Raw genomic sequence first — 144,179 nt, forward strand, 5'->3', positions numbered from 1 at the left:
AATTTTTAAGGGGGTAACCAGGTACAGTATAGTGTGCATGCAGAACATTTCAGGTTTCAGACTTCTCTTATTTATTAATGGGGCGAGAAAGTGATTTTTTTTTTTTATTTCCCTCATTTTCGGGTTGAATGTCTCTTGTAGGGGACCAGATACAAACCTGAAATTTTTACAGAAATAATGCTGCCAATGAACACTATCATAAACAGAGCTATGGTGTTGTTTCTCTTGTGATAAAAGCAGTAAGTGACTACAGCTCAAACATTACTTATTGCTTTTATCACAGGAGAAACAACACCACAGCTCTGTTTATGACACTTTTCATTTGTAAAACACCCAACTGAACACTATACTTCCATGTTTGGATAAAATCTATTCACGCATAGCAACTGTTCACCTTTTCATCTACCAACATGAAAAATCTGTCTGGTTTTTCAAATCTGGCCCACAATACCTAATTCCCAGCATATAGGCTAGAACTTTGGATTTAGTGACTGTAACAAACTTCAAAGATTGGCAAGGAGGAGGCGGGAACTGGCTGAACATAAACAGAGTTTAATCATAAACAAAACTCAAACATGACAGAGAAAACACACACATATACCACAAAGCTCTCTCGTGCTCGCTCTCTCGCACTCACTTCCAGACACTCCTTTATTCTCCATCCATCCATCTTCTACCGCTTACTCCTTTTCAGGGTCACAGGGAACCTGGAGCCTATCCCAGGGAGCATCGGGCACAAGGCAGGGTACACCGGAGGAAACCAGAGTACCCGGAGGAAACCCCTGCAGCACGGGGAGAGCATGCAAACTCTGCACACACATGGCCCCGGCGGGACTCGAACCCCGAATGTGTGAGGCGAACGTGCTTACCACTAAGCCACCGTGCGCCCTCCTTTATTCTCCTTTAGAGAAAATCACTCTCATTTGACTTTAATTACATTTAATTCCTTTATTCATTTTCCGTAGTATTTCTCACTTGAATACTACTGATAGACCTACCTGAGAAAATGTATCGCTATTGTGAAGTAAGATTTTAGTCATATCGCCACCCCTAAACATTACCGTAAACCCTGCTGATAGGGGTGTTTTATTTTTATTTTAGGAATTAACATTAAAGAGCTGTGTTCATAAATGAGTTTGTTGTCATTCATAGACAGATTAAAAGCAGTAATAATGCATGAAGCTTGTTGTTTTGACCTCCTGCTAAATGTACCTCTACTCTGTACTCTCTCAGCCTATATAATTTTGGGGGAAAGGCATCAAATTATTGAAATGTGAACTCAAACTGGAGGACATTTTCATACACTTGTAATATAATAACAGTTCTACATATACCTCAATATCTCTTTTTTTTTCTTTTAAACCATTTTTTGATAGGAAACTAGTTGAGGTGTTAATGACATGAAATAAAAATTAAATGGCAGTGGCAAGATGTAATAGTGGTATTTTTTGTTACATTTATGTTGCCACTGGTTTGTGAAGGTTAAAATATGAATTTAACAGCTCAGTGGTGAGTTTACAATTGCAATTTAAAATCTTTTTTTCAGTTTAATTACTTTCTGGACTTGGCTATTAAGGACTCGGACTTGAGTCCAACTCGACTCCTTTTGGACTCGGTCTCGATTAGTTAAGGACTTGGTCTCGACTCAAACTCCACAAAGGTGGACTCATTAGATGACAGTATGTTTACACAAGATCAACACTGCCAAAAATTCTTTAAGTGGCTGTGGAAGCGGGCATGGTCCAGCGTTAGCTGTGGATGGAGATGAGGCAGGTCGAACCAGCAGGTAACTGGTTATGGTTCTCACCTGCGTATAATTAGTGAGAGTTGACTTGTTTGTGTCTCTTTGTCGTCTCAGTTCTTGTCTGTAGAGGCCAGAGAGAGCCAGCTGGAAGGACCGAGGTGTGTGTGTGTGTGTGTGTGTGTGTGTGTGTGTGTGTGTGTGAGAGAGTGAGAGAGAGAGAATTTCAGCTTGTTTCTTCCTGTGCACTAAATAGCTGGTGCTCATCTTTGCTCTCACTTGTACATTTACAGTACCTTCAGAATAATTTCAGTCTCCTGTCATTTTTGCTCATGTTGGTACACTAGACTTACTCTACTTTTAAATGCATTAGTTTTTCTAATATTTTTTTCTGATTTATGCCTCTATCTGTAATTCTCTTTCGGGAGTACTATGGGCAATTCCTTTGACCTCATATCTTGTTTTTTTTTTTTTTAGTTGGTTTAGCCCAGGTGAACTTTAATCAAATTGTACAAATACAATAATAATCTATATTCCATTATCTCAAGGAAAATCAATGGAAATTGAATGTGCTCAAGCTCCATTTCAAGTGTCATTGCAAAAAATATCAAAGGTCTGAAAGTATTTTCAAAGTATTTTCATTTAAAAGTATTTCCATCAAAGTATTTTAATTTAAAATACTTTTAAATGAAATTTTTATCTAATTTTATTTTTAACACATTTACAGACTGATTGTAAAAACTGGTTATGCTTATTTTATTGCTGATTTTGCAAATGGAGTTTTACATTGATGAGCAAATAACAAGACTTTTTCCTGAACTACTTGCTTAATACTTAAGGAGCACTGGGGACAAGAACAAGCTCTGATTTGGCTCTGATCAGGAAGTTTTGTTATAGAACTACCCACCTACCTATTGTTCTTATAATTATTTCTAAAAAAAAAACCAAAAAAAAAAAACCTTTAACCAATCCACACGTAAGTAAAGAAAAATACACAGCTGAATTTTTTTTTTTGCCTTTTGGATGCTCTTTATTTCATTTAATTAATTTACATATTTGAAATCATGTACTTGAACATTCCCTGATATCATTTAGACATTTCTTAACAATGGCCCAAATGTCCAAATTCTGGAGAGCTGGAATGGTTCCATCCTGTTCAATAGGCATGGCAATAGGAAGAGGCACATCTAGCTTTGACACTGTCATCTGGAAGGGCAAACCACAATAAAATGTTAAATATTTATTTACAAGTATTAAACCATGCAAAGACTTAATGATCATTCTCACCGTTGGAATCCGCAAAACAATGTTGACAGACTTTTGAGTTGGTAGGGCAACAATAAGGTTGACTTCTCTCTCATCATTATCAGCACTATCAGCATTACATCCAACCAGGTAAGCTACCCTAGGGATGTACTCCCTTGCCCTGTTGGCAGAAGAACACAGAGAGAAAATTTATTTGTAAAATTACTTGTGACAGACTGCAATAGATTTGCTGCTGTGATCTTTGTGACCTAGTACCTCTTCACATAGGGGATAGCATAATTTAGGATTCTTGGTAGTCTGTTCCAGCCCAACCCAAAACGTGCAGCAGGATGTTCCTCATGCAGACCAGTTTCAGCCTTGACAGTTACAGAATAGTCCTGGCACTGCTCACCAATAGCAAACCTGGCCTAATAGGAGAGTCCTTGCTCAGTGCAAACAATAAAACCTTAGATTATATAAAGAGAAAGTGTTGAAAACACTTCTGTTAAGAATCTTTTGTAGCAACTTACAGCGACTTTATGCTTGCTTGGAAGTATAGCATCAGCACATATCTTCCATTTGTCATTCTCCTTAATAGAGTCCAACACAATCTGTACTCTTGAAGTGGGCTTGTCCATGTAAGCAGCAATCTGGAATCCCAGCTTGCGGTCAGCTCTAACAGCACGAGCAATGATGGCAAAAGCAGGTGGAATAGCATCTCCAAGTAGGTTAGCCTGAAATTGAAAACAGGGACCATAGTCATTTTTATATAAACATCAATTTCCCGGCATCTAATTAAGATGTCTATTAATTAATACCATACATGTTATTTTACCTGTCTCTGTATGGCCTCAATGCTAGATGCACTGCTGCCTTTCGACATACCCTGTGGGGCCAAGTACAAAAACAAATAAAGAAGTATTAATATATATATATATATTTTTTAAGTATCTAAAAACAAGTTGAAAGGGAGTGGTTGAAAGACTACAAGTTGAAGGGATTCTTTGGGAATTACCTGTTCTTTATTGAACTTCCTGAACTGAGCATATGAATTAGTATTCTAGGAAGAAACAATAAATGCAATTTCACCGATGAGCAACATATGACATATGAAATGCAAGACAATATACTTTTGCATTGAAAAGAGAATTAGAAGCATAGGACAAAAATGATTATTATTATTATTGTTGTTGTTGTTGTTGTTATTTTTGTTATTGGGCATTGCATGTGAAGGCTGTAGACATTACAGCAGGATATGATGCATTTTTCTGTTCACTGAATATAATGCATTAAATAGTGCATTAAATATCAGACCCCCTATGTAATGATGGTGACATGATGAAGTCTTACCTTGGTCCTGCTAGCTCTGGAAGATCTGCTGCTGCTGCTGGAGCTCCTGCTGCTGCTGGAACTCCTGCTACTGCTCACACTCTTGCTGTTGCTAACACTCCTGCTGCTGCTAGCACTCTTGCTGCTGCTAACACTCCTGCTGCTGTTAGAACTCTTGCTGTTGCTGGCAGAGGATGAAGAACTGATTGAGCTGGAGTTAATAGTCCTCAGTCCAGCCGCCAGAATTTCCCTCAGTTTCAACAGGATGGTACTTTCTTCAGTACTTTGAACATCACCATTGCTGCTTTCCTTCCTAAGCTTTTCAGCTGCTTTAGGACCAACTTGTACCTCAAGCTCCAGTCTTTCTAGTGCAGGACCATCACCTGAAGCACAAACAACAGTATTTCTTCCGTGTTACTGTTAAATCTTATCTGAATTTGGTTGTAAACAAATTTGACTTTGCTAATTACCTCTTGCCAAAGAAATTCGAGCTGCGTGTTGTCCAACAATATAATACAGAGGATTTAAACCCATAAAGCCAGCATTCTGGGAGGAAACCTCAATACATCCTTTGATTTTAATATAAGTAATAACACCACACAAGTTCTTCTGAACTGAAGCAGGTATCCACCTCTGTGCAGCATCAGAGGGCATTGGAGGGGCCAGTGATACAGTTCTCTCAGTGGGGAGGTCCTCAATGTTTCTGGTCACAGCAACGGTCTCAAAGCTGAAGAAACACAGTCAATCAACATGCTTGATCTTTTTTGTTTTTTAGCCAGTTGTATATTTGTCAGCTTTCAGAGGAACTCTAATTTTTGTTTTCATGGAGAGGTAAAGATTTTCACTTGTCTTTCTCTTACCTGACATCTGCAATATGATCAGGAACAGCAGCAGGCAGAACCTCCAGCTTTACATTGCCGTTTGGAAGGTCAGCTCTTATAGACACTTTCCCTGGTACAACAGTGTGTAACTTTCCTCTGGCCATAACAACAGCCTGAATCAAGGCAGTGTTCACTCCAATTACAGCAAATGTCTGGAGGGCAACACTGAAAGCAAAACAAGATGAACCGGTTCATGTCATTTCCAAAGCTTCATAGAAACTTCAAGATTTTTGTCTTTAATGTGTGTTTTTTGAAATTTTTACCTTGGTCTGGCCTCAGCTTGCAACTGGATATCGGTCTTCATCAACTGATCAAGAGTGAGAGTCTCTGGATGCTCAGGTAAAGGAGGGGTAATAGTTGCCTTAACTAAAAGAATGAATGAAAGAAGTTTGTCAGAAAGATAAATATACATGCTTTACACTAGTATGTTACTTTTATGAAGAAAGCCATACCATTCAGATCTGCAGCAGCAACGGCAGCAGTGTAATAAGAAAGCTCCATTGGCACACCAAGAGAACTGGGTAGAATACGGCGCACTTCAGCTGCCAGCAGGGGCTTGGCATACTGGAAGGCAAAGCCTTTCTGCAATGCTTCAACAGCCTCCTTCAACAGTTCACGGGAACGTGGTCCAGTAGCAATCTATAGATGCATCACATGTATATTGCATGAGATTATAATTTTTTGCAGTTATTTTCAAGGGTGTTCAAACTAAAATCTTTTGTTCAAGGCTAAACTGATACATATTACTAATAAAATATTTAATTGAATAACATATTTGTGCCCTTATTTATGTTGCTTAAATTAAATGACTAATTGAAAATATGAAAATACTTGTGCTGCTTGTTCGATGATGGCTTGAATGAAGGTTTTGTCAATGTTGGCAAAAGCAATTTCCTGACCAAGAACTTTGACAAAGATGGAAGCCAGTGGTTGATTGGTTGGTAAAGACTTCCAGTCCATCAGCTTGGAGTACAAACAGAGGAAGGGCATGCATTATAAATCATGTATAGTTCAAGCCTAACGGTAAAAGAACACAACAAATACGTTGTTAAAGGTAGCTCACAGCCTTTATGGTACGCTTTATTTTAGTGATGCGATCAGCATTTTCATCATGTGGAACAGTCTTTTGTAGAGCTTCCTGAAGTCCTTCAGTTCTCACCCCAACCTGGTTGAAATAAAATAATAAATTGCAGTGAATGTGGTCAAAAAAAACTATAATGATAATGAATTTAATGCTATCATAAAATGGCATATTTTTACCTCAAGAACATCAGCAGCAGCTCCAGCCAGGTAGGCTCGTGCTTTAGTTATGACAGCTCTGGGGAAGATGGTGGCAGCATCATTGATCATGTAAGCACTACCAGCAGCACCAACCATGAGAGGAGCTTTTAACAGAAATAATTATACAAAAATTGTAGTGGCAAATTTGATATTTGTTCCTGAAATATGCAAATATTATACAATGAAACAAACATATTGAAACATACAGATATAGAGATCGAAATGGATGGCTCTGCTAAAATGATAGCTCAGTCTGTCCAGTTTGGGGCTCAGCATCCTGATGGCAACATTTGCTGCAGCAGCCCTGCAATATCAGTAAAAATGATTAGTTTTGGCCTAGGTTTACAGCTCTGAAGTAATGGTGCTAATAAAACTTACACATGCATATAATCAGGGGCCATGCTTCTGGTCAGAGACTTGATATGAGAATAAGCAAAACTGACAACATGCATGTTGGGCTCCCTCTCCAAAGCTCCAGCAAGAGTGGCCATAAGGGCTACTGATGGCTTGGCCTCAAAGAGCACAATACAGGCAACCATGCGAAGTTCAGGATGTAATGCCTTGTCCATGAAAAGCTGCAGTGCCACTGGCTGAACCTAAAACAACGAAATAAGACGATTAAGTTCCTGGAACAGGATCAGTCACAACAGCTTTTGTGTTTAGACATCATCCCATACTAACCAACTTTGGTTCTTTCTTGGCAATGTTCCTAAGAGCCAAGATGGCATCAACTTGAACACTCATGGGAGTAGCAGCAGCAGCACTTCCAAATCCAGGCAGGAGTTTCATGATTGTTTTAAGGCTGGCAGGGTGGCCAGCATTGCCCAGCACCTTAAGAGCCAGTGTGATTTCAGGAATCTCAGCCTTGGAAATTGCTGCAGCAGCAATGTCATGGATAGGCTAATAATAAAAGTTTATATGCAAAAAGTTAGTGTTCATTCATTATTTTCACTGATCATATAAACAATTCTCCCATATCTGTAGTCTTATTTTATGCTATCTTTTGTCTGAAACTGAGGAAAATATTTTTACGATAAGTGAGAGAGGGAGAAAACATACAACTTAGAAAACTGTTTTATATATAAGTTCTTTTAGATGAGTACTGTAATATAATATCACTGAAATTGTTTACACAAATGCGAATGAATGAACAGAAGCTTTACCCTCAAGAGATCAGCATCACATGTAGGAACTTCAGCACAGTATTTGGCAATCATGGAACCACAGCCAAGCATGGTCACCTCACGCAGCGCTGGAATATTCTTGACTTTGGGGTCCATAGCCAGATTCTGTTTGATGGAGGAAAAGGTTGCAGTATTTTATGATATTTATACAAGGTTCTGCCAGACTTGAAATACATTACATGAGGGATTTCCACTCACAGCAGTGAGTTGGATGACATCTGGATTAGCGGTGACCATGTGCAAAGCAACCAGAAGGGCCTGAGTGAATTCAGGGACAGCAAGCTCATCAGCTTGAAACTTCTCCTTGATGAATCGCAGAGCTACTGGTGTACCCACAACAGGAAGTGCATCCAAAATCCACCGTCTGCCACATTAAGGATTTTAGAAAAGCACATAAACTGGGCTTTAATTCCACGATAATATTCAATTAAACTTCACCTGTTAAGAGGTTTGTTCTTGTACTGAGCCCAGATGGCTTCAATACTCTCCAAGGTAGCTACACGCATGAGCTGGACAAGCTGGACGAACTTCAGAGGAGCGTCCTCATGAACCATAGCCTGATTATTTTCAACCAGATGCTGCAAGACTTCTCCAATCTGTTAGAGAATCAAAAAGTGTTTGATAGTAACAACAATGTCAATTCTGTTAAGGTATGATAAGCTTTTCTCCAAATGAATGAAGGAAAATGAAAGAATGAATTAAGATAAACTAATAAGTATACTTGGGCCTGTGCATTGTTGATCTTCAGAAGTTGAATTGGGGTTTGAAGAATCTCAGTAGCAAATTCATACTGCAGGGATCCACGGGCCAAGTATTCGCCTGCAAGGGGTGCAGTCGGGGCATTCTGCTCTTCCTCTAAAGTCAGAATTTGCCTGAAATAATTTTTTTTTACTATTATAGAAATTTCTAAATAAAAACAGATATTCAGAAATATATCCTATAAACATTGCAACGAGACATAAATATAAGAATATAGATCATACTTGGCTTTCATTTGAGCTGCTCCAGTTTCTGTATTTAAGGGTGAGAACTGATGGACCTCTTCAACTATAGCCTCAGAAACCAGAGCACCTGTATTAGTGGGCTTCATGGTGTAGCTGAATGTCGCAGTCCCAGTCAGACTCTTAACCCTCTGTGGTGAGGAAATAATTAAATAATTAAGTGTGATTCTTGCTTTAGATAATTCACTTGCAAAGACAGAACTCACTGACAGCTTCTGAAATTACCTTCTGGCACTCCACACAGGTTTCAGTGTAAGCTAAACCAATATCTTTTATGACTCTCTCATGGCAGTTGGTCAGGTCTTTGGACTTTCTCACAGCAATTTGATGGGTCTTTTCATCCTCACTGATCATGTAGTGGGTCTTGCAGACTCCCTGAGGTCCAGCCTTTAAGAATGAAATAGCTTTAGCTAAGATGTCAGGTCAGAACAGAATTTTAATAGCACTGGTAATAAATATCACTCATGTATTCTTTACCTCATGCAGCTCATACACATTCTGTGTGTTCTTGAGGTTGAGCTGAAGGATGTTGAGGATACCTCTGTGCAGATTCAGAACAGTAGCAGAGACTCCAGCAGGGGCAAATACCTTCCCTACCATGCCATTAGTATACTCAAATTTAATGGGAACTTCAAGCTGAGCCTTTAGTGCTGAGGTAAGCTTTGCAGCAGGAACAAAAGCATCCTCAGGCCAGATGCCAGTGTACTGAAAGAGTTGAGGATTCACGAGCTATGGGTAAAAAAAAAAATTGCAACATTTAGTTAAAGACTGTGTATGCCTATCTTGGTAGCACTATCCATGGAAATAAGAATAAGTTTACCTTCAGGAGGAAGGTGTTCTGGGCTACAGCACTGATGAGGACCTTGCTGCTGACTTTGACTCCAGCCTTAGCCAAACCCTCTTGAGGCAGACCGCCCAAGAGCAAACCCTCATACTTGTATACAAAGGTCTTACCCGCAGCAAATTCTGGAACTGATGAAATATTTTACAGTAAATTTCACTGAAATAACATAACAATGTGTCCCCATTATTTTAATGCATTCTTAGAAACATTACTTACCAAGGTTAATCTGTTGACTTGCTAAATGAAAATAAGAAAAATAGAAATAAACATGTTATACTCTATAGTCATATTCTGAAATAGTGAAATTCTGCAATATCTTTATAGGTTTTTGAATGGATACATTTTTTGGAAATGAAACAATTCAAATAACGACTTACCCACAAGGGCCAGAGTCAAGGCAAGCACTACAGCTCTCATGGCTGGTGGTGTGTGATGAATCCACCAAGAACCTATGCTTTTATTGTATGAAATTTGCTGATTAAGTATAACCTTAAGTAGAATATTAACTAGTTTTGATGTACTGTAGACTAGATCTGACTCAACAGCTGATACAAAGTAACCATTCTGGGTCAGGTTAACTTACCCTTCTGTCATGTTAAGGCAGAGCCAATATCCACAAGTTCCAGTACTTTTTTTTTTTTTTTTTAATTTGTTCCTTTTACTTATTTCTGTTAATTTTTTTTTATATATATATAAAAATTATGAAATATAACTAACAGATAGAACATTATGCCAATCAATTCACTTGAAAGTTTGTTTGACTTTAACTTAAAACATCTTTAGAGTAATTTGTGCAATTCTCAGCTTCAATCAGCTTATTTAGTTATCCTGATGGGTCAATAACAAACTAGGCAACACTTAGTTAAACTTTGATTTTGATATACACTAACTACAGAATTTGCCTTAAACACATAATTAATCAATCCATCCAACAATCAGTCTTTACCATTACCCATATGGTGCGATAGTAAAACTTTATTTCAGCATTTTTACTATAATTATTAACCACTATAAATGAAGCTATATACATTTTAAAATATTACAGCAGTTTTATATGTTCTGAGTATACAGTTAAATGTCATGATGGTAATCTGGAATATTTAGAATACATTACAAAATGAATAGTGGAGTAGAGTGACCTGAACCTCACAACTGGAGTAGTGTGACCTGAACCTCACCACTGCCCTGTTCAGTTAAACGTTTATATAGTTGCCTCATCAAGTTCTTTGCCAGAAGTCAACATTTTCTGTCCACAGGAAGTACAGAACAACTGATTTAATCATTTTCATTCATTACAATAAATTATTCTACCAATATAAAGGCCGCATCTGAGTAATCCATGCAATTCCACCGTGTAAATTAATGTGTTCTGAAGCCAAACACTAGATCTATGTAAGAAATTGACTATTTTAAAACTATTATTATTTGGAGCTTCCGGTCAGTGGTTGTACACGTTTATATTGGAGCCTATCGAGCTTGCACTTTCATATTTGTAATGGAATTTTGCTTGCGAAATCACATTTATATTCTTTTCAAAATGGCGCTTACTTGTTCTTATCCTGGGTGTCAAAATAACAATGACAGTCCTCGAAAGTGAACATGCGTTACCCGAAAGGAAGTGCAACCTCGGTAGGCTCCAATACAAATGCGTACAATTATAACTAAAAGTTTTAAATATTTTTCTTATTTTTTCTTTTTAACATAGATCTAACCTTTGGCTTCGGAACACATTAATTTACACGGTGGAATTGCATGGAATACTTTGATGCGGCCTTTATCTGCTGTTTGGACTGAAAGTTCTGGCACCCATTCATTTGCGTTTTATATACCTATGTTTGTGTTTCAATGAAGATAAAGGCATACAAATTATGGATGACCTGGGGTAAATTCAGTAAATTTTCATTTTTGGGTGAACTAACATTTTAAATGGCTTCTGTTCATAATTACACATTGGTTTGTGTGCTTCAGCAGTATTTTATTGGTAAACTTGTGTACAAGGCTTATACTGTGTGTTTGTAGACAATAAATGTACTGAGCCTTTGAAGTGTGAATGCTGTGTTTTTTGTTAATTTCATACTTTTATTCTCATTTTGGATACAATTTTATTTATTTAATGTACTAATATTTAGTACATCTAACTTAAATGCTAGTTGAGCCAACTTAGATTGCAGTTGAATAAAGAAGTTGAGATGACTTAAGTTTTCCTAACTACATTTTATAAGTTAATTATTTTATTTGTTAAGTGAACTTTTCTACTGAAGTTCACAAAACTCAAAAAAATCCAATGGAAAAAGGCCACTTAATATACAAGTTAAAAAGGCCGCTTAAGTTGAGTCAGCAAAAAATTTATGTAATACTTCTTTTTTTCCTGCTGAACAAAGGATGTATAAAAGTTTGTGATCCAAGAACAGTGGTTTTTCCTATTTACTTAAACAATTAATTAATTAATTCTTGTGATATGATTCGAGGTTTATTTGTCACATTCAAATTCACAGCAGGTACAAAGTGCAGTGAAATTAAATACAGTTTATGTATGTACAAAGATTGTGCAAATCAAGAACAATAAATACAGAATACAGACAATCTAACAATGGGTATAGGGGCAAGGGAGTTAGGGAGAGTGCATACAAAACAAGAACATTCACAAAAAAAATTCACATGAGTATGAGTATGTACATAAATATGTAAAAAAAAAAAAAAAGTGGACTGTGCATAGGCCAGATTTGCCTTATGTGACATGTATGAACAGATGTTTTTTGTGTGTGTAATGTGCAGAGGAGCTGAAGGGAGTTGGTGGTCATGAGGTCAGGGTTCTGTTGGCTTGGGGAGAGAAGCTCCTCCTTAGTCCTCATCTCCGAAAACACATTAACAAAACCGAAAATACATTACCAAATCCAAAAACAAATTGATCTGATTAATGTGTTTTGCAGTTCACGGCCACCGTATAATTTCCTCCTGCCCCACTCCTACTTAATTATCCAGTTTATATGCTCTACCAAGCCATCTTATGTCAGAGTGCAAGAAGAAGTTTGTGTGCTTCACAACTGCCTCCTCCAGATGTGAACAAACTAGCCTGTGCTATAAGCATCATGCCTGAACTGAGCACACAATATTCATGACTATATCCTCTAAATCTTTCACAATCACACTCTCCAGTCTCACAGTGGTTTTAAAACCCCACTTTATCACACTGACACAAAACGTCTGGGTTACGCATGTAACCCTGTTCCCTGAGAAGGGAACGAGACATTGCGTTTAGCATAACACTATGGGAAGCGCCTCTCGCGCGTGACCGGTATCTGAAGCTTGTGTAAAATCATGCCTATTTATAGGCCTGCCATGATCAGGTGACGTGGCAATTAAGCACGTCGCATGATATAAATATGGAACCTGTGAACCGTGCCATCAGCCTCTGTTATCTGAAGCGAAGATGCAATTCACAGGCCTGCCCTGGTATGACAAAGCTACGCAACATCTCGTTACCTTCTCAGGGAACAGGGTTACATGCGTAACCCAGACGTTCCCTTTCAAAGGGAACTTCGACGTTGCGTTTAGCATAACACTATGGGAATGAGAATACCCACTCCATCATACTGAGGGTACAGGCTGTTCAAAAAGACCCAAGCCTGATGATCACTGCAAGACACTTGAGCCCGGGGTGGAATGAACCTCCAGGCTGTAATAATGAATGAATGTGTGTGGTGTAGACCACCCTGCAGCAGCACACACATCCTGTAAGCATACCCCTTTTGGACAAAGCCTTCGCGGAGGCGACCGCCCTTGTGGAATGAGCCCTTGTGCCCAGAGGCGTAGCGAGACCGCGTGCCTCATAAGCAATCGAGATTGCTTCCACTATCCAATTAGAGATGTGCTGCTTTGACACAGCATCACCTCTACTGTCACCGCCAAAGCAGACCAGCGGCTGCTCCAACTTACGCCACTGGCCGGAGCAGTGGACGTAAGTACAGAAAGTCCTTACTGGACACAGCAGGTGCATTCTCTCTTTTTCCGGTGTGGGGAATGGAGGAGGGCAGAAAGCCTGCAACACCACAGGGTGGGCAGCCGATGTAGGCACCTTACGAATATAATCCGGCATAGGATACAGGAAGGCCTTGGCTAATCCAGGGGCAAAGTCAAGGCAGGAAGGGGCAACAGACAGAGCTTGTAGGTCTCCTACTCGCTTGAGAGATTTCAGGGCCAGCAGAAAAACTACCTTTAGAGTCAGAAGCTTCTCAGAGGCTGACCCTAAGGGCTCAAATGGGGTCCCTGACAGACCTTCCAGGACCACAGAAAGGTCCCAGGAAGGTATGCATGGCCTGCAGATGGGCCTCAGCTGCCTGACACCACGAATGAACCTCAAAGTTAGAGGATGTTGCCCCACAGAGGCTCCATCAACAGGGGCATGGCTGGCCGAAATGGCGGCCACGTAAACCCTGATTGTAGAAGGAGCCCATCCCGCTGAGAAATGTTCCTGTAAGAACTCCAGGACTGTAGCTATTGCGCAGTTCATTGGGTCTAGCTGACGTTCCTCACACCACAAGACAAAAAGCTGCCATTTGAGTGCATACAATTTCCTTGTGGATGGTGCTCTAGCATTAAACATGGTCTACAATCTCAGTTGTGAGACCAGAATCTATGAGCTGAGGATTGACCCTACGCATGTTGGGGATAGAAATGCCCTCATCGTAGTAGAATCCTTATAACCCCTAGAAAAGTTGTCCACTGCACTGGGGAAAGCATACTTTTCTGAGATTCAACCTGAGCCCCAAGCTCTTTATGTGGGCGAGAACAACATGTTGGATGTTGAACCGCCAGTTCCCTGGATCGTGCTAGAATTAACCAGTTGTCCAGGTAGTTTAGTACATGGATGCCCTGGAGTCACAATGGAGCCAGAGTGACATCCATGCACTTTGTGAAGGTGCGAGGGGATAAAGCTAGCGATATTTCTCTGTGGAAATATATACCTTTTAGATCTATCATCACAAACCAGTCCTCAAACTGAATCTGTGGAACGATAAGTTTGGGCGTCAGCATCTTGAACCTGTGTGTCCGAAGAGTACAGTTCAGATGATGCAGATCTAAAATTGGCCACATACTCCTATTTTTTGCAGACCGGGAAATAACGGCTGTAAAAACCTCTGTCCCTCAGGGAACGAGGTACATGTTCTATGGCCCCTTTGTCCAAGAGGGATCTTACTTCCTGCGCTAACGTTGGGCTCTGGTCTGTGCTGACTACTGTGGTGAGCACACCTCTGCACCGGGGTGGTCGAGCTATAAACTGGACCCGCTAACCCTTTTCTACGGTAGACAGAACCCATGGAGACACATTTGGCAGTAGTTTCCATGCTGCCCGTTGGTCTTTTAGTGACGTTACACTATTCCACATTCTAATGGAGGGAAAGCATCAGATTTATGTTGCCCTGTGACAGCTCGCTGACCAGAGAACACTGAAAACTTGGGGACCGCCTTGGGTAGGGGAGCCCTACAGTAGCACTGGGGCCACCTGCCCTAACAACCTCATGTCCCCTGATACGTCCCTCCACGGCCCCTCAGGACCGCTCTTCTTTGCCTGCTTGACCTTTATGACCATTCTCAGATCAGGCCCTAGTAGCAGGCTGCGACTGTGGCCGCCCGGTTCCCCTGGCTGTCTGCGGGGGTTGGCAGGCTGCCATACTCACTTCTGGGTCTCCCTCGCACTAGTGCTGGCCCGGGCTCCACTCTTGGATGCCCGGGTGAGCTCGAGACAACAGGGAAGGAACTGGCTGAATGCTGCCATATGTCAAGCTCACTCCGCAGGTCTGCTTGGTAGGCCTGCAACACTGTCATTGTCTGCAGTGACCCACAAGCAAGACTACTACTGCATAGGCCTTGCTCAGCAATGCCACGGTGGCCTTACACAGTGGTTTGGATGGCAAAGCCGGCCCCCCAATTACCTGCCGTCGATGGAGAGAGGTAGCTCGTAAGCGCCTCCTCCACCTTCAGCCTAGCTAAATAGCCATGCCGTTCATTCCCCACAATGGCCGAATAATCCAACATCGTGGGGTTATAAATACGGCTTATGCATGGTTTTCCCCCAGAAGCCTGATATTTTGTCATGCACTTCTGGAAGAAAGGGGAGTTTCTGCAGTGTGAGGGATTTACTTTCACTGGGGAGAAAAAGGCTCATTCAGCATTTTTTTCCCTTCTGGTTTTCCATAGCGGAAGGAGGAGTCGCGACGCGAGCTCCAAAATCCAGCGGAAAGCCGAACCCAAGAGACAGAGCAAGAGATAGAGCAGCACTCGTCTCCGGCTCCTCTTCCGGATCCATAAGAGATCCCCTTAACCTGAGACGGCTAGCTGCCTTGGCAGCGGCCGGCCAAATCCGCGAGGCTCCGAAACCCAACTCGCTTTGGCTTCCGAGAAGAGCGCGAGTCGCGAGCCGAGCTACTTAATGTAGGCATTACCATGCGCAGCCTCTCGAGGCTGCCATCGCATGCTACACTCCTAAACACTTCACCCAGAAAGTGTGTACTATTCCCCGTGATGAAACGGGAGCAAGCCGTAACACACTTCCTGAATTCTCTCACTCATATTTTTCTCTCTCGCTCATTCCCTTTTGTTCCTTCTCTTTTTTTTAAAGGCATAGAAAATTTCTGAGATTTTGAGAAAAGATAGCAAGGAAATGAGGCGTCTTTTTGTTTCTTTACACAACCAACTGACATGCAGTCTTTCACTGAAGATAATAAAGGCTGATGGTGCGGTTCACAGGTGCCATATTTATATCATGCGACGCGCTTAATTGCCACGTCACTTGATCATGGCAGGCCTATAAATAGGCATGATTTTACGCAAGCTTCAGATACCGGTCAGGCGCGAGAGGTGCTTCACATAGTGTTATGCTAAATGCAACATCGAAGTTCCTTTGAAAGGAACATTGCAGTCATTGCTGCTTTTCCTTTTGCATTAGGCCACATGAAAACTGACTGCTGTGCTGCCACATGAGAATGAAGCATTTCCACTATTCTTTTTCCCAATTCACAGGGATTTTTCTTGTGTGTAGTTTTGAAATGTTGTTCAACATTTCTTTTTCTTTTTATTTTAGACGATGCAGATACACTTAGAATGTGAAAATAGAGAAAATATATTGCGCTACTATTTCTTGTGTTGGGGATAAAAACATCCTCATAGTAGTAGAATTCCATATAACCCATAGAAAAATTGTCCTCTGCACTAGAGAGGTTCAACCTGAGCCCCAAGCGCCTCATGTGGGCAAGAACAAAATCTCGACGTTGAGTCACCAGTTCTCTGGATAATGCTAGAATTCACCAGTCATCCAGGTAGTTTAGTATACAGATGCCCTGGAGTCACAAGGGAGCCAGAGCGGCATCCATGCAATTTGTAAAGGTGTGAGAGGATAAAGCTAGCCTGAAGGGAAGATCCCAATATTGGTACACGTTGTGTCCAAATGTGAACATCATGAACTTCCTGTAACTGGGCAATATTTCTATGTGTGAATATGCGTCTTTTAGATCTATTGTCACAAGCCAGTCCTCAAACTGAATCTGTGGAATGATAAGTTTGAGGGTCAGCATCTATATGTCCAAAGAGTATGGTTCAGATGGCGCAGATCTAAAATTATCCACATACTCCCATCTTTTTTGCAGACCAGGAAATAACAGCTGTAAAAACCTCCCTCCCTCAGGGAATGGTGTACATGTTCTATGACGTCTTACTTCCTGCACTACCATCGGGGTCTGCTCTGTGCTAACTACTGTGGTGAGCACACCTCTGAACTGGGAGGGCCGAGCTCTGAACTGGACCTGGTAGTCCTTTTCGATGGTGGACAGTACCCATGGAGACACATTTGGCAGTAGTTTCCACGCTGCTAGATGACCTTTTAGTGATGTAAACACTTCCACATTCTGTTGGACAGAAAGCATCAGATTTTTTTTGCCCTATGACAGCTCACTGACCAGAGAATACTGAGGCCCTACAGTAATACTGGGGGCTAACTGCCCTAACAACCTCAGGTCCCCTGATACTTCCCTACTTGGCCCATCAGGACCACTCCTTTGTCTGCTTGGCCTTTATGATCATTCTCAGATCAGGCCTACTAGCAGGCTGTGACTGTGGCTGCCCGGTCCCCCTTGATCTCCGTAGGGGGAGGTGGGCCACCTTCTGTGCCTCCCTTACACTAGTGCTGGCTGAGGTCCACTCATGGATGCCCAGGCAAACTCGACACGACGGGAAGGAACAGGCTGAATGCCACTGTTTGCTGTTTTGCCTTGCAAAACCTGTCGACAGTGACGTTAACTGCTCTGCTGAACCGGCCAGAAGGTTCAACGGGGGGTCCAGCAGGGAGACCTTATCCTTATCCCCATCCCTGAGAGACTGAACCATAGGTACCTCTCTGCCACAACCAAGCTACCTATTAAACGGCTGATATGATGGGCCATTTGCTTGGTCACCTGGAGAGACAAATCATCTTCAGCTCCTCTTCCAGATCCATATGAGATCCCCAGGCCCAGATCCGTGAAACCCAACTCCCTTCGGCCGAGAAGAGAGCGAGCTGCGAATGGAGCTGCCTGATTATAAAGTGCTTGCCGTCAGCCCTCTTGCCAGATGCTTCTCACAGTGTGAAGCTCAAGCAATGTTGAGTTCCCTTTGAAAGGGAACTGTTACAAAGAAGTGTTTTTTTTTGCAATATATTAACACAGACACACAGTACATAATCAATAAATTGATTTCTTTTTTTCTCCATTCAGACAGAAAAAAAGCTGAAAGAATTGTAAAGAGATTTTTCTTTCTTTTTTTTTTAAATGATAGAGAGGAAATGAAGAGTCTTTTGCGAGTGTGCACACAAAAGTCCAACATGCAGTTTCGCGGAAAATAATAAGGCTGACGATGTGGTTCACAGGTGCCGTTTTCATAAAAAGGCATGATTTCACACAAGCTTCAGACTTACAAATGGGTTTTTTTTTATGCAAAATGTTAACACACACAGTACATTATCAATACATTGATTTATTTTTTCCATTCAGAGAGAAAAAAAGCTGGAAGAAAAAAAGATTAGTAAAGTACAAAGTTCCTTGTTACTGCACCATGCTCTTATGTACCAATATCAATGACAGCTTGACCAAAACCAAAAAGAGATCACACAAGCAGGCAATGTCACATATTTCGCCTAGGAGCATTATTAAAAAGTATGGATTATTAAACTATGTTCACTCTGCTTTGCATCTCTCCAGAAAGAGCGGAGGAGGAACCCTGCTGGAGGTAATATGAAGTACAAAAGCCTGTGCTTCCGATTGCAAGGCAGTGCCATTGCCTTTTTGCCTATAGGGATGAAAACAACCTGTTGACAACAGGTAAAGACAAAACAATCACCAGGGGGAAGATAAAGAAACAGAAGAGGTTTCTAAATGATACCCTGAAAACCCTCCACCAAAAAATTCTCACTGAACAACCTAATTCCAAACTCACTTTGTTCTACCACATGCATCCCTTCTGTGTAGTCAATCCAACAATTGCAGACAGAGAAACCTGTCTTTGCAATGTTAATGAGAACCTTTCCTTCCTGGTAGAAAATGTACCTGCTCTCAAGTTAATTAGGAGTGTGGACTTGGAAGACATGGCTGAGTCAGTAACCTGTGATCCAACCTCAAAGGATTGCATGTACTGTACAGTGTGGGTCCCAATTGAAGAATCCATAGGAAAAAAGAAGTAACCTGCAGGGATATGTCTAAATCACTCAGTAGTCAGCTGAAACAGTCATCAGGGAAAATAAACACAACGAAGAAACAAAGGTGTGCTGCCTGGAACAAATTAAAGCAAGGGTCCTGAAATCCAGTGGAGTTCAGATTTGATTAGCCAGTGGTGTGCTCTGAGATATGATGGGCAGATTTACCCTGGAGTCATAAAGGACGTCACAGAGATGCAAGCACAGGTAAAGTGCATGCACCATGTTGGTATCAACATATTCTTCTGGCCACTAAGGGATGATGTGCTGTGGTACCCCTTTGAGGACATTATAAGAATCATTCCTCCTCCAAAGCCAGTGACGTCACACCATACGGAAATCAACAAACACATCCGGCCTACAGTAGTCTCTTGATTACTGACAATTCAGATAATACTATGAAAATTGATTAAATAATATTGTTCAACAGAATATTCATTAAATAACATTGTTCAGTTTAATATTGATTAAATAATACTGTTCTCATAAATATTGATTAAATATAAAAGTGCTCTTAAATAAACAGCTATTTGTTAACAATGTGTCCATTCAATTATGTTACTTGCATCAACTATGCTACTTTCATTGTTAACTATGTTTTGACTGATTTTTTGTACATTTTTTGCATATCATCTCTTAAAACTATATAAAAAAATATATCTTTAAGACAGATTTATATTATAAAATATTTTCCTGTCCTTAGTGACTGTGCTGAGAATATCATATGGATATCTACAAAACATCCTTTCCATTGTAATATAAAAATGTTTAGCATAAATGCTAACCACCAATCATTTTAATGCTTAAATGATTAAGCTTTGCAAATAGACAACAGATATGTTACACTGATTAAATGTACAAACTGAAACCCATAGATGTGTTTTTGAGAAAGCATATTGTTTTTAAATACTGATTTGTTGATGTGATATGTAGCCACAATTATAAAATGTCTCTTAACCTTATTTTATTGCCAATTTTGCGTATGGAGTTTTAGGTTGATGGACACATACCACAAGACTTTTTCTGAACAACTTGCTTAATACTTAAAGAGCATTGGGGACAAGTACAAGCTCTGATTTGGCTCTGATCAGGAAGTTTTGTCATAGATCTGAAAATTTTCAGTCTACCCACCTACCTATCTTTCTTAAAATTATTTAATGAAAATGCCTTTAACCAGTCCACACGTAAGTAAAGAAAAATACACAGCTGAATTTTTTTTTTTTTTGCCTTTTGGATGCTCTTTATTTCATTTAATTAATTTACATATTTGAAATCATGTACTTGAACATTCCCTGATATCATTTAGACATTTCTTAACAATGGCCCAAATGTCCAAATTCTGGAGAGCTGGAATGGTTCCATCCTGTTCAATAGGCATGGCAATAGGAAGAGGCACATCTAGCTTTGACACTGTCATCTTGAAGGGCAAACCACAATAAAATGTTAAATATTTATTTACAAGTATTAAACCATGCAAAGACTTAATGATCATTCTCACCGTTGGAATCCGCAAAACAATGTTGACAGACTTTTGAGTTGGTAGGGCAACAATAAGGTTGACTTCTCTCTCATCATTATCAGCACTATCAGCATTACATCCAACCAGGTAAGCTACCCTAGGGATGTACTCCCTTGCCCTGTTGGCAGAAGAACACAGAGAGAAAATTTATTTGTAAAATTACTTGTGACAGACTGCAATAGATTTGCTGCTGTGATCTTTGTGACCTAGTACCTCTTCACATAGGGGATAGCATAATTTAGGATTCTTGGTAGTCTGTTCCAGCCCAACCCAAAACGTGCAGCAGGATGTTCCTCATGCAGACCAGTTTCAGCCTTGACAGTTACAGAATAGTCCTGGCACTGCTCACCAATAGCAAACCTGGCCTAATAGGAGAGTCCTTGCTCAGTGCAAACAATAAAACCTTAGATTATATAAAGAGAAAGTGTTGAAAACACTTCTGTTAAGAATCTTTTGTAGCAACTTACAGCGACTTTATGCTTGCTTGGAAGTATAGCATCAGCACATATCTTCCATTTGTCATTCTCCTTAATAGAGTCCAACACAATCTGTACTCTTGAAGTGGGCTTGTCCATGTAAGCAGCAATCTGGAATCCCAGCTTGCGGTCAGCTCTAACAGCACGAGCAATGATGGCAAAAGCAGGTGGAATAGCATCTCCAAGTAGGTTAGCCTGAAATTGAAAACAGGGACCATAGTCATTTTTATATAAACATCAATTTCCCGGCATCTAATTAAGATGTCTATTAATTAATACCATACATGTTATTTTACCTGTCTCTGTATGGCCTCAATGCTAGATGCACTGCTGCCTTTCGACATACCCTGTGGGGCCAAGTACAAAAACAAATAAAGAAGTATTAATATATATATATATATTTTTTAAGTATCTAAAAACAAGTTGAAAGGGAGTGGTTGAAAGACTACAAGTTGAAGGGATTCTTTGGGAATTACCTGTTCTTTATTGAACTTCCTGAACTGAGCATATGAATTAGTATTCTAGGAAGAAACAATAAATGCAATTTCACCGATGAGCAACATATGACATATGAAATGCAAGACAATATACTTTTGCATTGAAAAGAGAATTAGAAGCATAGGACAAAAATGATTATTATTATTATTGTTGTTGTTGTTGTTGTTATTTTTGTTATTGGGCATTGCATGTGAAGGCTGTAGACATTACAGCAGGATATGATGCATTTTTCTGTTCACTGAATATAATGCATTAAATAGTGCATTAAATATCAGACCCCCTATGTAATGATGGTGACATGATGAAGTCTTACCTTGGTCCTGCTAGCTCTGGAAGATCTGCTGCTGCTGCTGGAGCTCCTGCTGCTGCTGGAACTCCTGCTACTGCTCACACTCTTGCTGTTGCTAACACTCCTGCTGCTGCTAGCACTCTTGCTGCTGCTAACACTCCTGCTGCTGTTAGAACTCTTGCTGTTGCTGGCAGAGGATGAAGAACTGATTGAGCTGGAGTTAATAGTCCTCAGTCCAGCCGCCAGAATTTCCCTCAGTTTCAACAGGATGGTACTTTCTTCAGTACTTTGAACATCACCATTGCTGCTTTCCTTCCTAAGCTTTTCAGCTGCTTTAGGACCAACTTGTACCTCAAGCTCCAGTCTTTCTAGTGCAGGACCATCACCTGAAGCACAAACAACAGTATTTCTTCCGTGTTACTGTTAAATCTTATCTGAATTTGGTTGTAAACAAATTTGACTTTGCTAATTACCTCTTGCCAAAGAAATTCGAGCTGCGTGTTGTCCAACAATATAATACAGAGGATTTAAACCCATAAAGCCAGCATTCTGGGAGGAAACCTCAACACATCCTTTGATTTTAATATAAGGAATAACACCACACAAGTTCTTCTGAACTGAAGCAGGTATCCACCTCTGTGCAGCATCAGAGGGCATTGGAGGGGCCAGTGATACAGTTCTCTCAGTGGGGAGGTCCTCAATGTTTCTGGTCACAGCAACGGTCTCAAAGCTGAAGAAACACAGTCAATCAACATGCTTGATCTTTTTTGTTTTTTAGCCAGTTGTATACTTGTCAGCTTTCAGAGGAACTCTAATTTTTGTTTTCATGGAGAGGTAAAGATTTTCACTTGTCTTTCTCTTACCTGACATCTGCAATATGATCAGGAACAGCAGCAGGCAGAACCTCCAGCTTTACATTGCCGTTTGGAAGGTCAGCTCTTATAGACACTTTCCCTGGTACAACAGTGTGTAACTTTCCTCTGGCCATAACAACAGCCTGGATCAAGGCAGTGTTCACTCCAATTACAGCAAATGTCTGGAGGGCAACACTGAAAGCAAAACAAGATGAACCGGTTCATGTCATTTCCAAAGCTTCATAGAAACTTCAAGATTTTTGTCTTTAATGTGTGTTTTTTGAAATTTTTACCTTGGTCTGGCCTCAGCTTGCAACTGGATATCGGTCTTCATCAACTGATCAAGAGTGAGAGTCTCTGGATGCTCAGGTAAAGGAGGGGTAATAGTTGCCTTAACTAAAAGAATGAATGAAAGAAGTTTGTCAGAAAGATAAATATACATGCTTTACACTAGTATGTTACTTTTATGAAGAAAGCCATACCATTCAGATCTGCAGCAGCAACGGCAGCAGTGTAATAAGAAAGCTCCATTGGCACACCAAGAGAACTGGGTAGAATACGGCGCACTTCAGCTGCCAGCAGGGGCTTGGCATACTGGAAGGCAAAGCCTTTCTGCAATGCTTCAACAGCCTCCTTCAACAGTTCACGGGAACGTGGTCCAGTAGCAATCTATAGATGCATCACATGTATATTGCATGAGATTATAATTTTTTGCAGTTATTTTCAAGGGTGTTCAAACTAAAATCTTTTGTTCAAGGCTAAACTGATACATATTACTAATAAAATATTTAATTGAATAACATATTTGTGCCCTTATTTATGTTGCTTAAATTAAATGACTAATTGAAAATATGAAAATACTTGTGCTGCTTGTTCGATGATGGCTTGAATGAAGGTTTTGTCAATGTTGGCAAAAGCAATTTCCTGACCAAGAACTTTGACAAAGATGGAAGCCAGTGGTTGATTGGTTGGTAAAGACTTCCAGTCCATCAGCTTGGAGTACAAACAGAGGAAGGGCATGCATTATAAATCATGTATAGTTCAAGCCTAACGGTAAAAGAACACAACAAATACGTTGTTAAAGGTAGCTCACAGCCTTTATGGTACGCTTTATTTTAGTGATGCGATCAGCATTTTCATCATGTGGAACAGTCTTTTGTAGAGCTTCCTGAAGTCCTTCAGTTCTCACCCCAACCTGGTTGAAATAAAATAATAAATTGCAGTGAATGTGGTCAAAAAAAACTATAATGATAATGAATTTAATGCTATCATAAAATGGCATATTTTTACCTCAAGAACATCAGCAGCAGCTCCAGCCAGGTAGGCTCGTGCTTTAGTTATGACAGCTCTGGGGAAGATGGTGGCAGCATCATTGATCATGTAAGCACTACCAGCAGCACCAACCATGAGAGGAGCTTTTAACAGAAATAATTATACAAAAATTGTAGTGGCAAATTTGATATTTGTTCCTGAAATATGCAAATATTATACAATGAAACAAACATATTGAAACATACAGATATAGAGATCGAAATGGATGGCTCTGCTAAAATGATAGCTCAGTCTGTCCAGTTTGGGGCTCAGCATCCTGATGGCAACATTTGCTGCAGCAGCCCTGCAATATCAGTAAAAATGATTAGTTTTGGCCTAGGTTTACAGCTCTGAAGTAATGGTGCTAATAAAACTTACACATGCATATAATCAGGGGCCATGCTTCTGGTCAGAGACTTGATATGAGAATAAGCAAAACTGACAACATGCATGTTGGGCTCCCTCTCCAAAGCTCCAGCAAGAGTGGCCATAAGGGCTACTGATGGCTTGGCCTCAAAGAGCACAATACAGGCAACCATGCGAAGTTCAGGATGTAATGCCTTGTCCATGAAAAGCTGCAGTGCCACTGGCTGAACCTAAAACAACGAAATAAGACGATTAAGTTCCTGGAACAGGATCAGTCACAACAGCTTTTGTGTTTAGACATCGTCCCATACTAACCAACTTTGGTTCTTTCTTGGCAATGTTCCTAAGAGCCAAGATGGCATCAACTTGAACACTCATGGGAGTAGCAGCAGCAGCACTTCCAAATCCAGGCAGGAGTTTCATGATTGTTTTAAGGCTGGCAGGGTGGCCAGCATTGCCCAGCACCTTAAGAGCCAGTGTGATTTCAGGAATCTCAGCCTTGGAAATTGCTGCAGCAGCAATGTCATGGATAGGCTAATAATAAAAGTTTATATGCAAAAAGTTAGTGTTCATTCATTATTTTCACTGATCATATAAACAATTCTCCCATATCTGTAGTCTTATTTTATGCTATCTTTTGTCTGAAACTGAGGAAAATATTTTTACGATAAGTGAGAGAGGGAGAAAACATACAACTTAGAAAACTGTTTTATATATAAGTTCTTTTAGATGAGTACTGTAATATAATATCACTGAAATTGTTTACACAAATGCGAATGAATGAACAGAAGCTTTACCCTCAAGAGATCAGCATCACATGTAGGAACTTCAGCACAGTATTTGGCAATCATGGAACCACAGCCAAGCATGGTCACCTCACGCAGCGCTGGAATATTCTTGACTTTGGGGTCCATAGCCAGATTCTGTTTGATGGAGGAAAAGGTTGCAGTATTTTATGATATTTATACAAGGTTCTGCCAGACTTGAAATACATTACATGAGGGATTTCCACTCACAGCAGTGAGTTGGATGACATCTGGATTAGCGGTGACCATGTGCAAAGCAACCAGAAGGGCCTGAGTGAATTCAGGGACAGCAAGCTCATCAGCTTGAAACTTCTCCTTGATGAATCGCAGAGCTACTGGTGTACCCACAACAGGAAGTGCATCCAAAATCCACCGTCTGCCACATTAAGGATTTTAGAAAAGCACATAAACTGGGCTTTAATTCCACGATAATATTCAATTAAACTTCACCTGTTAAGAGGTTTGTTCTTGTACTGAGCCCAGATGGCTTCAATACTCTCCAAGGTAGCTACACGCATGAGCTGGACAAGCTGGACGAACTTCAGAGGAGCGTCCTCATGAACCATAGCCTGATTATTTTCAACCAGATGCTGCAAGACTTCTCCAATCTGTTAGAGAATCAAAAAGTGTTTGATAGTAACAACAATGTCAATTCTGTTAAGGTATGATAAGCTTTTCTCCAAATGAATGAAGGAAAATGAAAGAATGAATTAAGATAAACTAATAAGTATACTTGGGCCTGTGCATTGTTGATCTTCAGAAGTTGAATTGGGGTTTGAAGAATCTCAGTAGCAAATTCATACTGCAGGGATCCACGGGCCAAGTATTCGCCTGCAAGGGGTGCAGTCGGGGCATTCTGCTCTTCCTCTAAAGTCAGAATTTGCCTGAAATAATTTTTTTTTACTATTATAGACATTTCTAAATAAAAACAGATATTCAGAAATATATCCTATAAACATTGCAACGAGACATAAATATAAGAATATAGATCATACTTGGCTTTCATTTGAGCTGCTCCAGTTTCTGTATTTAAGGGTGAGAACTGATGGACCTCTTCAACTATAGCCTCAGAAACCAGAGCACCTGTATTAGTGGGCTTCATGGTGTAGCTGAATGTCGCAGTCCCAGTCAGACTCTTAACCCTCTGTGGTGAGGAAATAATTAAATAATTAAGTGTGATTCTTGCTTTAGATAATTCACTTGCAAAGACAGAACTCACTGACAGCTTCTGAAATTACCTTCTGGCACTCCACACAGGTTTCAGTGTAAGCTAAACCAATATCTTTTATGACTCTCTCATGGCAGTTGGTCAGGTCTTTGGACTTTCTCACAGCAATTTGATGGGTCTTTTCATCCTCACTGATCATGTAGTGGGTCTTGCAGACTCCCTGAGGTCCAGCCTTTAAGAATGAAATAGCTTTAGCTAAGATGTCAGGTCAGAACAGAATTTTAATAGCACTGGTAATAAATATCACTCATGTATTCTTTACCTCATGCAGCTCATACACATTCTGTGTGTTCTTGAGGTTGAGCTGAAGGATGTTGAGGATACCTCTGTGCAGATTCAGAACAGTAGCAGAGACTCCAGCAGGGGCAAATACCTTCCCTACCATGCCATTAGTATACTCAAATTTAATGGGAACTTCAAGCTGAGCCTTTAGTGCTGAGGTAAGCTTTGCAGCAGGAACAAAAGCATCCTCAGGCCAGATGCCAGTGTACTGAAAGAGTTGAGGATTCACGAGCTATGGGTAAAAAAAAAAATTGCAACATTTAGTTAAAGACTGTGTATGCCTATCTTGGTAGCACTATCCATGGAAATAAGAATAAGTTTACCTTCAGGAGGAAGGTGTTCTGGGCTACAGCACTGATGAGGACCTTGCTGCTGACTTTGACTCCAGCCTTAGCCAAACCCTCTTGAGGCAGACCGCCCAAGAGCAAACCCTCATACTTGTATACAAAGGTCTTACCCGCAGCAAATTCTGGAACTGATGAAATATTTTACAGTAAATTTCACTGAAATAACATAACAATGTGTCCCCATTATTTTAATGCATTCTTAGAAACATTACTTACCAAGGTTAATCTGTTGACTTGCTAAATGAAAATAAGAAAAATAGAAATAAACATGTTATACTCTATAGTCATATTCTGAAATAGTGAAATTCTGCAATATCTTTATAGGTTTTTGAATGGATACATTTTTTGGAAATGAAACAATTCAAATAACGACTTACCCACAAGGGCCAGAGTCAAGGCAAGCACTACAGCTCTCATGGCTGGTGGTGTGTGATGAATCCACCAAGAACCTATGCTTTTATTGTATGAAATTTGCTGATTAAGTATAACCTTAAGTAGAATATTAACTAGTTTTGATGTACTGTAGACTAGATCTGACTCAACAGCTGATACAAAGTAACCATTCCGGGTCAGGTTAACTTACCCTTCTGTCATGTTAAGGCAGAGCCAATATCCACAAGTTCCAGTACTTTTTTTTTTAAACTTGTTCCTTTTACTTATTTCTGTTAAATATATATATATATATATATATATATATATATATATATATATATATATATAAAAATTATGAAATATAACTAACAGATAGAACATTATGCCAATCAGTTCACTTGAAAGTTTGTTTGACTTTAACTTAAAACATCTTTAGAGTAATTTGTGCAATTCTCAGCTTCAATCAGCCTATTTAGTTATCCTGATGGGTCAATAACAAACTAGGCAACACTTAGTTAAACTTTGATTTTGATATACACTAACTACAGAATTTGCCTTAAACACATAATTAATCAATCCATCCAACAATCAGTCTTTACCATTACCCATATGGTGCGATAGTAAAACTTTATTTCAGCATTTTTACTATAATTATTAACCACTATAAATGAAGCTATATACATTTTAAAATATTACAGCAGTTTTATATGTTCTGAGTATACAGTTAAATGTCATGATGGTAATCTGGAATATTTAGAATACATTACAAAATGAATAGTGGAGTAGAGTGACCTGAACCTCACAACTGGAGTAGTGTGACCTGAACCTCACCACTGCCCTGTTCAATTAAACATTTATATAGTTGCCTCATCAAGTTCTTTGCCAGAAGGCAACATTTCCTGTTCATTGTACAGAAAGTACAGAACAACTGATGTAATCATTTTTATTTATTACAATAAATTACTCTACAAAATGTTCCCTTTTTATTAATTTAAATTTTAGCCATCATAAAAGGAAAGAGTTTCCTAATATCTCACTGTAAAAAATATTCTACCTGTTTCAAGTTTAAAACCTTTGTTAAACTGCTGCCTTAAATTTTCAAGTAAAATCATAATGGATTCAGGAATTATTTCAACTCATTATTTTAATTCTATTTTAGCTTTGAATTCCTCTCTGTAAGTTGACTTGACTATATAATACTTGTTACATGTGTAACCCAGATGTTTTCTGGTGATCTCGACTTAATTTTCTCGTGATCTTGACATAACAAAAGTTTTCTCATAACTTAACTTCGCTTTGTGAATGGGACTGATGTTACGTGCATGTTGGCATCTTCTCCATTATAAATGTAATAATTTCCTGCTGTAGAGATGGATTTTATATCCGCATTAAGAGAGAGGGGTGTGTCCCCTTCTGAAGTGTCGGAGACTAATGTGGAAGTCGTCAGTCCTACAGGGATGACGTATTTTTTTAGGCCACCCCAGACGTTATCATCACCCTGGTTCCCTCGACAAAAAGCCAATAGGATTTTTTCCATTGGCTTTTGGATTATTGCAGAAAATAATCTCTATGGGCAACAAAAGTTTATGTTTCTTACATGTTTCGTTCATTAAGATAAGATTCATAAGATTTTAAAGCCTAATTACACTCGCCAGAAGTAAAAAGCTAATGTTAGGCTATAAACGAACTACACCACGGTTGTAGGACTTCAATGTCACCACCGATACGCTTCCGACAACTCTTTCAATCTTTATTTAAAAAAAAAAACAATACAATTGGAAAATGCTAAAAATTTATGAATCTGAGTATAAATACAATGAGGCTGTAGTAGATGAGATTTCCTGTTCAGCGTGATGACTTTTACTGTCCCCGACAACCCCTGTAATCCCATTTAGCCACGTGTCACTTTTTCAAGACATGTAATCTTGAGTTGGGTATTACTGATGTATTTTATGTCGTAGTATAAAACGTGAACATATCTTGAGCTTGTGTTAACCACAGACCTTATTTCAAGCATTTAACCAAAAAACCCATTCAAAAACCCCCATTGACTTCGGCACGATGGATGTCCAGTACTCAGGAAAATTAAGTAGAGATCCCAAGAAAACAACTTTTGTTGTCAAAATCACAAGAAAACAACTTTTGTTATGTTGAGATCACGAGAAAACAACCTTTGCTATTTCGCAAAAATGAGAAAATTAAGTCGAGATCGTGAGAAAACATCTGGGTTACGCATGTAACTCTGTCCCTGAGAAGGGGACGAGATGTTGCGTTAGCTCAATGCTGTGGGAAGTGCCCTCACGCGTGACCGGCATCTGAAGCTTGTGTAACATCATGCCTATTTATAGGCCTGCCATGATCAGGTGACGTGGCAATTAAGCGCGCTGTGTGATATATATATGGCACCTGTGAACCGCACCATCAGCCTCTATTATCTGAAGCGAAGACGCAATTCACAGGCATGACAAAGCTACGCAATGTCTCATTCCCTTCTCAGGGAACAGGGTTACATAACCCAGACATTTCAAATGGACCTCCACATTGTGTTAGCTCACTGCGGATGGGAATCTCCCAAGGAGTGCCCGTGGGAAAAGCATATAAATGTGACCTTGGCCACATGTGCACCATGGTGTCCAGCCCTAATGGTGCGGGTGGAGTGAGGGCGAACCACAGCGGGCAGTGTGTTCTCTCCTTGGAGGCGAACACATCCACTTCTGCTTGGCTGAACCTCTACCATATGGACTCCACCACCTGAGGATGGAGCCTCCAACCCCCTGGCCTCAGCCCCTGCCTCGATAGGATGTCTGCCCCCACATTTTGGCTGCCCAGAATGTATATCGCACTCACTGACAAAAACCTTCCCTGTGCCCAGAGAAGAATTAGTTGCGCCTGCCTGAACAGGAGGCATGAATGTAACCCTGCCTAGTGGTTGATATATGAGACCACCACTGTGTTGTCTGTCAGAACTAACACATGGTGACCTCTTAATTGAGGAAGAAAGAACTTCAGTACTAGTAATACGGCCCACATGTTTAGGTGATTTATATGCCACTCCAGATGAGGGCTGCTCCAAAGACCGCGAGCTGGACAGCCATCTAAGACTGTGCCCCAGCCATGAGGGAGGCATCTGTCATTACCGTCTTGTGATAAGGAGAAACGGTCATCAAATGCAAGAGGATTTATTTTCTTTTCCTTTTTTGGTAGTATTTCTTTTTCCTTTCCTATCTCTCTCTCTCTCTCTCTCTCTCTCTCTCTCTCTCTCTCTCTCTCTCTATATATATATATATATATATATATATATATATATATTGCCTGACGGCCGAGAAGAGCCACTGGCCGAGAAGAACCCCCTTTTCTCCGGAAAGCCCTGGTGCGACTCCGGCAACCCCGCAATCCACTGACCCCTCACCACACGCTGTCACGCCCACACGTGAGAAAACTCATACACACTCACACTCACGCACACCCTCCAGACCGTCATAAATAAAAAAAATCTCACTTGGCAACGTTAAAACGGGCTCCCGTGTGTCGGTGCTCCACCCACTGCTGGCTAGTTTCCCTACAATATATATATATATATATATATATATATATATATATATATATATATATATACACAGTATCTCACAAAAGTGAGTACACCCCTCACATTTTTGTAAATATTTGATTATATCTTTTCACTGAAGAAATGATGCTTTGCTACAATGTAAAGTAGTGAGTGTACAGCTTGTATAACAGTGTAAATTTGCTGTCCCCGCAAAATAACTCAACACACAGACATTAATGTTTAAACCGCTGGCAACCTAAGTGAGTACACCCCTAAGTGAAAATGTCCAAATTGGGCCAAAAGTGTGAATATTTTGTGAAATCATTATTTTCCAGCATTGCCTTAACCCTCTTGGGCATGGAGTTCACCAGAGCTTCACAGGTTGCCACTGGTGTCCTCTTCCACTCCTCCATGACAACATCATGGAGCTGGTGGATGTTAGAGACCTTGTGCTCCTCCACCTTCCGTTTGAGGATGCCCCACAGATGCTAAATAGGGTTTAGGTCTGGAGACATGCTTGGCCAGTCCATCACCTTCACCCTCAGCTTCTTTAGCAAGGCAGTGGTCGTCTTGGAGGTGTGTTTGGGGTCGTTATCATGCTGGAATACTGCATACTTATCATGCTCTGCTTCAGTATGTCACAGTACATGTTGGCATTCATGGTTCCCTCAATGAACTGTAGCTCCCCAGTGCCGGCAGTACTCATGCAGCCCCAGACCATGACACTCCCACTACCATACTTGACTGTAGGCAAGACACACTTGTCTTTGAACACCTCACCTTTTTTGTTCATTATATCCCATCTCCCACAGACTGCTAAAAGTAATTTAGCTATATTCATCAACTGATCCCAACATCTTTTGAAAATGGAAAAAAATATATCACCTTATCATTTTAAGGTGCAGTGTCGTATGCAAATAGTATTAGATGTAATACTTTTTTCGTTGCTGAACAAAGAAAGTATAAAAGTTTGGAATCCAAAAACAGTGGTTTTCCTATTTACTTAAAACAATTAATTATTTAATTCTTGTGATATGATTCAAGATTCAAGGTTTATTTGTCAGATTCAATTCATAGCAGGTACAGTGTCACATATGGAGTTGAGGATGGAAGCAAGTGCAGGTATGGCAGTTTAATAAAATAACAAGTTCAAGGGATCAGGCAGAAATCAATAAACAAAGACAGGCCCTCTACCAAGTGATCAAGCAAACAGTCCAAACAAGGCAAGGCAAAAATAAGAGATTGAAAAAAAGAACAAAGTCAAAACCAGAATGAACAAACAAGGTATCAAGGTTTGGTAATGGCAGAGGCAAAATGTAACTAAGCATATTACTATGCAAAGACATGTGTATGAGATTCTCTTATTTGTGGTGTAGTTGTGAGTGTAATTGGGAACAGGTGTCTCTAATTAGTCCTCTGGAGAAGGTGAGGTGTCTGTGTGTAGTTTTGGGAGTTGTAGTAATTGGCCAAGTTTGTAGTTTGTGATGCATTCTGGGAAATGGAGTCATGAGTTTGCCATGACATGACAGAACCCCTCCCCAAAGACGCTACTCCCAGAGTGCCAGAAAACACTCCCTCTGGCAGCAGTCCTGGCCCTCTGGGCAAAATGTCTTCACAGCCCCTCAGGTCCTGAGGTAGGCTTTGTCCAACAGATAGCAGGCTCCTCAGGGAGCCGAGGGGCAGGCTTGAGTCTGGGGCAGGCTCTCTGGTGTCTCTACACAGCACCCAGGTGTGAGCGACATCCTCAATGGAACAGGAAGGCAGAACGACGTCCTCAACAAAACAGGAAGGCAGAGCCACGTCCTCAGTAGAACTGGAAGGTAGGGCGACGTCCTCGGCGGAACAGGAAGGCAGAGAAACATCCTCAGTGGAACAGAAAGGCAGAGTGACATCCTCAGCGGAACAGGAAGGCAGAGCGACATCCTCAGCAGAACAGGAAGACAGAGTGACATCCTCAGTGGAACTGGAAGGCACAACTTGGTAGGCAGGGTCAGCAGACTCAGGCATGAGCAGAACTTGGTTGGTTGTGACATCAACCTCAGACTGGAACATGGCTTGAGAGGCCGTCTTGTCGACCTTGGACACCTCAACCTTGTTGACATGAGACAGGAACTTGACTTGGGAGGTCACCTTGTCGACCTGAAACAGGAACATGGCTTTGGAGGCCGCCTCTTCGAACTCGGACAGGAACTTAGCTTGAGAGGCCGTCTCTTTGGCCTTGGACAGGAACTTGTCTGGCTCTCTGAGGTTCAGGTGTGGGGCAGTCACTTCCGCACCACAGAGAGATGACATGATATCCCTGGCCTGATTTAAATACGGAGCGATGGCTACTGCACAGCCAGCAGGAGGAGCGAAGCTCAAGGTGAAGCCTGAGGGGGACCGTCACTCTCCACAAGGTCCGAGGCGGGAGCTACGCCAACCGCAAGATTTGAGGGGGGAGCTACACCCTCCGCACGGTCCGAGGGGGAGCAAAGTGCTAGCAAGGCCAGAATGAGGAGCGAAGTTTTCCACAAGGCCAGAGGGAGGATCGAAGTTCTCCGCAAAGCCAGAGGGGGGAGCAATGTCCTCTGAGGAGCAGGAAAGGGGAGCGACATACGGTGTAAAGCAAAGAAAAGGAGCGACGTCCACAGCCGAGCAGGAAGGCGGAGCGACGTCGTCAGCCAAGCAGAAAGGCGGAGCGGCGTCCTCAGCCGAGCGTAAGGCAGAGTGACTTCCTCAGCTGAGCGGAAGGCGGAGCAACATCTGAGGCGGGGAAGAAAAGCAGAGGTCTTGACTCCACCGGAAGGTAGAGCAATGGCTTCAACTGAACAGGGAGACTCAGCTGAAAAGGGATTCTAAGCAGCGTCCTCAGACAAGCAGTGATGCTGAATGATGTTCTCTGTCAACTCGGCAGGCAAGACGAGATCCACAGTGGGAGAGGGAGGGTGGCTGATGGTTCTAGCCTGGTTGGAAGGCTCCTCCTTGACATACCTCATGATGGAGTACATCACATTGAGCCACTCCCGGTTAGCTCGAATTATTGAGGGAAAATTCTCCTTCTCCCATATAGGGCTTCTGTCCTCTGATAAATTCTACTGCATTCATAGTGCAGCAACGTAATCTGTTATGTAATGTAGGTTAGGAGGGATGCAAGTGCATGTGTGGCAGTTTAATAAAATAACAAGTCCAAATGATCAGGCAGAAATCAATAAACAAAGACAGGCAGTGGTCAGGTGATCAGGTAAACAGTCCAAACAAGGCAAGGCAAAAAGACAAGGTTGAAACCATAATAAACAAACAAGGTATCAAGGCTTGGTAATGGCAGAGACAAAATGTAACTTAGAGTATTACTTCACAACGACACTGTGTATGAGAGTCTCTTTTATGTGTGGTGTGATTGTGAGTGTAATTGGGAATAGGTGCCTCTGATTAGTTCTCAGGAGAAGGTGATGTGTCTGTGTGTAGTTTTGGGAGTTGTAATCGTTGTTTGTAGTTTGTGGTGCATTCTGGGAAATTGAGTCATGAGTTTGGCATGACATGACATGCCAAGTGAAATGGCAAGAGTGACAAGAGTGCAGTGAAATGGCTTGGGGAAAGATGCTCCTCCTAAGGCTCTCTGTCCTGGCCATATGGTTGTGTAGGCATGTTGTTGGGGTGTGTGAGATCCTTTAAAATCTTTCCTGCTCTGGTCCTGCAGCACCTGGTGTAAAAGATATGCAGGCTGGGAAGTACTGACCTGGTGATCCATTCAGCAAAAGTCATCACCCTCTCTAGGGATTTGTGGTCCTCAGAACTGCAGTTCACATACCAGGCGGTGATGTTCCCAGTGAGGATGCTCTCTGTAGTGGCAGTGTAGAAGGACTTCTGTATAGCTGAGAACTTCCTCAGCTGACTTAAATGTTAAAGATGCTGTGTGGCTTTCCATATCATACTATAAGTGTCCTTAGTCCATGACAGATCCATGCTAATGAGTACACCAAGGTACTTGAAGCAGCTCACTCTCTCCACCAAGGTCCTGTTGATCATAACAGCAGAGTATGTCCTCCGTTGTTCCCTTCTGAAATCCACAACCAGTTCCTGGTTGACAAACAGCAAGCATGAACACAAAACACCTGCAGTTTTAAATCTGGTCAATATGCAGCTGAAGGAGATGGTGGGTGCAGTGTTGGTGCAGTTAATTCTTTAGTATGTACGATCCATTGCAAGAGTGGCCAGTTCCTTCCTCTCCACTCTTGTTTCAAATGGCTAGAGTAAGGATACCCAACCTATTTTACTGTGTGAGCTACTTTTTCACTTGTGAAGTGACAGAGTGAGTCTTGCCCCTGAGCCACTAAAAAAGTGAGCCGTTGATATGGACCACTGCAAGACTCGTAACCTCATTATACATTAATTAAACTAATTATTAAAACTACATATATTCATTAACATTTACAGTAACAGAGGACGTCAGCAATGTAGCAAAGTAAAAGTACATTTCTGCATTTCTGTGATTAAAAATAAACTTGAGAAAGATTATAAGTATGGCCAGTTAAACCTACTCCTAAAAGTGCTTTTTTTTCTTCAAAAAGTTGCAAAATCTCTGTAGTAGATCTGCACTTGGACTTCATTTTTATTTAAAAGAATGTAGACCCACACATGTGTGCTCAATCGCTCACGGCCCAAGCAAATGCTCCGCTCACGTACCACACACGTTGACTGGTAAAACAAAATTTGCTCAAATCCTGCTCTGACATGAAATATCTCTGTAGTGTACTTGTTTCTGTTTGTAGTACATTGCTTGAATAAATGCCTCAATTACAGTAGTAGAGATACAAATTATGATGTTTATTTAAATGTATTAAATGAAAATAATTAATTTGATAGATGTCTAGCTAGCCCCTTGGTAAACTTATATAAAAGGCATATGAGCGAGCGGTGCTGAGCAGTTTGAGTTAGTAGAGTGGAATCTTAAGAAACACATGCTCTGTTTCTGGCACATCTAATTCTGTAGAAAGTGGAAAACATATGTGTAATGCATCAGGTTCCAGCAATGCAAAGTCAATAAAACAATAGCTGAACTTAGATCAGGGATTCAGAATTTGTTCAGTGTAAAGCTGTGAGGCTCCAGCTCAGAATGTCTATGGTTAAAGTAGCACAGGTCTCAGTATTGTAGCGTACTTGAGTGCAGTTGTTCAATGCATTAACACTGCTAACACATTAACATTTTTATATATTTCAAGTATCACATGTCAAGTTTCAAGTTTTATTTGTCATATGCAAAGAGCTGTATGCAGTACATTCATTGCAGTGAAATGCTTGGTAGCAAGTTCCAGAGCTGTACTAACAGACAGTGACAACAGTAACAACAACAACCAATTATGACTAAACAGGATCTATATACAGGGCAATATAAATAGACTATACGATTTCCAAAATGCAGAATACTATTCAAACGTAGTCATGTCCAGTGTGTGCAAATGAGAATTGGAGTCCAGGAGTGTGAGGGTTCATAGTTAGTTTTGGTAGTGGTGTACAGGTAGGCATGTACCAGGGGACATAAGATATAAGAGACATAGGGGGCAGACACTGCAATAATACTCACAAGAGACAGCAGTAGGCACAGTGTGGCAAGTCAGTGTTATGCAGATTGTCACATGATAGCAGATATTGTGTGGATTGTCCAGAGTAAAGAAGGTAGATTGTCAAGTGGAGTATGTGCATGTCTAGACCATACCTAAACTATGTCCTAATTGAGGGGTCGGATGCTGAGGGGAAAGTAGCTTCTCCTGAAGCAATCTGTGTTTGCTCTTATGTTGCGATAGTGTTTGCCAGACTAATACAAGGAGAACAGACTGTGGTGTGGATGACTGGAGTTTTTAATGGTTTCCCTTGAATTTTCTCTGCATTGCTTGATGTAAATGTCTTGCAGTGTTGGGAGAGACACTGCAGTGATATGTTCTACAGCCCTCACAAATCTTTGCAGGTCTTTGAGGTCCTGTATTGTGGTGTTTCTGTACTAGGTAGTGATGTTGCCTGTCATGGCTCAGAACACACCCTTGATGTGGCTCTGTGTTAGTGATAAGAGGTGTTGAGCTGTGCTTCACAACTCTCACCACCTGGGGACGACCCGCCAGGTAGCTGAAATGCCAACTGCAAAAAGAAGTGTTCAGCCCTAGGTCTATTACTTTGATAATGAGTCTGGACAGGTCTATGGTACTGAAGGCAGAACTAAAGTCAATGAACCAGCCTTTGTTGTTTCCCTGTCTCTTGCCTATTCTGTATTGTTAGCTTAGCTTGGGGGTTGATATTCAGTGTAAACAGTGGTTATGATGACCAAGGTGAACATTTTTCATTTGATCATCACATGCTCCAGGATGAGTGAGCAGGACTGAAATAGTATGACAGTGTTGTTACTATCACACCATTTCTCATTCACAATAAGACACACTCTACTCTTTATCGATGAACTGGCTTCTGCTGTTCTGTCCATGTAATGAATGGAAAAGGGCTCCGCAGGCTGGATTTCCATATCTGGTAATGAATGCAACATCCATGTTTCAGATAAGCACAGAACACTTCATTCCCTACTGTCCCGCTGCTACTTAATTCTCACCCTGGGGTTACCCAGTTTATATTCCAAGGACTGGACATGTTTGGAAGTGTTTGGTATGCTGGAGTTCTGAGCCTGTTCTGAATGCACACATTCTTCAGTGGTTTCACCTGTGATTTACATTTCCTTGTTATGGCACTTAACAATTGAATGTCTGTGATGTCTTCTCTATCATTGAATGAATTTTTTTGTCTACCCAAGACATGACTGACCCAGAACAATGCAATCATTGCCGCTTTTCCTTTTGCGTTAGGCCACATGAAAACTGACTGTTGTGCTGCCACTTGAACTATTAACATTTCCATTATTCTTTTCCACAGATTTTTTGTGTGTAGTTTTGAAATGCTGTTCAGCATTTCCTTTTATTAACATATTATCATTATATTAATGATTCTATCATTGCAGATGAGGCAGATACACTTGTGAAAATACAAAAAATAATTGCGCTACCATTTCTTTGTGATAATATAATATATTTGCTCTATTTCCTAGATTGATTTTCATTCAAACACAAAAACAACACTACCAAAACATCTTTAAGTAGCTAATTAACTATATTTTGAAAATACCATAGTCTTGGAACAGCAAGGCCAATACTTTTAATTTTGCTATCCAATGAAGACATTTGTGTTCGAGATCAAATGATTACTATGAGATGATAGATCAGAATTTCAGCTGGTTTCCTCCTGTGCACTAATTAGCTGGTGCTCATCTCTGTTCTCACTTGTACATTTACAGTACCTTCAGAATGTTTTCTGGTTCCTTTAAATTTTGCTCAGGTTGGTAAATTACACTTACTCTAAATTAAAATTAACTAGTTTTTCTAACGTTTTTTTTTCTCGATTTATGCCTCAATCTGTAATCCTATTTTGGGAGTACTGTGGACAATTACTTTGACTTCATATGTTGTTATTTTTTTTTTTTTTAGCACAGGTGAACTTTAAGCAAAATGTACAAATGCAAGAATAATATCTATTATATTATCTCATGGATAATCAATGAAATTATATGCGCTCGAGCTTAATTTCAAGTGTCATAGCAAAGAATATCAAAGCAAAACTTATCAAAGGCCTGAATTTTAAAAAATGTGATCTTTCTGGGTTTTATTTAATTTATTTTATCTTATGGAGTTTTAGATTGATACACATAGAACACAAGACTTTTTCCTGAACTTGCTTAATACTTAAGGAGCACTGGGGACAAGAACAAGCTCTAATTTGGCTCTGATCAGAGAGTTTTGTTAGAGAACTACCCACCTACCCATTTTTCTTATAATTATTTCTAGAAAACATCTTCACTCAAACCACACATAAGTAAAGAAAAATACACACAGCTGAAAATATTTTTTTGTCTTTTGGATGCTCTTTATTTCATTTAATTAATTTACATATTTGAAATCATGTACGTGAACATTCTCTGATATCATTTAGACATTTCTTAACAATGGCCCAAATGTCCAAATTCTGGAGAGCTGGAATGGTTCCATCCTGTTCAATAGGCATGGCAATAGGAAGAGGCACATCTAGCTTTGACACTGTCATCTGGAAGGGCAAACCACAATAAAATGTTAAATATTTATTTACAAGTATTAAACCATGCAAAGACTTAATAAACATTCTCACCGTTGGAATCTGCAAAACAATGTTGACAGACTTTTGAGTTGGTAGGGCAACAATAAGGTTGACTTCTCTCTCATCATTATCAGCACTATCAGCATTACATCCAACCAGGTAAGCTACCCTAGGGATGTACTCCCTTGCCCTGTTGGCAGAAGAACACAGAGAGAAAATTTATTTGTAAAATTACTTGTGACAGACTGCAATAGATTTGCTGCTGTGATCTTTGTGACCTAGTACCTCTTCACATAGGGGATAGCATAATTTAGGATTCTTGGTAGTCTGTTCCAGCCCAACCCAAAACGTGCAGCAGGATGTTCCTCATGCAGACCAGTTTCAGCCTTGACAGTTACAGAATAGTCCTGGCACTGCTCACCAATAGCAAACCTGGCCTAATAGGAGAGTCCTTGCTCAGTGCAAACAATAAAACCTTAGATTATATAAAGAGAAAGTGTTGAAAACACTTCTGTTAAGAATCTTTTGTAGCAACTTACAGCGACTTTATGCTTGCTTGGAAGTATAGCATCAGCACATATCTTCCATTTGTCATTCTCCTTAATAGAGTCCAACACAATCTGTACTCTTGAAGTGGGCTTGTCCATGTAAGCAGCAATCTGGAATCCCAGCTTGCGGTCAGCTCTAACAGCACGAGCAATGATGGCAAAAGCAGGTGGAATAGCATCTCCAAGTAGGTTAGCCTGAAATTGAAAACAGGGACCTTAGTCATTTTTATAGAAACACCAATTTCTGGGTGTCTAATTAAGACGTCTATTAATTAATACTATATGTTATTTTACCTGTCTCTGTATGGCCTCAATGCTAGATGCACTGCTGCCTTTCGACATACCCTGTGGGGCCAAGTACAAAAACAAATAAAGAAGTATTAATATATATATATATATTTTTTAAGTATCTAAAAACAAGTTGAAAGGGAGTGGTTGAAAGACTACAAGTTGAAGAGATTCTTTGGGAATTACCTGTTCTTTATTGAACTTCCTGAACTGAGCATATGAATTAGTATTCTAGGAAGAAACATTAAATGCCATTTCACCAATGAGCAACATATGACATATGAAATGCAAGACAATATACTTTTGCATCGAAATGAGAATTAGAAGCAGAGGACAAACAAGTGTTATTATTAATATTATTAGTTTTATATTGTTATTGTTGTTTTTGTTATTGGGCATTGCATGTGAAGGCTGTAGACATTACAGCGGGATATGATGCATTTTTCTGTTCACTGAATATAATGCATTAAATAGTGCATTAAATATCAGACCCCCTATGTAATGATGGTGACATGACGAAGTCTTACCTTGGTCCTGCGAGCTCTGGAAGATCTGCTGCTGCTGCTGCTGCTGGAACTCCTGCTGCTGCTGGAACTCTTGCTGTTGCTAACACTCTTGCTGCTGCTAACACTCCTGCTGCTGTTAGAACTCTTGCTGTTGCTGGCAGAGGATGAAGAACTGATTGAGCTGGAGTTAATAGTCCTCAGTCCAGCCGCCAGAATTTCCCTCAGTTTCAACAGGATGGTACTTTCTTCAGTACTTTGAACATCACCATTGCTGCTTTCCTTCCTAAGCTTTTCAGCTGCTTTAGGACCAACTTGTACCTCAAGCTCCAGTCTTTCTAGTGCAGGACCATCACCTGAAGCACAAACAACAGTATTTCTTCCGTGTTACTGTTAAATCTTATCTGAATTTGGTTGTAAACAAATTTGACTTTGCTAATTACCTCTTGCCAAAGAAATTCGAGCTGCGTGTTGTCCAACAATATAATACAGAGGATTTAAACCCATAAAGCCAGCATTCTGGGAGGAAACCTCAACACATCCTTTGATTTTAATATAAGGAATAACACCACACAAGTTCTTCTGAACTGAAGCAGGTATCCACCTCTGTGCAGCATCAGAGGGCATTGGAGGGGCCAGTGATACAGTTCTCTCAGTGGGGAGGTCCTCAATGTTTCTGGTCACAGCAACGGTCTCAAAGCTGAAGAAACACAGTCAATCAACATGCTTGATCTTTTTTGTTTTTTAGCCAGTTGTATACTTGTCAGCTTTCAGAGGAACTCTAATTTTTGTTTTCATGGAGAGGTAAAGATTTTCACTTGTCTTTCTCTTACCTGACATCTGCAATATGATCAGGAACAGCAGCAGGCAGAACCTCCAGCTTTACATTGCCGTTTGGAAGGTCAGCTCTTATAGACACTTTCCCTGGTACAACAGTGTGTAACTTTCCTCTGGCCATAACAACAGCCTGGATCAAGGCAGTGTTCACTCCAATTACAGCAAATGTCTGGAGGGCAACACTGAAAGCAAAACAAGATGAACCGGTTCATGTCATTTCCAAAGCTTCATAGAAACTTCAAGATTTTTGTCTTTAATGTGTGTTTTTTGAAATTTTTACCTTGGTCTGGCCTCAGCTTGCAACTGGATATCGGTCTTCATCAACTGATCAAGAGTGAGAGTCTCTGGATGCTCAGGTAAAGGAGGGGTAATAGTTGCCTTAACTAAAAGAATGAATGAAAGAAGTTTGTCAGAAAGATAAATATACATGCTTTACACTAGTATGTTACTTTTATGAAGAAAGCCATACCATTCAGATCTGCAGCAGCAACGGCAGCAGTGTAATAAGAAAGCTCCATTGGCACACCAAGAGAACTGGGTAGAATACGGCGCACTTCAGCTGCCAGCAGGGGCTTGGCATACTGGAAGGCAAAGCCTTTCTGCAATGCTTCAACAGCCTCCTTCAACAGTTCACGGGAACGTGGTCCAGTAGCAATCTATAGATGCATCACATGTATATTGCATGAGATTATAATTTTTTGCAGTTATTTTCAAGGGTGTTCAAACTAAAATCTTTTGTTCAAGGCTAAACTGATACATATTACTAATAAAATATTTAATTGAATAACATATTTGTGCCCTTATTTATGTTGCTTAAATTAAATGACTAATTGAAAATATGAAAATACTTGTGCTGCTTGTTCGATGATGGCTTGAATGAAGGTTTTGTCAATGTTGGCAAAAGCAATTTCCTGACCAAGAACTTTGACAAAGATGGAAGCCAGTGGTTGATTGGTTGGTAAAGACTTCCAGTCCATCAGCTTGGAGTACAAACAGAGGAAGGGCATGCATTATAAATCATGTATAGTTCAAGCCTAACGGTAAAAGAACACAACAAATACGTTGTTAAAGGTAGCTCACAGCCTTTATGGTACGCTTTATTTTAGTGATGCGATCAGCATTTTCATCATGTGGAACAGTCTTTTGTAGAGCTTCCTGAAGTCCTTCAGTTCTCACCCCAACCTGGTTGAAATAAAATAATAAATTGCAGTGAATGTGGTCAAAAAAAACTATAATGATAATGAATTTAATACTATCATAAAATGGCATATTTTTACCTCAAGAACATCAGCAGCAGCTCCAGCCAGGTAGGCTCGTGCTTTAGTTATGACAGCTCTGGGGAAGATGGTGGCAGCATCATTGATCATGTAAGCACTACCAGCAGCACCAACCATGAGAGGAGCTTTTAACAGAAATAATTATACAAAAATTGTAGTGGCAAATTTGATATTTGTTCCTGAAATATGCAAATATTATACAATGAAACAAACATATTGAAACATACAGATATAGAGATCGAAATGGATGGCTCTGCTAAAATGATAGCTCAGTCTGTCCAGTTTGGGGCTCAGCATCCTGATGGCAACATTTGCTGCAGCAGCCCTGCAATATCAGTAAAAATGATTAGTTTTGGCCTAGGTTTACAGCTCTGAAGTAATGGTGCTAATAAAACTTACACATGCATATAATCAGGGGCCATGCTTCTGGTCAGAGACTTGATATGAGAATAAGCAAAACTGACAACATGCATGTTGGGCTCCCTCTCCAAAGCTCCAGCAAGAGTGGCCATAAGGGCTACTGATGGCTTGGCCTCAAAGAGCACAATACAGGCAACCATGCGAAGTTCAGGATGTAATGCCTTGTCCATGAAAAGCTGCAGTGCCACTGGCTGAACCTAAAACAACGAAATAAGACGATTAAGTTCCTGGAACAGGATCAGTCACAACAGCTTTTGTGTTTAGACATCATCCCATACTAACCAACTTTGGTTCTTTCTTGGCAATGTTCCTAAGAGCCAAGATGGCATCAACTTGAACACTCATGGGAGTAGCAGCAGCAGCACTTCCAAATCCAGGCAGGAGTTTCATGATTGTTTTAAGGCTGGCAGGGTGGCCAGCATTGCCCAGCACCTTAAGAGCCAGTGTGATTTCAGGAATCTCAGCCTTGGAAATTGCTGCAGCAGCAATGTCATGGATAGGCTAATAATAAAAGTTTATATGCAAAAAGTTAGTGTTCATTCATTATTTTCACTGATCATATAAACAATTCTCCCATATCTGTAGTCTTATTTTATGCTATCTTTTGTCTGAAACTGAGGAAAATATTTTTACGATAAGTGAGAGAGGGAGAAAACATACAACTTAGAAAACTGTTTTATATATAAGTTCTTTTAGATGAGTACTGTAATATAATATCACTGAAATTGTTTACACAAATGCGAATGAATGAACAGAAGCTTTACCCTCAAGAGATCAGCATCACATGTAGGAACTTCAGCACAGTATTTGGCAATCATGGAACCACAGCCAAGCATGGTCACCTCACGCAGCGCTGGAATATTCTTGACTTTGGGGTCCATAGCCAGATTCTGTTTGATGGAGGAAAAGGTTGCAGTATTTTATGATATTTATACAAGGTTCTGCCAGACTTGAAATACATTACATGAGGGATTTCCACTCACAGCAGTGAGTTGGATAACATCTGGATTAGCGGTGACCATGTGCAAAGCAACCAGAAGGGCCTGAGTGAATTCAGGGACAGCAAGCTCATCAGCTTGAAACTTCTCCTTGATGAATCGCAGAGCTACTGGTGTACCCACAACAGGAAGTGCATCCAAAATCCACCGTCTGCCACATTAAGGATTTTAGAAAAGCACATAAACTGGGCTTTAATTCCATGATAATATTCAATTAAACTTCACCTGTTAAGAGGTTTGTTCTTGTACTGAGCCCAGATGGCTTCAATACTCTCCAAGGTAGCTACACGCATGAGCTGGACAAGCTGGACGAACTTCAGAGGAGCGTCCTCATGAACCATAGCCTGATTATTTTCAACCAGATGCTGCAAGACTTCTCCAATCTGTTAGAGAATCAAAAAGTGTTTGATAGTAACAACAATGTCAATTCTGTTAAGGTATGATAAGCTTTTCTCCAAATGAATGAAGGAAAATGAAAGAATGAATTAAGATAAACTAATAAGTATACTTGGGCCTGTGCATTATTGATCTTCAGAAGTTGAATTGGGGTTTGAAGAATCTCAGTAGCAAATTCATACTGCAGGGATCCACGGGCCAAGTATTCGCCTGCAAGGGGTGCAGTCGGGGCATTCTGCTCTTCCTCTAAAGTCAGAATTTGCCTGAAATAATTTTTTTTTACTATTATAGACATTTCTAAATAAAAACAGATATTCAGAAATATATTCTATAAACATTGCAACGAGACATAAATATAAGAATATAGATCATACTTGGCTTTCATTTGAGCTGCTCCAGTTTCTGTATTTAAGGGTGAGAACTGATGGACCTCTTCAACTATAGCCTCAGAAACCAGAGCACCTGTATTAGTGGGCTTCATAGTGTAGCTGAATGTCGCAGTCCCAGTCAGACTCTTAACCCTCTGTGGTGAGGAAATAATTAAATAATTAAGTGTGATTCTTGCTTTAGATAATTCACTTGCAAAGACAGAACTCACTGACAGCTTCTGAAATTACCTTCTGGCACTCCACACAGGTTTCAGTGTAAGCTAAACCAATATCTTTTATGACTCTCTCATGGCAGTTGGTCAGGTCTTTGGACTTTCTCACAGCAATTTGATGGGTCTTTTCATCCTCACTGATCATGTAGTGGGTCTTGCAGACTCCCTGAGGTCCAGCCTTTAAGAATGAAATAGCTTTAGCTAAGATGTCAGGTCAGAACAGAATTTTAATAGCACTGGTAATAAATATCACTCATGTATTCTTTACCTCATGCAGCTCATACACATTCTGTGTGTTCTTGAGGTTGAGCTGAAGGATGTTGAGGATACCTCTGTGCAGATTCAGAACAGTAGCAGAGACTCCAGCAGGGGCAAATACCTTCCCTACCATGCCATTAGTATACTCAAATTTAATGGGAACTTCAAGCTGAGCCTTTAGTGCTGAGGTAAGCTTTGCAGCAGGAACAAAAGCATCCTCAGGCCAGATGCCAGTGTACTGAAAGAGTTGAGGATTCACGAGCTATGGGTAAAAAAAAAAAATTGCAACATTTAGTTAAAGACTGTGTATGCCTATCTTGGTAGCACCATCCATGGAAATAAGAATAAGTTTACCTTCAGGAGGAAGGTGTTCTGGGCTACAGCACTGATGAGGACCTTGCTGCTGACTTTGACTCCAGCCTTAGCCAAACCCTCTTGAGGCAGACCGCCCAAGAGCAAACCCTCATACTTGTATACAAAGGTCTTACCCGCAGCAAATTCTGGAACTGATGAAATATTTTACAGTAAATTGCACTGAAATAACATAACAATGTGTCCCCATTATTTTAATGCATTCTTAGAAACATTACTTACCAAGGTTAATCTGTTGACTTGCTAAATGAAAATAAGAAAAATAGAAATAAACATGTTATACTCTATAGTCATATTCTGAAATAGTGAAATTCTGCAATATCTTTATAGGTTTTTGAATGGATACATTTTTTGGAAATGAAACAATTCAAATAACGACTTACCCACAAGGGCCAGAGTCAAGGCAAGCACTACAGCTCTCATGGCTGGTGGTATGTGATGAATCCACCAAGAACCTATGCTTTTATTGTATGAAATTTGCTGATTAAGTATAACCTTAAGTAGAATATTAACTAGTTTTGATGTACTGTAGACTAGATCTGACTCAACAGCTGATACAAAGTAATCATTCCGGGTCAGGGTAACTTACCCTTCTGTCATGTTAAGGCAGAGCCAATATCCACAAGTTCCAGTACTTTTTTTTTTTTTTTTTTTTAAACTTGTTCCTTTTACTTATTTCTGTTAAATATTTCTTTTATATATATAAAAAATTATGAAATATAATTAACAGATAGAACATTATGCCAATCAATTCACTTGAAAGTTTGTTTGACTTTAACTTAAAACATCTTTAGAGTAATTTGTGTAATTGTCCGCATCAGTCAGCGAATCAATCAATGAATAGTGGAGTAGAGTGACCTGAACCTCACAACTGGAGTAGTGTGACCTGAACCTCACCACTGCCCTGTTCAGTTAAACGTTTATATAGTTGCCTCATCAAGTTCTTTGCCAGAAGACAACATTTTCTGTCAATTGCACAGAAAGTACAGAGATGTGGTTTACTTATTTTCATTTATTTCAATAAATTGTTCTACCAAATGTCCGAGTTGAAAACATAATGAATGATTTAGTAGCATTTCATGAAGACATGCTGCATGTAGATATATATTATGCATCTTAGCCATAATGACATTTTTTTTTTAATTTAAAGTGTAACAGTCATAAATCAAAAGAGTTTCTTAACATCTATCTTTCTTATCTTTTTTTTTTTTAAACATGTGGCAAAAGGACTGGAGTTTTAGTGGATAACTAATAGTCTTTGGTATTAGATTAGTTGTCTGCTATCGATAAATCTTAACTAGGAAAGGAAAAGGAAAATAAAATTAATTAATTTAAGAAATACATTTCTTTCTAAAATTCTTCATAAACACATGACAGTTTTTATGGACCGTTCTCTTTAGTTTGATTTTCATTATATCCATTTCTTACAAACTGCTAAAACTATAATTTATCTATATTCAATTAATTTATCTATATTCATCAACTGATCCCAATATCTTTTGAAAATCTCCCACCTTTGATTAGGCCTCACCTCATCAGTTTAATGGGTAATGTCTTGTTCAAACAGTATTAGAAAATGTTGGAATCCAAAAACAGTATTCTTCCAATTTTCTAAAACAATTCATTATTTCGTTAATTCATTGATCGATTGATTGACTGTTGTGATATGATACAAGGTTCAAGTTTTACTTATCACATTCACAGCAGGTACAAAGTGCAGTGAAATGAAATACAGTTACTCCAAACATTGTGCATTTCAAGAACAATAAATACACTATACAGACAATATAATAATGGCTATAGGTGTAAGGGAGAGTGCAAACAAAATAAAAGCATAAAAAAATACACATAAGTATTTATGTACATACGTATGTACGCTAAAGTGTCCTGTGCATATGCCAGATGTGTCTTATTGTCACGAATAGAGGTTGAGCCAGAAGCAAGTGCAGATAATGACATTTATTGAAACAAACGTACTATGAAACAAAGACACGAACAAAACTTGGTATAACAATGTGGCATGAAACAAAAACACACCGAGACATAAACAACAAGAGTCTAAGACAACGAAAGACAAGCAAACAGTGCAGACAAGGACTATATATACACACACGAGTGCTCAGTAACAAAACGTGAGTCAGGTGCAGGTGGTCATGTGACAGCTAGTGCAGTGCAGTGGCTGATGGGAAGTGGAGTCCAGAGTTTCTTGATACGTGACACTTATCAGTCATTCCACCGCGAGTGGTCCAATGCATGTTGCTCGTCTCGTTTTAATTTTCCTAATTTGATATTTCGAATTTTTCATTTTATTTGGTCTAACTATGAGGGCCATCTTTGTGTCATGGCACACAACAAATTTTGTTTATACAGCTGTTAACAGAAGCCTCAATATATTGGTTCAAGAGGGCCCAAGCTTATTATACAAAAACTGATCTTTAGAGCACATTACAAGGTACATGTATATAAATATTTAGCACATTCTTGTTGTTAAGATTTTGCTGATACCAGCCTCTGAATTCAACTCTCGGACTCATGCTGCTGTTACCCTTTCAGTACTGAGCTCGGGAAGAATTCACACAGACACAGAGTGTAGTGAAAGCGTCTTAATTTAATGCTGAAATAGGCAGAATATATAGACAGAAAAAGAGAAAGGGTGGGGGTCTGACACTTAGATCATTGCTTAACTTAATTAGGAACAGAAAGCTTGTGTCAGAACAGGGACATAAACTTATGTGTACTCAGATAAGAAGATGTAGCACTTGGGAAGGTGGGCATGATAAAAGCACTCGTACACAAGGTGCCTGTAGGAAAGGAAAATGACCATATGTGTACATCCCTTCTCCTGTACAGAGAGAGAGAGAGAGAGAGAGAGAGAGAGAACATGCCTAAGTTATGTGGAACTTATCACTTGCTCCGTAGACTTAGAACTTAAGTCCAAATGTAATTCTCAAGATTGCTCACAGTTCCACTTTTAGGGTACATTTATAATGGGAAGGGTTTGAATCTCAGTCTTTTAGGGGGTACGTAGGCAAGTCTAATGTGCATGCAGAACATTTCAGGTTTCAGACTTCTCTCTTTTATTTTTTATGGGGGAGAGAAAATGCTATTTTTAAATTCCCCTCACTTTCATTTGAATATCTCTGGTGGGGGACTAGATATGAACCTGGAAAATTCACAAACATATGTCCTCTATAGGTGCACTCTTTTCTAAAAATTGTGTGTTTGAGATTGAAGGTAAACTCTGCAGTACAGTGAACCTCGAGTGCCAGATTTGAAGAACCAGTCTGATCTATCATGTTATTACAGGTGTACAGATGGTATGCATGAATAGATTTTATACAAATATGGAAGGTGTTTATCAGCTGTTATCGGCATTTACCATTATTCATCAGCCTTTAGCCTTTACCTGTGTTTGTCAGCTCTGACCAGCATTTATTGGCATTTGCCAAAATTTATCAGGCGTTATGAGCCATTATCAGTGTATACGAGCGTTTATAAGCCATTATCAGTGTTTACCATTGTTTATCAGCCTTTATCTGCATTTATCGGATAACTGATATAGATAAACTGATATTTATCGATATCAATTATCTGTGTTTATCAGCATTACTGGCCGTTATCATTTTTGTTTGTTTTTTTATTGGCCATTATCAGCATTTATCATCTATTATCAGCCATTATGAACATTTATCAGCAATTATGAGCCATTATCAACATTTAGTTAGCAGCATTTATTAGCATTTACCAGTGTTTATCATCATTTATCAGCTATTATTGGCGCTTATCAGCATTTAAAGGCCATGATCAGTGTTTATCAGCATTTATCGTCTATGATCAGTGTTTATCAGCCACTACCAGCATTTCTCAGCTATTATTGGCATTTACCAGCATTTATCAACTATTTTTGGTGTTTATCAGCATTTAGCAACTATTACCAGCATTTGTCAGCTATTATTGGAATTTACCAGCATTTAACAGCTATTCCCAGCATGTATCATTGTTTATCAACTATTATCGGTGTTTAACAGCATTTATCAGCTATTATCAGCGTTTATCAGCATTTATCAGCTATTATCAGCGTTTATCAGCATTTATCAGCTATTACCAGTGTTCATCATTGTTTATCAACTATTATCTGTGTTTATCAGCATTTATCAGCTATTACCAGTGTGTATCATTGTTTATCAGCTATTACTGGCCGGTTTCTGTTCCATGCCTCGTATGCAATTTCATGTTTGAACCCTGATCATCTGTTCCTGTCTAGGCCGCGTTTCTTGTTTATTGATTTCTGTTCGAAAATAAAGACGTTGATCTGCGCTTGCTTCTGCCTCACCTCCTGGTTCGTAACATTATCATTGTTTATCAGCTATTACCAGTGTGTATTGTGCTTTTTAATGGTAGTTGACAAGCCTTATGGTGTATTACCGCCACCAACTGGACTGGGGTGTGAATAAGAATGGAAACAAATAAAAAATAAATAAATAAACTTTAAATAATGTTTATTAAATCCTATTTTTCAATCCTGTTTTCCTGAGACAATTAAGTATTTCTCTTTCTATTTTTGACTGTCTTGAGGCACAATTCAATAGGTTTGGTAAGGTGAAATTGATTGAATCTATATTTCTTAATTTATTTAATAATGCCTCTATTTCCCTTGTAAACATTGCGCAATGTAATACATGTTCAACAGTCTCATCACATGTCCTTCACCACATGTCAAGCATAATTCTCCTCTTGATATATCTCTTTGCTTGTATTTCCTCAATCGTAAGTCGCTTTGGATAAAAGCATCTGCTAAATGAATAAATGTAAATGATAATTGCCATTTGTACGTTTCATTTCCTTGTACTCCCACATGAGCTGGTACCCAAAGAAATCTCTGGTCCACCCGCAGTTTCTGAATTCTAAGCAGATGTGTAAGTATCTCATATACTAAATCTTGTATTGATTCAGACTGCCCATTTAATAAGCTATTTAAAGCTGAATAAGCTATCTAAAGTCTGAACAAGTAACAGCCCTCATTGGCTGAACTTCCTCCACCCACTGCAAAGCTAATAAAATCATTCTTAACGCTGTTGTAAAAACTGATTCATAATTAGTTGTCCTTTTTTGAATCCTGACTTTGAACCTCATAATATATATTGCTGCAGATGTTTTTCCTGATGTAGGATCCTTTGGACCATCAGTGAATATATGGGGCATTGAAGATTATTCCTGATCTAAATACTGCTGTACAATAACCTCCTTGGGTGTATATGTTTCATTCTTAACTTTATATTGCAGATAGAAATAGACTTGAGCGATGGGGAACATCCAGGGAGGTATAGCCTAATTTGGTACTACAATTGTTGGACTAACTGAAATTTCTGTAATTCCCAAATTCATAGCCTATTTATTTGCTGTCCAATGAAACCATCTTATATTATTATTCCCAAACTCCCAGCACTCTTTTAGTATTTCCTTAACTGGATGTGTCTCAGAATGTCCTTTCATATTAATCCAATAATTAATTCTTAATTTTACTTGTGTATCCACATGGGTATTTCTCCCACCTCCACTTGCAGCACTGTTATTGCAGAGAATTTAAAAGCAGCACAACATATTCTTAACAATTGTGCATGTACTGTTTAAATTTTCCTCAAGTCTAATGACACAGCCCCATCATATTCCAAAATATATAAAATATATAAGGTGACCCCACAAAGAAGTGTGTAGTCCAATATAGTTTAATAATTGATAATGTGTGTAGTCCAATATTGTTTAATATCATGATAAATGATAAATGTCTTACAAAATGTCAAAACAGTTATAGGAAGATCTTTATAGCAGTTAATGAAGTAGAGAAATGGGCCAACAAATGGAGTTTCTGGCTATCACTGACTAAGAATCAAATGCCTTTTTTTTTTTTTTTTTACAAAGAAATAATGTATCACTGAAATTACGATATTAAGATAAAGCAGGATTAAGATATCTAGCAGGATTGGAATGGGGAACTAGTCGAAAATCTTTACAATGAGTATATAGTATAGTACTGATCACATCAGTACTGGATTATGGATATATAATATATGGGTCTGGGCGCACGGTTGATTAGTGGTTAGCACGTTCACCTCACAACTCCAGGGTTTGATTCCCGCCACTGCCCCATGTGTGCAGAGTTTGCATGTTCTCCCCATGCTGTGGGATTTCCTCTGGGAACTCTGATTTCCTCCCCCAGTCCAAAGACATGCATGGTAGGCTTATTGGCATGTCCAAAGTGTCCATAGTGTGTGAATGTGTGTGTGATCGTGCCCAGCAATGGTGTACCCCGCCTTCTGCCAGATGCTCCCTGGGATGGGCATATTAACTGAAGGGAGATTAAAATGAGCTTCCTTCATGGAGACTGACATTGATGGAAATTTCCCAGGCTTGTTGAAATAAGCATGGTTTATTGAATTAGCTCTCTTTGTGGAATACCACCAGCACTTCAGGCCAACACTAAGTATTGAACAGTCCAACCAATTACTAATGGTATATGGCCAAAACAAATAAAAAAAACCAGCACACGTGAAAAAGGAAGGGTACAATAATAATAATAATAATAACAATAATAATAATAATAATAATAATAATAATAATAATAAAAACCAGCACAAGGAACATTTCTTGAAATATGTTTATTTGTACATAGTCACATAACACTCAAAATATTGGGGATACAAAGCAACTTTTCAACTGAGGTGCACAATGAAACAGTAAATAAATGAGAATGAGGCTATGTCATTGTTAGCAGTTATAGATGGTTACTATAGAGTGCAGTCTTAGGCCACATATTTTTATATCTACATATAATGAACAGAAATAATAGGGCTTTAACTTAAATTTCATGCAGGTTGGCTCTATGGAACATTATTTGGCCCACCAAGTAGTGTTCTTGAAAATTATTACACATGAAAATATGGGTAAATGATAAGTAGGAAAACATTAAGGAGAATGATATAGAAATGTAACCACTCAAAAACAGACAAACAGTTTTGACCTTCCTTTCAGTACAAGTTTATACAATTAACGCCATCTTTTTTTTTGCCACATTATACATAGTGTGAAATATTTTCCTTAGAGTTTAAAAAGGGCAACCTTTCTTTTACAAGAGTTTTCTCAAGCAGAGCCTCTTACAACACAACTATTTTCACATTCAACATCGGTATGAAATTGCCTATGCAAACGAACCTTCAGTGCTACACCACAATAACATTTGTTCTCAACAAACAAAGATGGTTCGGCGTGATGATATTCAAGTACATTTGAAAGAGAAATATGACGACCCCCCCCATTTTGTAATTCATATAAAAGATGCCAAGAGTCCAGCATCTCAGTTTTCCTGCTTGGTGAAAAAGAAGGAAAATACAAAGCATTTGCACATGATCACAACCATTTTAAAATGGGCTTTTAAATGGGTCCAGCCCCAAAGGATCTGTAACCTGTACAGATAAAACACAAAAGTCGTGTCCACAACCATGCACTAACTGGCTTTTGGAGGGCTAACATAAGGCTGCTTACAAGAACATTAATCTGAACTGTTTCAGGCAGTAGAGGAGTACAATTTGTAATGCTGCTTCTAAAGACATGCAGTTGAATCTACTCAGTCCTTTAAGACCGAAGGCATTGCAAATAAGGGGAAAAGAACATTACAAAGTTTAGTTAGTTTACTGCATATAAGAATTACATTGATATTTAAAAATCTTAAACCTCAAATTCAGCAAATTAATGAATATGAAAACTGGAATACCCCAATGCCACTTCACTTCAGGATACTTCTTATAAATTAGATGCCTTCCTTTTCTTTGCATTAATACATTTTGGTGCAAGATAGTCCAATAGAATTGTACACACACTACATTCATATATATATATATATATATATATATATATATATATATATATATATATATATATATATATGTGTGTGTGTGTGTGTGTGTGTATGTATATATATATATATATATATATATATATATATACACACACACACACACACACATTTACAGAATGCAGGAAGAAATAAAAACATGACTGTGGTCTTTGCATTTAGCAAAAAGGCAGATTGTTTGGCCTCATCTCAAATTTGATGGGTAGAAATTTCTCACGTTAGCACTATACTTCTGTGACAGTAAAAATAAAAAAAAAAGTGTCCTTCAGACTTTATGATATAGCTCTAACTTCATTAAAACATTGAGCTGTCCAGGACTGGCCCTTTAAATGCTTCAGGTGGTTATGCAGGTGAACAACATTACATATATAGAACTTTGGCTTGAATTAACAGTTAAAAAAAAAACTAAAAACAAAAAAAAAAAAACAAAAAAAAAAACCCAGAAGCTTCTAGTAAGTAGTGAAGTTTTGAATAAATTCTCAAGCACAAGCTAGTCTTCCCATCAGCAGACACACATCCATACAGATAGTACGATTGCACCTCATTTGTAATCTTTACATTTTCACAGCTTAAACGTAATGCAAAAACACAACAGGCTTTCTCCACAACCACAGAGGTTGGATTACCAGGTAGGTATGAGGAGTCATTGTGGTTCAAACACAAATCCAAAGAAAAATTATCGTGGACGTATACAATATCATTAATTTGGAGGTTAGTTGGTTTGGCTTTAATGGTTGAACCTCAGCATTTGGTCATGCAAAATCAATTCGTTATGGACATGATTCCACAAGGTATATTGTTAATTGGATGCACTTCAGAGTACTTGTTGTTTTAACCAAAAATAAGTGCCACTCCTGATTCTTTTTCCCCTCTCATATAAGTTTTATGCACAAAGCTGAAGCTGCTCTGGTGAAATGCATATCTGCAGTTTCTCAAAACAGCTCTGATAGATTTTGTACAGGATTTGCCACTGTTACATCTTTTAAAGCATATGAATGGGTTATTTTTATAACCCTTACAAGTAAACTGCAGACAGCACACCCGGCAGATCCTCACCACATCTGTGTACTGGACAAAAGCAATGAGGATATTAGAAGCATCAAAGGGTGTGTTGAAGATATATACAATACAGACATGTACCACTGTAGAGTGTAATTATAGGGTTAAAGGTAAAACGTATGTCAATGGCTGAACCATTCTCAGAGTTCAAAGCATTTTAAACATTAAAAATCCATTTCATCCAGAGTTTATTCCCTTTCTATACAGTGGAATCTATTTAGCACCATTCTTTATTTCTTACAGAACCATATAGCAGTTATCCAACACAATGCAAGTGAGGATAATTGCAGTCAATAAATGAACCTGCCCGGTTATCATTAATGGAAAATAGAGCAAGTGCTCTGAAGGTAAAGTGTTCACTAAACTAGTTTTACTAAGCACCAAGTTACCCTCTACTGTTGCATGCAGTACACGTGAGGGAGGACTGTGCATTCAGCCACAAAGCATCAAGTTCCATTAAGGCTTCATCTCAATCGCTTTTCTTCACCTGTGCTGGTCTAAAAAGATATGCAGGGGAAATTCTACTTAACTGTCACACTGAAAAAGAATAAGGAACTTTGATTTGAAGTATGTTTGCTTTTTCCTATGTTGAGTCCCATTATGTTTCTTTGTAGTTGCTTCTCTGTGATCATAACGAAGCAATGAAATTGTGTGATCAGTGAGGGCCACTGTGTAGCCTTTGGACCAGTTGCACAATGTTTCATTTCAGTTAGTGTTCAAAGACTGTCATTTTATGTGTGACGAGGCTAAATATTCCACCTCTAAATTCATACCTAGGGCAAAATAAATGATACCTCCTATCCAAACACCAAATTGACTTTAGCTACCACTAATCAATGGTAGTGAAGGAGGTGGAGAAGCATAAACAAAAACTTTTGTAGTGATCAAGGGCAATAGCTTCGAAGGGCCAAGTGTTTATGCAAGACTATGGGAAATGTCAACTTGTCTACATTTGCTACAAAAACCATCCGTCAGGACACACACCGACAGACAAAATTTCTACCCTGTTTAGAGTTCCTCAGAGGTTCCATGCATATTTAAAGGCATTTGTACTTGGAGGAAGACATGAGTAATCCAAAGAGCGCCCTAAATGTAAAGAACGCTTCCTGTTGACTTCGTTTTTTGTTTTTTTCTCAAAAGAAAAATTTAAATAAAATAAAATAAAATAAAATAAAATAAAATAAAAGAACCATGGTCTCTCCAGGAAAAGAGCAGCAAGAACAAACCACAAAAAAAAATCATCAGTACAAAACTACAGGCAACCATGTACAACCATTCTGGACAAAGATTAGGGTTAGTACTCTTCTGTATGGATACCAAAAAAGGAGATTGAAACAGAAGACGAATATTTTGGATTGTTTAGTGCTCTGAAGGTCAGTTGGGGGTACATTTTACCCCACTTTGAGGTCTGGCTGCCATGTTTCTACTAGTAAAGATAAACCAGTAGTTTCTGGGCAAGGAGTCCTGTTCTAGCTCGAGCACCTTTCATATGGGCTGAGTCCTACTCCAGTTCAGTTCTGGGCGTGGTGTCGAATGGTGTGGAAGATCCAGTCCATCTTTGTGGTCCATCCGCCATGGTGAGCATCGTTCATCTGCTTCATGAAGTAGTCCAAAGCCTCCTGCTCAGTCTTATCTAGTGCCAGGGTTTTGCGGATGTAGGCAATGTCATCAAATGACTGCAACTCTGGCATTCCGGAGCCCAGCATCATTGAGAACAGATTGATAAAGAGGTTTGCGTGCTGTCGGATAGCCAGGTATGCCTTGTAGCACATCTCCTGGAACCTACAGGGGCAGTAGCAAGGACAATCATACTCAATTCAGTTTTTGTACAAGGGCATGCATGGATAAACGTCTGATTATTATGCACAGCTCTTCCAAAATTATTTAAAAAAAAACAACATATTGCAGGACAAAAAGAAAAACGGAATCTGTGAAAATGGCATGATCATAGCCACCGACCCCTACAGTATACGCTAAATACAAGTTCAGGTGCTGCTACTTATAAATACACAAATACAGCTAAATGAGTGGTGATGTAGGTGGAACCCAAGAAATATTTGGCAAACACAGTACAATATTTAAAACAAACAAACAAACAAAACTGTACACCAAAATTTGTTTTAATGCAAAAACAGGAGACATTAAGGGACAAGTGGAAAACTGACATAAACCATCTGGGAAAACCAATCAGTGTTACTACTCTTATTTTATTTTAAATTGTATTTGCCTATTTTATTCTAAATGCTACTTATCTATTTCAGTCCCAATTAAGTTTTAACAAAACACTTGGGATGGTTATATTTATATCTGAGATGGTTATGGCTGCATCGAGAATAAAATAAAATCTATATTAGCCTTAAATATTCATATCATTAATAAGTGTGCTTGTTTACTGCAGAGGCACCCAACATATAAATATCACATTGGAAACTGATCTGAACAACAGTTATAGAGATACTGAGATAAGTTTATATAGAACTGTAGAGAAGTTTATGTTCAGTTCATAGTAGAGGTCAACCGATAGGGGATTTTACAGATATTGATAACCAAGTTTGGCGGTACCTGCTGATAACCGATTAATCAACCAATTATTTATAAAATTTATACTGAATGAAAACATAAAAATCAAAGTAAAAAAAAAAAAAATTGCTGAACTTTATCAAAAAAAAATTTGCAAACTAATTGCAATTACAAAAATAAACTGAACGGAATGTACCATGAAAATGTACCGTAAATTTTACAAATGAAAAATATTAATAAACTTAATGAATATTAAAGTAAATAAGAGATATACATCCAAACTGAACCAAAAAGTACCACTCCAAATAACAAAAAGAAAGACATCCAAAATGAATAATAATTTAAAAAAAACATCAGTGAGTTTTTACATTGCCTCTAGAGGCCACTCTTGGACTGTATGATGACAGCGGACCCTGCAACGCACGCAACCGGGAAAAACTACCGGGGTGGATTTTTGCCGATAACCAATAGTTCCAGCAATCGGTGCGGATTAATAGGCGAAACCGATCAATCGGTTGACCTCTAGTTCATAGCCAATGTTTCTACCCCTCAATCTTCTCAGATATTAGGAATATGGGACAAGGAATATGAGGCCTTTAACGCTGGGCTTTTCACAAACAAAAAATCAAGTTAATTTTAGCATAATTTATGCTGCAGTTACAAACTTATGGGATGCCAGGAATCTAGGAGACAAACAGGAATTTTGGCAGGTAGCTTACACTATTGTCCGGAGGGGGAAAGCCATTCGGAAACTGTTTAAGCACACAAAAGGGGCTACTGTTACTCAAACGAGTATGACTGCCAGAAATGGGAGCTGCCAGCCAATTACTTTATCATTAAGATTCCAAAAAAATGTGAACCTCACAAACATACCTCTCAAACTCCCTCGTTTTAGTGCATTCTTGAGTTCCTCCTTTGCTAATCACAATCAAGAAGTCTTGAGTTAAGACAAATGGAACTCGCTCTCTCTTGTAGCCAAACTTCTTCTTTTTATGATCCAGGAAGTGGCCAAAATCTATGTGAAACAGCTAAAAAACACAGAGGCTATTAATACCCATGTATGACAATATGTATAAACAGGACACTGCCTCTAGAAGCATACCTGTCCATCGTCCTTCACCATGATGTTACTGTTGTGTCGGTCACCAATGCCCAGAATAAAAGTGGCCACACAATAACCAGCACAGGATCGCGTGAACAGGTCAATGGCCATGTCATACCTACAGTGATTGATATACATAGATGTAACTATGCATTAATTAAACAAATGTGCCAGAAAGTTGTTCATTCTCAATGTAAAAGCTCACGTCTCGCCCTTGTTCTTGTCCTTCAGCCACTGGTGCAGGGTGGAGCTGTTGAACTGCAATGCCCCTTTGAGACCTCCTTTACACTGGATTTGCATGATGGTATGAGAACTCCTCACAACTTCAATAAGACCCACACAGTCTCCGATGGACAGGCAGCCATAGGGAAGCATTCTGTAAATAAATGTCCAAGTAAAAGAACACAAATAATCAGTCACTCAGCAAAATCATATTTGAATACAGATGAACAACAGTTTAACTTGGAAATAAAAGTACCTGAGGTCTAACCCCTGGTTCTGCCAGATGTTCTCCATTATTTTAATGATTTGAAGTGTCAGCATATCTTGCCTCAGGTCTAAAAAGAAGTAGGTTTACATTTAAAGCTCACACTCCAGACACATTAACAGATAAATAGTGTTGGTTAAAAAGGTGACTGACCATCCCCATTCTTAAAGATGATCTCATTATTCTGGAAGAGAAGCTCTGACATGATATCAGGGTTTTCCCAGTTAAGCCACAGTGGCCTCTTGGCTGATGACATGATTCTGCATTCTTCAAGCCTAGCAGAAAAATAAAATAGGAATCAATAATGGAGAAAAATGTTTTGGATGTGTGGTATGTCAATATATCCTTGAAAACACGAGTTTAACTGGCTCACCGTAGGTTGCCTAACTGGTGGGCTGGATTCAATGGAGAGGTGAAGTTTTGGAGGGCATCCATATAATCCGGCCTCCTCATCTGCTCCACCAGAAACTTCATCTGCACCTAAACATGCATTAAAATAGCCAAATGAAGGGCCATAGCCCACTCAAGACAGCTTATGAGAAAAATACAATTGTAACAAAACAGCATAATTCTGACAGAGAATGTACTCTACCTTCTGAGTCTCATCCTTCTTCTCCTGCTTGAGTATGTCTGTAAGGTTGATGAGTTTCTCCATGGCCTCCACCTGTCTGCCCAAGTGCTTCAGATACATACCGCAGGCACGGCAGTAAGACTCCAACAGCAGGCCGAAACGCTGACTCACCGTCTTGTTGTGCATCTCTGACCTGCAACATACACAATGCAGTTAGTTAGTTACATAAAACTTGTGGGCCACTTGAACATACACCTTGCAGAATCTGCAAAATGTTAAGTATAAATAAATAAATATATATATAATCGGGATCATAAAAATTGCATTTCATTTTTTAAATTAAGTACTGCCCTGAGTAAGCTATGTCACATGACAGACGTTTACATATAGTCCAAATGACACAGTAGTTTCTTAATTAAGATTCTTTCCAGCAGTGGCTATATAATGTTGAGATCCGTTTTTTCACACTGAGGACAACTGAGGGACTCGTACACAACAGGGGTGTAAACGTCTGGTACTTGGTGTAAATAGTCATTATTTTGTTTAAAAATCATATTTTTATGATCACTGGAGCAGTGGTGGCTTAGCAGTTAAGGCTCTGGGTTACTGATCGGAAGGTCGGGGGTTCAAGCCCCAGAACTGCCAAGCTGCCACTGTTGGGCCCTTGAGCAAGGCCCTTAACCCTCTCTGCTCCAGGGGTGCCGTATCATGGCTGACCCTGCACTCCAACCCCAGCTTCCTGACATGCTGGGGTATGCGAAGAAAAAAATTTCACTGTGCATATGTATATGTGACCAATAAAGACTCATTATCATTATTTTTCCCTTTAGTACTGCAGTAAGACAGATCTCAAAATCATATTGTCACTGTTGGAAAGGGGTCAAATATGCAAAAGATGTTGGAAAAGCAAAGAATGTGCAGGACCTGGAGGATTTTTCTGAAGAACAGTGGGCAGTTTAACTGCTCAGGACAAACAAGGGACTCATGAACAACTATCACAAAACATTTTTTGACCTGGTTCATTTGTGTTAATTCAGCTATTGTTGTGTCTTGTGGACATGTATATGCATGTAAACATCTTATGGCTTATTCAGGGCAGAACTAAATAAAAACCAAAATGTAATTTTTAGGATCCCTCTTTTTTTTTCTTTTAATTATTAGCATGTCACAGATTCTGCACGGTGTATGTAAACATATGACCTCAACTGTTTTGGGGAGAAATGCAAAACAACCAGTGTCCAGAAAAAAATATTTTTTTCTGATATTACTACAGCAAGAAATTAAAATAGTCTGCCCTTAAACCTTAGTCAGTCACAATTACTGTAAGTCTTAGAAATTCACAGAAGACACAGTTGTTGCAGGATCTGAACAAATGCGGAATTCACAAACAGCCAACGTTCAAGACTGTAAGAAGAACTCTCTCTTAATTTGTATGTTCCATCTCATCAGCTCATTATCAAGCTTTTCAATGATCAGAAGCTGGTTCAGGTGTGTTACGACCTGCAAGGCAGGGACTTCCTGAATTGAGTTTGGCAAAAAGAATTGGAAAAGAGTTGGTATAGGTAATGTGATTACAGATGCAAAGTTCTTCTGACTTCATTTATAAGACATGGCAAACAAATATTTACACACAATGTAAACATGACATTTCCTCAAGGATCTAAACATCCTTTTTGCAAACAAAATCTTTAGTTATAGTGGCCTAAACATACCACTGTGCTTAGAAGTCATCCAACAAAACTTGTCTATGCATAATCAACATCCTTTTCAGGAGGAAGGAGCCTCACTCACTTCAAATGCCAAAAAAAGAAATGTCCAATCCTCTGGTTGGTCAGGGCCCTCTTCAGCAGAAATCGCACCAAGGGGTTATCGAGATACTGCTCATACTTCAAAACCTGTAGGAGACGCACACATCATATACATAAAAAACCCTTGTGTTGTTTATTGTGCAGCAACAGGAATGGTCAGCATAAATAATGGACTAAATGTTATGACAATCAAAGACAAAATTATTTAAAATGAATCTAACCTGGACCAACTGAATAAGGTACTGGGAGAGTTTATCATCGGTCAAATATTTCTCAAGGCACCGTACTGCAAATTCTCTTATCATCGGATCTGGATAGTTGCAGTCAAGCAACTCCATGGCTTGTTCTGGTTTTATTGCGGGCCAGTCTTTAAGAAGGCAATACATCTGAGCAAGGGAAAGGATGGGATTTTAAAAGGTTAAAAGTAAGGAAGTCAGTGAGGTTCTTTGTAACAGACACCATACAGTACCTATACATGATATTCCATATCATTACACATGTAAGAGCCTAATTCATGATCAGGATTACATCCAGACAGGACTAAGCTAACTATAAATGCAGATGTAAATACACCCAAGAGAAATTAAAAACAGATTGACATTGCTCAAAACATTTGAGCACACAATTTAGTAAGTTGTTATGCGAGAGTGTAAATGCAAACAAAACCCCTAATATATCATACATACAACTAAGAACAAGGAACACATGAAAGGGATGCTCAAGCACTATGAGCTGATTTGCATATTATGTATGATACAGCACTTAGGTTTTGATAAATCAGAAATACGCGTAAGACGCATGAAAGAACCAAGTTTAAACCAATATTATACATATCTTCGATAAAGCATACACGTTCATGATGGTCCCTTACTGGATTTTGTACAAATGTCTAAATTAAATTAAAAAAAACTACAGAGTAAAAAAAAAAAAAAAATAGAAAAGAAGCCTTTTTCCTGTTTAAATTATGCATTCCAGTGACATAAAAACTATACATGTTGCCTACAAGTGGCTGAAATACAGGCTTTGCATAAATTGTAAGTAATGGACAGGCATATTACTGGACTAGCACAATATTTATAAAAATGAAAATCGTATTTTTTTACACTATAGTTTCCTTAACCTATTCAGGATAATGTTAATATAGTTTATCAACCTGTGCAACTTCATCTCTGGAGTTCCACTTTACAGCAAGGAGAATCTTGGGAAGAATCTCTGGTATATTTTTACAATACTGCCTAAAAAACACAAATGAAAGAGTTTGATGTTTTAGAGACCAGCACTAGAAGATAACATGGTAACAACAGTACTGTAGAAGATGAGCTGTGGATGATGTGGGAGTACCTGTGTCTCCACAGGAAGTCCTTTTCCTGCTCAGTGATCTCAGAAAGTGGATCTCTGTTTGCTACTTGTCGCAGCTGCTCAATATCACCTTCCATTATGTGATGGTCTCGAGCCTGTCTGCTGCTCTGTGGAGGAAAAAAGTGGTGCAATAATCTCAATATTTGCACATATTAAAACTTGCCCGAGTTGAAAAAACAATTATGAAAGCATCCCATTATTGGTTAAGTACAATACCACACTAAAAGCTATTTAATTACAGTGGGAAATTATTATTGGACCAAGAAATGTTCTTTCACATTCTTAAGAAATGTAATCAAATTAATATTCTTTTGTACAGTGCGTTTCTCTCTTGACAAGAAAGGCTTGGTCCCTCCATCTCACCTTTTAGGGTTTCACAACAAATAAATACGCATTAGTGGATAGAATGATAGAAATGTTGTTCCAGCACCAAAAAGTTGTATCCAAGAGGCAAAAGAAATTGAATTAATATTCTTAAGATGAAAATCAGGAAATATGCTGCTATAATTAAGAACATAGGATGCTTATGTGGAAGCTCACCTGTCCAGATTGAAAGTAATTGTATCCCATCTCTCTGGACATGATCTTATTAGCATGATCTTCTATTGTGGTCATGTCCGGGAATTTCACAGGACAGCTGAAGTAGTCAAATTCTAATTCCAGACATGGGGTTTCCTAATCAACACAGTATGGAAATTGTATTTTAAAAAGAAGTAGTGGTTACATACTAAATGTCAAAGTGCAAAAAAAAATATGCAAGCAATGACCATGTCTCATTACGTACAGTGCCCACCACTAATATTGGCACCCTTGGTAAATATGAGCAAAGAATTGAATATCTGAAGAATTGTCTTTATCGTTTAACCTTTTGATACTTTGTTAAAATTCTTTTTACAAAAATACTCTGCTCTCATGGATATCAAACAATTGCAAACAAAACAGGTTTATTAAAAAAAATTATATCGGTGTGCAATAATTATTGGCACCCCTATGAATTCATATGAGAAAATATATTTGAAGTATATTCCCACTGATATTTAAAACAATTTATAGTATACTTGGGTGATTAGGAACAGGAAATTGTTCAACCATGACTTCCTGTTTCACAGGGGTATAAATATAAGATAACACATAGGCCAAAATTCCTTAGTCATTCATAACAATGGGCAAGACCAAGGAATACAGCTGTGATGTGCAGCAAAATGCTGTTGAGCTTCACAAAATGGCAAATGGATATAAGAAAATAGCACAAGCATTGAGAATGCCCATTTCCACCATCAGGCAATAATTAAGAAGTTCCAGTGAACTGGAAATGTTATGAATCAACCTGGACTTGGACGCGTGTCTATATTGTATCCAAGTATCCAATATGAAGAGGATACTTCAAGTGACCCTAACCCTAAGTTAGCTGCGTCTTGGGGGTCAGAAAGTCTCCAAAACTACAATCTGAAGTCACCTACATCACCACAAGTTGTTTGGAAGGTTTTAAGGAAAAAAAATCCTCTACTCTCATCCAAAAACAAACTCAAGCATCTTCAGTTTGTCAGACACTACTGGAACTTCAAATTGGATCGGTTTCTATAGTTGGATGAAACCAATATAGAGCTTCTTGACAATAAACACCAGAGGTGGTTTTGGAGCACACAGAGAGGTAGCCATATGGAAAAGTACCTCATGCCCACGGTTAAATACGGTAGTGGCTCTTTAATGTTTTGGGGCTGTTTTTCTGCCAGAGGACCTGGACATTTTGTTAGGATATATGGCATCATGGACTATCAAATATCAATAGATCTGGGCTTAAAATGGGCCGTGGTTGGATCTTCCAGCAGGACAATGATCCAAAACATACATCAAAATCAACACAAAAATGGTTTACTGACCACTAAATCAAGTTTCTGCCATGGCCATCCCAGTCCCCTGACTTGAAACCCATAGAAAACCTATGGATGTCCACCAGAATGGACCTCGAATTTTGAAGGATCTGTAGAGATTCTGTATGGAGGAATGGTCCCAGATCCCTCGTCATGTATCCTTCAAACTCATTCAGCATTATAAGAGAAGACTCAGAGCTGTTATCTTGGCAAAGGGAGGTAGCACAAAGTATTGACAAAGGGTGCCAATAATTGTTGCACACCTATATTTAATAAAAGGTATTTTGTTTTGGATAAACCGGTGTTGTGTTTGTAATTGTTTGATGTCCATGAGAGCAGAGTATTTTTGTGAGTTTTTCTAAGGTTCAACAATTAAGTCAATTAATTAAGATAATTAAGTCTTCTTTGCTCATATTTACCAAGTGTGCAAATATTAGTGGAGGGCACTGTACTACCAGACTGCTTAGGGTTCCAATCCCTGTCTCAAATATGGCTGCTTTGAACGGTCACCTTGTTGGGGTTGGAGCCTGTGACACCGATGGGGTTTAGCAGATCCTCTAGGCCGTGTGGCACCGGCCACAGGTTCAGTGCCATTTTCCCAGAGACCAGGGTGTGTGTGTAGTCAAAGAGGTTTACATTTCCCCAAGCCAGCGGACAGTGTTCCTGAGACAAAATGAAAACACCACCTGCTGTTAGCTCACCACTTGTGTGCTGTGACAAGATAAAGCATTCTGAAAATACAATATAATCAAATTAGAAGTTTAAGGCAAGTCAGGTAGTTGTTGCAAAGCTCAAATTTCTGGATGTTCTCATGACCTTACAGTCTGAGGCTCAAATTCAGATGTGCTAGTCAAACTATTTACTAGACAGCATATTTAATATCAACAGCTCGCTGCCTTGTCTGGCTTTAAATGAAAAGGGTATTGACATGTTGAACTGTGCTGGCACCTCTTTTGCTCCCTTCCTCCCCTTCACAGAGCAGATGGACAGGCAAAGACGAGCAGCTCGGGGAATGTCATGAATGTACATGTCATACATAAGCCACTCATTCCACCTAAGAGAACAGTAAAGATATTAAATCAAACATGCATAACATACTACCAGATAATGTTTGTGTTGTTTTATTTTGATAGTGTGCAATAACATTTCATTTGTACAATACCTTGGGTTTGAACAGGGCACGCGTTGCGTGTTGACATTGTCACATAACTGCTCTCCACCATGGTAGATCCCTGTCCGGACATAAATCTATAACGGAGTACAAACAATTTTAGGATAGCTTTACCATGCAAAGTTCAAGGGCGCTATATACACAAGGACACATGATGCATAAAGTGGATGCTGTTTAATATAAAACTTTAGATGCACCCAATGTTTGGCTAACTTGTACATGTATGGGCCATAATAAAAAAAATTAATAAATAAAGCAAAATGATTTGACTAGGCTACACAATGGCACAGTGGGTAGTGTTGTTGTGTCAGAGTTCCAGGGTCTCTAGTTCATTAGTATCTTGCATATTTCTACTAGAGTCTCCGGTTCAACTCCAAAAAAAACACCACCACCACATGCTGGTAGGTAGACTCGCTAAGCTAAATTGCTCCTAGGTGTGAATGAGTATGTGCATGGTGTCCTGTAATTGACTGGAGTCTCATCCAGGGTCTATTCCCACCTCAGGGTAGGTTTCTTGGATAGGTTTCGAGATTTACCGTACCAAGTGGTTACAGAAAATGAAGGAATGAATATTTGGACGGCACATTTTATTGTTTACGCTGTTTTTCTATGGTTATTGATAACTCGTTCGGCAACAGCATGATCAGAGAATTTCTCCACCATGTGACGCATAGATTGATTACAATCCAATTTAAAGAATTCATTAATGATTTTATCTGCTATTATAAAAAAACACAAACAAATTAAACAAAAATCATATAAATAACTAGGCCATCTTATCCCAGCGATTTTTGACATTGGTTTCTGTTTAGTGAGCATGCCTTTTTTCATTCAATTACAGTGCCCAATACACTGACATACCTGAAATACCTAAATTAAACTTAAACATATAATAGTCATGTTATATTCTACTTATCTTAAAACCTAGTTAAATTTTAACCATTATCTGAAATGGTCCTTTTTAGGTACACACCTTATCAATGTCCCGGATGTTTACATTGACGTATGTTGCACAGAGCACACGTATCCTCAGGTTGCTGTTGATGGTCCACAGGGATTTGCTGGAGGCTTCCCCATTCATGTATGGTGTGGCTGTGGAGATGCGGCGCGAATACGAGGGCATGGTGAACGTGTCCATGGGCAACTGAGAGTATAAGCTATCCTTTGACATCAGCATTAAGTTTGGCATTCGGCCCAGCATAATGCAACTCCTCACATACTGAGAGAAACAGAGGGAAAGAAAAATTCATTTATATACACAAACCTATAAAATCAGAAATCTTGTCAGCAGCAAAGCTGTCCGAAACGCATCGTTCCATTTCTACTTGTTTAAACACTACTTTCGGCAGTGTTGTTTGGCAAGAAATATTACTTTTTAAACACAGATTGCACCAACACTTCATTTGTATTTGTATTCTTTACCCCTCCTATGTCCGTACACTCATCACGAACATGAATGTCATGGTAATATTGGGCCTTCAGTAATTTCTTAGAACTGTTCTTTTCTGGGGCAGAATGATTGTACAACATACATATTTAATAAAAAACAAAAACAAGAATTTGGTTCACAAGCTTTAATTTGTTTGGTGTTTTCTGTAATCAAGAGAGGACCAAAATTGTACATGCATGTCAAAAATATACATAGAGCACACCTAATATTTAGTTGACTGTCCCTTAGCAAGTTTCACCTCGAGCAGACACTTTTGGTTGCCATCCACCAGCTTCTGGCAGAATTCTGCTTGGATATTTGACCACTCTTCTTGGCAGAATTGGTAAAGTTCAATGACATTTGTTGGTTTCCTGGCCCTGACTCAACTTTTAAGCACAGTCCACAAATTTTCAATAGGGTTGAGATCAGGACTTTGGGAAGGCCATTCCAAAAGCTTAATGCTAGCTTGCTTTATCCACAACCAGCTTTGATGTGTGTTTGGGGTCATTGTCCTGTTGGAACACCCAATTGTGTCCAAGTTTCCACCATCTGGAACCGTTTTGGAACTTTCAGCACCACTGAATTAATAATCTGAGTCTTTATATGTATATTTTTGACCCTGTCTGTATAATTTTGGTCCTGTGTTGATCCCCCAAATGAAAATCCCCCAAATGAATTAAAATTTGTGAACCAAATTCTTGTTTTGTTTTATTATTATTATTATTATTATTATTATTAAAGATGTATGTTGTGCTATGATTCTGCCCCAGAAAAAGAAAAGTTCAAAGAAATTACTGAAAACCCAATATTACCATGACATTCATGTCCATGATGAGTGTATGTAAACTTCCCGACTGCAACTGTATGTAAAAATTACAAAGAGACTGCATGAGTAAGAAGTCACTCTAAATTGTGAGGGTGGGGTAAAGGGGAAGCTGATGTATTGTGGTGGCTAATTCTAATACTTTAGCAGAACTGACATCACATCTTCCAGATGCCAGAGGAAAAAGGAAGGAAAAGAAATTCAAATATAGCTGCAAGCATATTTCCGGGGCCAAGCAATACAGAGGCAAAGTGAGGAGATAAGCAAGTATGGTTTTAGTTTGGTCATGATTTTATTCATTCAGAAGTTATAAGCAAAAATGTGCATTTTTTCATATCTTGTGAACACTAGGTGGCACTGTTCCACAACTGAGCAGGTACCCTCAGGTTATGATGCTCATGACATATACTAAGTTTGGTCTGAATATGCTAAAGTATTACGGATATAGCATCACATCACCACATTTGTGCATCATTCGAGAATGCTTTGACCAATCAAATTTGAGTTCCATAACTTTTTGCCGGCATGGGCGGTTTCAATTTTGGTGAAAATTGGATGAACGGTCTAGGAGGAGATAGAAAAGTCCATTTTTTTGTAAATTCAAAATGGCAGACAGCAAGTTCGTCCGACCATGGCCTAATTGGTATGATTGTTCTTGGCCTGAGCCACGAAATCTAGGAAGACCAGTGTCATGACAATGGGCAAAAGTAATCAAAAGCAACGAGCATTTTTTGAACTTGCATAATTTACCATAAGGTGGCGCTGTTCCAGAACAATGCAGCTGCGCTCAAATCATGATGCCAATGACATCAAACTGGTTTGAATACGCTAATGTACTATGGAGATATAGCCTCACATCTGTTTCGGTGTGATCGCAATCGAATTCGTCTGCAAGTTATTTGAGAACTGTTTGGCTGATCAAAAAGCTTTTGATAACTTTTTCCCAGCATGGTCTGAAGATGATAATTTTCATGGTCCTGATGACACCTACAATTTTTGTAACAATGCACCAAGTTGTTCATACAATACAGCGTTTAAGACTAAATTCAAAACGGCTGATCACCAAAATGGCCGACACTGAAAATGTAATATCAAACCTGTGCTCCACTGAATTGGTACAGACTAGTTTCATGATGACAACCCATTCATAAGTTATAAGCGAAAACGTGCTTTTTTCATATCTCATGACCACTAGGTGGCACTGTTCTAAAACTGTACAGGTACCCTCAAGTCATGGTGGCTATGACATGCACCAAGTTAAAACCAAGAGGAAGTTAAAACCATAGGGTCCATCTGAATTGGCATGAGCCAAGGAATCAGGGGGAAAAGATTTTGTTTCTAGCACTTATGGGTCAAAAGTTATTAGCATAAACACGAATGCCCATTTGGACAGTTGGTGGCGTTAGAGGGTTTGAGGTAGAGACTCCAAATTTGCTGTAGTAACAGTTCAGACTGTCTTCTATCTATGTGCCAAATTTCATAACTTTCCTGCAAGTGATTCTATAGGCTGCCATAGACTCAAGAGCGGAAGAAGAATAAGAAGCGGAATTGGAACTAGGGCTGCAACAACTAAATCAACAATAATCAATAATTAAAATAATCGACAAGGAATTTCATTATGGAGGAGTTGGGTCTGTGACGTCACGGTGGATAACCCCCATAAGTGACATCACTTCACAATGGTGAAAAACGCATTTCTATGAATAAAACACATCTGAGAAACAGCGGAGGTCACAGAGTGAGCTGCTGCAGGAAAAGTGCACGATCCAGGTTTGTCCATAACAGGAGTGTTTTATATTAAGCACTTCAAATAAACTCATAAGCGTATTAACGTGGCTTGTCATGAGAGATGCTGAGACAGATGCACGTGCTGATAATGTGTTCCAGACGCAATAGAAAGGGAGTGCAATAACTCTGACTAAAATATTCATTTTGATCAAATATGTTGTTTGATGCTATATTGAGTGATATTTAGAAAAAAAGGTAAATGTGTTTTTTTATGAGAGCAGTAACTGTAATGGGGTTATAACATGTAATTGTATATAATTGTAAGAAGTGTCATACATTTACAGAATAAAGAAACATGTTTCTGTGTTCAAATGAGTGAATGTGTGTGTTACTGCCGAACATATAGCCTCTTACCAGTTAACACTTAGTTTGTGCTTTTGTTTTTCTTTTTTAAATATAGTGATTTCAATTCTGCTTTAAAAGCTTGTGGACAATAAGTAGTGTTTTTGTTTTCAAAATATAATATTAATATTTTTAAAAATCCTTTGCACAATGAATAGCATAACCCACATAAATAAATACATTAAATACCGTTTTCACAGCCTTCAATTTTCACAATGTTTAAAGGACAACATTGGGCAGAATGTGAAATAACATTTTTTTTCTCTCGAAATAAAGAAAATAAAAACTGGCCTTTTAATCCAACTAATCGATTAATTGACGAAATAATCGACAGATTAATCGATTGTCAAAATAATCATTAGTTGCAGCTCTAATAGGAATACTAAAGGATATAATAGGTGCCAACGCGCCTTGGTGCTTGGCCCCTAAAAATCTCTTAACTGAGAAAAACAACATTGTTCTTTCTTAAAGAAGGTACTAAAGAAGTAAAGAAGTATGTTGTAAAGAAATTTTAAAGAAGCTACTGATTACAGTAGGAAGCTAATTATGAAAATAAGTTGACAGGGGTTTTAAAGCAGTAGAGAGAAATGTGTTAGAGGGAATTGAACACATCTTAAATGAGGCGATTCACAATTTTGTACCTTATATTGACTGATAGGGTACTTTTCCAGCAGGTACTCGTCACAGCCACACACTTTGAGGATGTACTTGCCCTGGTATTCCTGCACACACATCTTCAGCTGCTCGGGAGACAACAGCATGCTGCGCGTCTTTTTCCTGATGGCTTCTGCGATCACCTGCTCAGGGACACAGTCGTGGTTGATCTTCAACGTGTACTTCTGCTTGTCATTGTTGGGCGACACAATAACCCAAATGACCACGATAATCTGACCTGGATTCAAAAGTTAAAGAAAAAATAATAATAAATACGATGGAACTTTAACTTAATCAATGAATGTTAAGGGAATACTCCCACAAAATACCCTACTTCATCTGTACCCTGTACATGATTGGCGGCCTTATGTCTCACATGGGACAAAGAGGATTAAGTGTGTGTGTGTGCTGTACATGATTACCATGGATAATAATTTCAACCTCTCCTTGTACTGAAAAAGCAACCTATCACTCAAAACTCACTTACAATGGGAATCTAGGGCCAATTGGTGAAATATTTTCAATAAATTGAAAATGCACGACTATACTCAACAAACCCACACAGCTCACAACTAAGGAAATGTTTTCCCCCATTTCTGAACCAGATTTAGGTGACTTTCCACTTCTGTTGCCACTTTTCGGACACACTAAGTAGCCACTGAAGATACTACTACGTGAACTTGAATGCACGTCAATGCTTAATTAGTCAAAGCAGAAAGTATTCCTCACCTCATGGGATTAACATCACTAACACGTCTCCACCCACAATCTCCATATCATATAAGGGTTTTGTCACTATAAACTGTCATTTTACATGACTGGCAAGCAAATATTTATTATTTTATTTGCAGGAAAAATGCTTAGAATACTGAAGTATATGGAATAGTGTACTCCTATGTTAAACAGAATGGTTTTACATAGAAAACAAAACACACTATTATTATCTTATATATTAAAGAAATATTCAAATGTAAATTTACTTTACACTGTCCCTGTTCCTAGCAAAGAAATGCACTGTGCTAAATACTGTTGCTTCATTCCATGCATGTGCTCAAAATACTGACCATGCATACTGTAAAGACAGAGAATTTCAAATTGAAATGAACAATCTGTTTACTCAATTTGGGTTTGAAAAAGAAAAAAAAAAAAAACACAAATAACATGACATCACACCCAATGTTATGGGTAACACTCATCCCTCCTACCTTTGTCTAATTTGCCAAAAATGTGCTTTGGAAGCTCTGGTGAAGACTCCACGTTGGGAGGGTAAACATATAACGCACGACTATGCGGCCCATTGGCATCTCTGAGTTCTACTGAGTCTTTGCAGACATTTAGTATATTTCGCCTGAAGTCCTGCACTTCAGGATCCTTCACTAGATCAAACTCGCACACCGGCATGCCAATTGCAAAACCTGAAAAACAGAACAAGCGGAGAGCTCTTGTAAAAAAGAATGCTGTTGAATGTTTGTTTTTTTCTATGGGTTGGTTAGTAACTAAAAATAGTTAAGGTTAATTTGAAATGGGTGGGTACAGGCACCAAAACAAACATTTGTTATGTCTGTGAACAGTGTGCAACATACAAGAAGACTATGAGAACATCTTAGTCATTGCTTCCCCTTTTACCATATTACTTGCATTAAACAAGTACATACTTTATAGCTTTTATTATAGGTGAGAATTTTATATTTGCATTTGAAATGTTGTACACATTGTATGGGTGTGCTACTGGAGAACAATAATTTCATTGTATTCAAAAAACATTCTGTAAACCTATGAATGTCAACTTAATCTCAACCTCAGATGCTCCGCTCACCGGCCAGGCCAGCACTTTCATTCTTAAGTTGAAACCCCTGTATAACAAATATAATTATTACCTATAAGGGAGAAAGAAAAAAAGCTCCTACCAATTTCCCGGTTGAGAATTTTCTCCTCTCTGTTGCCCACAGGTTCAATGACTTTTAAGAAAGGCTGGAAAAGCCTAAGGTCACAGAGTCTCCTGGTCTCGTCGTAAAACTCTTCCCGCTCGGCTTCCTGTGTTACACTGACGAAGATGTATGAGGCTTCCTCTTGCAACAGGTGATGGAGCGGGAACTTTCGTGCTTCCTTAAACAGTTCATGCTTGATGGTGACAAGTGTGGCCTCACGGAGGCACTCCAGGGTCAGGATCATGCCATTGGGCAGCAGACAGTCCACCAAAATCCTGGGGGGCATCAAATGGATGCCCCATAATTCTCCAGATGATGGCCTTGGAGGCATGTTCCCTAGTTCTCACAATCGTCCAATCTCAAATAATACACTTTAAATTATTCAACTTCTTTATCCCCTGAGGAAAGAAGACAGTTGCACATTTATACATGTCTTCAGTGATCTGGTGCTTGTTTCATATACTTCATGTATGTTTTATTGCATTTACTACATTATGTTTCCACACAGATTTTGGGCTTGCTGCATTCGCTCATTCAGAAGTAATTTGATCAGTGCGGGTAAACATTATATAACATAAGGATCTTCAACAGTTTTCCAACAAGGAGTTCCATTTTGGAGAGCAATATAAATGATCAGGGTCATAAAGGGGGGAAAAAAAGTTACATAATAAAATACAAATTAAGCAAGAGGAAACGGTGTCCTATATACCAGCAGCAGTGTATTCATCACTGCCACCGGAAAACCTGATAAACAACAGCAAAAGACAGTCAAACAAGTTCATGATTAAATGTTCAAATCCACTATGTCTTCTTGAGAAAGAAAAAAAAACTATTACACAATAATGACTATTTTTTCCAAAAGAGAAGGAATGGTTTTGATGTCATTGAAACTGATGGATATATATAATTTCAATAAAATATATAATTTCTGTACATCAGATCATGGTCTGAAATTTAAACATGTTCTGACCTAGAAGCCCAAGAACACCTGTCCGAGCCAGACCCGTCCAGACCAAACACAGGAAGTTCTGAATGTAAACCACAACCATAGACTAAAGTAGTTCTCACACTGGGCACGTTTGCTGTGGTCCGAATCAGAGTGTGATTATTCCCTGCTCCCCCCGCAGGATTCTATCGACCCCTGGTGCATTTTCATTCATCTTATGCCATCACAAATGCACATAGAACACACAATACGACTCACCATATTTTTCGTTTTTTAAATTATTTTGGTGCTATTATGTGCAGCAGTAGACCTCTTCTGTGCCCCACAACATTCCCCTACCACTCATGGTGCACATGTGTTGTGGAAACTAATGATGCCTTCATCGGCTAAAACATGCGAAGGTTACTTTACTTCCAGAACAAGTGCGGACCCGAGTACGAGTTGCGTTCATATTCACTGGAATCGCAGCACAGATCCAGTGCAACTGAACTCAGACCACCTCCTACAAGTAGCCTCGGGACCTGTATCGCCGCATCCTTCCTGGTCCGCATGACAGCAATGTTTCATGCAAACCGTGCTCTGTATCAGACTAAACTGCCAGTGTGAAAGCCCCCGAAGGATATACTGGATAAACCCAAACATCACTAATCAGAAACCAAAACTGTCCTGAACTGGAGTAGTTCTCAGAATACCAGTAAACAAAATTGAAGAAAAAAAATTTAACCAAAACATAATATACTGACCCACAAACGCTCAAATTTAGCCTACATCTAATAAGGCTGTTACCTTTTCTTATCATATTAGTCCATTTCCATTTTATATTAAAGGCCAAGTCATCCTTTGTAGCATGCTCAAGCCTAAAACTCTGACCTTGACCCAACCACAACCCAAGATTGTCTGACAAACATTCTAGATGTTAGCCTTCAACTTCACATGAACCATCAGATACTATCAGGTTCAGACAGATATTTCAAGCTTTAATGAGAACTTGTGATTATGCAACTCACTATTTATTAAAAAAAACAGGGTGGAACAACAGTAGATTGAGACACAGCAAAATCCCACTCTGCTTATGACTGAGTCATCAACTTCCTAGTCACAGTCTTAGTGGATACCTCACTGAATGCTCTCTCAATAACAAAACAGTCATCCAACAGCTTACAGGAAGAAGGTACTATCTGACTCACTCTGCAATTAAAGAATGCAACACTCAGTGATAAGGAAGATATTGCTCCTCAGCTTGGAGCCAAGAATATTTGGCACTTCGCACAGAAAAGCTTTTTCGCCTCTGTAATGACATCAGCCAATTAGTCCATCAGAAACAAGTGTATATCCTACTGTGGTAAACTACTGTAGGAGCAGAAGTCACACTATGCCGAGAAAAGTATATTACACCACTCAGAATTATTCTATTCCGAGTTTGAGGAAACCAAAGTGTGTGTAACTTTTACAGCTTATTTGAGCAACAGGATATGTGAAAACTGGGAGGATGTCCTGGGTGCACTAATATTTGGGATGGGCGATATCTTATTGTTTGCGATACACCGGTAAAAATTCTCCCCAAAATAATAATTCGTCTTCCCACGATCATAACGATAAAGCCTAGTCGATGACGTATTTGTGTGTGCGCGACGGTCTACGGCCCATTCACAGCTTACATGCAGAGCGAAAACCTGAGGAGGAGTTTATTGCTAACCGAGGAGCTATCTCCACAATCTGGAACTAGTTTGGTTACAGAAAAATCAGTTTTACATTTTGATCAATGTTTGTGTTTCTGAGGCTCTCAAGACTGCACACAGCTGTCACTTGTAGCTAAAAACAGTGCTGAACGGTACTATATTAATATCGTCACTGATATCGTTATCACAGTAAATACCGAGATATAGTTTTAAGTCCATATCGCCCGTCCCTAACTAATATCCACTGCAAGACGATCAAACATGTTTGAACCAGCGTGTGTATGTTCTCTGTAATATAGACAAAAGTGCATTAGAGTGACAGGAAATGATCCTTACCATAGAGCAGTTTTAGGGAAACCTAAAAACAGCGATCCTCATGTTGGGAACATCAGCGAACCTCTCCTAATAATTCACTCCTGTGGTGCAAGTGTAGTACTCTGTAACAGAGGGAAGAAACACCATCGTACAGTAATAAACAAGCTGCCTTTAAATAAGTAAACATCAGACAGAAGGTTTTCTCACGTTGTGTGCTAATTTAGGACTACTACTATTACTAAAACAAAGACAGTACCACCATAAACAGTTAGATGAGCAGGAAAACAAACATGTACTACTACGTTGGACACCGACACACACAACAAAACAAAACAACACACTCGCTGTTCACGACACTTTCGAAATTTATGAAAACTGTCCGCTGATGGGAATAGTTCCCTGACCGTTCAAGTCTTAAACCTGTACCAGCTATCAGGAATGACTTTTACACCCTTTTATCAATGTATTTTGCTAGCACCACTGCCTTCAGGATTTATCTTGCCAGCTAGCTAAACGAAATTAGCTAAGCGAACCGGCTGACCAAATAAAGTCCGGCGTCAAGAAAAAGAAGGAAAGACACTAAAGCCATTACCAATCGTTGTATTTGTCGGTGAACGACTTGCTTTTCGTCCTCTCTATACGTCATGTTCATTGAGGCGAAAATAAACAAAGCGTGTTTGTTCGCCTACCGCCCGTAATTAGGTAAGTTAGCTAGCTCAATAACTAACCCGACGCCCAAGCGCGAGCCTCGGCGAAGAAAGCTAGCACGCTAATTAGAATGGGAGTGTCCTTTTGAAATACTAAACACGCTTGAAATGAACTAAACCTCGACTGTGATACGCGTTTATTCTGATTAGACAGTGAACCCAACAGTCATTTAAAAGTTGTATTAATTTTTCAACGTCAGTATGACTGTCACATCTTATTTGCTGTTGGGAGATGCGGTAGTAAGCATAACGCAGCCCGTTGGCTAAACCATAAGCACATATTAGCCACCAAGCTAACCAGCTAGCTAGCCAGAGGTTCCAGATTGTGATTACTTCGTGAACAATTTCGGAACTGGTAAATGTTTAGTGGTCTAAATATTTCCTCGTTCCTTAAGCCCTAGCAGTAGATTGTGGCTTAAAAAAAAACACAACAACAAATAAATAAAATAATAAACCACACCCGTGGTTTAAGGGTTGTGAACTAGGGGTTATGAACGAGCTAAGGCACCGTTATTGTGAGTAATCCGCTCTCGGCGTTCCCTCCTCTGGTCTCAGGCGCTACTCCAACACGCAGGCGTTGCTCGGGCCTACCCGTCCCGGCCCGATAGGCGCAGGCTCTCCATAGCAACGACAGACAGCTAATCTCGTTTGTCTTCTTACAGTAGAAACCGCGCATTACTATACACGGACCAAGTAAATAGTTTCCGCTACATGGTCGTTTAATCCAGTATTGAAGAAACTACTGTCATGGATACCGCCCGGAGGTTACTTCCTATGAATAAGAATGAGAACCGATGAAGCGCGGTGTAGCAGGTCGCTGGATAGAGACGCTAGCCGCGGCAGTGTGAGCGAGATGTGCAAGTTGTGATAGGTTCAGCGAGAATGTTTGGATTTCTCACAGGAAACTTCCGTGAACTCTGCTGTCCTCACCACCGACTGCAGGGGAAAGATAACACGACCGCATACAGCTGTGATGTAATGCGACATAATTAAACGGCACTTTAACTATTCACTACAAATTACTCCACTGTTTATAGCAATGTGATAAATAGTATAAGAAGCGCAAAGGTTAAGCAGATTTTGGTGATCTTGTGTGTGGACATGCTTCCATTTCAACCCAGTAACGAGTCCGTAGGGGAATTGTCATACCCTCAAAATCCATCTTGTAAAACCTTTCCCCTTTTCTTTTTCTTTTTCTTTTTTTTTTTATGTGCATTTAACATACAGTAGTAACCTGACAGAGTGACAAACCTGGAAGGTTACACCAGTTTTTCGAGTACATTTCAATTTGGAGTTGAAAACGCGTGTGCAAACTGTGGATCCGATTTAAATTAGTTTGTTAATTGATAGTAAAAACAAATAAATAAATAAAACAATGTGCAGCCGAGAACAGATTGCTTAGATTGTATTCATCCTTAATGATGATGATGATGATGATATTAATAGTACTAATAATAATAGAAGTAGCAGTCATCATCATCATCATCATCATCAACAGTGCAACTTTCTGTAAGTAAGAATTATTTATTTGTTTGTTTCATGCTTTAGTTCATTCATGACTCTCATAATTACTGGCTTATTACACTGAAGTAATTGTCAGAATTGTTAATCACATTTTTTGACTTCTTTTCGCCGTAGGAAATGGACTGTACCAAATCCAAACAAAGGGGAGGTTTCTGTTCAACACTGCGCCCTCTTCCAAACTAAGCGATGTGCTTTTGGATGTGTTTTAAAGGTCGCGTTTCACTAATTCAAAATGCGGTATAAATGTATAATGCAACCGGAAGAGTGATGTTTTCCTAGCGCACTTCCTTCCAGTCCCTCTTGATCGTTCCCCCCTCCATCTTTCCTACAGGCTCAAGGCCCGTGTGGCTGGGAGAAGTTCGGCTGCGAGCTTTGAAGGATGCGACGAAGATGGCGATGAACGGTGGGGAAGAGGATGCGTTATATGAGAGTGCGGACTACTGCGATATCTATAACCTCCAGCATGTACCTTATGGGAACAGCAGCGGGTATTTCTCTCGGATACAAGGTACAGTAGTCTCTAGCGCTCCTTCGTTAATAATGCTCTGCTGCTGCTGCTGCTGCTGCTGCCCTTAAACCGATGATGCACTGCATCATTTAGAGGTGCAGTACTGAAAATGTAAGATTTTCTCAGAAGTTTAAAACAAAAAACAAACAAACAAAAAAACACACACATACACACACTACTGTTATTTTGCATGTCGTGTAAACAAAAATGGCTTTCATTATTACAGCCTACAGTATCTGTAAATGCAGTTGTGGGCTGATGGTTTTTTTTTTATCATCATAGGCTATATCTGTGACTGATGAATGCAGGAATAACATGATGCAGTTCTCCTACTGTGTGCTCTTCTTCTCATGTTTGTACTCTTTGAACTGCACTTTTCCTTCAATAAATCAACTCCAGATTATTCGCTGTCTTCAGTAGTGAACACACTGATTTGTGAATACTAAATTGAGCTCAAGTATAATTGCAATATGTTATTTCGACCATATCGTTCAACTCTACTTTGCAGATCAGGATGAATATTGTAACCATGACAAGTTCATGTTCCTATTGACATCACAATCGTAGTATAATAACATGATCAGGGTTGTTGTTAGTATGGTGGTATAGGGGTTCACAAAGATTCAAGTGGGATGTCTGAATGTACATAATGTATCCAAAGTGCGATATGAAATTTAGAGGGTTTGGGTCCCATGCACAAGATTTGGGCCAAGAATTCCTATCTGAACAATTTTACTCAAAGTTACACTCGCACCAAGTTACATGTAACTGACTCTGCTGCAGACATCATTCCTAATGTGGCAGAATTAGATAAAACTTTCAGTTTTTATTTCCATAGATTTTAGATGTTGTTACACATAGGACTGCAGACTGTTGCAATAATGGTGTTGTCACTGTCATAAATAGATCATACACCTAGATCATGTGGCTTTCCTTGCCTTTTTGAAAGCAGTTCCTCAGGCAATCGGTCACAGCAAAATTTCTGAATGGATGGGATCTGTTTGTGTTGCCATAATACTGGTTGTTGTCCGAAACACAAACTGGAAACAAATATCTTTCAAATGTTCTGTAAGACAAGCTCCAGTGTCAGGTGCGTTCTACCTTTACCTTCTCATGTACTCATGGCCCTTGCATTATAGATGCTTAAGGGTATGGCCTTTCACTGAATTAAAGATTTTTCACCACCTCCCTTATTAGTGTTGTTTCAGCTGTAGTTTTTGTCTGTCGGTAATTTAAAGTAATTTCTGCAACCTGGCTTGCTACAACCTGGAAAAAAATGTAGAGTCTGACCTTGAACCATGCCCGCATACGTCCTCTTTGGGCCTTTTTCTGGGTTTGTATTCTCAGATGACTACGAGAGATCACGTTTGGCCTCCAACATCACAGAGTAGAAGAACAGGAATCACTTCAGCATAGTTCATGTATTGTTCCTTTTAGCAGAAAGCTTAAATCAATACCAGAAATGGTCTTCCAGTGTCTTGGTAATTCAGAATCATATGAGGATTTGGAGTTGACCTAGTCAAGTGTCTTTTTCCTTTACATTTTTAAGTCTTTTGTTATATTTACTCCTGACATCAAGCTCTTTTGGCACTGACACATTCTCTGTCCATTGGACTAGAAGCAAATAGTGCTTTACACTCTGATGCTATTTTAGTCTACTCAATCACTGTTGTCAGGAGTCCATTGGAACTGATACAGTTGATACATGGGACAGCAATAGTGTAGCAGCTGACCCTCCACCCCCACTTTCCCCAAACACACGACTGTATATTTTGTGGAACAGCATGGACTACAACCAAAGACAGAACTATTGCATGAAGCAGGCATGAGTAGCTGTGATCATATCTGAAAGGAGAGATGCAGAAAAGATTCACAGTTGGGTAACTGGAGGGCTGAATATGGAAGCCTAATTGCTCACTTAATTGTCAGGACCGTTGCAGTTCAGTATGCTTTTGTAGGCAAGGCTCATTTTCTGCACTTGGTTGCATTCAGCAGAGTCCAAGACTCTGAGTCTACTATCAAGAGGTGTTTTCATTTTATTACAATAATAATAATAATAATAGTAGTAGTAGTAGTAGTAGTAGTAATAGTAATAAAATAATAATAATAGCTGCAAATTGTCTCAGTCCTGTCTAATTATATCAGAATGCACTAAAACTACTTAAATTTAGAAATGAAGAAAACTAAGAAAGACTAAGAAAAAGTATTCTTATGAAAATGAAACATATATGACGTTTTTTTTTATTATTTGAACACAGTACCTTTCATTTATGTGTTTGCTTAACAACCCATGTCTGACTCCGTTATTATGGTCTTCTACGCATTTGGCAAAATCACAAATCACTAAAATAATAATAGTGCTGTCTGACTAATAGAATTTGACAAACATGTCATTAGTTCATCCTAACTTATAAAAACATGGTGGAGTCTGGAAGTCAGGACAAAATATCATTAAAAGAATGTGAAGGCCAGTAATATTTTTCCTTTGCTGGCACGGTGGTACAGAGGGTAGCTGTGTTGTCTCACAGCTCCAGGGTTCCCAGTTCGATCCTGAGCTAGTGTTACTATCTGTGTGAGTTTCCCATGTTATCCCTGTATCCGTGTTGGCTTCCTCTGTGCTCTCCAGTTTTCACCAACCTCACAAAAACATACCAGAAGGTGGATTGGCTATTCTAAATTGCCCATCAGGTGTGAATGAGTATGTGATACCTTGTGCCTAGTCACCCAAGGATATGCTCCAGATTCACCGCAGCCCTGACCAGGATAAAGCAATGAATGAACAAATGATGGAATTTCTACCTTGAAAAACAGTCTTGACTTGAATATTCCCTTTCAGGTCCAGAATGTGTTCTGAAGCCTCCTCTAAACCTAATGGATCAGCAGCTGCCTCATCCCTTTCAGCATGTATCTCCTGCCCAAACGCTTGGCCCAGCACCTGTTCTGATGCCACCAGACCCTCTCGCATTCTCTCTTTGCAGTCCCCTCTCTGCCAAACCTCCCCTTCACCTCCAGCTGTTCCCAAACCCTGCCGTCACAGCACCCCCTGGCTCTAGCCCCATGCCGCCTGAGAGCGAGTTCCAGGCAACTGGCAGCGATCAGGACATTGCACTAGAGGAGCTGTGTAGACCTCTCTACTGCAAATTGTGCAACGTCACACTCAACTCATCCCAGCAGGCGCAGGCACATTATCAGGTAAAAATCACATACTGATATGGCTGAAATCAATGTGAAATATATAGCAATGTTAAAAAGTCCCTTATTCTTAATTTGTAATCTTCATGTTGTGTTCAATATGGGATTGTTAGGTCTATGCAGGATTTGGCATTGAAATCCACATCCCATAATACTATGTGACTTGCAAACATGGCCGCAGACTCTTAACTCGCATCACACAGGTTGCGTCCAAAATCACGTACTGTGACAGTGCCTACTGCATTCGATTCAGCACCTACTTCTCGGCCGTTGATACAGTACGTACTGATCAGTATAAATGGTAGCATGAATACAATCCAGATGTATTACACGGCGCAGATTCTGACAGCTTTTCCGCGCCCATCCCATTGCAGTATCCACAGTGTCCAGAGGTTCCATACTGCAGATTTGGGGCGGGAGCAGTGGGTGATCTGGATATTTCTCGCCTACCGGTTTCTGAATACTGAGAATTCGGACATACTACTCCTCTGGCGTACTGCTTTTACTACTGTGTAGTAGGGTAGTAGGGATATTCCGACGCAAGTTCACTTGATTACTGATCACAGTCACCTGGACTCAATTACACACTCACACAATATAAGGACTCTTGTTTCCACTCACTAACTACGAAGTGTATGTTCAGTCTGTCTTTACCTGTTGTTACCAAGCCTTACACTCTGTCATATTCTACCCAGTTTATGACCTTGTTTCTTGTTTTCTGGTTCCATGATTGTAGTGATTGCCTTTTTCAAGTTGTTTGCTGTTCACTGCGTATGATTTTTCCTGTCAATTTGGACTTGTTGTTAAGCTTGTCTATTAAAGCTGTCTTACCCTGCACTTGCATATGCATCTGCTGTTGTGACATGGATGACCCACTGACCCAGGTCATCACTTTTGATTTAAAAGCAATACAGTTATATACAACTGTAAAACAGTCATCATCTCTGTTAATAGCAATATAAATAATATTAATGTAAACACACAAAACCCATACTCATGCTAGGGGACCCTCCTGATGGTAGGTGGGAGTGTAAATAAGAGATGAAGTGAATGCAACAAACTAAAATCAGCTTTTTGTTTCATATCTCTATTGCCTATCCTGCTATTTTTCATCACTTTTATTGCACTTTTTTGTTTGAGAACATGATCAAGTTTCATTTTAGGGAAAACATTTTTTTACATGTTATTTTGACCCAAAATGAACAACAAAAGGCCTGATATGAAGGCGAATCAAGTGTTTTTTATTTGATCTTAAGGTGTTTTCAGTACTTTTTTCCCCTTTGAGCTATGTAAGGAATAAAATACTTTGAGACATGTTGTTATAGGAAAATCCTCAGTGATGGGGTGGTGTGTTGCTGATATCCCAAAGTTGATTCTTTTTTTCAGCATATCCCAAAGTGTTTCATTCCTCTTATATCACAGCATTTTTTTTTCAGCAACAACATATTTCATTAATAAAAGAATAACACTTAAAAAAACAGCTGACAATTACATTTAATGTTGTGGAACACCCACCAAAGAAGTTACTGCTTAAATTATAGCAGCTATAAATAGTAATTTTCTCATCAGATTTGAGAATTCAACAGCGCTGTGGTGTAAGAAACTAGTAACAAAACTGATACTATGTGGACTACATTCTTCATGACAGATGCTTTTGTTTTGGTGCAGGGAAAAAATCACAGCAAGAAGCTGAGGAATTTTTATGCTGGCAGTCAACAACCACCTCCTATACGAATACCTGAGGAAGTAGAGCCAGTTTCACAGCAGTCCCTCTCCACGCCACCTACAGAGATTGGCACTGCAGTAGGCAAACCGGTAAACATCCACCCACATATATCCTTTTCCCCCTGCATATTCAACACTAACACCTGCTTTTCATTCATTTAGCAGAGCCCTCTACAGTTCTGAGTATATAATAACACACAACTGTTGTATAAGTCATTAAATAAAAATATATATACACACACACACACACACACACACACACACACACACACACACACATATATATATATTAGCCCCGTAACATTAACATTAAAACTACCTACCTAATATTGTGTAGGTCCCCCTTGTGCCACCAAAACAGTTCTTTACGTTCGAAGCATAGACTCGGCAAGACCTCTGAAGGTGTGCTGTGGTATCTGGCACCAAGACGTTAGTAGCAGATCATTTAAGTCCTGTAAGTTGTAAGGTGCAACCTCCATGGATCAGACTTCTTTGTCCAGCACATCCCACAGATGCTCGATCAGATTGAGATCTGGGGAATTTGGAGGCCAAATCAACACCTTGAACTCTTTTTCATGTTACTCAAACCATTCCTGAACAATTTCTGCAGTGTGGCAGGGCGCATTATCCTGCTGAAAGGTGGTAGGTGTCAAAGTAACGTCCACATGAATGCCAGGACCCAAGAGTTCTCAGAAGATTACCCAGAGCATCACACTGCCTTTGCCAGCATGCCCTCTTCCCACAGTGCTTTCTGGTTCTGATTCTCACATGCCCATTGTAAGTGCTTTTGGTGGTGGCTACGCAGTCCCATACACAGCAAGCTGCAATGTGCTGTGTGTTCTGACACCTTTCATATATATATATATATATATATATATAAAAATATATATATACATACATACATACATATATACACACAGTGCCCTCCAATAATATTGGCACCCTTGGTAAATATGAGCAAAGAAGGATGTGAAAAATTGTGTTTATTGTTTAACCATTTGATACGTTGTTAAGAAAATTCACTAAAATACTCTGCTCTCATGGATATCAAACAATTGCCGGTTTATCAAAACAATATCTTTGTTAATATATTCGTGAACATTTATTGGCACCCATATGAATTCCTATGAGAAAAATATGTTTGAAGTATAATCCCATTGATATTTTACATTTATTTTTAGTACATCTGGGTGACTAGGAACAGGAAATTGCTCAACCATGACTTCCTGGGTAAGACCAAGGAATATAGCTGTGATGTGTGGCAAAAGGTTGTTGAGCTTCAGAAAATGGGAAGTGGTTATAAGAAATAGCACAGGCATTGAAAATGCCCATTTCCACCATCAGGACAATAATTAATAAGTTCCAGTCAACTGGAAATGTTATGAAGCAACCTGGAACAGGACGTGTGTCTATATTGTCTCAATGCACTGTGAAGAGAATGGTTCGAGTAGGCAAAAAGTCTCCAAGGATCACAACTGGAGAATTGCAGAAGTTAGTTAGTCTTGAGGTCAGAAAGTCTCCAAAACTACAATCCGGAGTCACCTACATCTCCACAAGTTGTTTGGAAGGGTTTCAAGAAAAAATCCTCTACTCTCATCCAAAAACAAACTCAAGCATCTTCAGTTTGCCAGACACTACTGGAACTTCAAATGGGATCAGGTTCAATGGGCAGATGAAACCAAAATAGAGCTTTTTGGCAATAAACACCAGAGGTGGTTTTGGCGCACACAGAGAGGTAGCCATAAGGAAAAGTACCTCATGCCCACGGTTAAATATGGTAGTGGCTCTTTAATGTTTTGGGGCTGTTTTTCTGCCAGAGGACCTGGACATTTTGTTAGGATACATGGCATTATGGACTCTATCAAATATAACGATCCAAAAAATACATTAAAAATCAAAACAAAAATGGTTTACTGACCACAAAATCATTGTCCTGCCGTGGCCGTCCCAGTCCACTGACTTGAAACCCATCTCAAACTTGTGGGGTGAACTGAAGAGGAGAGCACCAGCGTGGACCTCGAAATTTGAAGGATCTGGAGAAATTCTGTATAGAGGAATAGTCTCAGATCCCTTGCCATGTATTCTCCAACGCCATCAGGCATTATAGGAGAAGACTCAGAGCTGTTATCTTGGCAAAGGGAGGTAGCACAAAGTATTGATTAAAAGGGTGCCAAAAATGATTGCATACCTATATTTAACAATATTTCATTTTGGATAAACCTGTGTTTTGTTTGCAATTTTTTGATATCCATGAGAGCAAAGTAATTGTGAATATTTTTTAACAAAAGATTAAAAGGTTAACAATAACGACAAATTTTCACAGACTTCTTTGCTCATATTTACCAAGGGTGCCAGTATTAGTGGAGGGCACTATGTGTGTGTGTGCGCGCGCGCACGCGCGTGTGTGTGTGTGTGTGTGCGTATATATATATATATATATATATATATATATATATATATATATATATATATATATATATATATATAAAATAAAAAAAAATTCGATTTGAAATATACTGCATTCTGTACACTCAGATGGAAAATAGGCACAGTTTTAATTGCACATTGATCATGTGGTGTCACTCTGTAAGCCTTTGTTCAGTGAAACCAGCACGATAGTAATCAGAGCCAATCTCGCGTTGCTTCTCCCCCACAGCAGGCGTCCTTTATCGGCCCCAGCAGGGTCATCCTGGCCACAGAGAATGACTACTGCAAGCTGTGTGATGCCTCCTTCAGCTCCCCCGCTGTAGCCCATGCTCATTACCAGGGCAAGAACCATGCCAAACGTGTACGGCTTGTCGAGGCCCAGCACAACGCCAGCTCCTTGTGAGTCAATATGCCATTAAACATAAAAAGAAAAAAACAGTAAGCATTAAGAATGACCCAGTGATGCTGTTCTTAGTTTGGGACCAAGTTTTAAACAATTCCACTACTGTGTTAAGTTGAAGATTCAGAGGAGGCTACAATTTGTTGTGGTTAAGATGTCTATTTAAATACTAATAATAATAATAAGAAGAAGAATAAATGAACTATAATTATTATTTTATCTAGCACCTTTATGACGTTTAATTTGGAATGAAAATTGAGTTACAGCTCCATGGCACCTGGTTTGACCCTGAACACGGGTTTATGTGGAATTTCACACCCAACACTCATAAAGCATGCTATTAGGATTGGCTACACTAAATTGCTCCAAGGCATGAATGAGTGTGTGAAAGTGCATATGGTATGTTGGACTGACGTCCCATTCGGAGTGTACTCCTACCTCACTGACCGGATCAAATTCAGTTACTGAACATTGAAAATGTAATATGATCAAATTCTGAATTAGCCCAGAAGGGCATTTTTAGCACAAGCCCATTGTACTGTAGTGACACTGAAGTGAAAGATAAAGTTTATACCTATACGATTTGCATAGCAGATGCTTGTTTTCCATTTGGCTTTATCTTCTGCCTGGTTTTGTCTTGATAACTGGGGAGCTTGTGGAAATGTCTGAGAGGTTAGAGTGGGATAAGTCTGATAACTAGCACAGGACACTGCGTCCTGCTGTTCTGTTGAACATTTGATTAGCCCAGTGAGCCTAGACTAGCTTGGTTGTTGCCATTGGTATGGGGTTAAAAAATAATCATGTATTCTTTTCACATTTAAACAGTCAAAAGTCAGTTACTTTAGTTTAGTTTAGTGTATTGCCATGGTCCTTATGAGCAAGCTCACTTCATGAAACCTCATAATGTTAGCTCATGTGTTATGCCCACAATTTTTATTGAGAATTATGTATTATTTTTGCAGGGATGCAGCAGACCTCACACAGAGGCGTTCCAGGAAAGAAGGGAATGAGTACAAACTAAAGAACCGCAGGACCCACATGAACACTGCTATTCCAGGTACATTCAAGGGCACAGGGGCTTCACCTGTTAAAATATAATATATAACAATATTTGAAATGTAGCAATTTCTGTCGGTGCTTCTACCAATATATGATGTGTATGATAGATATGTCCAGCATGTTACAGCAATGCGCTTCAGTAATAAAAATAAAAAGGACCACACACTCAGAAGCATTTTGATTGCTCAGAACTACCATCCAAGGTTTCCTGTGAAATCGTTTGTACTACTATGTCAGTGGTTAAACTTCTAAACTCAGTAATATAATACATACATCTTGAATTTATTGTGATTATATTTTGTATTCCTCAAAAATCTTATATATACACTATTTATATAATTTAAATAAATAAGCTAATGTGGCTGCTTTAGATAGCAGTCCATTTGTGACCATCACATGTCACATGCTTTCACTGATGCATGAAGATTGGATTTAGTTTCTGGCCTGTGGTCAAGGCAGTGACATTAAATGCTACATTTCTGAGCTGTGTTTTGGCAGCCGTATCTTTTTCAGCAGCTGGCTGCAGAGTTCAGTGATAGCTGGCTGTCCTGTGGGTACCCTGCTATACTCACTAAACACAGTGCCAGGCCTTTGGTGTTTGCAAACCGATCTTTCAGCTCACGTCAGTCTGCCCTTTAGAGTGTCGCCCACATGGTGGCAGGTCCCAATCATACGCACTTGCCCTCACTGACCCTTCCAAATACACTGTCCTCTCCCATACACACACATACACATTTGCAGAATCCACATTGCACTCGGATGAATCACATGACACAGGGTGCTTTGGGTTAGTAATATTTTGAAAATACTGTTCCAAAAATAGTGAGGCATAAATTCCATCTTAAAATAGTGTGGTTTAGTCCCTCACCCCATTGTATATAACTCTCATCTGCAGTGGTATTAATTGCTGTAGTTTATCTAGTCAGGCTATGGTTAAAGAATGCATGATTGCTTATTGACTATGTTTACACGGACAGCCGTAATCTAATTATTGAATTTACTCAGAGTAAGATAATAATGTGATTAAGGTGTTTACATGAGTCGCTTTTAGAATACTCCTTTCATGTACCCGTTTTACACGTTATAGAACATAATTAGGTTAACGGCACACGTCATTATGTCACCGCGCTACGCCGTCCGATGTCCCTCCAGAATTTCACGTATCAACATACAGTTCGTCTTCGTTATGGTACCGTATACAGTTTTGGGTGTTTTTATTTAATTTTTTTACGAACGCTTTAAATGCAGTTAATTATTTGTCATGCTGTACGTGCTAATAGACAACTGCTTGAAGCCGTGGGCTGTGTCCCAAACCGCATACTTACCGTCTATATAGTAGCCGAGATAAATGTATTTTTCCCCACTACAGGCCTATAGTAGGCAAGTATGCAGTGTGGGACACAGCTGAACTCTCTTGTTCGCCGTAAAATGTTGAGCACTGCCGTGTGTGATCGTGTCTTGTCGCAAAATGCGGTGAAAACTCTCACACGACGTTAATAATGTGATTAAGGTGTTTACATGTCTGTAATACACGTTGATAATGCGACTAAAACAGGAATACTCCACATGTCTTAATTCGATTAGTGTTTACTTCATGTTGTCCATGTAAACGCACTGACTAAAGAAGCAGTACTTGCTTTTAGAAATACACTATATGTCCAAAAGTATGTGGATTCCTGACCATCACACCCATATATGGACCTTCCCCAGACTGTCGCCACAAAGTTGGAAGAAAACAGTTGTTGTCTAGATTGTCTTTGTATGTTGTAGATTTATGATTCCCCTTCACTGGAACTAAAACCTGTTTGGGGCCCAAACCGATTCCAGCATGACAATACCCCTTTGCACATAACAAGGTCCATAAAGACATGATGTGCCAAGGTTGCAGTAGAAGAACTTGAGTGTGTTGTAAAGAACCCTGACCTCAACCCCACTGAACACCTTTGGAATGAACTGGAATGCCGACTGCACCCCATGCCTCCTCACCCAACATCGGTGCCTGACTTCACTAATGCTCTTGTGGCTTAATAGTCAAATCCCCACAGCCACACTCTAAAATCTAGTGGAAAACCTTCCCAGAAGAGTGGAGGTTATTATTAACAACAAAGGGAGACTAAATCTGAAATTGGATCTTCAACAAGCACATGGGTTGATGATCAGGTATCCACAAACGTTTGACCATGTCGTGTCATTTTTACAAAGTAGTAAAATTATCTAGATTTGGTGAACAGAAGGTGTTCTTTTTCCTTTCCAGTGCCACCCTGGGCTTGCTGACTGGTTTTAGGGTGCTGGTGTCTATAAAGATGCTTTGAGAGAACTATAAAATGCAATTATTGTAATGATGTAATGATTGATCATGTTTCCACCCACAGAACTCCTGTTCACTGGATGTTTTTTGTTTTTCCACACCATTCTGTGTAAACTCTAGAGACTGGAGCTCAGCAGTTTCTGAAATACTCAAACCAGCCTGTATGGCACCTTCAACCATGCCAAGCCATTGAGATCAAATTTTTCCATATTCAAATGTTTGATGTAGACATTAGCTGCATAAATGAGCACATGTATAGGTGGATGATGAGAGTATATACTCGTCTTGTTCTCCAAGTATCTTGACCTTATAAATTTTCTTGGATGTCAGTTTCAGGGCCGTATTACAACCCACGGCCAAGGCAGAGAATCCCACGTGACTTGGCCATGTGTGTGACGCCAAGCGGGCAGTTCTATTGCTCCATGTGCGACTCGGGTGCGAGCGACGAGGCTGACTTCCGACTGCACCTGGAGAGCAAACAGCACAAGAGTAAAGTGTCTGAGCAGCGCTACCGCAGCGAAATGGAGAATCTAGGCTACACCTAGGAGGCTGTCCAAGAGAAAAAGAAAACCGGAATCGTCCATGTAATTCTCCAAGTGCCCCTATTGGCTTTGTTACAGAAAAGTTAACCCGAGAACCAGTCTTACATACTTTGCATGGAATGTTTTAATTCAGTGATATTGGAATGAAAAGAAAACTACCTCTTGCAGAATTACAAGTCATTTTTATGTCAGATTGTGCAGCTTTGGATACATTTATGGGAGCACCCTGTTTTATGGTACTTGAGAAACTGGTCCCTGAGAGGAATGTTTTTTCCTCCCATGCTGGGATGATGGAGAAAGATGGCAGCTTTGGCAAAGGTCATCAGGATCATAATGACTTCTATCAGTATTACAGTTCTAGTACTGGATCAGCTTATGTGGAACTTCCAATACAAGTGGGCCTCTGCAGGTTCTGGTTGAGTTTCTTTTATATTTATGATCCAGTCTCTTCTTTCTAATGTACATATTGTTTATTGTGCAATGAATGCCTCAAAAAGGAAAGGGATCAATCAAAAAAAGTCAGAGGCAAACCTCCATGCTACAGACAGCCTTGGGTTCACTGTGTTATTACAGGAGTACGCCGAGTGTAGAGACCCAGACTGCCATCAGAAGGTTAGTGTCACAACTGGGTTCATGTTAGCTTCTTCAGAACCTGCTGAATGTACTGTGACCGCGATGACAATAACTTTCCTTGCTGGATTTGCACAAGTGTCTCTAGATTTACTCTAAAAAGTATTTACATATTTATTTATGTATTACAAATTTTAAGTATTTAAGTATTTACAGCCACAAAGAGTGTATATTATTGTGTTTGGTTTATCTTGTGGCAAAACTAGTGCAGATAATGTTTCAGTATAGCAGCCATGCACATCATGGTTCCCCCTTAGCTACAACCAAAAAATTCCAAAAAAGTTGGGACGCTGTGTAAAACGTACATTTTATATGTTTTCTGTGTTCTATTGTGAATAACATATGGGTTTATGAGACTTGCAAATAATTTCATTCTGTTTTTATTTAAATTTTACACCACATCCCAACTTTTTTGGAATTGGGGTTGTATTTCCATGACACGTTTTCCCTTCTCAAACTACAGCAAACCCAAAGTGTAGCTATTTTTAAAAAGGTGCCTTTGGGTCAGTCCCGCTGTGCACCACTACCTCACTCTTCTTAGACAGAGTGGAAAGATTAGCCAACCGCCAAGGCATTCAGTGTAATGTACTGACAAATCCTAAAAAAAATATTTGTATGTATTTGTAGACAAGGAATTTCTGTGGAACGTTATTACTCATTTTAAAATGACAGTGTGTGTACAAGGCAAGTAAAGTGACAAATTATCATATATACAGGAAGAAAGTCAATTATGGAAAACTTCAAGGGAAAACTCCACCATGAAACATGCATTAAATAAGTTTATATTGAAATATTTGTTATGGGTTTTTTTTTCAACTTATTTGTTTAACAGCCAGGTTTAGCTGTTAGCTCCTTAAAACAAAAAAGCAGATGGTTCTTTTCTCACTCACTATTTTCCAGGGATGTTCAATGTCATATTTTGAGAAATTCAACATAGAAATAATGGAGACAGCAAATGTATGCAATGCAGCGGCAGGTGAGACAGCTGGACAGTCTAGAGGATTAAAGCACTGCTCTTTGAGTGTAGCTGAAAGGAGTGCTAAATCCCACTTGGCACCACTATCAGCAGGTAGTTGAACAGCATTGTGGGTAATGGAGGAAACTGTTAATAAAAATAAAAAAAGACTAACATGTTGATGAAGAAGTCTAAACAAAAAAAAAAAATTATTTAGATGCCATTGAAGATAATGGTAATGTTAATTATAAAGATGAATATGCAATTGTTCAGGGTGGATCTTTCCTTTGAAGGCTTGTACTTGATATTAAGCACTGTAATTGAATTCTGTGATGAGCTGTGTGCATAAATGCTTGTTTACATTTACAGAGAATTTCAGGCATTTAATCAAGGGCATTGCAATACTACAAACTGTAAGAATGCCTCTTCTTTATACCACTCCAGCCATTCAGTTCCTGTTTTTGTCATTCCTGAATTCAGCCATGTTTAAACCATTAATAATCTGTATAATTACTGTAGAAACTCCTCTTTGGTTTTGTTTAGTGGTAAATATGGATAATATTTTGAAATTATATAAGCATGACAATATTGTTCCTCATATGCACAAAGGTATTGCTAGCTTGGGCCTCAGGCTTTTTTGGCTTAAAGCCATGAACTTATTTCTGCTTGCTGCACTAATATTGTACGAGTACAAACGTTTTCATGTTCAATGTTGAAAATGGCTCAGTTGTGAGCCTCTGAGATGAAGCACATATCTGTTGGTGATGCTTATGCTCACTGTGCAGATTTCATGTGTTTTCACCTCTTTTCACTCATTTATACACTCTGGTTGTTGTTTTGTCAACACAGCAAGGTTGAATGCTCTCCCAGGTATTATTGCTCATGGACTGTTAAGGCTGCACAGTGTTGCTCATAAAAACCCCATAAGGGTGACCTGGAGAGGTCATTATATATTTTTCCATGAGGCCATGATAAAGGAACATTTCACCATTCTTCACTGACCAACTTCAATGCACAGCAATAATCTCTGGTGTTGACTGAATGCCTTGAATGAACAAACAAACCCCATAGAAGTGAATTCAACACTGTAGGTGTTCATTTTGCTCTGTTGGTTTAAATATGTATGCTAAATGAGGCAGAACAGCTTTCAGGCATGCAGTGCCTCAGATCTGAGAGATTCTAAGCAAGCACTATGTTGTTTGCTAGAGTTGCTGGACAGTCCAGGCGTTTCCTGTGTGGAGCAGGAAAACAGGAAGCAGTGACCCCACATACAAACAGGCTTTCCCCAAGGACACTGTCCTCACACCGACTCATCTCACTTCTCCCAGCCAAAACCAACACTAACTTCCAGAATGGCCTTGCTAGTCATTTTTCTCTGAAACTGTGTGACTGAAGGCTTTCCCTCTTTATTTAGTGGAGATGCTGATGAATCAAAATAAGATAGTGCCTTCTGAAACAACACTTTCATTTCTTGGATTCCTCTGGGACTTTTCCAGAAAGATGTTATGGGTCTTGTCCATTCATGGTGCAATATGTGGCAATATTTGATTCTTTTTTTTTTTCCTTTATGAAATTATAATAATATAAAACATACTCCAGGATCACAAATGTACTGTGTGTTTGGAGAAGAAAAAAGGAATATAACCTTACTGAAGAGACTGCTGGGACAATTATTTTCACTGCATTGAAATGCATATGTATAAACAAAATGTTTCAGTAAATAAGAATTACTTTAGCAATTTTGCACTCATTTTTACAAGTGTGAATATAAAATAAGTCATAATGCTAATCCACTTGTCCAAGCATTAAAAAGACATTCCCGGAGTTTAACCTGTGTCCCAGTGTAATAATGTCATTACGATCTTGCCTTGAGATTCCACGCAGGCCATATTCAATAGGCAGCACTGTACAAGAGGAAGTCAGCTGAATGACATGTGTGACTGTCGGTTTATCAATGTTTGGACTGACTGAATCCTGCATGCTACAGCAGAGGAAGTAATCATGTTAATGTGCCAATCTAATATCTAATCTGAATTTCTCACAGAGCACATTGTTCAGATTCTGTATTGCTCTATGTTTTACTTCTTCAGATTTTATCTAATTGGCTTCCTCTAGCAAATTATTTTATTTATTTTTTTAACCGAAGTTTACATTTAACAGACATACTTGTATACGGCAAAAACTTAGCTCCTTATCTCAAGTGGTCTTTCCACAAAGTTAGCCACCACGAAAGTTAAAACATTTCCACATAGTTTTGGGTAAATATGTTATAGGCAGAAAAATAAAAAGCATAAAATGCTGCCACACACATGCTTACAGCTGGGGTCATCTGCAGCCCAAAATGTTGCACAAACATTGTGTTTGAGGCATTGTCCCAACTGCTTTCAAGTATATACAATGAAATTAAGTTTATTCCTGTTCCTAAAAACAAGCTATTTTTATCAATATCAATGGAAAGGTAAATTTTAATAATTTGAAAACACTAGCACTCCACCCACCCCCCGGGGGGCTACTTCCAATTTTACTAACAGCTCACCTAGGGTTATTTTTTGGAAACTAACAAAAATATGGTCCCCATTGTTCTTATTTACATGTGTTTTTCTCATTCCATATGCTGTTCTCAACCTCAGCCTTTTTCAGTAGTGAAATTTCACTCCAACCCTCACACAAATCATACATTCCAACAAGTCATATGTCCTCCAGAGTGGAGTATAGAACAGGCTGACCAATGTTTCTAGCTTTATTATTCAGTTGTTAGTTGGAATGAGCAAAATTAGTGACCTTAATGACTTTAAACATGGCATAATAGTTGGCCAGGTGTGCCAATATTAGTATCTCCCAAATGACACTCATCCAGGTCTTTCATGCTCTAATAACTATTTCAAGCAAATAACGATTAGTGATCTCCAATCCTGTACACAAAAACAGCTGTGTGGATCAAATATGTCACAAGAAAACGGAAAGAACTGTGCAAGCAAACAGACGAAGTATTGCCTTCTGCAAAGCAACCAGCATTGCGGTTGACCCCATGTACTTCTCACACAAACTCTTCACCCTCCTGCTGTTTGTCAAAAGGTACCAATACATTCGGGCCCTCAAGGCCAGACTGTGTAACAGTTTCTTCCCCCAAGCCATCAGACTCCTCAATACCCAGAGACTGGACTGACATCAACCAAGACACACACACACACACACGCAACTGAACACCATTCCACTACCTCTGCAATTTTTGCACATTTCTTTCTTAAATTGCTGATAAAACACCGTAAACAAAATACTGTATTGATCACCTGCATATTTGCTGCTAATTAGTATGTTATGTTTACATTTACAACATTTATTATTATGTTGTAATATCTCTTTGCACCTTATTCCATTCAAGAACTGTGTATTGGTCAGTGCTGCACTGTCCTTTACTGTGCATGTTGTCCTATTTCGTAATTGTTGTACTGTCTTGCACTGTTGCACACATTTGCACATGTGCACTTTATGTAGTCCTGTGTATGTATTTGTAGTCTTATTTGGTTCTGTGTAGTCACATGTAGCTCTGTGTTGTTTTATGTAGCACCATCGTCCTGGAGGAACGTTGTTTCATTTCACTCTGTACTGTAACAGCTGTATATGGTTGAATGACAATAAAGCCACTTGATCTTGAACTTGAACAAGTCACAAGCAGGCAATTCAAATCCGTAGGTCATGCTGAGTGCCAGTGCTATCAGTGGAGAACAACAAAAACTGTCTCCAATGGGCACTGAACCATAGAAGAGTGAAAAAAAAAGGCCTGGTTGGACAAATACAGGCTCCTTTTTCATTATACTGATTGAAAAATAGAAAGAGGAATGCTTTCCTAGTATGCAGTAGGGCTACTTATACCTGTTGGAGAATATCTGTGTAACAGCATGGCATGAACCTTCCTGCACAATGCATTTAGCATCTTTTAGTATCTGCAAATGGGTGAATTTATATTGTTTTGAAGTCTGAAGTAAGTTTTACTGTGTAGGTGTGCCTAAATTTCTGATAATCAGATTGCATATGAAAACTTTTTGTATCCAAGCATTCATTTTATTTAAAAAAAAAAAACCCTAATCTTAAGTGTAATTAGATTACAGAGTGGCATAATATAACATTAAAAGGAATCAAATAAATGCTATTTTATTTAAAAAGTGTAAAATATAAACATATAAAACTAATAAAAATTGCATCCCAAAATTCCTTAATCAGCAGTTATGGTTGGTAATCAAATGGACCTCAGAGCAGCTGTAGAGTTTTCCCGTAGGCTTGATCACCCTTCTCTTGAAGAAGCCATGCTAGTTTAACTTCTTTCTGAGTGATACTGTATACAAGTGAACTTTGAACATAGCTACGATACACTATATGGCCAAACGTTTGTGGACACTTGACCATAACACTCATTTTGGCTAGTTGAACATCCCATTCCAAATTCATTTCCCCTTTGCTGTGATAATAACCTCCACTCTACTGGGAAGGCTTTATGCTATATTTTGGAATGTGGTTGTGGGGATTTATGGGGATTTTCATCCACACAATCGTTAGTGAGGTCTGGTATTGATGTCGGGCATGAAGGCCTGGTGTGCAGTGAATGTTGCAATTCATCCCAAAAGTGTTCAGTGGGGTTGAGATCAGGCTCTGTGCAGGCCAGTCGAGTGCTTCCACTCCAACCGTGTCAAACCATGTCTTCATGGAGCTCGCTTTTTGTACAGGCACATTGTCATACTGGAACAGGTTTGGGCCCCTTAGTTCCAGTGAAAGGAAATTTTAAAGCTACAGCATACAACGACATCCAACAGTTATGTGCTTCGAACTTTGTGGCAACAGTTTGGGCAATAGTTGTGGCAAAGATGGTCAGATGTCCACAAACATTCATCCATATAGTGTAAATGTTTGAATTTATGCGAGAATATATGATGGAAGTGTTTATGGAGGCATTGCTAAGTTTGTAATGTTGTTGACCAGATCAGCTTACTAGTTGTAGTTAGGTTAGCCAATGACACTTTTAATGTAGGCTTTGTCAGTAATCAGTGAGAATCAAGGACAAAAAAAAGAGAATCCAAAATACTTCACTCAATAAAATCAAATTTTCAGAGCATTTTATGGAGATTAGAAATAAGCAATTTGCGTAGTACACATTCATCACAGTGTACCTCAGTAAAATTGTGATCCTGGTTATGATAACACATTTAATATGAAAAGCCTTCAACCTGTGGTGCAGTTCAGATCATCTGTCCCATACAATCATTTAAGAACATTTCTGTAATGTAATAAACAATAAATGTACAGCTCAAAATTCAGGGGAATCCTTAGGAAGGAAATGCAACCAAAAGGGACACAGGACCAATGGTAACAGCAGAGGGAGCTAGATCATTACAGAGACGCATTCAACTGTGAGTACTCCACTGCCAATAGAGATAGAAATACTACTGCAAAACGACACTGTTATCCATTTTGTACTGTGAGATTAAAGGAGTTCAGGCGCTTGCATATCATATGGGAGTGTTTGCGGTGAACATTTATTAACCTATATTGCTAAATAGAGATAAGAGCCAGTGAAGTATTGTAGAAGAACAAGGCAAAATTGGTTCAGTTCAAACTTTCTAAGTGAGGACATTCTAAGTGCATTTTCTTAAAAGAATGTCTACTATGTGAGTCATTGTTAAAAGCTTGATCTGCATCTTATTCGATCCATCATTCATTTCCCTTGAGCCAGTAGTTCAGGTGTTTATTGTCAGCTGTGTGTGTGTGTGTGTGTGTGTGTGTGTGTGTAGAACACATGATTTACAGCACTGAATCATTTCTACTGTTTGTGGAATGCTGTGCTCACATCACCGTGTACTGATGCCATAGGGCACCATTCCACACTCCTCCTTTTGCAGACCATTATATTTGGGAGTAAATATGTGGCACAATTTCCATACTAACAACTGATGTCATTCTTCCTGACCTCTAGGCTCCCTTGACCAAGTCACCAATGAACAGATTGCATATTGCTAGAGCCAAGAAACAAACCCATTAAACCCTAGGATACAATCTGTACACCAGGAAACTAAATGGTATCCTTCTAAGTTGATGCTGGATTATTTGTGCTGCTAAGGGGTATATATAACCTGTTTGCAGGGATTTTTTGGTGTTGCTATACAACAGTGTAATGATTTACAGCAATGTTTGTCATGCTTCAGTTGACCAAAACCATAAAACTGTGTCTGGTGAACACTTATTTAACCCTTTATATGACTGTAATTATTGGGACTTTGTAATGTAAAATAACTTAATCCTTTTGTTTTAATTATTGTTTGTGGGGGCAGGGGTGATTTATTTGGAAAAAGAGACCATATGTGTGGAGGTCTGGGAAAACCTGTCAGATGTTGTTGGTTGTTGTCAATTCTGGCAAACAGGCAACACAATGCGAAAAATCAGGTTTTTCCCAAAACTTGGGTTTAATACACCATGAATATATTCCATCAACATGATCTGGAAATTTTTATTTACTTTTTTAACTTTACTTTTTTGTATTTACTCTTTATTTTAACATTGCCTATAGGCAAGTTTAACAAGAATGCTAGTGAAGACAGTGTGTGTATTTAATGTGTGATTTCCTCAACCTGTTGGATATTTATGTGCCAGTTCAGTTTGTAATCAGATAATGGTTTTCAAAATGTCCGTGAAGCTTGAACTTTGACACCAACAGTTGCAAGACTTACTATCAGATCCTTTGATGAAATTTTGTGGTTCTTGGAGATTTCTTTTTGCATCAGATGGTCTGCTCTTGTGCTGAATTTGCTGGGACGGACAGTCCTGGACGAATTGGCAGTCGTTTCAAATCTGCACCATTTGTAGATGATTTTCCTTACAGTAGAATGATGTATTTCAAATAATTTGGAGATCTTTTTAAATCCCTTGCCAGACTCTTAGGCATCCACAACCTTTTTTTTCTGAGGGCCTCACAGAACTCTTTAGATCTTGGCATGATGACACCACACACCTCAATAACAAAGGGAACACCAGACACTAGATATGAGAGAGGTAGGAAATAAGACAGGTTCCACCTGCACTCCTTAAGCAGTTTCTAATCACTGGTACCCGATCTTAAACACCTGATTCTAATTTTATGGATTAGAAGGTGTGCTAAATATAGGGATGTACTTACTTTTTCTATGTGACTGATATGTTTTTTGTTCATTTAAATTATGTAAATTACTACACAGTGTCAGTTTTATGTGTCATTTGATAGAGTGTATAACCTTTATTAATAGGCAATGTTTCAAAGAGGATCAAATGTTTGCTTGTCCAAATATGTAAAATATATATATATATATATATATATATATATTTTCACATGACTGTATATAGTAGATGTCAAAATTTCACCATATGAAGGGTTTTTCGAGGCCACATACTTTTACAAAAATTGCCATTTCACCTTACATCTATGGAACACAGACAGTTGCTGTTGTTTATACCATTATATTACCAATTTTCCCTGTCAAAGTCATTCTTATATCAATGTACCTCATTTACAAATTTTACTATATACCAAGTGGAGCATTTGTTCAAAAAATGAAACTACATACAGTATGTGGTCACTCACCATTTTCATCAGTAAGTGATTTAAGTCTGTATAACATCAGCATGATCTCCATGCATGTGAAGGACCATTGTGTGTCTATTTTCGTAACTTTATTTAATTAACACATAAAGAAGATATATTGAGAAATTAAAGACCATTTTACTTATTATTTCGTTGTATGAATTGTATTGCTATGCAGAATACTTGCATGAATGAGACTTTTACTTCTATGAAGTGAATAGAGTGATAAATGGGTAAGATGCTTCTTCCTGTACTATTCTTCCCTTCCATGCAGATGTCCTTGTGTAAGAACTGCTGCAGCTGCACAGAAAGGCCATGTGTGTGCGGAAGTGTGTCAGGCCCAGGCTACGTTCCGTTACCATGGGAACGGGAGGAAGTGAGGGGCTTCCTATTCACTGAGAGAATGTACTGTCTGCTGTCTCCTGAAGTAAGTGCATGTAAATACCCTGTATTAGCTCGCACGTTCAGTATACTTAAGTACTCTTAAGCTAACCTTGTAAGGTGCTCTATTGTTCTTGATATTGATACATTTTGTGAATCCTTGTTTCAATTATAATATATGCTTCTTAGGTAGCATTAACACATTGGATCACAAGACAGTGGTACATTGTTTGTGCATACACTATAATATAAGCAATGTAATCAATTTTAAATGATTTATTTGTAAATAAATAATATCTAAACACTTCAAATATTCAATATCTATAGTGATGTTGGGTAGTTATAGAAAATAATGAACAATTTTATTGATTTTCAAATAGAATGTGCATAAATGAAAAACCCTGCGTTCCCTCTTCCTCTGTATTTTCTTTTTACTGGGGAGAGGCGGAGCTTAACCTGCCTTTTATCTAGCTGTCAGTGCAGACCAGTGTTGCCAACTTAGTGACTTTTCATCCCCTTTAGCGACTTTTTTTTTTTTTGCGAAAAAGCGCCTAACGACAAATCTACCGACTTTTTGGACAAACCTTAGCAACCGTTCAAATGTCGCCAGTACTGTCCTGCAAGCGCGAGGTCTTGCTTTCCCGCTGCACTCACACCTCTCTCTGCGTCTGCTCTGTTCAGTGAGGGGCTGAGACCCGGAGATTTAACAATGTCATGGATAACGAGATGCGCCCTTCGTTCTAATTTACATAATTCTTATGCGAATGTTTTTAGAACACAAGACGAATATAATGCAACATGTTTTACATGTAAAATAGTTCACGTTATTACAGCCTAGTTCTCTTGTTCAAAATAGTTCTAGTGTTCAGAAACATTTTTGATGACTCGTGTTCCATAACTGTCTGTTATATAGTTTTATAAAAGTCATAAAAGTTATTTTTAAAAATAAAAAAAGTTATGAAAAGTAATTTAAAAAGTACAAAATCAAAAAAAAAAAATCTATCTATCTATCTCTCTATCTATCTATCTATCTATCTATCTCTCTATCTGTCTATCTAACTATCTATCTATCTATCAAAACAGATGACAGATTAGGTTATATATCATTATACATGGTCTCCTCTAATATGGGGGGTTAGTGTGCCACTTGATAGGGGAGGTTTGGGGGGGCTTTAGTTACAAAAGATTGAGAAGCTCTGACCTAGAGGAAACCCTTGCATCCGCAGAGAGAACATGCAATATTGCATTTGAGCAAAATCAAAACATCATCAATGGTAGTCACATGACTGTTTACTGTATATTTGTATTGATTTTGTTGTTGGAATAGAGGTGAGTTTTATAGTATTCTTTGCTATAACCTGATTTAAACCAGGATGTTTGCTCCATTTGGAATAATTTTAGTATCTTGTTATTGAAAAGGCACCCTGTCCAGGGTGTACCCCGCCTTGTGCCCGATGCTCCCTGGGACAGGCTCCAGGTTTCCCCGTGACCCTGAAAAGGATAACGCGGTATAGAAGGTGGATGGATGGATGGATGGTTATTGAAAAGATCTGGAACAAACAAGCTTTATTTGCCATAATTACTTTGTCATAAATTGTGATAAAAAGCTACGTAATTATCCTTAGAAAAAATTCATTCTGACATAGGCCAAGTCATCAGGAAGCTGGTAAGACACACGGTGGTTATGTGAAGATCCATCATTTTGCAGACCATCAACTGGAGATGAGGACTGATAGTGTGTCATTGAAAATGGGCTCAAAAGAAAACGAGAGGGGAGTGAGAGCGAGTTACAAAATCATCATATGATTCACTCCTACACTTCCCTTGGCAAGTGTCCCCATCTCAGTGAGCAGCATTTATCTTCTGTCAGTAGCAGTTTCTTTGGAATTTGCCACATCAACTTCTAATAACATGTCATCCAGCTGTGGCCTTCTTTTCCTTTTTCTTCTTTTAAAGCTGCAGTACCAAAGTTTTTTAGTTAAAAACGAACAAAAATCAATTTTTGTGCAAGTACATAAAAAAATCAGTCTTCAAAACTGTCTCCTTACCTTACCCTGATTCGCAATGGTAAACTTATAATAATGATTTATAATTTGAGCTGTTGGGTCGGATTTCACAGGAAAATGTCAGTTTGACATCATTCGTCTTTGCGTGGTTACGTCACGTCCATAAACAGGAAGAATAAGAGCAAGCTACTATATTGCGTGTGTGGGTGCTGAGGACGGTGGAGTGTTTGGAGTGTAGCTTGTTCTTACAAAAGTTGCTTAGAATTTAAACCATCAGATGGTTGTGATGCCACAGTGGCAGTTAGCTGATTGTACTTTTAAAAAGGTGATCTTTTACTTGTAGTGTTTACATTGTTTACATCTATAGTATCTGCCAAGGACCGTCGAATCAGGTGATTCGTCCTTGTGATACTCACAGACTTTTTACTGTATGAGTCTTCAGTAGTTATCTGGCAGATTCCCTAGAAGGTTGTTTTTTTCCCCTCTGTGTTCATCCAATCATGTTGAAATTTCTTCAAAGGATTTACAGTATCATCCAAAAGAAGGGAAAAAAGTCTAGTTTATTAAAGGAAATTGAGTTCTTGTCCTAAAAATGTGGTTATAAATGTGGTTTACACACTACTTAATATACAAGAGTAGATTTAACAAGACCTCAAAGTATCAAAAGGAAATGTACATGATCATTGAAGTTTAGGCACATTATAAAGTCAACTCTCAGGCACTTTTATGGTGACAAATAAAATCTAGTTTTAATGTACACACCTCTGTAATGCATTTAAGAATACAACCAGTTTAATGAAGTTCCTTGATATAAATTGGTATTGATCTGTGTTACATTTATTGGTTCCCCACTAAGAAACTATAGAACCCATTAAAGAATTAATTACAGACTTGAATGGTCATCAAGGACAAAGTATGATTCCATTAGGTCTTATTGATGCTCCAGTAATTTAAGCTATTGATTTTCTGAAAATAAGCAGAGCTGTGGAATTTGCTTTCATGTGGAAATTACTGAACATTGATCAGATCTGAACAGAACATGAGACTATAAATAAGTGGCTGTTGCGCAATCAGAAATGTTATTACTTGGTTACAGATTTATGCTTATTCATTTAATGTGTTATTTACGCTTCATTTATCAACTTGTCCGTGCACCTGCTGAACCTTCATAAATGTCATTTTTTAAGAGAGTCATGAATGAGTAAATCATGTTCAGTGGACTTGGTGTGCGATATTTTTCTAGTCAGTAAATTCGAAGGTCAGGCCAGACCAGGCATTAAAAAGACCAGATATGAAAAGTTTAATGTAGGCTCCGCTAGTCACCGAATATAATCGACGCTTGTTTTGATTCTTAGGTTTTATTCATTTGGACTTGACCCAACCTGTGCTATACAGCTTCAACCATAAATTTCAGTCTCTGAAAGCTTGACGTTGTCCAAGACAAATGTCTGTCCTTGTCACCACAATATGGATTGATTAGCAAAGTGTACAGCAGGGCAGAGGCACATCAAACACCACTGGGCATTAGTCTCTCTATTCCTTAAAAGATTGTGCTGCTTATAGAGGTGTAGAAAACTGGGCTTAGCCAATGAAGCTGTCTATCGTTCCACTTTTGACCTTTCATCTTTGGATCCTTTTCCATTCAAATCCCGTCCAGCATGGTTCCGCTGCACTTTTTGCTACCCTCCCTGGAGTGCGAGGCAGATGCAAGAGGAGAGAGACCAGTCCTGCGAGGAACATAGTGGTTAGAGAGTTGTTGCTCTCTTTCACTCTATTTTCTCTCTCTTTCCATTGATCCATCTCAAGACTCAATGGCAGTCCGGCTCACCTCTTAATGCGGCTTATCCGCTCACAGAGGATGGAAAGGTATTGTGTGAGCTTGACCATGGCAACAATGAGCACGCCAATCACAAATGTGCACGTAGGCCACAGCAGCGATGAGAGAATGGCGGCACGACCATAGAGGCGCATCAGGATGGCGCTGTCCTGCTGCTCTGTTGGGTCTGTGTAACAACGCACCTGCTGCTGGACCTTCAGGCGCTCGGAGATGTTCAGTACCAAGGCGTGCATCATTGCATGGTCTTTACGGCACTTAGGGACAAAGAAACACTGTGAGAAAAGAGAGAAAATTTTACCATTACCATTGGTGAAAGTAGAAACATAATCATTGCCATATTCTCAGAAGTCTTGTAGGTTTTTAGCAGCCACTTTTCAATCAATTCACAGATCATGGAAAAGTAATAAATGTTTATAGTAATTACTGAGATTTAATTAAAATAATTTTTGGTCAGACCATTCAGTCAGCACATGTTTTGACAAGATAGACTGACAAACATTCCATATGAACATATACAGAAACTGAAAATAAAAAACAAACAAAAAAACATGGTCAGTAAGTAAGTAATTACTTAGAACTAAATAGGCATTGATGCATTGCTTGCAAATTAATAATCCATACTTTGTACATATATGATGGGTGTCTGTTTTCATCATGCCTTTTTTGTTTGTTTGTTTTTTATTTTGGTTTCTCTGTTCTTTTATTTTTGTTATGCCAAGTGTTTTTGTTTTGTTTTGACTCTACCCCACATCCTCAAATCCCATGATTTATGTGTGTTTTTTTCTTGTTGTACTAACTTCCCTCTAACAGGGTTTTATGGTATTCTTAGACTCCGACCTATTTAAGTACCATCAGGATATGTTTTTTTGGAGACTACAAAGCACTTCTATAAGTCACTCTGGCTGAAGGCATTTTCTGAATGATGTAAATATAAATGGACTTTTCCCCTATTGTGTTCTGTTCTGTGTTAGCCCTTGATTAGTTACTATGTATATCTATGTATACCCTACTTTACTATTTGCAGCATCACGCAGTTTTATTGTGCATTTTTGTATCAAGCCCCCCCCCCCCCCCCCCCCAAAGTTTCCCTGTTTGTTTCTACTCCGTCTGCATGTGATTCGACTGTTTAAATGAATAAATTCTTCTTTGAGAAACATGTCGACCTTCAATATGATCTCAGTCAAAACAAAACATTTCCCATAAGCACATTCCAGCAAGTAAAAGCAGCTCTGGATAAAGTTCCCATTATGTTCTGTATTTTGTGTTCTGTGTATACCTCAGGATTGGCCTCCTGGGCCTCCTCATTGTGGGACAGTCTCATTATTCGGCCTGATGAGTTCAGGCTGATGTACACCTGCAGGCACGGGTATCTGGAACTCTTCCAGCACTCTGCACCACAGCTGTAGCTACAGTTAATCTCCCCAATAATTGTTGAATTTAGCACGGTACAGCTTGATTCCTCAGTCCACACACTGAGGGACAGAGAGGGGAAGGGGTGGGAGAAGAGGACAAAGAAAGAGAGGATTACTAATTCTGTATGATCCTATCCATTGCCTAGCTCTAGACATGTAATATGAGACAGGAACATATGAAAGTATGCCATTTAATTGGTACAACAACAATAAAATAAGAGGTGTACATGCTTCAAAAAGGGTTCCTTAGGGAAAAACAAGTTTTATTTCACAACAGAGTATTTCACTAACATGACTTCTGTAAGAAGGCAAGGACACTAAAAACTGTCAAAGTATCCTCGTTGACCTCTTTTTTTCTTCTTCAGTAAAAGTCACTATATGTTTTTTTTTAGTAGCACCGTATATAGCATGTATATACCCCATATTTAATATTTAGACCTTGCTAAATGTCCTTTGTAAGGTAATACTATCAAATCCAGTTACTTTTGAGGAATCACCAACCATTTTGCTCCTGGGTAGGTCATTAATTTTACAGAAATCCTCTTTTTTAATCCATCTTTTTTTTTTTAAAATTTGTAATGATTGTGACAGATGTATGAACAGTTTGTGCTTCTTTGTTGATCAGAATTCACAGTGGCTTTTCCAGACTTCTCTTCTGACTATTTCCATTATCCCGGTTTTTAGTAAGGGGATATGACCATTTTTGCAGAATCAACAGAACTGTCTCATTATTGCTAATATGCACATTGCTGATTGGTCAATCAACCAAGTAACTTGTCCAATATCATGATTATTCTTTCAATCCTATGAATTCCTTGGTAAGAGCTTAGAACAGCCTCTTTCTGCTCTTGCATTCATTGTCAGTTTTGATGAATTTAAAACACTGCTGTATATATAAAGGTATTTACGTATACACACCTTAAAAGCTACTGAATAGTCATACCTGTCTGTATATGACCGCACCATTGTAATGCCCAGGACAAAGTACATCATGACAGAAAAGAAGATCATGCTAAGGCCAAGGAGAATAGCTCTGTCCTCTCCTGCTTTCAGTGCTGTCACTGTCTTCCTCTTGTCCAGAATGTCATATTCTCTGATCTTTTGATAAATGGTCCTGAACATCAGATATAGACATAAAGCATAATGGCATCTTCTATAGGCAAAAGAACACATTCAGGCTCCATACAATTGGACATATTATGACCTTAGTATTAAACGGTTCTCTCTGATTCATTCTTAACCCAAACAGAAGCTTATAATACTAAGGTCAAGATATATTGAGCATGGGCATACACACAGAACCAATAGTTAACTACTTTGCCTCTAATAGCCGTACAAAAATAGAACTGATACCCAATTAACAAAGCTGCATGGATGCTAACAGGATTTAACATTAAAGATCAAACAAGCATAAAGAGTTCTATTGAAGTCCATCTAGATTAAAGGGCATCAATAATCAGTGATGCAAAAAAAAGAGAAATATTTATGTACAACTTCTGCATATTTACGACATACTTATCATTAACATTAAGATTAACGTTAACATTAGGATAACATAATGATAGACCCTCTCACACACAGGTACACATAACTCTAAACAATGATTTCATCTTGGTGGTAGTAAGGTAGTAAATTTAACCAAAATCAGTTTAACCGTGGTAAATTCAACCATTTGTTTAATGCGTGAAAATGCATTGTAAATGCATTGTAAATGCATTTTTTTAAAGAGATTTTTGTGAGACAAACATAGACATGGTAACCTCCTGCATGAGAACCCAAATGTTTTTTTTTTCTTTTGCCCTCATTTAACTTTGTAATATAGTAACAACAGTGTATTACTTACTGTATAACAGTAAACATTCATTTTGCACAAATAACTGTAACTGAAGAAAAACTGCCTTGATGATTTGTAATGATTCTAATAAATGTGCAAAGAAAAAAGTTAAAGAACAGAACCAAAATAAGATAGCTCACAGTGAACAGCAAGCAGTAAAATGTTTTGGATTGAACAGATATCATACCTTTCATTTCCTGATCCCTGGGGTCCTTTGGTTCCAGCCCATAGGAACATCCTCCCAGCACTCTCTAACGTACTCGCCAAGGACTGCTGGGATATTCTATTGGGCACACACACTCTTAGTCAACCATGAGTGCACAGGTCTTGTATCGTGGCACTGTTTCCACTATTAGGTGACAAAAGCTTGAATCTCTCACAAGCAAGTGTTTCTCTCTGAGTCAGGGCTCAGAACCAGCAGCACTCACAACATTCTAAGATGCTTCATCATGCACAGAGGTTGGAAAACAAACCCAGCATCAGGCAAAACCAGGCATCAGGGAAGTGTCTTCATCAATAAAGTTTCGAAAAAAATTCCAAGAGCCAGGAAAAAAATTAGTGATCTTCAGTTGAAGAACACAGCAGGAGAAAACGATCAAGGCATAGTCCTCAGGGAGGAGTGAAGTGTGTCTACCTGAATAAAGCAGCTCTCTACAAACATAGCTGACATCAGTCGGCGGGTTGCCTTCATCTGCTCCCTCATTTCCTGCTTGCTTGTTTGTTATTGACTATTCATAGGTAGTGAGGGAACAGCAGGATGGGTGGATAATGAGCAGAGCACTGGGCAGGGAGAGGAGCACCCACCATGTTACTGATCCCCAATAGCATCAGTGACTACCTCCCTCCCTCACACACTCCCTCATTTACTGACTCACCAAGCAAGCAAGGGAACGGTGGGTGGGGGGTGTTGGATTTGTGAGTACTTCAGAGCTTCCTTGTCACCAGTAGCTGGTCACTGATTGGCCTTTATAGCACATACACAGGTGACACAGGTGTTTGGGTCTTTTGTAATTGGCTGCACATGTCTGTGCAGGTAAAAAAGGATCGCTCACTTGAAGTCCATTTGTAAGTGTGTGTGGTGGGATACAACAGTCGAGATGAAAGCTCATTCAGTTCATTTTAAATGGCCCTTTATTTGCCAGTTCATTTGTGTTTAACTTGTTCTTGTTAGTGAGTGAGTGAGTGTTTGAGGGAGCAAGTGAGTTAGTGACATGTAAATGTAAATGAGTGAGTAAATAAGGGGTGGATAAGTAAGTGAATGAATGAGTGAGGGATAGATGATGGTCTAAGTAAGGCATTGGTTGAATCAATGACTGAGGGATAAATGAGAAACTGGTTAAATAAATGCCTGAACGAATAACTGACAGATAAATGAAGATTTGGGTAAGGGAATAGGTGAATGAATGACTGAGGGATAAATGAGTGTCTGGGTAAGAGAATTACTGAATAAATTGAGGGAATTACTGAGTGAATAAGAAAATTACTGTGGGAACGGATGAGAAATTGACGTGAAGTTTGTGGTGGGTGACTGAGTGACTGAGGCACTGGGTGAGGGAGTAGGTGAGTGAATGGGTGAGTAAGTGAATGACTAAGGGACTGATTGGGTTAATAGTTGAGTGAATAAGTAGGTGACTGTGGTAAATGGAGGTCAAGTGAATGATTGAGGTAAGTGATGCAGTGAGTGAATTACTGGGGCAATAGCGTAGGCCAAGTGGTGAATTGAGGCCCACCACAATAGTGGCAGTATTTTCTGTTTGAACTGAATCACCATTATGTGTTTTAATAGTTTAGCCAAATGCTACATGCCTTTGTACAGTAATTACCTTGGAGTGCAATTATGTTTTGTAATTTTATCAGTGAGGACATTAAGAGCATTAGCAAAACATCTGGACCTTTCTAAAAATGGAGGCATGCATCATCAAATTTACCAAGTCCTGAAAACAAATATGCCATGTTATTAGTTTTTGGTGTCCCTTGAGCATCCAAGTTAAGCAATAAATTTCTGTGATGTGTTCAGAAAAATGGTGCTACCATTCTTGCAGGTGAGGATTTTTTAAATGAGATTAATGAACATCTAGCAGACATTTTATGGGCAAATGGATGCTTGTTCAGGTGCATTACTATTGGGTTGCCCACAAAGTGTGGTGTAGACAAGAATGTAGTGTTCCTAAGAGGGCTGAGCCCATTCGTCAATGTGTATGTAGATGAATAACATGCAAAAGTGGCCTTCTGGAGGCCTGACACATGAAAATGATAACTGATTATTCTCCTCTCCGCTCACAACTGTTTGTGGAAGCTGTGCAGCTACCAGTGCATGCTACTTAAGCTCTGAGGAGTGAATGGCATCAATTTCTATTTTACCACCCAAATAGATAAATTAGTAGGACTAGAAACACTATCAGTATCTACACTTCTAAAAGAAAATGAATCCCTAAGCAGTGTCTATGACTCGCTGATTTACCATGTTTCTACTGGTTAAAGCTGTGAAGAAGAAATAAAAAATAAAGTGTTTTATGGGGCACTGTGTCCACTGGGCATCGTTAGCAACGATGTTATTTTCATTAGTTCTACAATCCCCTGCTCACAACATTTATTTAAGACATAATGACATGCGTAATTTTGCATGAAATTGTGACACTAATCGCAACAATGGATTGATGAGTTACAAATTACAAAATTGTTGAGGTTAAAGTAAAATGATTTCTGTTTCTGGAATAAATGTAACCATGCTGTGGAATGATTCTGCATTCTGCATCAGAATCCCATTTTCCTTTCATTAACTACTACAACTATTTATTACCTGTAAAACTGTTTATACCACAGTGCTTTTGAATTCTCAAATCTGATCGGTCAGAAGGTGATTGATATTCTATAACAGCATTTCTAACAGTTGCAAGGCAAATAATTTATATTCAAGTTTATATGAATGCACTCATTCAAACATGTTATTATATCTATAGTAAAAGTTCCACATAATATAAGCCTAATAATACTGTGTTGCTATTTAAAAAATCATTGATATAATAATCATTGATTGTTCTAGCAGGAGACATTTATTTAACATTTTTGGAAGGAGTCTCCACTGTCATGCTTTGTAACAGTCAGAAGATAAAGCTGTTCCTTTAGTTTTCCACCACAGAATAGTCTATGAACTGTTTTATTAACTTCAAGGCTTACAGAGGGACCAACTGTTTATAGCTGTTACAGTGTAAGTCATAACAGGAACTAACTTGTTTTTATGGATGTTCCACACCATTAAGCATAACTGTAAATGGACAAAAAGTCTTGCCATAGCACTGGCAATTTGCTGTGGTATAAGACAAATATAATACTTTATGACGTGCTGTTAGTGATAAATAATGAACTTGGGATTGGTATCACACCACCTTTCATTGATTATGTTCTTAGTACAGCACATCTGGAAGTGTCATATTAATTACTTGATGAGTTTATTATGTACAAATAACAGAAAGTCATTATAGATACCACTTTCATATTGCTGCATTCTTACTCTGTTATATTACATCTCCAATTAGCAAATTCTCACTGAGCTTACTGAATCCACTTTTATCATATTTTGATAACCTTCTGGTAGTACACTATATACTCACCAATGGAACACAAGTAATGTATGTCCCTGCACTGTGACATTTTTGTCCTAGTACTGTCTGAAATCTCAGCACACAGCTAGCCATGCATTAATTAAATCTGGCAGAACATTTAAAAAAGGATTTTACTGCATAGGCAGTCCCAGGCCTTTAAAAGTGGTTGTGTCTCATTAAAAGTATAAAAGTGTTTAACAAAGATCCAACAAAATATATTTTACAAAAACGCTCCCTATTCAATTATTGTTTTAAACTTTAATGACATTTCCCCTGTGTATTAATTTACCATTCTCATCAAGCAAAATGTGATTACCTTTTAATGAGATCATTTTCAGGTCATTAATCTAATGAGAATTTCATTATGGAAAATTTCTACTCTGTTGGTCAGAAAGGGATGCTATCTAAACATGCTTATAAAAGTGCATGGAATATTAAACACTCTCCGCTGTGCTGCCGATGCAAATGCAGGTGGATAAACAAAAGAGGCCACTATGCAAACCAAACTGATCTGAGATCTGAAGGTTCCACACTGAGAGACCTTCTGTTCCTCTTAATGAAACAGAATTATGGAGATGTTAAATGCTAAAATAGCTGACTTGGTTACCAAATATATTCAAGCCCTATATGTTTTATATCTCAGACAAAAACAGTTTATCCAAAATATTAAAGACAGATAGAATAATATGCATTTACTCCAACTGTGTAGATACTGTTTGTTATCAGTTGCCATTTTGTGTATTTATGTGTGATCATTATCCTTTAACATTTTCTTTCTTTCTTTCTTTCTTTTTTTCAATGTTAGATACTTTGTTTAGCTGTCTATAAATTTGTCACCATCACATAAATTGTTTTTATCCAATAGTTGAATGTGAGACAAGCATCAGCATATACTTATTTTTACTTCATGCACTTTTTATCCATTTAAGCTTACTTGTATCACACTTTTCTTTTTTCTTATCCCCCTCACCAATCCATACACATTTGTTTATCTATTATCTCGTTTCCTGTTTCACGTGGAAACTTTATTTCTTAGTCACCTGCTCTTTGTGCTTTTATTATTTGTATTTCAAGCTCAGTCTGCCTGAATATACTGTAGTTTATGATAAAGTACTTGCTCGTGATTACTGGTTCGGTGTGTGTTTGCCCAATCTGTTCCAACAGTGAGTGCTGGAAAAAAAACCCCTAATGAAACACTCTGTACACACTTCCTACCGCAGAAACCTTTCTTCCTAGCACTCTCTGTCCTTGATTGTTTACTCTCCTTTCCTGCTCACCCACACATTCTCTGTTTGGTTTAAGTCAAGTAACACAAATCAACTTTGCAATAGGCTTAGTCTGTAGTAGTTGTGCCAAATTTTATTCATGTTTTACCTTCTAATAGAGGTTTTTTGAAACAAAACCAAAATAACATATCCACCACTATACTTTATAATAATTTATAATGGCAGATTTTAGATCCTGCAGCCTATTATCATTAAAGGTTAGTTTTGAGGTCAGCACTGATGCTATTGATGCTCATTATTTTATGGTGAACTTTATCAATCAATAATATTTTTTCTTCAGGGTATCTGCAGTAACACACCAAAACACAATGATCCAAGTACTGGCAGTGACAGAACATTTATCCAGAGATATTCAGGGGTGGCTGGTATAATTGGCTAGTAGAACTAGCTGCCTATGTGTCTTTAAATGTGTGTGTAATAGTTTGTCTTCCATAATTCTTATTATGCCATTGATGACACAGATGACATTGATGATAATGTAATGCACTGAGCTATGTAAAGGTAGTTTGTTGATGCTGGACAATGGATCAATGTCCTAAAAGTCATGACGTTTGTCTGGAGAAGGTCAATGTGCCTTTTACATTTTAGTCCTTTAGAAAAATGAACAGAGGCATGCCTCAAATGTATTTTACAACCAGATGTTACTCTGATTTGCAATAAAATTGTGACAAGGTCAGTCAAATGGTGAAAGGGAGGACAGGCAACTAAAGCATTTATTTATTTTTTTTAATTTGGCTGGTTTTGAGATTTTGAGGACCCCTTTTTTAATCTGACCCTATTTAAGTGTTACTGTGATGTATAATGATAAATAAAGATATCTGTGTAGAACCCATTAAGAATAATAATCAAGTTCACTGACACTGTTAAAAGACAGATCAGTGCAAGTCTCTGCATTCCTCACACAGTGTGTATTTTGTGTTTTTTTGCTCCAGCTGGGGGCTATTTTTTAAACAGTGACGTGATTTTGGAGGAGCAAAGCTACAGGATTGTTGTGATTCTACAAACAGTCTTTTTTTCAGGATGTTCTCTTTCTGATCTTTATGTAATTTTAACATCAATCACCCCCAGTTAAACACAGATCGTCACACTAAAATTACTCTTCCCAGACCAGTATTCACCTCTAAATTACATGCCTAGGGAGAATGAATAAGCAGTCACAATTCCAAAGGAAAAATGTTCAGTGTCGCAAGATCCTAACAATCTTGTAAATTTTGTCAAAGCCAAAAACACTCTAACCAGAGGTCGAAAAACTGCTACCTGTCAATTCATTATATAAAAAAAACACCTACTTTTTAAATGTCATAATAAGTACAAACAACCCATATAACTGAAAAAGCAGTTTCATAATCCACAAAGGTTATACAGTTGTATAATTAACTAAGAAATACTGTTACATTGGGCTATATAACAAATTTTTCAGCAACGATCACTGAAACCTATCAGCACCATTATTAAAGGCTGAAGTATTTATTAAATAATTATTCTTTTACTAAAGTACCAGTAAAAGAACTGGTCTCAGACAGTGCTGTGATTTAGAGCCTGCTCTTCAGTAGCTACTATGCAGTATTAAATAGTTACAGTGCAGCGTGAGGAATGCAACCCTTTACCTTACTTCTTAAAATTACAAAGCTGAATAACTTGCATATGGACAGAGTAAACCATTTAAAGCCTTAAAGAGCATACCTTTAGGGCACTGTATACTCTAAAGAAAAACAAAACACCATTCATCCTTTCAGATTTTGGTTTAAGTTAAATGTATTTTAAAAGAACATCAGTCTTAAATATTGAAGCTCTAGCCAAAACTGTTGTTTGATTAATACCCCACTTACAGGCAATAAAATCCATATAACATCATTGATAGTGTCACTGAGCACTGTCCATGCAATATTAATATAGTCCTGTAAAAACTGAATAAATAAGACCTTGTGCTGTTCTTGTCTTGCAGATCACAAACTGAGGATTCGTTAACAACTGTCAGTGATTTTTTCAACATCATACTCTTAAAGAAAACATTGCTGCCAGCTGTCTGGTGGCTAATATTTGCTCTACACTGAGAGAGCAGCCTGCTAAATGGAGCAGTCTGAGCAAATTTCCTCCTACAGTACAGCTGTCTGAACAATATATCATTCTTTATCAAGAATCACGAGTCAGTAGGGTTGCAAATTTAAATACCTGCATTCATATAGTTGTCTCTGGCAGGTATAGGATGAGGTGCAGTCGCAGTAAGAAGCAGCCATTACTCCAGTGCTTTAGGCATGGTCAGGCTTCTGTCAACAGATTATTTAGCAGGGCCAGACTAACTGGCAGTAAAAGACTGACATGCCACTCCTGGGACAAGCGCCCCACACACATTTGTCAATATTATTTTGTGGGCAGGAGGGGAGGGCTCTTGACAGCAGTTGGTTTTTCCAGTCCAGCTACTTGTTGGGAATCCACTCAGCAGGCTCTTAATCTTCCTCATTTAGGTCCAAGTCATTCTCAGGCAGACCAACAGTAGGGTAGTAAGTTTTAAACCACAACAACAACAGTGATAGAATAGAGTCTGCTCTGAAGCACATGCCATGCTGCCAAAAAGTCTTGCATTATGAGTTGTACTAAGGTTACTACATTACAATATATGATTATAGTTTTGCAGCTGTGCTTGGCAAAGTGAAATATAAAAACAACAAAATGTTTTTAAAGACATTTTAAAATGAATACTTCATCTCATTAAATGTTACCTATTCCAGACTGCAGATTGCTAATCATTTGACTGATTTCAAAAAGCTTTTTATGATGGATACAGTCATGGCTGATTGGTGTAATCAGAACTTGCCTACAAAAGTGCCCCATTCATTACCTGTGTTTGTGACTGAGCAATCAAACAAATGACCAATGCATGAAAAAAAAAAAAATCATTAAAAAAAACCTGATTGCCACATGAACATCGTAGCCCAGGCTCTAAACAACAGCAACTGTGGCAGATTCCGATCCAGAGAAATAACTAAAACTTTTCAGCTTGGAATTGCTTGCAATGGCATAACTTGCCATCATTTGAGTTGATGAACAGTTGTGGAATTCAAACTCATAACCTTCCATTCAGTAATGTGTGGAACCTTAACTAAAGAGTTACAATATATGCATAATGCACTTCACCTACTGTACCTTTCCTACCTGGTAAGGAAAAGCAGGAAACTGCATTGTTTTGGGCCCTCTTGCCAAAAATGTTTCTCGAAGTGTTCTTTGGATGGTTAATGGTTCCAGCTTTTAAAAGTGATTCTAGGAGAAAAATCCACTGTAGGAACTGTTTTTCTAGGAATGTAGCATTTACCAGGGGTTATACATAATTCCACAATCTGTATCGGTATCTTCTTATAGCTACAAATGTCCATATCTGCATTCATATTTAAACCCAAAGTGGGTATGACCTAAACTGGAAGGGTTATTTATTTATTTACAGTGCTATGAAAAAGTATCTGCTTGATTTCTGATTTCTTCTGTTTTTGTGTATATCTCATACTAAATTGTTTCAGAAATGAAAGCAAAATCTAAGATAAAACAAAAGCAACCTGTGTAAACACAAAATACAGTTTTTAAATGATAATGTTATTTATTGCAGCTAAAAAGCTATCCATTACCACCTGGGCCTGTGTGAAAATGTATTTGCCCCCATAGTTACTAATTCCCCAAATCTATGAAACTGCATTCATAATGGGGTTCAGCTGGACTAGACGCAACCAGGCCTGATTACTGCAAACCCCTTTCAATCAAATCAATAAGTTCAATAAATAGTACTTTACAAAGGGTTATAAAGCTATTTCAAAGGCTCTGGGACTCCAAAGAACCACTGTGAGAGCCATTTTCTCCAAATGGAAAAAACTCAGCACAGTAGTGAACCTAATTTTGACTGACCTTCCAAAATTGCTTCAAGAGCACAGCAACAATTCATCCAGTAAGTCACAAACGAGCCAAAAACACCATCAAAGGACCTACAGGCCTCAATTGCATCAATAAAGGTCACTGTTCATGACTCCACTATACACAAATTTCTCCATCTGGGGATTAATAATTATCTTATCTTATCTTAGAAATAAACTGGGCAAAAATGGCACCCATGGAAGAATATTGAGACGAAAACCACTGCTAACCCAGAAGAACATTAAGGCGCGTCTGAATTATGGCAAAACACACCTTACATCCCGTTACATCTGGCATAAGCCAAAAAAAAAAAAACATCATAACTACACTCAAGCATGGTGGTGGCAGTGTGATGGTGTGGGGATGCTTTGCTGCTTCAGGGCCTGGGCAACGTGCAATAAATGAGGGAAAAATGATTTCTGCTCTCTACCAGAAAATCCTAAAGGAATCCGTAAATTGAAACTCAAGCGCAAATGGATTATGCAAGACAATAATCCAAAACATAGGAGTAAGTCCTAGTCCTAGTGAAAGACTGATCTCCAGTTATCGGAAGCGTTTGGTTGCAGTTATTGCTGCTAAAGGTGGCACAAACCAATTTTAATTTTAATGGGACAATTAGTTTTTCACATTGGTGATAGGTACTCAAGTTGCCTATTATTTTATGTTGTATTTCATTTGAAGATTTAAAACAGAAGAAATACTTTTTCATAGCACTGTATGTAATATATAATGTATTCATATTCAGTTATATCCCTAGTCTAAAAATCCACCAGAGATGCCAGACAATTTTATGATACATTTATTATTTGGAAATATATTTTATATATTGAAATCTGGGTCAAAATTGGGACAAATTTAACAAGCTAAACTAATTAATCAAATTTGAGTTGAAAGAAACTCAAAGAGACTCAGCTATAAGTTGTCCATATCATGCCTGAGACCAAGGATGAGATAGTGTTCTATTATCCAGATTCAGGTGAATTCATAGCAATCATTCCATGATGGAATGAAAGCCAGATGAAAGTGGTTAAGTGTAAGCTAGTACTGAGCCATCATTCATTTGCTATCTGTGACAGAACTGCTCTAGGCCACTGGCCCTGAATGCTGCAACTGGCACCAGAGAATCCTCTCTAACAGGCCCTTACTCAAAATTGAACTCTATTAAATGCCATCATGGACCTTGGGAATAATTGTTTTGTTAGGGTAAACCTGTGCTCTGTCTCTCTCTCTCTCTCTCTCTCTCTCTCTCTCTCTCTCTCTCTCTCACACACACACACATACACACACTCATGCTCTCTAACACACACAAACACACACTTCAAAATATTTCTTCTAATGAGCCATACATAAATTTTGCTGACTGTGATATGAATTAAGTCATAGTAAATGCTATTTCATGACTTAAACCAAGATAAATAAAAAACAAGTGTATATATTACTTTGGATGAATGTCTGTTTACCCTGTTAAATGAAATGCTGGACATAAAAAAGTCACAGTATGGCAGGTGTCATAGAGAGCTAACCTTGGGACGGGAATATACCATTGATTCACATGGACTTCCTGATATAACTCAAAACACTGGCTTGTCAGCACTGGTATGGCTACAGGTTGGGAAGGTCAAATGGAAAATTTTACTTGTGTGCTTTGGCTTTTTATGTTCCATTGGAATGCTCCAATGTCAAACACATCATCACCTTCAATTTATCAGTGGGCCTTTATTTGAGGAAGCATAGCATATGATGGTAATGATTACAACATGGGAACTCAATACAGTGTACAAATTATTTAGATTTGATCACATCTTAGTAGTTCTGACCTCTTTGGCTCTCCACACTCAGCACACCTGGTTTTGAACCTGGAGGCTTTTCACTTCCTTTATATGATCTTATCTTCCTGTTTTGGTTGTTCTCCTGCTCATCCTGCTTCTGCATGATCACAAATGTTTTATCTTACATTTCTACCCTTTCCGGGCTGTTGCAATGATTTGAATGCAACCAGGACTACAGTAAGACAATATAATACAATAGGTCCCATGGCTATAATACTTGGGAGGAGGGTTCCTTAACCTACATCTCACACGTCTGATGCAAATACATCTGCTGCCTGAACATGGTTATCCCTAAACAGATTCTTTATTTTACTACATAATCATACTTGAATGACAAACACCATGTCATTTAGGTCTGATACACACTCAAGAATAGTTAACTATATAACACTGTCCAGCTACTCACACAAGGGCATAATAGTGCACAAAGATACAGATAACAACAACAATAATGAGGTTATAAGATAGGGACTTCCTTAAATTTTATAAGAAAAAAAACCCTACAGTTGCTAAATTATTCAACCCCATTGCAAATTAGGTTTATTGTCAAAATTGACAGACTTTCAGCTGTTTGCAATGAACAAATCAAACAAAAACAACTGAAATAGTTCAAGTGGTTTCCTCAAATTCAACTGAAAATGCAACTTATAATGATTTCTCCAGTTTCAAAACTATTCAACCCCTTCATGGCAAGCATCTTTAGTACTTAGTAGAGCATCCTTTTGTTATTATGACCTGCTGCAAACGAGATGCCGAGCAATGAGCCTCCAGTTCAGTAATATTCTTGGGTTTGCGTGGTGCAACCGCCTTCTTCAAATCCCACCAGAGATTTTCTATGGGGTTCAAGTCAGGTGACTGTGATGGCCCTGTAGAATCTTCCAGGAATTCTTCTGCGACTAAGCCTTGGTGGAATTTGAGGTATGTGTGGGATCATTGTCCTGTTGGAAGGTCCAATGACGCCCAAGCTTTGGCTTCCTCACAGATAGCATGACGTTTTCTCCTAGGATTTCCCGATACTTCAATTAATCCATCTTGCCTTCCACACGCTGCAGGTGTTCAGTGCCAGAGGATGCAAAGCAGCCCCAGAGCATCACTGAGCCACCACCATGCTTGACTGTGGACAGAGTGTGCTTTCTTTATTCTTCTTTCTCCAGACATACCGCTGATCCATCGTGCCAAAAAGTTCCAGTTTTGTTTCAGTGCTCCACAGAACAGAATCTCAAAGCTTCTGTGGCTTATTTATATGATTTAGAGCTGAATTTTCTTGTGCTTTTGGGTCAGTAGTGGTGTACGTCTTGGAGTTCTGGCATGGAAACCTTTTAGTATGCACCGTACTGTGATCACTGAAACCTCAGTACCTGTTGCCACCACGTCTTGCTGCAGTCACCCGAGGGTTTTTCATAACCTGCCTTCTCAGAAATCCGGTTGCAGCCATTGATAGCTTCCTTTTTCTGCCCCGTCCAGGTATTTCATGTATTCCTTAGCCAGTTCAGGTATTTCATGTGTTCCAGCTCAAACACACCTGGTGCAACTAATGAAGCCCTTGAGACAACACCTGTTTTGCATATTTGTGCTGTTGTGAGGGATTCTATTCAGGGGGTTGAAAATTTTGAAACTGGAGAAATCATTATAAGTTGTATTTTCAGTTGAATTTGGGGAAACCACTTGAAGCATTCGTTGTGTTGAACTATTTCAATTGCTTTTGTATGATTTGTTCACTGCAAACAGCTGAAAGTCTGTAAAGTTTGACAATAAATCTGATTTTCAATGGGGGTTGAATAATTTTGATTGCAACTGTATACATTCTATAAGCACCTTATGATGCCATTAACCCCACTAATTCCTCACAGGTATAGAGGAAACAGTAGTTCCGCCATATGCATTTCCAGTGTGAGCTACATGGCCTAAATCAGGGTTATCAGTTAGATTTGACTTTGGGCCAAATTCTCATGGAAGTGAATACTGTTTAAGCTAGGCTGGTGCCAGCTCCTGACACGCTTCTTATACTGTGGCTCCTCTCTCCCGCTTGACCAGCCAGACTCACCCTGATGCTCTGCTTCTGCTTGGAGCTTTCTGCACTTGTGACTCACCTTCTGGTACTGTGGATGGTCCCACATAGATACCCAAAAGATTGCAGTTCCCCAAAACAGTTTAACTTGTCACCTTGCTTCAATAATCAACGATTCTTATTCACAATAGTATTGAGAGAAGGCAACTTACGTTCAGACGTTTCTGTGGTTTAAAGGATAAGGATTATTTAATGAATAGTGTCTGTATACATTTAATATTGGCCTTTTATTGTATTTACAGCCCAAAACATACATTGAAGCATGATATACAGTATTATGGTTACAGCAAACAATCACACAGTGGAGCTGGAATTAATACAGCTTTCGCTTGTACTTAAGTTCAGAATTGTGCATAGCTGAGACACACTGCATGAGCAATTCTCTGAATAGCACTTAAGTCTGTAGTTACGTCTGAGGTCTGTGTGCAATTTTGGTATTAAATCCTCATTATGTGCATGTTAATCAGCTGTGAATACACATATTGAACATCCGTTCAACACAGACTTAGCACTGCTTGACTTTACGCTGCTACAACTGTATACTGTAATGTTTTATAGTCACACTATTCAGTTTAACCCAGAATTCAATAAAATATAGCACTTTTAACAATTGGCATTGTCAAAAAGCAGAAATGTATACATTTTAAGTTCATACATCTATCGCTAATGAGCAAACCAGAGGCGGAAGTGTCAAAGAAAACCTCGCTGAGACAATATGAGGAAGAAACCTTGAAGGGAACCAATCCTCATCTGGGTGACACCGGATAGTGCAATTATCAATAATTCCTTTCTATAACTGTATACTATAAAGTCAAAAGGTGCAATTGTGTAACCAGGAACATATAAGCTTATGAGCAACTTATGAATATGAGCAACAGAGTTATTTCTGAATTCATTACAGTTTTAACTCAAAGTCTGTTTTGTGGAAGTTATCAAGTGTTCAATGATGGAGAAGAAGATAGGTTCCCTTTTTGAGTCTGGTTCCTCTTAAGGTTTTTTTCTTGCCACTGTCGCCCCTGGCTTGCTCATTAGGGACCTAAATCTACATCCAGATTTCTGTAAAATTCCTTTGTTGCAATGTCTATTGTCAAAATTGTCATACTGATAAGTTCCTCATAACTTGTGGCATGCTCTCCCTTTCTCTTCTCTCTCTCTCTCTTTTTGTTCCCCATGGTAACCTGTACAGGAGGAGAGATGTACATATATGGTCATTTTCCTCTCCTTACGTATGAGTGCTTTTATCACCCCAACCTTCCCAAGCACTACATCTTATCTGATTACCCAGAAGTTGCTGTCCCTATTGCCCCTGTTCTGAACAAGATAAAGCTTTCTATTCCTAGTTAAGTCAAGCAATGATCTAGCTGTCAGACCCCCACCCTCTTCCTTCCTATTTTTCTGTATATATACTCTGCCTATTTCAGCATTAAACTAAGAAGCTTTCACTACACTCTGTGTCTGTGTGACTTCTTCCTGAGCTCGGTACTGAGAGGGTGACAAGAATTTAATTTTGAGTCCGGTATCAGCAAAATCTTAACACATACGAACTGGAACTGGATTAACACCACTGGTCTAAGCCACCATATATAAAAATAATAATATGTTTACAAATCTGTGAGTGTGTGTGCGATAGTGCCCTGCGATGGGTTGGCACCCCGTCCAGGGTGTCCCCCGTCTTGTGTCCCAAGTTCCCTTTAATGGATTAAAAACCTGTGATCCTGTGCACGATAAGCAATCTAAATCCCTTTGGTGTATGATGCATGAAGATGATAGATCTCAGCATTTTTAATGGTCTTTTTGGATGTAAATAATACACATTCCTTGCCACACAGAAAATCTATTAATAAAATGTGCTAATTTGCTTATCCTGTGAGTACATGCTCAGTTCCTGAATGCTGCTCTTCTCGTCTCGAGCATGCAGAGGACATCAGAAGGCCACAGTAAACCAGGATGAAGAGCATAATGCCCTCAATTGTGAGAGATTTAGATTTCATGTAGTGTAATCAGGCCTGTTTGTCCTCAGGTGACACTTCAAATGCCCATTTGCACAATGCACAGAACTGTGAGGGCGAAATGGAGGTAAACAATAGTTACATTCACATTACATGCCTTCCCATTTAGATATTTTTCTTGCTTGGATCAGACCTTTCTGCCTTGACAGCTAATGTCTGTTAGCAAACCTCTGCCTTTCAATATCCAGTTAAATAATGTCACATGCATGATCCACATAAATCATAAAAAATAATAAATAGCACATTTGTGAGACAATCTATTATTGCCGTAGCTATAAAATAAAGTAGTATCATAACATCAGAACATTGTGTGCTCTAAAGGCCGGCTGAAAGCTCATCCACTCACTAGTAGGGAAATAATAATGGAAAAAGCAGATGCTTTCAGCTGTTGCTGCCACTTCTTTGCCAAGAAATGTGTGGATGTGCACACGCAGTAAAGTTACTAAAATGTAATAAAAATGACAATGTATTCTTATGTGTCTTAACCACATATGTGTGCCTGCCTGGGAAAACCCTTCATATTATCAAATTGTGAGAAAAGCACACTTTGCTAGCAAAGTTTGTTGCATTTTCAGGCAAATTGACTGCATTTACTGCTGTATTTTTAGACTGGCTCCCTACACAGTGTGATCTTTGCAGGCAGTTTTTATGTTTTAGTTTTTAAGTAGAAATGAAAAAAAAATTTGCTGGCAGAAAAACTGAATTTTGATGAGAACCTGATTTATCATCACCTTTGGCTGGTTTTCAGAATTTAGCCACAAAATATCAAATGTGTCACGTTTAGAAAAATGGATTTGTCCTACATCAAGCTTGTAATGTGACTGTAGCCAAAATCCTGTATGAAACCTTATGTCTTGCACAAATCTGCCTTCTGTTTTGTCTTAGTCTTAGGGACTGATCGGCCTTATTGTAGTGCAGACATGGAATGAGAAACATATAGCGTTTTGTACAATGGAATTGCTTGATATAGTTGAGCAGCAACTGGATGGGTCTCAAATCCAACAGTTTCTAATTATATAGCCAAGGATAAAGGAGAGATAAATAGCAGGATAAATAGCTGCCATTCTTACAATTACCAGAAGAGTCCTACACAATCCACTAGTCTTTGCAGGGATCATAAAAAGTATATGTTATCTACAACATTATAGCACAAGATTATTTAACATACGCATCATTTAGAGCTCAACAGTCTGCCTGGTGTTTTAGGTGGTAATGGGATGTCAATGTGCTTCACACTGGCATGATTCACAGTGTAATAGTGCTAAAATTAGAAGCAAGGAGAAGTGCTGGGTGGGTGGGATCCTGCTGATCAACCTGAAGGTCAGATAGCATAGCTGGAACAGGACTAAAGGTTGGGGTAGACAGGCAATATAAGGAAGTCCTGAAGATATTCATGTGAATGGAGAGAAATACACAGAAAGACTGGAATGGATGTCTTCCTGGTCAGTAAAGCCATTTGCCCTTAGTATAATGTTCTCTAATTTTAAACCTGAATTCTCTTTAAATCTCCCCAACTAAACTATAAAATTAAATGAGTGGATCAGTCAATCACGGCTATATTAAATGTTACACAAGCAGAATGAGGAAACTAGAGTGATCATTAAAAATGCTGTGAAGCTTGATAAATAGAGACTTAAAAGTACAATTTAAATGGAGTGTAACAACTTTATCTCAGGGCTAGATTTTTTTCCTGACAAAGTTTATTCAAACACTCGCACCAACCCAGCACACACACATCACTGCCTAAGTACAAAATGAATTACCAGCTTCAGTTTAAGAAATCTAAGAAAAACAAAAAAGCCAATAAAATACGAAATGTGATAATGAAACATCATGAATTTAAAAATAATTTTTATTTCACTAAAGCTTTGCAACCCGTGACTGTAAGAATGTACATAAGCTTTATTCCACGTAATACTAAAAAAACTAAAGAAAAACACACAACATTCTTTGCAAACTTACAACACAATAAATTGAGTGTTTTACATCAATTAACAAATCAGCATCACTACCGTGTCATTATAAAAGCGCAAGAGCCACCTCAAGCTTTCGAGTAGTCTAATAGGGCAGATTACTTGTTGTGACATATAAGGAACATTTCAGGACATCATTTGTTTTTGTTATTAGTTTGCTGTTTCAGTACTTCCATGCCAATGAACTTTGTCCTACCTCCAAGTGTCATCAGCAGTTTAGCAGTTTCTGTAGAGTGTATTAGTTTAACCAGTTTCTGAGAGTCACTGTTAGTCACTTGGTTGTGCTAATGCTGGATGTAAGCCTACATGCTCAAAACTTTTCACATAGCATGTAGTGCAATAGGAGTGACAAGCACAATAGACTCACTCCCAGACTTAAAATTAGCCAGCTACTGTGAGGGTATGCATGCATCATGTGTTTGTGAGGACAAAAGCACATGGTACTTGGTACTGGTGGGTTAACTGTGTGCATAGAGTATGTGTATTTTTTTTTTATTCTTTAGCACAATAATCCAAATTACATCCATTTCAGTTCCAGGTCACACTACAAAATTTGGAAAGGTTCAAGTACTTGAATACTTATGCAAAACATTGTACATTTTAGTTTTTGTTTTTGTTTTATTCAACCACAGAGGCCTAAAAGCTCAAGTTTCCTGTGTTTGTAGGGAGGAATGGTCTTATGCAAGTCTGACCAGGTAATGTTTGGAGGAGGTTGTGGCTACAAAAGGAGGTATTACCATTTATTATATACAAGGGTTCACATACTTTTGCCAGTTTGGACTGTGAATAACGATTAACCAGACTTTAAATTGCAACCCCAATTCCAAACAAGTTGGGACGATGTGTAAAATGTAAATAAGAACAGAATGCAATGATTTGTAAATCTCATAAACCCATACGTTATTCACAATAGAACATAGAAACCATATCAAATGTTTAAACTGAGGAAATGTACCATTTTAAGAAAAAAATTATGGTAATTTTGAATTTGATGATCGCAACACATCTCAATAAAGTTGGTACAGGGCAACAAAAGGCTGGAAAAGTAAGTGTTACTAAAAAGAAACAGCTGGCGGTTAAGTTGCAACATGTCAGTAACATGATTGGGTATAAAAAGAGTATCTTAGCGAGGCAGAGTCTTTCAGAAGTAAAGATAGGCAGAGGTTCACCAATTTGCGAAAAACTGCGTCTACAATTTGTGGAACAATTTCAGAATAATGTTCCTCAATGTAAAATTGTGAATATCTCATTATCTACAGTATATAATATCATCAAAAGATTCTGAGAATCTGGAGAAATGTCTGTGTGCAAGGGAAAAGGGTAAAAATCAATATTGCATGCCCGTGATCTTCGGGCGCTCAGGCGGCACTGCATTAAAAACAGGCAGGATTCTGTAATGGAAATCACTAATTGGGCTCAGAAACACCTCCAGAACTCATTGTCTGTAAACATAGTTCACCATGCCTTCCACAAATGCTGGTTAAAGCTCTATCATGCAAAGAAGAAGCCATATGTGAACATGATCCAGAAACACTGTCATCTTCTCTGGGCCAAAGCTCATTTAAAATGGACTGAGGCAAAGTGGAAAACTGTTCTGTGGTCAGACAAATCGAAATTTTATATTCTTTTTGGAAACCTTGGACGCCATGACCTCTAAACTAAAGAGGACTAAAGAGGAGAGGGACCATCTGGCTTTTTTATCAGTGTTCAGTTCAAAAACCTGCATGTCTGATGGTATGGGGGTGCATTAGTGCCTATGGACTAGGCAGCTTGCACATATGGAAAGGCAACATCAATGCTGAAAGGTATATACAGGTTTTAGAGCAACATATACTTCCATTCAGATTCCATCCCATCTTTACTTCTGAGAGATTATGCCTCTCTAAGATATTCTTTTTATACCCAATCATGTTACTGACCTGCTGCCAATTAACCTAATTAGTTGCAAAATGTTTCACCAGCTGTTTCTTTTTAGTAACACTTACTTTTCCACCTTAGCCACCCTAATATTCGGCCCTGACCAGCGTACTTCAGACACACTATGGAGACAAGCACAGGGGAAAAAACACCTGGATGGAGTGTAATAGAATTATTTCTCATTATAGACACTGTGTTACCTTTATATGAGCAGCTTGTCCTCATCTGAGCTAACTATAACAGATTTTTCAGATAACTCTTTCCGAACTCTGCTAGTCAGGCAGTATTTTTTGTTTTTCCAGAATATATCTGCCATCTAGAGGACAAGATATTAAACTACAATTGACCAGATTGCCACTTCCGTAATTGTGGAATTAAGTATTCAGCTGTGATGGTGCTGAAAATTTCCTTGTAGTCTTCTTTAAAAAAAAAAAAAAAGAATCCAGTAAGTTTTGCTTGTAGGAATGTCTGAAGGTTCAGCTTTTTGGAAACCACTTACAGAAGTACCCAATATTTGAGTTCTTGATATTTTAAACCTAACCCTAAATGAATTAGAGTTTAAATTAATCTACTCAGGTCTCTGTAGGATTACGGTTATATTTTTTCATGTGTACAATCATTACATATAACCACACAACACATTACTACCCCAATCAAAGAAAACATCAGAAAAAAGGTTTCAGTGTAGCGGGGCAGAAATTGACACAGGAAGGACCTGATAAAGATCAGCTGAAATCAAACTAATGTGAAACCCATGACAGGAGTTCAAAAGGACAGACATTAGACAAAGAGATAGAGGGAAAAAAAACACCTTACCCGTCTCTTCTCACAGATCTTTTCACATGTCTCTCATGGAGCATGGTGCCCTGTTTGTGTTTTTGGCTCTTGCTGCTTTTTTGTAATTGTCCAGAGGAGGAAAGGAGGAATTAGCGGAAGGAAGTGCCAGTGTTTATGTTCTACTAGCACAGGAAGTTTGGAGTCTGAACTATGAGAGAAACTAACAATGTTACCCAATGTGTATTTATTCAGTGTTCCATTAATAAAACAAACTTAAAACCAAATACATTTTTCAAAAATCCATCTAACCATTCATTCAATCAATCACTCATTCAGTAGTCGTGAGGATCCAGCCTATCCAAGGAATGTCCCCTAATCCCAGGGGAATGTTTTTTGGAGGTAGGAGGAAACTGGAGAAACCAGATGAAACTCATATGGACACTTTACAAACTTTGCAAAGACAGTAACAGAGCTTAGGTACAAACCTCAAACTCATCCGAAATAAGTACATAAACAAACAAACAACCTAATAAATAAATGTAAAAAATGCTGCCATGGACAGGATAAAGTGGTTACTGGAAATTAATGAATGAATAAAAAAAAAAAGGAAAAAACATTAAAGCTCCCCCAAAAGGACACTTAAATATAACTAAAAACTAAAACAAATGTGAAAAAATGTGAAAAAAAATCATTATATAATAGCACTTTATGTTAAAGACAATATCCACTTAAGATCTACTTAATTTCACTGAAGTTATCCTTGACAAAGACTAAAGTTTATGAACTTTATTAACAACACAAAAATTACATATAATATATTCAGAAATCTTCAGGATACATACACAGCACAGTAAGATTATTGAAATGGTATGAATCCAGCACAGATAAACAGACAAGAGAGACAATACTCTGTAAATGAGAAATTGTAAATCTAATACTAGATAAACAGATAACCACAATGCATAATTACATACCCACTAAACTGTACACATGCATGTGCCTGAATAGTTTAGAATTGAAATACAGTCTAAATTAGGAATGTTATGACTACATTACAGATGTGTAAACATTGCTCGAGGTTTCAGATGCTTGGTGTGCTTGGCAGCTTAACTTGAGTAATATTAATACTCCCACAATGGGCCACATGGTTCATTAATGTTTAGACTCATGGCCACTTCCTGCCACTAGGTGTAAGTATTGAGATATTCAGAAACTTTACATTGGAAGGTAAATAACCTGCAGTTTAACACAGCATGCTCACATGTGGTCTTGTTAAGATTTTATGTTATAATTATATAATTCATAGGAATTTATATAATTTCTTCAAAGCAACAGTAAATCCATTTATAAAAAAAAACTAGATCATATGGTCCCAAGATTATTCAGAAAAGAACATAACGTTATTTCACATGTCCTGTATAATAGACGGCATATTGGAGCAAATGCTTTGAATATTTATGGACAGAGATTAGTCCACAGTGGTGTGCCATTCATTCATTCATTTGTTCATTCATCATTCATTCTTTGAAATACCATGTTTGTACTCTCAACCCCTCCTTATTCACTATGCAGGCTGTGTTTATGCAAGCTGCCATTTGGTGTCTCTGTTTCCATAGAAACACATCCGTAGACCTTGTTTACCTCTCTATCTCTCTCTCTCTCTCTTGCGTGCACACACACACACACACACACACACACACACACACACACACACACACACACCCCATTCACTCTCCTTTTCTTGAGCAATGTTCCCTTGGGTTTGGCCTTCTATTTCAGAAGAAACCACAGACATTACATTGATTCAGGGTGTCCTTTTGTTTCAGCGATACACAAATACGCAAAATGGAAATGTACACATTGGTATATGAATAGGAGATTGAGAGATTGCTGAAAATTTTGCGGAAATAAATTGCAAAACTATATATAAATTGACACACGGTTCATGCCTAGGCATGCAGAATTTGCTCTGTACAAGATACAATTAATTATTTCAATCAAAAACATTGCCTAATGGCAGGAATATTTGTTTCCATCTATTGTCTAGACTTGAATCATGTGTTGTATATTTGTGATCTGTGGCACTATGAAAGCAATCTGATGAAAACAATGTAAGAATGTGGTTTGATATCTTTTGAATGATAATGTGATTAACGGTATTAATGCAATGTTGGCCCCTTAATATTACCTTTCCATATAAATGATATATATCATAAAAATTGCTATGAATGTGCAAGCATCGCATTGTCCCAGAATCATTCAAGGGCAAGCACCCTTTTGTCTTGTTGTTGTTTTTTTTTTTATCATATAAGGACATGTTTTAACCTGCTCCTACTATTAAACATTTACTTAGTGTGAATCACATAGTAATTATGTCGAGTGCCCAGGAGAGTCAATGATTAATCACATAGCTTGATTATTCAAACGGTGCAGTACTTGGAAAGCAGCAAAACATTCCACACTATAGATAATGATTCTATACAGGGCTAAAATGTATCTTTTGTCAAACACATTAATCAATAGACTCTAGACGGAGCCCAACAGAGAACGAGACATGTTAAGGGAGAAACAAGATCAATCTATTTAGCTCTGTCCCGACAAATCCAGTCAGCCTTCTTCTTGCACAGAACGATAGAGCGATTTACAAATCCCTCATGGCTTCTAACCACATTGCTCAGAGGGACCAGGGCAAAAATAGCCTGCCAGTTGGACATTTACAATATACATGAATGCTTTATAGTATCATTCAACACTAATCTATAGAAAGCAGACTGAATATACAGTCATTTTTGTGCTGTGGCTGGGATAGTCCTTTCTACCCATGTAGTATAAAGGAGGAGTGAAATCTGTGTACATGACCCATGTGCACACAGAATAGCTACACACTAATCCTTATACAATTTCCGGTTTATCATAACCTAAACGCCCAGACATGGTGGTTTAAACAAGTGAGTGAGGGGGATGGGAGAGCGAGAGAGAGAGAGAGAGAGAGAGAGAATGAGTGTGTGAGAGAGATGTAGAGGTTCCATAGAGACTGTAAGCTCTAAACTGTAATGACACAATTGAGAAACAAAGCAGCTGAGATGCTAGATGGAGTCTAACTCAGAATAACTGCCAAACTAAATAGTGATCATGATGCAAACTTGCTATGCCTGACAAGTGGTAAAAGAGGGCACCGAATTAAAATATGTCACAAAAGAGACAAGCAATGTATTACAAAAATAATTTCATTATTGTCATCATCTATTCATATAATCAATTAAAAAGATTTATATTATGATTAGGGGTTAACATCTGTACCTTGTCTTACATCATACAATGAAATGAACAAAATCCAACTAGCAGCACTTTCATTTGTTCAACTTCTTACACATTTCTCATTATCAGGTTCAATAAGCACAAGAATGTTAATGAACATTCAAATGAAAGATAAGCAGTGAATGTGTGAGTAAAATCTGAGGTGGTATTAGAGATTTTTTTTAATAGAAATGAAACTTATAAACAAACCCCAGAATTACTGAGCTGGCTTGCCTGTCTCATAATGTAGAAATATATTAGTTGCATATCATATTAAATGATTTAAACCAATTGTGCATAGGTTATTTAAAAAGCTAAAATTAGCAGACCACCAGCAAGCAAAAGGCGATGCACGAGGTTTGTTAATGCAGTCCTGACTACATCCACATCAATGTAATAAGAAATATTCCAACTTATAGTTCAAAGCTATAAGCATTAACAGTGTCTCAAAACAAAGTTGTGCAGATGTCTTTTCAATAAACACGTGAACTGCATGCAACATTGTTCAAATGCAATTTGTGCATGTTGTGCTGGAATTAGCTAGATGTGTGTGTCCAACACTGAAAATCCCAGCGCTGGTAATGCTAGCACTGACTCTTCTACAACCCTGAACAGTTACTAAAGATGAGTGAATGGTTGAATTGCCTTTACTTTGTCCTGCAAGCTTCATATCTGAGCACACCCTCACGCCCACATTAAAGTAAATGTCCCCATTGTATGACTTTTTTGTTTGACCACTGATGAATAGCTGAAAACATGCCAATGTTAATAAATAGTGAATTCCAGCACCTACCTATGACAAATGTGAGGTTGTTTACTAAAGTTAACTAAGCTAACATGGATAATGTCAACGTCAGTAACAATTTATTGTTTTACATACAAAGTGTGAAACAATACAAAGTGTTACAAAGTGTTTGTATTACAAAGTGTGTTTTATATTCTACAGTGTTATGCATATATCATGTATGCAGTTTTAAAATGATATGGCTGGAGTATTTTTAAATTAAGTACACATGGGCTTTCTTTGGCAGATGTTGTGGTTTGAGGCAATCGTGAGTTAATTTTGGCAATGATGACAGATTTTATGTGCCAGATTTCATAACCAACATGTTAGACACATTAGCCTCATAGCTTCAGTTCATGAAAAAAGAATTTGGACATAAAAAAATGGCAAACATTAGCTGCTCAGCTACATCTAAGGTAAGTGTTAATTTGCGTATGAAATGTTAACCGTCTGTATTCAATTGGCAAAAAATGTTTTATGTAGTACAGATCTTTTAAAAAGTACAGTGTTATTGGAGTGCATGTGACAGAAAGAGTGAGTCCCTTCTCAATGCTGAGTCTCGCGCTGCTCACACCACTAAGGCTCCTGCCTTTGTTCTGTGCTGTTGGCATGGCAACTAAGTCAAGCCTGTGTTGTTATTAAAGCAAATCTATTGGGGCAGTGTGTGTGTGTGTGTGTGTGTGTGTGTGTGTGTGTGTGTGTGTGTGTGTGTGTGGCATTCTACAAAAATGAATACCCTGATGTTCAGGGCAGCTGGACAGTAGGATGAATTTAGTTTCACTCTCAGTTATTCCATTCTGAGAAATATGTCAGACTGAATAAAATTAAGGGAGGAAAAAAAAGGGGAGGGAAGGACACACACATTCACAGTAACCATGACTGGTGACAACAAACAAAGACCTATGAGAAGGAACTAGATTTAAAATCCTCCTGATAATCAAATACCAGCTGACCTGAGGTCTGACACTTTGCACTTATTCTCTGCCCAATTTTTGCCCACTTCTGAATCACCACTATTTACAATTAATTATATAAATACGTATACCGTATACTGTTGATGTCTAGATTCGGACTGATCAGAAGGTGTTGATTACATTTCTGTAACAGCATGGCTCTGAGAGGCAAATCACAAGTTTCTATCATTCTATTATGTTACTGTTTCTATAGTAACAACTAACAGAGACTGGTAAAATAATAATGTAAGCGACAACAGGGACTAATTTGTTTCGTGAATGTTGCACAACATTAAGTCTAGCTATAAATGGATAAAAAAGTATGACGATGTATTCTAATTAACGAAAAAAACTGCAATCGTTGGCAAATAAATCACAGCTGGGCATGCCATTACAGGAAAATAATCAATGCATCACACCACCCTACTGTTGATTATTTTCCTACAACAGAACACCCAATCGTGTTAATTCCTTACATAATGCAATGCAATGTTATAATTACACAAATTAAGGTACTCTGTTTGGGTGCAGTTGTAATTAGCTGTTATACTCTAACAGTGTACACATTGTGTTCTCATGGGCGCTCAGTTGCTGGTTTCATGTTGACTGCAGTGGTGTAACAGCAGGCCTGACTGTTCCAGAATTGAACATGTTAGTTAAAGGGGAATTAACCTGTTAATTCCCCTTTTAGTCTTTTCTGATGTCAAGCAAAGGCTTAAAGTTCTGTCCAGATTCTCACAACCTGGTTTTGCATTTGTGCAATATTTATGCCATCCTAAATATAAACAGGCTACTACTCAGATAGTACTGAGTAAATACAACTGACCGAATCATTTTATAACTAACAAATAAGAACAACATCTCAGTTGTGGCTAGAAAATAAGTCAAGCAGAGCAGTACATAATGATATAAATGCCTAGAGTGCTCATAGATGTGGCAGCAGAGATGGAGGTTTAAGTTAAAAAATTACATCAATACATGTACATGGGGAAAGTTCTCCATATTCAGAGTTGGCTTATTAAAATGACCTACATGTATTTCTGAAGGTGCCAGATTTTTCTTGAGTAAAAGCATCTAAGAAATGTTTTTTTTTCCCCGCAGAGTCTAGACCACTGCATTTTTTTTCGATTAATCAGATGAAAAAAACAACAAACATTTTTTCATTTATTTAAAATAAAATACACACAGTGTTACAAATATAAACTTCAGACTAACATTTCACATTAACACAACTATTTGCAAACAATATAAGCAAACATTTGATCCTCTTTGAAATAGTGCCTATTGATGAAGGTGATACACTCTGTCAAATAACATAAAATTGACATTTTGTAGTAATTTTCACAATTTAAATGAACAAAAAACAGATCAGTCATAAGGAAAAAGTAAGTACACCCCTACATTTATTATTCCTTCAAATGCATAAAATTAGAATCAGGTGTTTAAGATTAGGTGCCAGTGATTAGAACCTGCTTAGGGAGTGCAGGTGGAACCAGTCTTATTTATACCTCTCTCATATCTAGTGTCTGGTGTTCCCTTTGTTATTGAGGTGTATGGTGTCGTCACGCCAAGATCTAAAGAGTTCTATAAGGCCTTCAGAAAAAAAGGTTGTGGATGCCTATGAGTTTGGCAAGGGATTTAAAAAGATCTCCAAATTATTTGAAATACATCATTCCACTGTAAGGAACACCATCTACAAATGGCGCAGATTTGAAACGACTGCCAATTCGTCCAGGACTGTCCGTCCCAGCAAATTCAGCACAAGAGCAGACCGTCTGATGTAAAAAGAAGTCTTCAAGATCCCCACAATATCATCACAGGATCTATTGGTAAGTCTTGCAACTGTTGGTGTGAAAGTGCAAGCTTCTACAATCAGAAAGAGATTGCACAAATTTGACCTGCATGGGAGGCGTGCCAGGAAAAAGCCTTTGCAAGACTACAGTTTGCCATTGAGCATATAGGCAAAGACTGGGCCTTTTGCAATAATGTGCTCTGGACACACAAATCAAAGATAGAGTTGTTTGGCCACAGTAACAGCAGACATGTCTGGCGCAGACCAAAGACAGCTTTTCAGGAGAAGCACCTCATACCAACTGTGAAGCACGATGGTGGAAATGTTATGGTTTGGGGTTGCTTTGCAGCCTCAGGGATGGACAGCATGCATTCCTTGATTCAACTATGAATTCTGCATCATATCAAAAAAGTGCTTGAAGATAATGTGAGGTCATCTGACCGTAAGTTGAAGTTGAACCGAAAGTGAAGCTTTCAACAGGATAATGATGCTAAGCACACTAGCAAATCCATCAAGGAATGACTCAAAAAGAAGAAATGGAGGGTTATGGAATGGTCTAGTCAAAACCTGGATTTGAATCCCATTTAAATGTTGTGAGGGGGATTTGAAACGGGCAGTACATGCAAGAAAACCCTCAAACATCTTGTAACTGAAAGAATCCTGAAGATTGGTAAAAAAAAAAAATTCCAGCAAGCCTGGTGGAAAATTATGCAAAATGCCTCCAAGAATTTATTTCTACTAAAGGGGGCAATACTAGCTTCTGAGGCCAGGGGTGTACTTACTTTTTCCACAGAAAAATATAACATCTATTGATATTTCTGTTGAATAAATTATTGACAACGATAATTTTCCTTGTGGCTTTGTTCAAGTATATCATCTTCATTAATAGGCACTATTTCAAAGATGATCAAATGTTTGCTTGTCCGAATATGTCAAAAAAACAACAACAATGGAGTGTACTTATTTTTTTCACATGACTGTATATGTCATATGAGTTTGATTTTTTAAAAATTGTGCATTGACAGTAGATTTCACAACTTTTGGCAGGTTACTGCATAAATTTGGTTTTGGACAAAAATAGCAAGAAAACGTAATGTTCCCTTTTTTCACCTGTGCCATAATTACAAAAATAAAGACTTACAATAAGACTTAAATTTACATTTACATCATCTACCTGTTTGTTATGCTTGCATTCAGTGCTTGGCCCCCAGAGGTGTTGTGTGATTCCACAGTGACCTAATAAGAAAATGCTTCATTATACAAGGCCTTTTTGTTGAATCTGGAATCATCTATCCCAATTAAAGACTCATCTTTTTTGTGTTGGATCCAGTTAGCATTATTAAGGAACCATTTGTTTCATATGCTCCTTTCCCCTTGTGTAAATATGTAGAAGCTTGTTGACACAAACGTCTTATATAAATACATGCCACTTTCAATTATTGGCCTGAAATTAAGATAGGTGTGTCTGGGAGAGAAAAAAAGGAGAGAAAGAGAAAGCGAACAGTCTGCTCTTAATTAAATAATACACTTCCACACTGGCATTTCCCAGCAGCAATAGGTCTGGTTGCTATGGGAATGGTGCAGAGACCCACTTTGCTTGCCACAGAGTTGCTGCAATTTTTCTTCTGAGAATAACCCATGATGAAAAGGCTTATAATTTATATCAAGGCTTCTCTTTGATCCATCCTATATGTTTGTATATGTATACCCTTCTGTAACTGAATGACATGTTCTGCTATAGCAAATAGGTTGCTGGTATGATTTTGGTGGTGGATCTCTCTCTCTCTCTCTCTCTCTCTCTCTCTCTCTCTCTCTCTCTCACACACACACACACACACACACTATCACCACTACCATTACCACCACCACCAATCCATGAGGTACTGGACGTTTTCTCCCTAGGCTCCTGTGCAAGCGAAGGCACATTTTTTCAGCATTGCATAATTTCTGACTGCAGCGGGTGACCTACTTCTCCTGAATTGTTGCCGGGCTTGTCTGTGCTGGAAGGAATGGGGGAGAGATCACACCACTCATGCGAGACAGCATAGCTTCATGCACTTTTATAGTAGTGGAAGGCTATGCTCAGACCATGTGAATCTTTTACAGCTTCTAATAGAAATGTAAACAGCTATGTCCACCCTGAACACCCATTCAAGTCAGCATTTCTTTGACCAACAAGCTAAAAGCAATTAATAACAATAAAATTATTATAGCATAACAACAGAGTAGACTAATAATGCAGTTTAATAACAATGATTTAACGTTTAATTTAGCAGCTTTATGATATCAATGTTTCAACTATATACTATAAACATTTATACCATGGTCTGTCTGAATACTCTATTCTGATTGGCTAGAACGTGTGTGTTAAAGCCGTTTAATGCACAGGTAGTTCCAGTCAGATTAATTGCCGTTCTAAATCAATGTGCTGCCTATAAACAATTGTAACCATAGTAACACAGAGTTAAACTCACAGCTTCATTATTAGTAGAGATGTGGCAAAGCACAATCTCTCTTTCTCTCTCTCTCGCTCTCTCTCTCTCTCATAACTATTTATTATACTTTATTCAAATAAATGTAATCTTATCGCACTACTTTATCTCTGTGTATGATCAAGAGCAGGCAGAATTCTAGAGCTAACGACCCATTTATAAAATAACTGACAAAAATGAACCGTTATTTTTATACTTTCAGTCAAATTTTGCACTGCAAACATCAATGACAGCTTTAACTTCCCAATGCTGGCAAGTGAATAGGGTATAAGCGGGATAGTCCATGGCTAGGTGTGCATTACACCATTATAATGCACTCTGCAGAGGCTCTCCATGTTGTGCATTAAAATCGTGTAATGCACACCTAGCCATGGATTTTCCCTTACTCAATTAATCAAACAGTGACATGTATATTCTTAACATTACGTTCTTAACATTTTCAGCTGAAGCAGTCCAGATGGAAGAGTAAACTAGAGTCTAATAACTTTCACTGTACTCTTTGTGTAATTATGTACTTAGGGATATTTTGCTTGTCTTTTTAAATATTGTATTAACATAGCACCTCTAAACTGGAACATTGCTTTCTGGAATTTAGTTTCCTGGCATTCATACATAATAACACTATGCAGCAATAAATTAAGATTGTTTGGAAATGTTACAACATTATAGATATATTACACACTTTCCACAACTGTATATATGGCTATTTTCCTCTACAATAGCTATCAGTTATAATTTTGTCATCCTATTTTCATTAAATGTGTGCATTCAGTTTGAATTAAGTTCCAAATAAGAGCTTTATAATTCTTTGTTTTCTCTCTTTCTCTCACTATTACAGGTGTGCAATTGCCATATAAATGATTAATTCATTGCCTGCCTGGAAACTGAAATCAGATGCAGCTCATACAGTTTGTCTGTTGGTGTTAAGACAAACTGAATAAAAGACCTTGGATTATTTAACTCTAATGAGACCTCGGGTCTCCAACCTTGAACATCACGGACTGTGGGGAGAGATTCCTGTGATGGATGATCTCATTGCACCATCTCTTAATTCTGTTATGGTTTGTTTTGCACCCTGGTCGCCTAGTAACACTGTCGCTTGGCAGGACCATTTGTGTACAAGCATAATGCCCAAATGGGATTCTCTATCTTACTGTTCTCTTTGTGTTCTCTCTCTGGCATCTCAGTAGTAGGAGTCGTCTACATGCACCCACTATTAGTTGTGTGCGGTGCACTCACACAGACACAACACCATCCACAATCAATAGAGCTAAATATCTAAAAGTGTGTTGACCTTCATGAAACAGGCAATAGCTATTAAAATAGCTACACGCCTGAAAATACCCATATCAACTGTTGATGGAATAATTTAGAAGTTTGCAACAATCAGAGCTGTAGACCTTCATGGAAAATGATGCAAGTATATTTTGCTCCTGGATACTCTGTGCAGGATGGTTAGAGAGGCAAACATTTCTCTTCTTGCAGAACAAATGAGCATTTTGGGGTCAAAATACAATTAGAGGCCACCTCCATGCCAACAAATGTTTTTCAAGGTGTGCCAGAAGAAAGCCATTTCAAACATTCATTAGATGCTACTGTAATTTTGACTGGAACAGGATTTTCTGGTATAAAGAGAGCTATTTGCTAGCAAACACTCAAGGTGAGGTTGACATAAAAAGAAAGATAATTATACAGAAGAGAACATAATCCCCAGTGGTTAAGTATGGTGTTGTTGTTATGGGGCTGGTTTTCCTCCAGAGGCCCTGGCCACCTTGTTGGTTATATGGCATCATGGACTACGTTTACATGGACAGCAGTAATCTAATTATTGACCTTATTCTGAATAAGACAATATTGTGATTAAGGTGTTTACATGAGTCGCTTTTAGAATATTCATTTCATGTTCCCGTTTTACATGTTATAGAACGTAGAGATAATTAACAGCACACGTCATTATGTCACCACGCCACCACGTCCGACGTTCCCTCCAGAATTTCACGTATCTACGTATAGTTTGTCTTCGTTATGGTACCGTATACAGTTTTGGGTGATTTTAGTTTGAATTTTCATGAACGCTTCAAGTGCAGTTAATTTGTCATGCTATACGTGCTAATAAACGACTGCTTGAAGCCGTGGGCTTCGTCCGAAACCTCATACTTTCCCACTATTTAGTAGCTGAGATACATGTAGTTTGCCTACTATATAGTAGGTAAGTACGCGGTTTTGGACACAGCGGTGTTCTCTTGTTTGCTATAAAACTGTTGAGCACTGCCGTGTGTGATCGTGTCCTGTCGCAAAATGCGGTGAAAACTCCCACATGACGTTAATAGTGTGATTAAGGGGTCTTCCATGTCTGTAATTCACGACGATAATGCGACTAAAACAGGAGTACTCAACATGTCTTAATTCAATTTGTGTTTACTTCAAGTATGACTTCAGTCGGATTAAGGTCATCAATAATCGCTGTTTACATTTTAGTTTCTTAATGAGAGTATTGTCTTAATTGGGTTAATATCGGATTATTGTTGTCCATGTAAACGTACTGATGGACTCCATGAAGTTTCAGAATATTTTACATCTGTAAATGGCTCTGTCTGCCTCTGGCAAGATGCTATAACTGGGTTGCAGTTGGATGTTTTAGCAAGATAATGATAATGATTATGAAACAGGATTATGCTTTTGACATGGCCAACCAAGACCCCTGACATAAACTCCAATAAAAACATGTGGGGTGAACTGAAGGCGAGAGTCCACAAGAGAGGACATAAGACCCTGGAGGATCTGGACTGATTTTATATTGAGAAGTGCTCTCACATTGTGCTCTCCAAACTCATCAAGCATTAAAAGAGAAGAGTCAGTCTGTTATGTTGACAGAGGGAGGTTGCACAAAGTACTAAATGCAGGGGTGCTAATGATTGTGATGTGAGGTTTGGTTAAATTGTATATGTATATATTGTATATATGTACAGTACAGTGCTGTGGAAAAAGTAAGATTTCTTCTGTTTTTGTGTATATCTCATACTCAAAAGTTTTACATCTTCAAACGAAATACAACCTAAAATGAAGGCAACCTGAGTAAACACACAAAGAAGTTTTTATTTTTATTTTTTTTATTGAAGCAAAAAAAAGTTATCCAACACCTATCACCAATGTGAATTGTCCCATTAAAATTAAAATCTGGTTGTGCCTCCTTTAGCAGCAATAACTGCAACCAAACCCTTCCGATAACTGGAGATCAGTCTTTCACTTACTTCTAGGACTAGGACTTACTCCTATGTTTTGGATTATTGTCTTGCTGCATAATCTAGTTGCACTTATAGACTGAAGACTGGCCATTCACCTTTAGGATTTTCTGGTAGAGAGCAGAATTCATGTTTCCCTCAATAATTGCAAGTTGCCCAGGCCTTGAAGCAGCAAAGCATCCCCACACCATCACACTCCCACCACCATGCTTGACTGTAGGTATGATGTTCTTTTTATGAAATTCTGGGTTTGGTTTATGCCAGATGTAACGGGACCCCTGGCTTCAAAACAGTTCCACTTTCGACTCATCAATCCACAGAACATTATCCCAAAAGGTTTGAGGATCATCAAGGTCTGTTTTGGCAAAATTCAGACAAGCCTTAATGTTATTCTGGGTTAGCAGTGGTTTTCATCTCACCACACTTCCATGGCTGCCATTTCTGATCATCCTTTGCTGTTGTCCTTGGCTCTTTTGTGACATCCTGGATGAGTAGTTACTGTGCTCTTGGAGGAATTTTGGAAGGTTGGGAAGGTTCACTACTGTGCAGAGTTTTTCCATTTAGAGATAATGGCTCTCAATGTGGGTCCTTTGAGTCCCAGAGCCTTTGAAATAGCTTTGTAACCCTTCCCAGACTGATGTATTTCAATCACCTTCTTCCTCATCATTTCTGGAATTTCTTTAAACTTTGGCATAGTGTGTAACCGGATATGACCTTTTAACCAACTTCATGCTGTTGAAAAAGTTCTATTTAAGTGTTGATTTGATTGAACAGGGTTTGCAGTAATCAGGCCTGGTTGTGTCTAATCCAGCTGAACCCCATTATGAATGCAGTTTCATAGAGTTGGGGAATTAGTAACTATGGGGGCAAATACATTTTCACACATTCCCAGTTGGTATTGGATTACTTTTTTGCTCCAATAAATAACATTATCATTTACAAACTGTATTTTGTGTTTACTCAGGTTGTCTTTGTTTTATTTTAGTGTCTGTTTTAATTTCTGAAAGAATTTAGTATGAGATATACACAAAAACAGAAGAAATTAGGATGGGGCAAATACACACACACACACACACACACACACACACACACACATAGTGTGGCCAGCATCCATATGCTAACCCACATTTTCATGTTAAATTTCTAAGCTTATATTTGATGTATTTGTCACTGTGGTTTTGGCATATTATCTTATGTGACATTATCTATAGTGGGCTTATGGTCATTTCTATGAAAGCCATTTTTTTCTGGCCAACAATAAGTCATGATATTGAGATAACATAAAGGGTTATGTCAAATTGCATATAACATGAAAGACTCTAAGCATCAGACTATATTTTCACCAGGTTAATTAAAAATAAAATTGTTTTTTTTTGTAAATATGTTGCCTGTTTTGTGCTGTCCAAAGCCATTGCTATAAGAGTCAATGTTTGAAACAAACAACAAGTTGTGCACATATTATTCATGTCCTTATTCTCTGGGAGTGATATTTAGCATGGTTGCATATTTAGCAAGTGCATGGTTTTGTTGTGGCCAACCACAGTGTTGCTGAGTTTATATATTTACCCTAATTAGAAGAATATTGCACTGAAAAAGATTCAGTGTAAAAAATATACTCGCAATTGAACTTTAAATTCATTCATATGATTTATTATATATAACTTTTATTTTATCCAACATATAACTTTATTTGATTCATATGCTGGAATTGTGATTGTATTGCATGCACTTGCACATGCACTAAGTGTGGGGGGATGGGAAAGTCCTTTGGATTTCAGTTGTGAATGACTTGCTGATGTGGCAGAATGTACACACACTAGTGCTTAATCATACTTGGGCACTGAGCCTCAGCTTGAGCTTCTCACTTTAGAATTGGCAAACAGACCAGTGATTTTTTCCCCCTTCTGTGTTGTTGCCTATATTTTCTATTCTGTTGAAGTAAATGCTTTGGAACAGTGTGTCCGGTGAGAGTGCTGTTTCTCTCCCTTTCTCATTTAAACCATAATTACTGGTAATGGTCTTTGTGGCACCACATTCTTATGACGCACGACAGTGCGGCAACTGAAAAGGGGAGAAAAAAACAAGGGAAAAACAAATAAAGGAAAACAGAGGTGATCTGAGGTCACAGCTCGTGGGCGAGCCTAACCACAGCAATATCACACAGGGTAACCTGAGCTGCTCTGCTGTTGTTAACAGGCCTGTCACTGTGTTACCCTCCCCCATGCTGCAGCATTAATCAGACTTCTACACCAGCTTTCACCAGTTTGGCTCCAAATTTAAAACTTGAACTTTTATGATGCCGTTTTTAGATTTTCAGAACTAGATTAGGTCACCTGAGTGCTGCTATGTTAATAGCGTGGAGAACCAGGCACACATTGTTCAAACATATCACTGACATCTCTCAGTATGTGTAAAGGGATTGTAAAACCTGGCTTGTAAACCAGAACAAGTTTCATAGTATTAAGGTTGTTGAGGTTTTTAATTTTTTAAATGATTTTTTATGACAAGACTTAAACAAGTGTAGGGTAGAAACTGAGAAAGTTAGATAATAGCAGTGAGTTGTCTGTCTATGTAACGAGCTGAAAAAAGACACGCACTACACCCCCATCCAGTTCCCAGGCTCTGAGCTTTAACCTATTTCAGTTCTTGCACTATGGCACAATATCTGTTCACACAGGCTGCCACTTCCTTGCAATGTGTTCTTAAAAGCATACTTCCCAGCACGTCATGTGAGGTAGTGGGGGTGGTGCGAGCAAGTCTCTCACATATTTCCATAAAGAAACTGAGGCAGAACGAGAAATGAACCTGGTAACCTCCTTAAGCAGAGGAAGTCCTAAGCTTTTGAACAGCGCTGTTAAGATCATCCTGTCTGTCACTGATGGCTTTGAAAGCACACAGTGAAACAAGACCAATTTAGGAGACACAAACACATTGTGAGACAGTCCATCCCTACTGCCAAGGACAAAAGAAAAGGAGCTTTTTGTTAGAGACTGATGAATATCGTTGATAGGATTAGTGGAATCTTTTGCTTAAGCTCCTCAGGACATTGCCTGTTCAGCCGAGGACATACATACACAGATTAAACCACACAAAGGCCAGGGAATTCAGGTGAATAAGAATTGTCACATGTTTTTTAATAAACCTCCAAACTGAGTCAAAGTTAGATAGCAGACCCCAGTTCACTGAAGTACACTAAACTTGATTTATTAAATACACTTAAAGTGTATTACATAGTATACATAATATGTTAAAATATTTTAAAGCTAATCTTTAATTTGATTTATGTGCATTTAACCATGTTACAATGAGACTCTTTTAAGCATACTTTGGTACGCTTTAACCGTGGTACATATATTGTATTTGAATGCATGATGTTCATGTTTAGAAGGAAATTAAAACATCTCTTATACTATTACATTTACACTACTATAGCACTTTTGGCATGTTACAAAAGTATTAAAAACTAGGGATGGCATTGGTCGGATACCCAGTATCTGTATTAGGCCGATACCAGCAAAAAATGGTGGACTGGATACGGGAGAAAACATGTCAGATACCAGATCCAGTAACAAAAGCAAATATTGGAAAATAAGGATAGGATTTGGAAAAGAAATGTATTTTTGGAACTGGAAATGTTTACATATAAAGATACTTGACTTGCGTACTAAACGCAGAAGGTTTCCATGCCAGAACTTCAAGACGTACACCCCTACTGACCCAAAAGCACAAGAAAAGTCAACTCAAAATTATATAAATAAGCCACAAAAGTTTTGGGATTCTGTTCTATGGAGCAATTAAACAAAACTGGAACTTTTCAGCACGATGGATCAGCAGTATATCTGGAGGAAATTGCTCGGTGATGCTCTGGGGCTGCTTTGCATCCTCTGGCACTGGAAACCTGCAGCGTGTGGAAGGCAAGATGGATTCATTGAAGTATCAGGAAATCCTAGGAGAAAACGTCATGCCGTCTGTGAGGAAGCTGAAGCTTGGGCATCTTTGGACCTTCCAACAGGACAATAATCCCTAGCATACCTCAAATTCCATCAAGGCTTAGTTTCAGAAGTAGTCCTGAAAGATTCTACAGGGCCATCACAGTCACCTGACTTGAACCCCATAGAAAATCTCTGGTGGGATTTGAAGAAGGCGGTTGCAGCACGCAAACCCAAGAATATTACTGAACTGGAGGTCATTGCTCACGAGGAATGGGCTAAGATTCCTCAGAAACGCTGACAGAAGCTGGTGTCTGGCTATGCAACTTGTTTGCAGCAGGTCATAACAGCACAAGGATGTTCTACTAAGTACTAAAGATGCTTGCCATGAAGGGGTTGAGTAATTTTGAAACTGGAGAAATCATTATTCAATTCAATTCAATTCAATTCTATTTGTATAGCGCTTTTTACAATAGACATTGTCTCAAAGTAGCTTTACAGAAATAACAACACGGTATATAAATATTAAAGGTGTGACTTTATCCCAAGTTGTTATAAGTTGCGTTTTTAGTTGATTTTGGGGAAGCATTCAACTGTTGAACTATTTCAGTTGCTTTTGTTTGATTTGGTCATTGCAAACAGCTGAAAGTCTGTACATTTTGACAATAAACATGATTTGCAATGTGGGTTGAATAATTTTGATTGCAACTGTAATTGATTTTTGTGTGAAAGTGTTTAACTTTTTAAATTTTGAGCTGCATCAGTTTTAAAAAACGTTTAAGTAGTTTTTAAAGAAAACAATAACAGATGGGTATTGCTATTGGCGGACACTCAAGGTTTCAGTATTGGTATCAGGAAAGGAAAAAGTGGTATTGTGCCATCTCATCCCTTTACATATAGGTAATAGTTTAAATTTATCTAGTCCTCCTGTTTTTTTTTTTGTTTTTTTTTACTTCCCATTGTGTATTACCATCACACAACTAATATAAATGTCTACATTGTAGCTTCCAACCTTTAAAGAACCAAACTTTTTTTTTCACATTTTATAGTGTACACAAAGGTTTGATATTTTAAATATTTTGTAGGGTACATGCACTAACAACATAAGAAAGTATGCTTATGATTGTGAAATTACAGCATACAAGGGGTAGGTGAACACATGGGAAGACACACATGAGGTTTAATTAGGTGCATATATTTGTTATTATATTCACAAGATATTTAGACATAGGTCAGTATGTATTGTCCTATGTATAAAAACTGAAGATACTTTTTTCTCAGTATGGAACCCAGTGTTACTGTTTTAATATTATGGAATCAAAATGTAATTCATTGAAAGACAACTGAAAGAGAACATGGAGATATGAAAGTCAGTCATTTCATGACTTCTATACAATAAACTGAAATCTTTAATTAACCACATTTTTCAGGCACCATGCTTGGTGATTTTTGTACTGCACACATGAAGTGAAGTTCCCCGGGCGGCTGGATTAGGAGAGTTGGAACTAGAGTTAAGGTTTTGGTGCTGTATCTAATCCTAGGCATGGGAGTTTCAATCCCTTGTCAATCCTTGTTAGTGTTAATGAATAGAGAAAAGCTGAATGTGGGCAGGGGACACAGTGGATGCAAAGCTTTATGAAGACATCGCATTGACCAAAGGTGCAGGGCAGGGGATGGAGTGTGTGTGTGTGTGTGTGTGTGTGTGTGTGTGTGTGTGTGTTGGGGGGGGGGGGGGGGGTAGAATGCATATTGCAAAACTTAGTTA

At 38.5% G+C, this 144,179-nt stretch overlaps 6 protein-coding genes across 9 annotated transcripts; 1 reads left to right on the plus strand and 5 right to left on the minus strand.

Moving 5' to 3' along the window:
• Positions 1 to 2,450: 2,450 nt before the first annotated feature.
• Positions 2,451 to 10,081, minus strand: LOC128613448 (vitellogenin-like). Its single transcript, XM_053634198.1, has 27 exons — positions 9,884 to 10,081; positions 9,723 to 9,743; positions 9,483 to 9,634; positions 9,140 to 9,391; positions 8,888 to 9,049; positions 8,645 to 8,793; positions 8,383 to 8,533; positions 8,100 to 8,257; positions 7,860 to 8,025; positions 7,641 to 7,766; positions 7,159 to 7,377; positions 6,856 to 7,073; positions 6,684 to 6,781; positions 6,457 to 6,581; positions 6,260 to 6,361; positions 6,028 to 6,159; positions 5,649 to 5,835; positions 5,460 to 5,562; positions 5,176 to 5,361; positions 4,786 to 5,042; positions 4,337 to 4,698; positions 4,002 to 4,046; positions 3,822 to 3,872; positions 3,517 to 3,720; positions 3,263 to 3,414; positions 3,029 to 3,167; positions 2,451 to 2,947 (listed from the first exon to the last, which is right to left on the minus strand). The coding sequence occupies exons 1-27, from the start codon at positions 9,921 to 9,923 to the stop codon at positions 2,804 to 2,806; spliced, it is 4,101 nt and encodes a 1,366-aa protein (XP_053490173.1). The 5' UTR covers positions 9,924 to 10,081; the 3' UTR covers positions 2,451 to 2,803.
• A 9,984-nt stretch (positions 10,082 to 20,065) lies between these two features.
• On the minus strand, positions 20,066 to 27,735 carry LOC128613723 (vitellogenin-like). Its single transcript, XM_053634773.1, has 27 exons — positions 27,578 to 27,735; positions 27,417 to 27,437; positions 27,177 to 27,328; positions 26,834 to 27,085; positions 26,582 to 26,743; positions 26,339 to 26,487; positions 26,077 to 26,227; positions 25,794 to 25,951; positions 25,554 to 25,719; positions 25,335 to 25,460; positions 24,853 to 25,071; positions 24,550 to 24,767; positions 24,378 to 24,475; positions 24,151 to 24,275; positions 23,954 to 24,055; positions 23,722 to 23,853; positions 23,343 to 23,529; positions 23,154 to 23,256; positions 22,870 to 23,055; positions 22,480 to 22,736; positions 22,031 to 22,392; positions 21,696 to 21,740; positions 21,516 to 21,566; positions 21,211 to 21,414; positions 20,957 to 21,108; positions 20,723 to 20,861; positions 20,066 to 20,641 (listed from the first exon to the last, which is right to left on the minus strand). Exons 1-27 carry the CDS (start codon positions 27,615 to 27,617, stop codon positions 20,498 to 20,500), a joined length of 4,101 nt encoding a protein of 1,366 aa, XP_053490748.1. The 5' UTR covers positions 27,618 to 27,735; the 3' UTR covers positions 20,066 to 20,497.
• Positions 27,736 to 39,034: 11,299 nt separating this feature from the next.
• On the minus strand, positions 39,035 to 46,182 carry LOC128613670 (vitellogenin-like). The gene is made up of 27 exons (XM_053634687.1): positions 46,140 to 46,182; positions 45,979 to 45,999; positions 45,739 to 45,890; positions 45,395 to 45,646; positions 45,143 to 45,304; positions 44,900 to 45,048; positions 44,638 to 44,788; positions 44,355 to 44,512; positions 44,115 to 44,280; positions 43,896 to 44,021; positions 43,414 to 43,632; positions 43,111 to 43,328; positions 42,939 to 43,036; positions 42,712 to 42,836; positions 42,515 to 42,616; positions 42,283 to 42,414; positions 41,904 to 42,090; positions 41,715 to 41,817; positions 41,431 to 41,616; positions 41,041 to 41,297; positions 40,622 to 40,953; positions 40,281 to 40,325; positions 40,101 to 40,151; positions 39,798 to 40,001; positions 39,544 to 39,695; positions 39,310 to 39,448; positions 39,035 to 39,228 (listed from the first exon to the last, which is right to left on the minus strand). The coding sequence occupies exons 1-27, from the start codon at positions 46,177 to 46,179 to the stop codon at positions 39,085 to 39,087; spliced, it is 4,071 nt and encodes a 1,356-aa protein (XP_053490662.1). The 5' UTR covers positions 46,180 to 46,182; the 3' UTR covers positions 39,035 to 39,084.
• Positions 46,183 to 53,761: 7,579 nt separating this feature from the next.
• On the minus strand, positions 53,762 to 77,399 carry pik3ca (phosphatidylinositol-4,5-bisphosphate 3-kinase, catalytic subunit alpha). The gene is made up of 22 exons (XM_053634473.1): positions 76,733 to 77,399; positions 75,539 to 75,639; positions 72,557 to 72,975; positions 71,855 to 72,064; positions 70,637 to 70,887; positions 66,587 to 66,832; positions 65,605 to 65,690; positions 65,391 to 65,496; positions 64,953 to 65,105; positions 63,112 to 63,246; positions 62,554 to 62,678; positions 62,366 to 62,447; positions 61,434 to 61,598; positions 61,196 to 61,299; positions 59,426 to 59,597; positions 59,207 to 59,313; positions 58,987 to 59,108; positions 58,825 to 58,903; positions 58,552 to 58,722; positions 58,347 to 58,464; positions 58,118 to 58,272; positions 53,762 to 56,506 (listed from the first exon to the last, which is right to left on the minus strand). The coding sequence occupies exons 3-22, from the start codon at positions 72,906 to 72,908 to the stop codon at positions 56,236 to 56,238; spliced, it is 3,210 nt and encodes a 1,069-aa protein (XP_053490448.1). The 5' UTR covers positions 72,909 to 72,975; positions 75,539 to 75,639; positions 76,733 to 77,399; the 3' UTR covers positions 53,762 to 56,235.
• A 568-nt stretch (positions 77,400 to 77,967) lies between these two features.
• On the plus strand, positions 77,968 to 90,801 carry zmat3 (zinc finger, matrin-type 3). Its single transcript, XM_053634474.1, has 6 exons — positions 77,968 to 78,256; positions 81,093 to 81,448; positions 83,117 to 83,263; positions 85,830 to 85,999; positions 86,963 to 87,057; positions 89,698 to 90,801. Exons 1-6 carry the CDS (start codon positions 78,139 to 78,141, stop codon positions 89,910 to 89,912), a joined length of 1,101 nt encoding a protein of 366 aa, XP_053490449.1. The 5' UTR covers positions 77,968 to 78,138; the 3' UTR covers positions 89,913 to 90,801.
• An 11,224-nt stretch (positions 90,802 to 102,025) lies between these two features.
• On the minus strand, positions 102,026 to 127,502 carry si:ch211-247n2.1 (calcium-activated potassium channel subunit beta-2). Of its 4 annotated transcripts, none has more exons than XM_053634756.1 (6): positions 125,965 to 127,502; positions 106,755 to 106,850; positions 105,677 to 105,847; positions 104,598 to 104,793; positions 103,313 to 103,593; positions 102,026 to 103,211 (listed from the first exon to the last, which is right to left on the minus strand). In XM_053634756.1, exons 1-6 carry the CDS (start codon positions 126,006 to 126,008, stop codon positions 103,127 to 103,129), a joined length of 873 nt encoding a protein of 290 aa, XP_053490731.1. In that variant the 5' UTR covers positions 126,009 to 127,502; the 3' UTR covers positions 102,026 to 103,126. The 4 variants fall into 4 exon arrangements, with proteins under 4 accessions (XP_053490731.1, XP_053490733.1, XP_053490730.1 ...); XM_053634758.1 differs by lacking the exon at positions 125,965 to 127,502 and adding an exon at positions 123,428 to 124,163; XM_053634755.1 differs by lacking the exon at positions 125,965 to 127,502 and adding an exon at positions 113,628 to 116,243.
• Positions 127,503 to 144,179: the final 16,677 nt, after the last annotated feature.

Source organism: Ictalurus furcatus, chromosome 10, assembly GCF_023375685.1.
Source record: "Ictalurus furcatus strain D&B chromosome 10, Billie_1.0, whole genome shotgun sequence".
In the NCBI taxonomy this organism is placed as follows: Eukaryota; Metazoa; Chordata; class Actinopteri; order Siluriformes; family Ictaluridae; genus Ictalurus; species Ictalurus furcatus.

Excerpts from the sequence above, each read along its gene's own strand:
- zmat3 (XM_053634474.1), top strand. The coding sequence starts at position 78,139 with ATGGCGATGAACGGTGGGGAAGAGGATGCGTTATATGAGAGTGCGGAC. Across the intron at positions 83,264-85,829 it reads GCACTGCAGTAGGCAAACCG|CAGGCGTCCTTTATCGGCCC; the intron begins GTAAACATCCAC and ends TCTCCCCCACAG. Across the intron at positions 87,058-89,697 it reads CATGAACACTGCTATTCCAG|TTTCAGGGCCGTATTACAAC; the intron begins GTACATTCAAGG and ends CTTGGATGTCAG.
- si:ch211-247n2.1 (XM_053634755.1), bottom strand. The coding sequence starts at position 113,692 with ATGGCTGCTTCTTACTGCGACTGCACCTCATCCTATACCTGCCAGAGA. Across the intron at positions 104,794-105,676 it reads GTGCGGTCATATACAGACAG|TGTGTGGACTGAGGAATCAA; the intron begins GTATGACTATTC and ends TCTGTCCCTCAG. Across the intron at positions 103,594-104,597 it reads CCCAGGAGGCCAATCCTGAG|TGTTTCTTTGTCCCTAAGTG; the intron begins GTATACACAGAA and ends CTTTTCTCACAG.
- LOC128613670 (XM_053634687.1), bottom strand. The coding sequence starts at position 46,179 with ATGAGAGCTGTAGTGCTTGCCTTGACTCTGGCCCTTGTGG. Across the intron at positions 44,513-44,637 it reads TCAATAATGCACAGGCCCAA|ATTGGAGAAGTCTTGCAGCA; the intron begins GTATACTTATTA and ends ATTCTCTAACAG. Across the intron at positions 40,326-40,621 it reads CCAGAGCTCGCAGGACCAAG|AATACTAATTCATATGCTCA; the intron begins GTAAGACTTCGT and ends GTTTCTTCCTAG.
- LOC128613723 (XM_053634773.1), bottom strand. The coding sequence starts at position 27,617 with ATGAGAGCTGTAGTGCTTGCCTTGACTCTGGCCCTTGTGG. Across the intron at positions 26,228-26,338 it reads GCAGCTCAAATGAAAGCCAA|GCAAATTCTGACTTTAGAGG; the intron begins GTATGATCTATA and ends AAATTATTTCAG. Across the intron at positions 24,276-24,377 it reads CCATTTCGATCTCTATATCT|CTCCTCTCATGGTTGGTGCT; the intron begins GTATGTTTCAAT and ends TTCTGTTAAAAG.
- pik3ca (XM_053634473.1), bottom strand. The coding sequence starts at position 72,908 with ATGCCTCCAAGGCCATCATCTGGAGAATTATGGGGCATCCATTTGATG. Across the intron at positions 65,497-65,604 it reads GTGCCCTGTTCAAACCCAAG|GTGGAATGAGTGGCTTATGT; the intron begins GTATTGTACAAA and ends CTGTTCTCTTAG. Across the intron at positions 59,598-61,195 it reads TTCTTTTTTTGGCATTTGAA|GTCAGAGATGCACAACAAGA; the intron begins GTGAGTGAGGCT and ends TGTATGTTGCAG.
- LOC128613448 (XM_053634198.1), bottom strand. The coding sequence starts at position 9,923 with ATGAGAGCTGTAGTGCTTGCCTTGACTCTGGCCCTTGTGG. Across the intron at positions 5,563-5,648 it reads TGCTGCTGCAGATCTGAATG|TTAAGGCAACTATTACCCCT; the intron begins GTATGGCTTTCT and ends TCATTCTTTTAG. Across the intron at positions 4,699-4,785 it reads TCGAATTTCTTTGGCAAGAG|GTGATGGTCCTGCACTAGAA; the intron begins GTAATTAGCAAA and ends TTTGTGCTTCAG.